Source organism: Mustela erminea, chromosome 17, assembly GCF_009829155.1.
Source record: "Mustela erminea isolate mMusErm1 chromosome 17, mMusErm1.Pri, whole genome shotgun sequence".
NCBI lineage: Eukaryota > Metazoa > Chordata > Mammalia > Carnivora > Mustelidae > Mustela > Mustela erminea.
This window is the reverse complement of record NC_045630.1, coordinates 33,728,151-33,872,329: the sequence shown is the minus strand read 5'-3', so window position 1 is coordinate 33,872,329 and position 144,179 is coordinate 33,728,151. Positions and strand designations below refer to the sequence as shown.

At 43.7% G+C, this 144,179-nt stretch overlaps 1 protein-coding gene and 3 long non-coding RNA genes across 13 annotated transcripts; 1 reads left to right on the top strand and 3 right to left on the bottom strand.

The window, feature by feature from the left end:
• Nucleotides 1–46,277: 46,277 nt before the first annotated feature.
• Nucleotides 46,278–86,516, bottom strand: CD46 (CD46 molecule). Of its 9 annotated transcripts, none has more exons than XM_032317108.1 (14): nucleotides 86,260–86,516; nucleotides 78,254–78,439; nucleotides 77,760–77,862; nucleotides 72,504–72,598; nucleotides 70,886–71,083; nucleotides 63,282–63,464; nucleotides 62,845–62,889; nucleotides 62,721–62,765; nucleotides 62,566–62,610; nucleotides 61,390–61,443; nucleotides 56,806–56,859; nucleotides 55,341–55,376; nucleotides 54,750–54,804; nucleotides 46,278–48,598 (listed from the first exon to the last, which is right to left on the bottom strand). In XM_032317108.1, exons 1-14 carry the CDS (start codon nucleotides 86,378–86,380, stop codon nucleotides 48,532–48,534), a joined length of 1,287 nt encoding a protein of 428 aa, XP_032172999.1. In that variant the 5' UTR covers nucleotides 86,381–86,516; the 3' UTR covers nucleotides 46,278–48,531. The 9 variants fall into 9 exon arrangements, with proteins under 9 accessions (XP_032172999.1, XP_032172995.1, XP_032172990.1 ...); XM_032317104.1 differs by lacking the exon at nucleotides 62,845–62,889 and adding an exon at nucleotides 54,132–54,164 and having other exon boundaries at nucleotides 86,260–86,515; XM_032317099.1 differs by lacking the exon at nucleotides 62,845–62,889 and having other exon boundaries at nucleotides 86,260–86,515.
• Nucleotides 86,517–87,803: 1,287 nt separating this feature from the next.
• LOC116575709 lies at nucleotides 87,804–92,727 on the top strand. The gene is made up of 3 exons (XR_004279923.1): nucleotides 87,804–88,030; nucleotides 90,632–90,675; nucleotides 92,539–92,727. It is a non-coding gene; the product is annotated as an uncharacterized LOC116575709 (long non-coding RNA).
• Nucleotides 91,704–101,448, bottom strand: LOC116575707. 2 transcript variants are annotated; one of them, XR_004279921.1, is made up of 5 exons: nucleotides 101,187–101,448; nucleotides 100,886–100,961; nucleotides 97,615–97,832; nucleotides 94,400–94,507; nucleotides 91,704–91,922 (listed from the first exon to the last, which is right to left on the bottom strand). It is a non-coding gene; the product is annotated as an uncharacterized LOC116575707 (long non-coding RNA). The 2 variants fall into 2 exon arrangements; XR_004279920.1 differs by lacking the exons at nucleotides 100,886–100,961; nucleotides 101,187–101,448 and having other exon boundaries at nucleotides 97,615–98,273.
• On the bottom strand, nucleotides 91,973–94,086 carry LOC116575706. Its single transcript, XR_004279919.1, has 2 exons — nucleotides 92,810–94,086; nucleotides 91,973–92,583 (listed from the first exon to the last, which is right to left on the bottom strand). It is a non-coding gene; the product is annotated as an uncharacterized LOC116575706 (long non-coding RNA).
• Nucleotides 101,449–144,179: the final 42,731 nt, after the last annotated feature.

The following is a 144,179-nucleotide window of genomic DNA, read 5'->3' as shown; positions in this document are numbered from 1 at the left end:
GGGTGTGTACATTACAACCAGTCTCAGGAGGAGCCCCCAGAGCTGCTCAGAGGAGAGGGGGAGGGAAGAGTGCTTCTGCCGGTCACAGGTGGAAACATTATGTGGGGGTGCCTGGTGTGGGCCACAGGGACTCCCGGGTGGGATTCCTACTGTGAGTAAGGAGAAGAGGATGGGAAAAGGCCACCTGGATTGGCCTGAAAGGGCAACGAGTCTGTCCCCCGCTCCCAGCTTCATTGCTGTGCCTGACCCTGAGGCCGCACACCCCTTCTGCACGGCCACAGCCCCAGGAGAGCAGGAGACCCCAGGCCTGGTGGAGATGCCCCAGGCTGAGGGCCCGTCTCCGCAACCCCGTCCCCGGCTGGGCCTCAGTGTTGTGCCAGCCTCGTCGCTCCATCCCTCCTGGGTGGTGGCAAAGGCTTGCCTGAGATGGGTGCAGGGGCTGCCGGGCTGGATGGGGCACGGATGTCCCCTGCCATGCAGAGGCTCACAGCCACGCAGGAGCAGGAAGAAGAGGCCTTTCCGCATCCCCCGGACATCCCTCCCACAACTTGTGCCGGGGGGGGATCGGTGCTGGAGTTGTGGAGCCCCGAACAGATGTGGGGTTAAGTTTGCCTGCTGACCTGGGGTGAGCGCAGATACTAAGGGGAGCTGCTGTGGGTTTGGGTCTCTGATCACATCTTCCTGTGACAGTGTTTGCTGCCCATGTGCATGTCCCCTTCCTGCTTTTGGCTTTCTTCCTAGAACGGGGGAGGGCAGCATTGGGAAGGAGCATTACCTGCTCCTTGCAAGCTTCTCTTTGCCAGGTGGGAAGCACCCACGCCCAGGGTGACTGTTTGGGAAGTAGAGGGGGCTGGCTGGGTAGCGGCCATCCTGGTGTATGGCTCTGTCCATGACTGTTGTCACCGCTGACTGTCCAGCCAGGCCTCGGCGCTGACACCAGCCTCTCTGCCAGGGATGCCCCGTGTCCGTGGCCGTCTGTCCCTCACTTAAGGTGATTTTGAAGAAGTTTTACATGCTCGGCTTCAGTTCTCTCATCTATAAAATGGGACTGGTCATAATTGCACTCACCGCATAAGGTTAGTGAGAGGATTAAAGGAGAGACTATAACGTGCTTAAAATAGTGTCTGGCTCATGGTAAGTGCACTGTGTCTGGTAATCCTAGATTACTTGCCTCATTTGTGTTGTGTCGGTGGGTCGGTTTGGCCCGAGGACCACGAGCTCACCGTGGGCAGTACGTCCTAGGTATTCCTGTAGTCTCGGTGCCTAGCCCTGTGCCTGGTCCGTGGTAAGCATTCGGCAGACATATGTTGACAAAGCAGGGACCTTGGATTTGGGCCGAGGGCTGAGGAGGCTGATCCCAGGGCAGTATGGGAGGAACACAGAAACTCATGTCAGAGGGGTGGATTGAGACCAGAGGCGAGGGGGCCTGGAACAGTAGGAGAATACCTAGGTAAGACATAGGGGAACCATGGAAGATGTCAGAGCAGGAGGACATGATAGCCCAGAATTTCAGGGAAGATGCTGGGAGAGGAATCTAGAGTCTGGACGGTAGAAGAGAGAGCCTGGTGCTAGCAGGGCCACGGGCTAGGAGGCGTTGGGGACACAGCTGGGAGTCACGAGCTGTGTGGGCAGGCAGCGTGCTCTGTGCTCCCCCTCCCTCCCGTCTCAGCGCCCCGAGGAACCCAGCCAGCCTGTTGTGACCTTCCCCTGTCCAGCCCTGACTGTTCCCAGCCCTGGTACTTGACTGTGCGCGTCCCACTCACTCTGACACACCTTCCACAGGTTGCCAGGTTACGGTGGCCCTGTGCTGCGTGAGTCCTTGTGCCGCAGCTCCCATGGCACTTCACTCTCCCCCAACCCTGCGCTTTCCAGCCTCTCTCTGTCTGTGTGTTTATTATTTTAATCTTAAAGTGAGAAACAGCGAGGTTGCTGGAAGTAGGCCACAAGCTTCTATTTGCTCTTCTCACCAAGGACAGGCATGTTCCCAAGCCCTGGGAGCAGAGCCCCGGAGCCCCGGGGGAGGGACGTGTGAGGCAGAATGTGGAGAGGAAGGCTCCCGTGTGCTCAGGCCAGCCCAGCCGTGCGGCCGGCACCATCTTGTTTGTGGCCCACGGCGCCATCTTGTTTGCGGCCCATGGCACCATCTTGTTTGTGACCCACGCCGCCATGGACTCCCTAACGGTCAGGGAACTGTTCTCAGCTTCCCCATGGTGGGGGGTGTGCGGGGGAGCCTGTGCCCGGCCTCCCCAGCAGGAGAGCACAGGTCCTAGGTATCGTGCACCTGTGTATTCGTGGCCTGCTCGGGCTGTGTCCTGTGAGTCTGTGGGAATGTGGGACACCCTGGACACCCAGTCCCTGCCTGGGCTGCAGGGAGTCATAAAAATGACTGCCGTAATGAGTGTTTACTGGGTGTTGATCTGTGTGCTGAGTCCTTTATATATATATATATATATATATATATATATATATATATATATTATCTCATTTAATCCTCATGGTAATCCTGTGTCACAGTTGTTATTAGCACTTGTTTATGGATGAAGAAACAGATTAATTAACTGGCCCTGGGTCACACAGCCAGTGATGGGGAGTCTTCCTGACTCCCAGACCCCCACTGTCAGCCCCGGAGCTCTGCCACCTCTTATGCTAGCATCAAGCTGTGCTGTCTGGACGTCTGCGAGTCGGGGGTCAGTTAGCATTACTCTGCTGCTCACCAGCTGGGCCAGCCTGGTCAGCTCCCCTTGCTTCTCTCGTTTGCTCATCTGTGAAAAGGAAGTAAGTGTGTCTACCTCACAAGGCCTCCAGGGGGGATGCAATAGAATAATTGGTCATAAAACTCCTTTGTAAACTGGAAGGAGTTACACATACATTACACCTCATGTAAATGAGTCCGTAGTAAAAACCTATTTTAAAAATACTTATTTACGAAAAAGACACATGTATGTTTGGCTGCTTTTTCTTTTCTTTTTTTGTAAGAAATGTGGTTAGTCTCACCTTTAGACTAGGCTTGTCTGTTGGGAAAGTGGGGAGTAGTTCATTCACAAAGGACAGGTGTTTGGAGGAAGTTTCCGGAGAGGAAGGGATGACACTAGCATGTCTAGCACAAGGGTGAAGATGCTGGGCTTAGAGGTCTGGTTATTGGCTGTACATCCTTGAACATGCTTCTCAGTTCCTAACTTTTGCAGTGCAGGCAACAGTAGTCTCAGCTTCGTAGCACCATTGTGAAGAGCGAGTGAGTGTGAGGCCTACCAAGGACCCAGTACCAGGCCCGATGTCTGACAGGCTTCATGAATACTGAGCTCCACGTTCATAAGGAGGAGGATGCTGTTTGGGTACATCAAAGGCAAGGGGCATCTGAGTTTGGGGTCTTGGCCTTATTTGAAGGCTCTTTCAGGAGGGGGACCAAGGGAACATCCAGATCTGTGGCACTGAGGGCAAAGGCCACAAGGCAACTTTGGTAGGAAGGCAAACTCTGGTTAAGGCCTCTAAGCCAAATAGAGGCTCTGCTACTATTCCTCACCTAGGGGTCAGTAGGGGTCAAGGCTGCTACTGTTCCTCACCTAAGGATCAGTAGGGGTCAAGACTGTGGGAGAGGGAGGTAGCCTCTGCCTGCAGTCCTGTAGGCCCCAGGGAGAAGGCCATGTCTTAGAGGTCAACTGGGCAGATTCCATCTTGGGTCTGAGCAGGTTACAAATCAGCAGGAGGAGGGATGCCTTCTGTGGTGTGAGTTAGCGTCATCCTCTTGGCTGAGGAGCAAAAAGTTTCTTCACAAAGAGTTTTTTTTAACTTGTTACTTGGTGCTATGTGTGAGAGAAAGACAGGGAAGCCAGAAGTTGGGGAGGGAGGTCCATGTTGGGCGTGGCTTGCTAGGACACATTTTTGTATTCCTTGCACAAGGTGGTGTGTCATAATTCAGAGTATAGACTCATGGTAAGAAGTGGTCAGTCAGTAGCATCTTGGCATTTTGTGATCTGAAAATGGGAGGTACACATTGGTGTTTGGGATATTTCGAAGTCGGCCCCTCTGGAAATGGATGTAGCCATCATGGTGGCATCAAGGGCCACGAGACGCAGTCCAGGTCCACGAGAAGCTTCCTTGCAGTTAGGCTGTTTTATAACTGCTCCCAAATCATGTTAGCTCTGGAGGCTATTTTAAGAACTCCTTTGGTTATGAACCATATCTTATATTTAATTTTGATTCTTTTTCTCCTCCTGTCCTGGATTCAGTAACAGCATCAACAAACACTGTGTGCCTGGCGTTGTCTTCAGCATTGCAAGTATTTAGAGGAATCAGAAATAACTTGGTAAGAGCTCATTAATTCACTAGACCCGGCACAGCCTCCCAAGGACGTTGGGCCTTCCCCATGTGGTCACCACTTTTCATGTCTCGGAGGACCCTGAGCTTCTGTCTGGAGCATATCAGTATCAGCGAAGTATCTGGAGCCACAAGGTGGTGGGCTTTGCCCCCTCTTTTCCTTTGTTCATGATGTTTGTAGTAACAGCAGAAATTTTGGCCCACCCCAGGAGCCCCTGGAAGGTGGCAAGCCTCCAGCTTTCCACCTACCTCCTGGGGGATGTGGATGTTGTCCCTTTGCTCCTTTTCTCTTCATCTGCAGCCAGATCAGGTGAGGACAGTGTTCTATTCTTCCTTAGCCAAAGTCCAGTTAATAGCAATGCAGAACTGTTCATCTCCGGTCGTTGGTTCTTTGGATGTGGCTGGGTTTGACCGTGGTCTTCCCCGCTGTGGGGTGAGGACAGCTGATTTCTGGGTCCTGCTTTCTTTACCTTGCAGGAGGCCACAGGGAGAACCATGGAAGGGAGGGACGCCAGGGTTCAGGGTTGGGGTTCACTGTTTTAAGCCTAGCACCTTCCTAGAACCGTTCAGCCAGAGGGCGAGGTGATCACTCGTGTTTGTGAAAGCACAAGTCAGATGTCCCTTTGGCATGTGCTTGAGAAGCCTTTCTAGAAACTAGAGTAAGATGAGTAAACTCGTGTTCGACAAGTCTGGTTCGAAGGAAAGAGAGAGCAGCGGAAATCAGAGGACAAGGGTGTGAGAAAATGGCCTTGGACGAATGGACCCATTTCCAGTGTGTTTGTCAGGGACTCAAGGTGGTCGTGGTGAGAGGGAGGCCTGCTCTAGCCCCATCAGCCATTCGACAAGGACTGGCTCAGGGCCACGGGGAGTTGAGCTTCGGGAAGAATGAAAGAACTCCAAAGCTTGCCGGGGCCCCATCTTTGAAACGTTCACGCTCTGTTTAGGTGGAGATGCTGGCTGAGCACATGTGATGACACGTGACTCCACAGTCCCAGGCTCTGGCTTGTAACATGGGGCAATACCCGTTGTTGGTATCTAGACAAGAGAGAACTTCGTGGTGGCCAGTGTGTGGCCTGCCTGGAAGAGAATGGAGAATGAAGGTGGATGTATTGCTTCGTCTCGCAGAGACCACGGCCTCAGATTCTGGGCCAGCATCCGCCGTGTCCGAGCACCTTCTCCTTGAAGGAACATGGCCAGGAAGAAGGGATCCATCCAGGGAGCCCTCGGGAAAGGGGGGCAAGTAAGCTCGGGATTGGAGAACAGGGCTGGATTCCTAGCTGAGGGAGATAGAGCGGATGAGTAGACATAATACGTGTGAAAGCATCTGGTTTCGTGTTTTTCGTATAGAAATAATTCAGCAAAGGTTCGCTCATCTGTCCCTAAGATCACGGTGAACATGAGAGTCCCAAAGAAGACACCAAGGGAGCGTGGGGAGTGAGGGCGGGAGTGGAGGAGCAGGGCAGCCGCACTGGACTGAGCCAGAGACGGGGAGTGGAGGCGTCCTAGGGAAGGAAGCAGGCTCTGCCGGAGGCCACTGTGCTGCCCCCTGGCCTGCGAGGGCCGTCTCTGGAGCATTGTCATTGCTCCCAATTAGGAGAGAAAATGTCACACTCCAGCAGGTAGAGAGGAGGGGTTGCTGGCCTGTGAAACCTGGCAGTATTGATCCCGGAGAGGGAAAGGTTTCCGTGGAGCGGGTTTGCTGGGTACTTATTTGCTTTGTGTATTTAAAGGACTGTCACGTGATGTGGGTGTTGGGCTTACTCTGGGCGCTCCGGAGGGCAGCTCTGGGGCCAGTGGGTGACCGTGGCAGAGAGGCTGAGGCTGGTGCATGGAACTTAAAATATTCTCCCAGCGTTTGAGCTGTAAAGGTTGTGAGGGAGGGAAGATGGGTGACCCCGCGGGGTAGGGAGCTCTTTCCACGGGATCAGCAGTGTTTCCAGGTAAGCGGAGGGGCCACCCCCCATGGATGCTGATGATAAAAACGAGAGCTACCCCGCCGTGGACTCCTGCGTACCAGGCGGTGTTACCGAGTGCTTTACTGGTAGGGACTCATCTGCTCCTCACGGGAACACCGAGAAGGAGTATGAATAGCTCGTTAGCCCTCCTTTACAGGGAGTAAATTTGGGCAGAGAGACAGTCACCCAGCCAGGGACCTCCACCTTGGCCTTGAACCTAAGAACAATCTTGTTATTGGTGAAAGGTGAGGCCAGATGACCTTGAGGGTTTCTTACATCACCAGGACTCTAAAGGCTTTATCTGGAGGGTTATGCAGGGCCTTTGCTTGGGGCTGGGTCACTCTGTTAGGTCTGGGGCAGAGATGGTGTTAACTGCTCTAGGGGTGACTTCACGAGCCGTGCCTTCGCCTGACTGCGAGGTCATTGTTGGGTGGGGGGGCTCCTCGAAGGCTGTTCTGTTGGCTGGTAGGCTCACGTTCAGGGTCCTCTACAGTTCTCTAGTGACTCTGGGTTCTCAGAAGGATTAGTGGCACCCTTTCCATGTCACCCTATGCAGAAGCTTCTCGCTGGTGCTGCCGGTGCACCTCGCCTCCTGGTCTGTCCCCACCACTCAGCTCTGCCTCTCCAGAAAGGCATGAAGTGATGCTTAATGTGCTGTGGCCTGGAGGGGTGGCAAGACTTGAGCCCCCTCATTGCGGGGGGTGCAGGGTGCGATTAAGGAGCCAGTTGTCATCCCAGTGCCCTACTTTTGCAGATTACCAGCCTCTGGTGATCTGGGAAAGCCTCTGCTGGCCAAAGTTGAATTCCACAAAATGTGCCTAGCGCTGTGCCTGACGCACACACAGTAGGCCTCAGGCACACTTTCTGGAATAAATAAATGGTCCTTACTGTAGGACATGGTGCTTCTTGTAGGACAAGCCTCCTTTTTTAGTACTCACCGGGTCCCTGAAGGTTTTGAAGGTTTTTAGAGGGAGAGTGTCCGTGAGGTGGGCTGCTCCACTCACCTCAAATTACGTGGCATTGGGGGAAACCTCCTGATGTGATCTTTAGTTTTTAAAGGCAGAGCAGTTATTGCTGGTCTGCCTTGGGGGAGAGAACATTGACCTCAGAGGCCTGCCCCAGATCCTAACCTGAGAGTAACTGCGGCCTACCAGTCACAGTCAGAACCCTGCAGAAGAAGATTGCTCCAACACTCTCTCTCCGTCAAGAAGACAACCACAGGACTGTCTCTCACCCCCAACAATTCTGGTCAACAAACCCTCCACGCTCATGAGCTCTCTGTAGGCAGAGGATGTATTCATTCACACCATCAAAGATTTTTGGAACCTTACTTTGGGTGAGGTTTCATATTATGAAAACAATATCCTGAAATCGAAAGCAGTGTTATGAAAATGCATTCCAAAGATCACCCCCAAACACGACATTAACGATCACATTTTGGACTGCCCCCGGCCCCTCCCCCACCCTCCGCAGCCCCAGAGGCCTTGTCCCTGCTCCAGCTCCTGGCAAGGCTCGCACTTTGCAGAAAGCCCAGACTTGCACGCTGGCGTGCGTGACGGCCCCGGTGTCTTTCCTCTTCCTTCTTGGGCTGTGGGTATGGGCACAGGCATGCCCCCTGTGTGGGGGAGAATGCGGTATGGAAATTAAAGCTCAAGTCAGAGTTGTTTGGGGAACCCCCGTCCTACTGGTGTCTGTGACTCCTGCTGTCTAGATCTGACTCAGCGAAGCAAAGCAGTAGTTTGTTCTGGAGCAGGACAGAAACTTCATTTTTGAGCAACATGGTGCTAAGCTCGTGTGTTCACACAAAGGTCAGTACAGCTCCATGAATCATCGGCTGCCCAGGATCTGCATACCCTAGAGACCTCTCCTCCTGCCTGGAGCTTCCCTCCTGGATTGAGACAAAGCCCCCCAAGAGCAGCAGTAACATCTAAGGGTCCCAGCCTGTGCCATAGGGCAGCTGGGCAAGAGCCCTTACAGCACGCGGGCCCAGGGCACAGACCGACTGCATATTCCACTGGGCAAGGGTGGGGTGGGGTTCCCTTCAGCCCACCTCACGTGGCCCAGCCACACTCCATTTCTCTGGAAATTATTTCCATCCGTTGACGGGCCAGGATTTCAACAGCAGCCAGCCAAGGGGGGCGTTGGGTTACTCCCTGAGTCCCAAGCAGACTTTGTCCCCCTGCGATTCAGGCGGCACCAGAAGCCCCTGGTCCAGGGATTTAGGGGCTTCGGCTGGCGGAGTGCCTATTCAGCCAGCCTTGGTCCATCGTCAGAAGAGCTGGTGCTGGTCCCGTTGTCAGCCTAGGTTTTGTGTGAAGTTGAGCCCAGAGACCCCTGTGGCCAGAGCTTAGATTTCATGGTCAGTGGCCCAGGACAAGATAGACATTTTATCCTCTTTCCCTTTCCCAGGAGGTGATGGGAGCCAGCTTAGGCAGGACGCTTTGGAGCCTGGACTTTTGGCCTGAGAGGGAGACTGAGCCAGTCTGCCCAGGAGAAGGCATCTGCTTACGAACAGGGCATCCTGGTCCCAGCATCTGCCCTCCCAGGCCTGACCAACCCCCTTGCCCGAGACAACAAACACACCCCGTTATTCTGTTTCCCTTGGGCACATTCCACAAGGGAGTCTCTTTTGGTGCTGGGGCTCCTTCCATGGGTGAGGTGAGCTCAGGACTGGCCTTGGCCTTCGCTCCTCTTCCCTCACCGCGCACCCGTGGGAGGCCTGTGCTCTCAGGGCCAGCGTCTGCCAGGCCACTTACTGTCGGCGGCGGCCTGGCTCCTGCTCCCCATCTGTGGTGACATTCCGGGTCTGGATCTGCATCTCACCTCTGCCAGGACCTACCCTCCAGCACAGGCTGTCCCCAGCCCTTGTCTCGGATTTGCACTTGGCACGTGGTACTGCATTGTGTCCTTGGGGTGTTTGTTGCCACTGCTGAGCTGAGTTTTACTTTAGCTCAGGCATCTGGGTAGAAGTGCCATGGTCCCTTGGGTTGAGGATTTGAGGGGAGCGACTTCTCAGTGGCTCTGGGGAGTTGTTCCAAGAGACTGACAAGATGCAGTCTTCAGGCTGACCGCATCGTGGTCATCATTATTGATTGAAGCTGTTGGCAGCACTGTTCCTTCCGGAATCTTCTCCCCATCAGACTTCTAATCTATGAGCACTGTGTCTGACACCCACGCCTAGCCCAGCATCAGTTGAGACTTTGTCTAATTGTATAACACTTGCAGATCCTATGTTTTTGTTTCTTCTTACAGTATCTAGAGATTAGAAATTATTTTAATAAGCATTTAACTGTTACAGCAATTTGGCTTTTACTTGGCACCTCTAACCTTTCTTCTTCAAGCCCTTCCTCTGCCTTGGACCTACCACCGGGACACACTTGATCCTATCTACTACTTTGTCTTATCACTGTGAAGCAAGGCTGCCTGTGCCTGGTTAATATTTGGATGTAAGACCAGGAAAGCCAGGGACTGTAGGGCTTCCAAGGTGTTAGAAAGCCTTTCCTTCGAGGGCCTGATATGTACCATTCCCCAAATCATCATTGTCTGGCATCGTTGATATCATCGTCATGATAGCTGGCACCAGTTCGAGCCTTTATTTTGGAGTTTTTTCCCCGAATTTTTTAAAAAATCGTGATTGAAATCTAATTGACATACGCTGTTATGTTAGTCTCAGGTGTACAACACATTGATCCGACAATTCTATACATCACTCAGTACTCACCACAAGAAGTGCAGTCACCATCTGTCACCATGTTCTTACAATATTACTGGCTCTGTTCCCTCTGCTGTACTTTTTTATCTCCATGACTGACTTGTTTTACACCTAGAAGTCTGTACCTCTTGGTCCCCTTTATCTATTTCACTTATCCTTCCACTCAGCTCCCCTGTGGCAGCCCCCAGGTTTTTCTCCATATTAAGGAGTCTGTTTTTTCATTTCTTTGTTCACTTATTTTTTAGATTCCACATGTAAGTGGAATCATATGGTATTAGTCTTTCTCTTACTTATTTCACTTAATATCTTCTAGGTTCATCCGTGTTGTCACAAATGGCAAGAGCTCACTCTTTTTTATGGCTGAGTAATAATCCAGTGTGTGTGTGTGTGTGTGTGTGTGTGTGTGTGTGTGTGTGTGTGTGTCTACCACATCTCCTTTATCATTCATCTGTGGATAGACACTTTACATGTATTGACTATTGTAATAAATGTTCCAGTAAACATAGGGGTGCATGTATCTTTTTGAATTACTGTTTTCGTTTTCTTTGGGTAAATAGCCAGTGGAATTACTGGATCAAGTGGTATTTCTATTTTTAATTCTTTTTTGAGGAAGTTCCGTACTATTTTCCACAGCATTTGCACCCATTTACATTCCCACCAGAAGTGAGATAAGGGTTCCCTTTTTTCTCCCTCCTTGCCAACACTTGTTAAATCTTGTCTTTTTTACATTAGCCATTCTGATGGTGTGAGATAAATATCTCATTGTGGTTTTGATTTGCATTTCCGTGATGGTTAGTGATATTGAGCATAGATGAGTAGAGATTCGTGTGTCTGTTGGCCATCTGTATGTCTTTGGAAAGGTGTCTGTTCATGTCCTCTGCCCATTTTTTAATTGGATTTTTTGGGGGGGGTTGGTGTTGAGTTGTGTAATATAATTACGTATTTTATATATTAACTCCTTACTGGATATATTGGTATCTTGCCCCATTCAATAGGTTGCCTTTTTATTTTGTTGATGGTTTCCTTTGCCGTGCAGAAGCTTTTCATTTTAGTGTAATCCCAATACTTTGTTTTTGCTTGTTTCCCTTGCTTGAGGAGACATATCCCTAAATATGTTGCTGCAGCTGAGATGACTGCCTAAATTTTCTTTTAGGAGTTTTAGGATTTGAAGTCTAACCTTTAGGTCTTTAGTCCATTTTGAGTTTATTTTTGTGTATGGGGTGGCTTGTAGTCCATGTTCACTCTTCTGCTGTCCAGTTTTCCAAGCACCCTTTATTGATGAAAAGATTGACTTTTCCCCGTTGTATCTTTTTGCCTCTTTGTCATAGGTGAATTGACCGTCTGTGCATGGGTTTGTTGCTAGGCTCTCTGTCCTGTTGCATTGATCTGTGTGTCTGTTTTTGTGCCAGTACCATACTACAGTTTTGATTACTTTAGCTTTGGGTAGCATAGCTTGAAATCTGGGATTGTGATATCTCCAGCTTTGTTCTTCTCAAGATTACTTTGGCTATTCTGGGTCTTTGTGGTTCCACAGAAATTTCAGGATTATTTGTTCTAGTTCTGTGAAAAGTGTTCTTGGTATCTTGCTAAGGATTGCATTGAATCTGTAGATTGCTTTGGGTAGTATGGACATTTTAACAATCTTGGTTCTTCTGGTCCACGAGCATGGAATATCTTCCTGTTCATTTGTGTCATCTTCAGTTTCTTTATCAGTGTCTTACAGTTTTCAGAGTACGAGGTCTTCTTTAACCTCCTTGGTGAAATTTATTCCTAGGTATTTTATTGTTTGGTGCAAATGTAAATTTGATGGTTTCCTTTATTTCTCTTTCTGCTACTTCATTATTGGTGTATAGAAACACAATGGATTTCTGTGCATTAATTTTGTATTCTATAACTTTACTGAAGTCGTTTCTCAGCTCTGATAGTCTTTTGGTGGGGTTTTCTAGAAGGGTGTTCACTTGTCAGGCATTGTGCAGAATGCTTCTGTATCTCATTATAGCCTTACCAAGAAAGCCCATAGGAACTATGGAGGAAGCTGAAACTAGAAACTTAGAAAGGAGAAATAAGTTGTTCAAGTCTACATAACAAGTAAAGAGGCTATACTAGAATTTAGATTCAAACCTGTCTCATTTTTTCATCTGAGTTTTTAACTACTATATAAGCTGTTTTTGTTTAGTGGTATGTACTCACTAAATGTTTGGGTTTTTTGTTTGTTTGGTGTTTTTTTTTTTTTTAAAGATTTTATTTATTTGTTTGAGAGAGAGACAGTGAGAGACAACATGAGCAAGGAGAAGGTCAGAGGGAGACGCAGACTCCCCATGGAGCTGGGAGCCTGATGCGGGACTCGATCCTGGGATTTCAGGATCATGACCTGAGCTGAAGGCAGTCGCTTAACCAACTGAGCCACCCAGGCGCCCTAAATGTTTGTTGAATGGCAAGACTGCTTCAGCAGTTTGACTGGTCTCCATTGTGTCACTGACCATGATGAGGGCAGCACCCGGCATCTTTTTGAATACGTACCATGGTAGACCCTGGACTGAGTGTCGTATGTCACTTAACCTATTGAACTGCACAGCCCAATGAGGAAGAATTTCCCCATTTTGAAGATTAAGAAACTGAGGCTCAAGAAGGCTGAGTTAACTTGCCCAAGGTCACACAGCTGAGTAGTAGACAGGAAGGATTTGGAGACAGGTTACCTCTTGCACCGAATGAATCTGTTCTCTTGATCATATGTTACTGTCCACAAAAAACAAGGCTCGTTTTTACCACTGTCCCTTGCTTCTTCCATTCTTTCTCTCTTCCTGCTCCTCTTTTGCCTTCTGAGAGGTCCACACTGGAGCCCTCTTCTTGGGCTATGCTTGTCTACACTAAACTCACTTTGCAAAATTTGTTCCTTGATTTGTATTTTATTCAACTTTACTTGTTGGCAAATCCTCGTGTTAAAATCCCCTGCTTTAAGTTTAGTGCTCTGTGACACAGTGACAGACCTATTCATCTGTCTTATTTCTGACCAAAGGAATGGAACAGGGAGCCCAGAATCAGACCCAGACATATCTGGACACCGGACTGATGACAGAGGGGGCTCTGCTGAGCAGTAGGGAATGACAGTCATTTTAATATACAGTGCTGGGACTGTAGGATAGCCACAAGGAAAGAAATGAATCTCGACCCCATCTCACTTCATACACAAGAATAAAGTCAGAGATCATCCTTCTACATGTGCGGGTTCAGACGAAGTAAAACTCCATCAATGGGATAACACAGAAGATCTTCATGACCTTGAGGTAGCCATACATTTTTTAGGAAGACCCCAAAAGCACTAGCTATAAGGGGAAAGATTGATAGGCTGGATGACATGAAAAAGAGAATCTTCTGATCCTCAAAGGCATCACTAGAAGAGAAAAGACAAGCTGAGTGCAGAAGACACAGGTAGTACCTGTAACGGGCAAGGGGATTTGTATCCAGAATATGTAAAGACTCCCAAGAAATGCCCAAGAAAAAGAACCTTGTGCTCAAAATAGGCAAACGAATATCCCACAGGTATACAGTTGTGAGCCGTGTAGTTTCCTTCTCCCAGTTCCAGGTTCCATTCCATTTGTCCCAGATCATTGGCACAACCTGGTGGCTGTCCTTGGGAACTCTTTAATCCCGTGGCTCCTGCTGACATTTCCCTTGTGTGTGGACCGAGGGCCCTTCCTTTCGCGTGTCCTGATGCACTCAACTGTTTGTTCTGCCACGAGCACCTCCTTTCTCATGAAGACGTAATGCGTAATTCTCTTCCTCTTTTCCTTTGGGTTGTTAACTTTTGATCAGCTATTTTAAGAATATTTCTCTCCGGCTTCTTCCTCCCCGCCACCCCCTCCCCCCCCCCCCCCACACACCTCTTTTCTCATTTCCCTTTTTTGTACCTCCTTGTTTCACCCAATAAAACTTGTGGTGGTAAAAGTTATCCCGAAATATCTGAATGTGTTTGGGGGACTAGGGTTGTTCTCGTGGGTTCCAGGGGCAGAGCAAAGACTGGAGGCTAGTAGCTAGTTACGTAGAGGGAGAGTTTGTCCTTAGTTCTATTCTGTTGTCTGAGACCTCCCGAGCTGGGATGGGGGTTACTGAGCCAAGGCAAGGTTGGACAACGCCTTGGTCATCGTGTTGGTTTCTGAGGGCTCTGGGCCTTGATGGACGGCTGCATTGTCCCTTTCACTTTTACCAGCAAAGCCCCGACAGACCCTTGGATGACGTGCACAGTAGCAACTCCTAACTGGGAGAGAGGGCCAGGATGCTGGAATGACTGTCTTGTCTTTCTGGTGGATCAGGATGAGGCATAGATACTAGCGCTGTCGGGTCTTCTGGGTGGCTCAGTGGGCTCCGAGTCTGACTCTTGATTTTGGCTCAGGTTGTGATTTCAGGGTCATCTCGCTTAAGATTCTCTCCATCTCCCTCTGCCCCCACCCCCCAGATACTAGCTCTTCAATGGTAGCATCTATATTTAAAAATAATCCTAGAGCCCCCTTCCGTTCATAGGCCTCCACGTAGGGCTCGCTGACACCCACTGACCTGAAGGCTGAGATTGTCCTCACTTTTCTCTCTGCCGTCCTTTTCCTCTGGTACCAGCGTCTGTGAGGTGAAGTTCTCTGCAGTTACATTCTTCATTCCTTCATTGTATTTAAACCCTCACTCTGGAAGTACTTGCTCCCGTCTTTTCTGTAGCGAACATACCGTATTTTGGATCCATTACCTCAAAGGAAACAAATTGGAAGCTCTGCAGGAATGTTCTGACATTTAAAAGTTTTTTGACAGTGTTTAAAAATTGAAATGTGAGTCTAGATTTCTGTCTTCGCCCAAACAACCGGACGATGTGGGCTCCTGGTGGCCTCTGTTCGCAGGTGGCCTCCAGCAGGCAGGGCTAGGGTGGGCTGCCAGTGAGGAGTGGGGACCTCCTTCCAGCTGGCACGCTCCCTCCCGAACTCGCTTCCCACCATTCCTACCTGCCTCGACCCCAAGGGCATTGGGGTTTGTGACTTCCTGAAGTGGGTCAAAGGGGCTAGCCTGGGAATCCAACCGATGTGTTTAATGTTATTTCAATGGGAAAATGAATTCCAGGTTTTTAAAGAGCATATTTTTGGGGTGACTGGGTGGCTCAGTTGGTTAAGCATCTGCCTTCAGCTGGGATCATGATCCCAGGGTCCTGGGATGGAGCCCCATATCTGGCTCCCTGCTCAGCAGGGAGTCGGCTTCTCCCTCCCACTTGTGATCTCTCTTGCTCTCTCTTGCTAGCTATCTCTTTCTCAAGTAAATAAAATGTTGGTTTTTTTTTTTTTTTAAGTAAAGAGGACATTTTCAAAATATCAAAAATTACCTGTTGGGAAGCTGATAAGGGTCCTCAGCTCGTATGCATAGGTCTTAGGGGGATGGCCTGTGTCTTCTCCTATGCTGTGTGTTGGCTTAGCACGTAGAAGGTACCTGATAAATGATTTACCTCATAGGGCCACTGGGGGCCTGTTGTCTGATGCCTCCCAGGTGGTAAACCGAAACACTTGTCTCACTGTGACCCACCTGTCAGTTTATCCAGAACACCTACTCTAGCCCCAGACACTTGCGTGGAGTTTGAGATCAGCCCGCCGCACAGCTACCCTGTCTTGAGAAAAACCGTTTCTTTCCTGATGAGAGGTGCAGTCGCCGTAGAGTAGGCCCAAATGAGGCGAGGAGAGAACAGAGGCCTGCGCTGAGCCTCCTTTCCTGTCGGATGCCCACCGACCCGGGGTTTGTGGCGGTGACCGAGTGATTACTTTCCATACCCTGGACAAGGACTGAGTAAAAGTTCAGCTCCTTCTCTGTAAAGAAAATAATTCTTCATGTCTGGCATTTTATAGTTTTGACCCAGATCAGTCAGAGGCCACAGAGAGCTCATGTGGACTATAAAGTGTGCGTAGCTTCCTGGGCCTGTCGCTGTGGAGAAGCAGAAGGGAGCAGGGAACCTGCTGGGCCCGGGAGGAAGCCCTGCCTTTTCAAGTTTGCCGTGGCCCAGCCTCCCCGGGCCTCACGGGGTGGACGGAAGGAGCCAGCACCTTCTCCTCGCTCAGAAGTTATCTTTACCCCCTGAAATCAAACACTGCGTGCAGCGCCCTGTAAAACTTCCTTGTAGACGCGAGTGTGCTGGCTAAGTAAACATCCTCCCGTGTTTTAGAACTGAATTCATTTCTGCTTCCTGGTCATCCCATTCGGGTTTTTCTGTTGTGGGCATTACGCAGAGTCGGGTTCTTAGAAGGAAGACCTAGAGTGGGGACAGGGGTGCCTAAAATGACCGTTTCAGTTGTAGGAAAATTGCGAGAGGAATAACACAGTCATGGGAAGAAAAAGCAAAGACTTCGATGAAAAGTGAAATGAAGAAAAGCCTCCCCGGACATAGTGCCATCCTAAGGCTGGTCAAGTCAGATGGGGGCCTGGCTGAGTCTCCGAAATGGGAAGACCTTTCTCTGCGTGGACCCAGGCTCCGCGGTGCCGTGGTTGACCACGGTCGGCTCTGCCGGTGAATTCCGTGGCTGCGTGCGGCCCTCCTCTGACCCTCCCTTGCTGCTTGCTCTGTCTCTCGTGACTCCTTTGCCTCTCCTCTCTCACTTCCACCCACCCGTGACATCTCCATCGCCCTGGCAGTGAGCAGCCACGTCATTCACCAAGTTCATGGGGGTGATGGGCCAACTCCGCCGAGCCCTACTTCCTTCTGGTTCTCCCTCCTGAAGCAGGAGGCTCCCTGGCAGAGTCCAGAGCCCTTTGTTTATTTGATCCTGGGCCCTTGGATAAATCAGGAATGTCCTGACATGAACTTAGGCATGTTTTTTTTCCATGGAAAAGGAAACTACGGCAAACGGTATTTAAGTAGGCAGAGGACCATTCCGAGGGACCTGCTTTAGTGCCATCAAGGCCACATTCCTTTGGTCATCAGACCAGTAGGTGACTTCTTTATTGGCACGCACCACCCCGGAGCCCAGAAGGTGTGAATTTGAACCACTTTCCCCCCTGCTGGGAGCCTGGCACAGATGCTCTGGGCTTCTTTTAAACCCGTGGAGTGCCACGGTCTTCTTCTGAGTGGTCTTCTTTCTGTGGAGTGAAACCTTGGCCCTGAGGAGTTGCCCGAAGAAGACTGCTTGGGAAGCGGGGTCCAGGACAAGGTGGTGGCCTGGTCTCTTGTTCTCAAGTCCTCTTCCCAGAAGTCGTAAGGTTCTTGATGTGACATATGTTTTGGGTCAGCTACCTCAGGACCTGAGTGTATCGCTCAATTCTGGTCATGTCTAGGCTCATGTGGCATCACTGGTCGTCAGAAACCCATGTGGATCTGCATTGTTTGGACATAGTGGTGTGGGGACCCGACACTCCCCAGATCTTTCTGGGTATACAGGGTCTAGTGAATTAGCATCTAAGCTGATCCGGAAGCATTTCTGGGTCTGGGGGTAGAAAAATATTGGGAGCTCTGTGGTTTAGCTGCCGCGGGGACCCGTCAGTATCCAAAAACAACCCCAGCCGGCCTTCACAGCGCCGTTGGGAAAGCCCCGTCCCTGTGAGAGTTTCCAGGTGTGGGCAGGCCTCGTGCCACCATCACAGGGGCTGTTGGGAGAGCTTGTCGGTGCTCCTCTCACAGGGCTGCCCACCCCGGGGAGAAGAACCCAGCCTTCGGCCACTCCAGGTCTCGCCTTGGCCGCTGCTCTGTTTTGCTGCTTTCCATGTTGTCAGAGGATCTTCTTGGGAACAAATGACTCAGCAACCTGAATCTCTGGGACTGAGTGGCCTAAGTGCCTTTTGAGAAATGATCGGACATTTCCACCGAGGCCCTAAAATCCTGAGCCCGGAAAGAATCAAGATCCAGACTGGTTTTATTCAGGATTCTTCGGGCTGCTGTTTAATTAGTTTTCTCCAGCTCCTGCCCCGAGAAAAGGATAGCATTCGTGGGGTAAGCAGGCAATGTTTTAATCACACTTTTTTGGTCCTTAAGAAATTCCTGGGAGAAAATGGTCCTGGTGTGTGGCAAAAAAAAAAAAAAAAAAAGCAGCAGACAGCACAAGTCAAGCCACGGTCATCATTCTGGACATGTCCGTGGCAGAAAGAGTTAATAGGACGGTGGTGTCAGGGTTGGTCTCCTGTCTGGGAGAAGCTCACACGGTTCAAGAAAAGATGAGGCAACACTGAGCGTGGGACAGCCCTGTCTGGGTTCCAGGCGCTGTCACTCAAAGAGTTAAGCTAGTCTGGTGGCTGGGAAGCCCTCGGGGAAGGCAGGAGCCTGCAGGGACCAGGCCCTCTCTGCCCCAGAGCAGTGAGGTGTATGGGGTAAGAAAATGGGCTGCAAAGTGTGGCCAGGGAAGTGGAGTGTAGGCCCAACTTTTTTTTTTCTTTTCTTTCTTTTTTTTTTTTTTTTTTTTTTTTTGCCTTGTTTGACCAGCCTTGGCACTGCCCTCCGGCTCTCCAGGGGAAAAGCTGCAGTTCTGCTCTTGCAACACAAGGAGCAGACTGGAGAATTTAGATCTGCGTCACAGAGCTCAGAGAGAGAGAGGAGAGAGAGAGCGCTCCGTCGATAGGTCTGCTAGCAACAGCCGTGCTGCAGCAGAGAGAGAGAGAGAAATCAAGAAACAAGTCATAGCAACACCGGGCACCAGGTTCTGCCAGCTCACTTGCCAAGCGTTCAGAAATCTGTCGGGGGCTGGAGGCCTCTGGGTAGCCCGGGCTAAGGAGATGACACGCAAGGTGGCACGGGCGGTTCCCGCCGGGGGGGGAGGTGGGTGGGGGGGGCAGGGGTGGGAGCAAGAGGTTGCGGGGCGATGGTGGAAGGTTTAACGGGACCGATTTCTGGAACATTCGGGACTGCGGCACCCTACGGCCAGACCAAAATTTGGGTCTGCGCAGGCGGCGACGGGTGGTCCGACGGGCTTCAGGACTTGATGGCGTAACCCCCTTCTTCCCCCACGTACGTATTTGCTGGGATCGGGGGCGATGTCTCTGCGTATGTGGGTGCTCTGTCTTTCTCACCTTCTTTCTCGCTTTTTGCTATTTTTTCTCCAAGAGAGGGCTTTTTGTTGTTTTTTTTTTTTTTTTTTTTTTACCCCCACTTTAATTTCTTTTCTCTTAGTGTCAGCTGCTCAAGCCTGACCGGGGTAGAGGAGAGAGGAGCAAGCTGTCCCTGGCGCCCCACCTGACCTCCCAGCCTTTGCCCCCATTTCCTTCTATTGGACAGACAGACTGGTTTTCCAGGTTGTTTGTGTGTCAGCGTCTGTCTTTCCGTCCATGAGATTCTTAGGTGGAAGGTAGGGAGTGGGGAGGAGAGGTGCTGGGAGGAAGGTGAAAGGCACAGCTTTCCAGGGGTTGCCTTATTAAAATGTTCAGCTCTGGGCACCTGGAGCTAGTGGGGAGCAGGTGGGCAGGATGGGGCGTAGGTTGGGAGCAGTGGGGTAAAGCTGGTAGGTTTGTCACTGCGTAGTTGGGAAAAGTGGGGAATGGTGACGCAGTCACTGTTGCATCTCGTTAGGAGCTCCAGGGGGACAGGTAGTGAGGCTCCCGGCATCTGTAGGGCCAGCTGAGAGGGGTTAAGGATGAGCTGAGAAGGGAAGCTAGCATTTAGAGATTAAATGTCATCCTTTTGGCGTTGGAAAGTTGTTTACCTTGTGCTCTCTGTGTCTCCATGTTGGCACCCTTCCAGTTCACATGTGATGGCCTTCCTTGTACTGCTGCATCATTAACTAAGTGACTGAGCTGGCCTTCCATTGGCCAGGGGAGGGCTCTCACTCCAGACATTTCTTCTGATTGGTGGGCGGGCCAATGGCAGGTGAAAACCTTTTTTTGATTGGTTGAGGGCAGGGTATCAAATCTGAATTTGCATTTCACTTGCTTAAAGGGGAGGGGGGAGAAACCCAGCAGCTTTCTAAAATCTGTTTAGGGGTGTGCGTATGCTCCTGTGTCAGTGCCTGCTTCTGACTGACCAGTTGAAGCCTCTTGCTCTGCCTTTCTTATTTCATGCACTCTAAGGAAGAGGAGCTCAGGGTTCCCCAAACTTTTTTTTGAAGGAGGAAGGGTTGGAGAGATGGGTGCGCAGAGAGTCGACCAAACTGGAAGGAGGTATCTGTCCCTTAGTTTGGTGTTGGAAAAAGGATTTTTCGGTCTGCCACACCTCAATGTTGCGGCAAAATAATTCTTGGCTCCCCTGGAAACGCACGGGCAAGGTAGGACAGAGCTGCTGCTGCTGACACTGCCACCACCATGGGCTTCCTGCTGCCTCTGGGCTACTCCCCGGGGACCAGAGATTTGCATTGACGGGGCTGTCCAGAGCTGAGCCTAGTGTGGGAAGGACCTGCCTTCTGGAAGCTGCTGCTCCCTGGTGCCGGGAAAGGTGAGGATGAGAACCGACCCCAGGGGGTTGCTCAGAAACTGCGTATTTGGTGGGATTTCCAGGAAAGCGGCTGGACCTCGAGAGGTTTGGAGGTCCCAGGTTAGAAAGGTTTGTCGTTCTGGGGAGTGAGGAGAGTGAGAGCAAAACTAGGGCAGCAGGCTGTTCGCCTGTGGCTGGGGGAGGGAGACTTGGAAAAATCAGGGTCCTGGCTCCCCGTCTGGTCCTTGTGGGAGGTCTCGTGTTTGTGGGGAGGGGGTTTCTGAGCCCTGCGCCTTGCGCAGTGGCCCCCGCCCGTGACTGCGCATTGGGGAACGCAGTGCGCCCTGGGTCGCCGGCCTAGGACAGCACCGCCCTTCTTATTACATAACGGAGGCACGGCTGTGCCTTCTCGGCCCTTCTTTGCAACCCTGCCTCTGGCTCCCCAGGGCCCACAGAGCTGGGGAGGGTCTGGTTGGGAGCAGTGGAAGACTTTGCTCCCTCAGAGGGTTCCCTCTTGTCCAGCCAGTGGTAGGAGCTAGGTTTGAAGACAGAATGGGGTGCTCTCCCCCTTCTTGGAGTGTTGAACGTAGAATGTCCTTCTGGATGCCCTGTGTCACCCATGGACCCCAGAACCTCCCGGGGGCATGGGGTGATGCCCTTCTTGCCCTCTTACGCTCTTTGGGTTTTTAGAGGAAGTTTCTGATGGGAAAGACGTGACAGTTGTAAGAGTGAGGAAGGGTGGGGAGTGCCCAGTCGGGAGGGGGTTCACAGTTCATTCCCCTTGTCACTGGCTTGCCTTTCCTTGGGTGGGTTGATAATATTTTTGGACTCCTTTTTATCCTAAGGCTGCCATTTTGGAGGCATTTCTGCTGGTCTCTGACATGGTGGCGTTGGTTTTTCTGGTCCTGCTGTGCCAGTTCCGCAGAGTGGGCGGGGGGCGGGGGCTATGACGGAGGAGGGGAAGGGGGGGCAAAAACGCAGCAGAGGCGGGCACAGTGGTGGCTGCCGCAGTGAAGGTGGCCCCAGGGGCAGGACCGCCCAGTCCCACCTTCGGTCACAGCCTTGGGTGGGGGTTCCTCTTCCGGGGGTCTGGGGTTGGCCGAAGGGTGGGTGTTGCACACAGAAGGCCTAGGTTTCCCATGCCCTCCTCGGCTTGAGGCTTAAAGCAGTCCAGAGGAAAAGCTGAGTTTTGGGGGGGGGGGGAGAGTGAAGGCAGAGATATGGCTGCTGAGATGTGTCAGACCTGTGGTTTGTGTTCCCCAAATAGGCTCTGTCTCCGGCAGTCTCTCTATGGGGACGGAGTAGGGGGGGGGCGGTCCAAGGCAGATTTGTTTGATGGCCCTCCCTCTTTATTGTTTTTCTTCTCTGCTCCTTGTCATGCCCCCTGCCAGTGCCATGGTTCCAGCTGTAGTCCTCCAGTGAGGCTCCCTGCTGCCCGTCCCTCTCCTCTCCAGGCCCTTCTGCGTGCAGCGGCCATCTTGTCATTTCTTGCTTAGAAATTTAAAATGGTTTCTCATCGTTTCCAGAATAAAATTTCTCCTCTGTAGCACGATGCTGAAGGCTGTCTGTAACCAGCCTTAGCTCTCCTGTTCAGTCTGACGTCTCTGCGTTTCCCCAGGTAGACCACGTATTCCAGCAAAACCAGGCAACTCACTTTTTCTTGCTTTTCCGACCTCTCTGTTTGCACCACTGGTATTTTCCATGACTCTTTGGCTCTACCGCACCCACCTGCGGCAGCCCGCCGTCCTCTGTGGACCTTTGCGGATCCCCTTCACGAGAAGCAATCCTCGGAGCCACCCCTGGGTCCCTCCGGCCAAGCTCTCATACACTTCATCCTTCTTGGATGCTACTTTGGTTATCGTCTGGCTCTTTGTGTGTAAGTCCTACGGTCACCTATTAGATGGTGAGCTCCCAGAGGCCGGGGAACAAAGAAGGAAAGCACTTACCTATTTGGTGCCTTCCGTTTGCCAGGTACCACGTCGGGCGATTTCTCAGAACTTGTTTCATGTATCTTTTTCCCGCAGCTCTGTGAGGGAGCGTCCTATGTCTGGTAAGTGTTCTGCTCACGATTAGAACTCCTGTTCTCTCCAGAGTCTTTGCATTCTTTTACCTATCAGTTCTCTGTGTCTGCAAAATGCCTCTTACGAGGTAGATCCCCAGAACTTGTCTACTTAAGGAATTTTGTACATTCCCTAATGCTGTATGGGGTTTGGGTGGCCAACCTTCCTGAGCCCAGCTTCTGGGTCTTTTAGTCATTCCGTGCTACCCTCCCTGTTACCCTCTTAACTTTCTCCTCTTCCTTTGTGGTCAGGTTCATGCAAGATGATGGCTTTATTTTTTTTATTTTATTTTTTTTGTGGTAGCTGCAGTTGGTGGATTAACAGCTCTCAGTTATCCTGGTCCCCTTCCTCCTAGCGGAGGAGGTGGAGGTGGGATGGTTGTAGCACCTTCAGAGCAGAAGGAGCTCCAGGACCCAGAATCAGTGGACCTCATACAAGGCAGGAAGCAGAGCCCTTGCACTTGGACTGCCCTAGGTTTGCATCTTGACCCTGCCTCGTCTTTCTGGATGGTTCTTCTAGGGCTTTGTGATGTCAGTCAGTGACAGGGAGCCACCATAATCTACTACACAGAAATGCCTATTATATTGCCAAACACATAGGATCCCTGCAGGAAGTGATGCACGTCCCTTTCCCCTGCCCAGCTGTCTTATCGGGGCCTTTAGAAGGGACCATAGCAGGTGGCTGGAGAAGGAATGAGGGAAAAGGAGCTTGAGTGCCTCCAGGGGTATTGGAAGGCAGAGGAGGAGGTAACCAGGCAGTCCACACCTGAAACCCATGAGGGGGTGCCTTCTCCCACCTGTAGTAAAGACCCCTTTAACGTCTGCATTGGGGCAGCGCTGTGGGAGCGGAGCCGTGAGGACAGGGTGGGCAGTGGCAGAGTGAGGGTTAACGAGTGGTCCTTCCGGGGAGCCTTGTGATGCCAGGTTAGTTTCCCTTCTTTCTGATGGCAGCAGTGGCTGCCTGCTTCCTGATGCCGTTGCATCCCGTGGGAGTGGAGCTGGGCACCCTGGAACCCCTTGTCACCAATTCTGGGGCTGCAGAACAGAGAGTGACGACAGCCCATGAGTCGTCAGCCGACGGCAGTGGGGACCCTGGTGACGACTGCTTTGTTGTTTTTTTCCTCTTTGGATGATGACTCAGTATGTCGGGAGCTGGGAGATGGAGCACTCAGCCGAGTAGCCAGGGCGTTCTGTCAACATGAAAGCAGCAAGAACAGCTTGTCAGGGCTTGGAGCTGACCCCGGGGCTGGGGTCATTTTCGGGAAGGGATTGGCAGAGAAGACCACTTCTGGGCATCGGGTTGGGGGTGACACCGGGTATCCCAACGGGGGTTTGTGGAGTCTTGAATTTTAGAAACCAAACAGAAAATGCAGCTGCTTGTGTTATTATTATTATGCGCTTGGCAAACAGAGCCACTTTTCAACCTCCTCTCACTCTTCCGCAACAAGAGGCATCTTCTCGGGGCCAGAAAACCCTTTGGGATTTCTCTCTGTGGCCTGGATAGAGGGTGAGTCCCATCTCGGGTATGGTGGGCCTCACAATCCCTAGTGAGCCCTGGCCTTCAGGGGCCCCAGGAGGACGTGCCCATCATAGAGATGTGGCATCTTAAGTGTCCTCTGCTGGCGTCACATGAAGATCCCAGGTCCGCATCACCAGCCTCGAGCTGAAGACTAGCCCTTGGGCAGTCTGCTTTAGCCTCCCCCTGCCTTATTTCCCAAATCAGACTTCTCCCCTCCCCTTGCATCTTCCTCGGTTCCTTCTTAGGAGAAACAGTGGGCCTCGAGCCCTTGACCTTTGTGCTTGTGTAAGTGCGTCATCATGGCGGCTCAGGGTTCCAGGCTTTTCTCGAATCTGCAGCATTGCGCCAAGCGCACGTCAAGTGCGCGTGACGTTCCCCCCTTGCCCCGCCCGCCCAGCCCCGCCCAACCGTGTCCAACCATGCCCAGCAGTGCCTTCTCCGGAGCAAGAGAGACCTGGACCTCCATTGCCACCGAATCGCAGGCAAGCCATTGCCCTCAGCATCTGGCTTCCCTTCTCTCCTGTTCTGTCTCCCTCGGCCATGGCTGGGGACAGAGAAGCCAACAACTTGTGGGTGGGGATTGAGGGACGGCACGGTCTGGGGCCACCTGGTCTATGCATCCCTTGTGCCATTTTTCAGCCGCATGCTTTCCTTAGATGATGCTTAGCACTGACGTTTGTCACTGAGCACCTCCTCCTCTCCCCCAAGGACCTGCGGGCATGACTCATTTGGGATCTTTTCAGGGAGTGGCTTTGGGGCCTTGGGAGCCAGAGGGAGCAGGGAGACCTGGCTGAGGTCACTGTGGAGAGGTACGCAGGGCAAAGGACAGGAGCCAGCTGTCCCTGCCCAGAGTGCAAAGGCAGCCCCAGCCCCTTTGTGTCATGTCTTTTGAGCCTGAATAGAGAGCAACTTGACCTAAAAAAAATTGTATGTATGTGGTTGTTAGATCCTTTGTGTCTTTGTCCAGAAGCCGTGCATATGATGAGAGCCCAGATTCTTTACTTCAGAGAGCTCTGTTGTCTCTCAGATTTGTTTTCCAAAAGAGACGGTAGGCCCTCCTTGATGAGGCCCAGTGCCCACTGGGACTGGCCTTTCTTCAGGACAAGGGGCCCAACCTTGTCTCGTTTCTGCCATTGACGGGTGATCAGCTGCTGAGGGCTAGGGTCCCAGGGCCACATATCAGCCCCAAACGGGACCCCGATCTGGGCCTGTGCAAAACATCACTCGGTTGGTGGGCCCTGAGAGCCGAGCCTACTGTCTCCTTTTCACTTCTTCCCCGCAGAGAACTCAGGCGAGCTGAGCGACGTGAGTAGGTGACAGTGTCTTGGAGACTCACGCTAACTGAGGACGGAGTGATATGCAGAAGACGGCTGTCAGAGGCCCAATGGAATGGCCCGTTTGCATTTATTTGGAGCAAAAGAAAGGAGAGGCCTGTCAGCCCGGCTCTGCAGGTAAGTATTCGTCTGCGTAGTCTTCTTCTTTCTGATGTCGGAAGCCCCCGCTGTTTGCTGAACCCACCCAGCTGCTGAGCCTTCTTCTTCCTTTCCCCACAGACCCCTGCCCCCAGTCCTCCATCAGACAGGACGAGATCGATTTTCTAGTGCCGCTGGAGAGCAGCGGAGAAGCTAGATCTCAGTGTTTAGCCCCCGCACATCGCCCTCACATTCAGGAGAAGTCGATTTTCCCTAAGATGGAGCCAAAAGCCCATGTCCCTCAGTGCTGTGTTCTTAATGGGCCGACGGGAAGGGCCCTGCCTGCCCTCGCTGCCCCCAGCAGGGAGGAGAGGCTCTCAGCTGGCTGGCTGGGGGAGGACGGTCCTTGCCAGCATCTAGCGTGGTTCTCTGCCAAGTTCTAGCTCCAAATCTCTAGGCCGCTAGGAACCTAGACTATATATAGCTTTGTGCTAAGCAATTCTTATCGGACATGTCTGCCCTCCCCTGCGGGAGAGGAGCCCTTCTCCCAGGGAACCAGAACCTCGAGAGTGTGAGCCACCATCTCCAAGGGCCTTTCATTCCAGGAAGAGCTGTGTGTCTGGGGCTGGTTCCGGAATGCCAAGCTTTCTTTCCTTTTCCTTCTTCCAGATGCTGCTAGATCGGAAAGTCTGATGTGGGATGAGGGCCAGGCGGGGCTGATGGTTCTCGATGGATTTGGGGGCTTAGAGGAGGACAGGCTAGAGGCTGAAAATGTGGCCGACGGCACAGAGTGGCCCGTGTCACCCACCAGCCTCCCACATGTCTTCTTGGTTTTTCCTCTTTGCCTGGCTTTGCCCAAGGATGCCTTTTGACCTCTCATGCTTCTTTTGGACCTCTTGTCTTCCCTGCCTTCCTCTACCTCTTCCTCCTCCTTCCTTTGATTTTCTTTAGGCTCTGTGACGGCAGACGTGGCTCCGGGCATCCGGGAACTGTGTCTGCTCGCCGCCCTCACCCGCCATTGGGGGTTTCAGGGAGATCTGCCTTTAGTCAGCCGTCCCCGGGAGGAACTGGGTGGTGACTTTGCATGTCATCCTTGGTGGTAGAGGGCGGAACCGGCTGGATATTTGCCGCCTCCTCTCGTAGGTACTGTGGAGCCACCAGTGTCTGTGGTTCTATGATTCCAAGGGCCGACGACGGACGGGGACATGATGCGGTCTTATCAGTGAATCATCTCCAGGCTGCTTATTGGAAACCAGAGGGTGCAAGAAAATGGGATTTAACCGCTTTGCTGCCTCCCAGGTAAGTCAGGTGTGGGCTACCGCATCTGGCCTACCCGCAGCCCCCTTCCTTCTCATGGCGACCATTTTCCTTAGTCAGTAGAGAATCCTCAAACAACTCCATTCAGAATCTCCCAAACAATGCCCTCTTCTTTCCATTCTCCCACTCCTGGCTTTTCTGTGAATGGTGTTCGTAACCAGCAGGGGCCTGGGGGAAGGGCGGGCCCAGGCCATCGTGTAGGAGGTGGCTGGGATGCGTTGCTGGGTGTGGCAGTCAGTTAGCCGAGCAGTGCGGCCTCCCTCCGTGCCGGGTCTAGAACTCGCCTTGGCCCCCAACATCCAGAGTGAGGTTCTGGGTTAGAGCCCTTTAGGTGCCGGGGGCCTGCAGGCCTTCCCTTCCTTGTGTACCCCAGTGGGTGCTCGCTTTTACTCTAGATCCCTTTAGACTCGCTGGAGTTTAGAGTGTGGGCTTGGTGCTGGGCTTCAGGGCCTACTTGGGGGAGGGGTTGTTTTGGGGCTTTTTGTTTGTTTGTTTGAGTGAGTGAATCACTTTCTTCCTCTGGGCCCTCATGGCCTTCACCTTAAAAAAAAAAAAAAATTCTGGGCCCAGTAAGCATTGCACAGCATCTCTAAGCAGTTGATGTAGAAATCTTTTTTCTCTGCCTCACTTGATGCTGGTCACAGTAATAGCGATGGTGATTAAAAATGAAAATGGTCAGCAGAACCAGGACGGGAGCGGGGGTCGTCTGTCATGTTCTAGAGACAGCTCAGGAAGCGGACTGTGGTTGCTCACCCTTCTCCCGAGCGGGACGTCTCTCCTATGGAAGGCATTCCTGCAATGTTCTGGGTGAGCAGGGTCAGGTTGGAACAGCACGTTTGTCTGGGGTCTCCAGATAAAAGGAATGGTGCTGGGCAGTTTTAGGATATGCTTGGCTAATTTCTGGAGGCACCCCTGGGATTCCACCTCTGCTCTTGCCTCACGGATGTCTCCCCACCCGCCTCCCACCGCTGTCCGGGAGGAACTGGCGAATTCTGCCTGTCCGTGTGTCGTCTTCTCTTCTCTCCGTTAGAGATGAGTCTGAGCTGGCGGTGAGCAGCCCGAGGTCCTCACCGAGTGAGGCATCCAGGGCCGTTGGGAAGAGCCCGGGTTCTCTCTCCTAAAGGAATCTGACAAGTCTTAGCCCCTCCAGCAGGAACGTAGGGAGGGATGTTGGGGTGTTGGGCCTGGAACACGAATAAAAAGGAGAGATGAGCTTGGGTGCAGCTGGGGAGATGAGGTGGAGACGGCCAGCTCCCTCGAGACGTGCCCTCTAGAGTCCGGCCAGCGCTGACTGTCGGGCCGGGGCCAGCTGGGGCCATGGGCCGTGCTCGGGCGCCCCTGCTCCCGTATGTGCGGTGCAGACCCGGGCCTGGCTTGGGGTCACCACCGCTCCCATGCACAGCCCTGCCCTGCCCTTGGCGGGATTGAGATAACCAGAATGGGAAGCAAAGGGAAAGTTGGTTTGGCTCCCTGTGACGCAGTTGTCTCTGGGGCCTCTGGTGTTCCCAGAATTGGAGGGCGGGGGGAATGGGGGGGAAACATCTCCCTGATGATTTTCCTATTTTCGATCCTCATTTAGTCTTTTCCTCCCTGCTTACCAGTCTGGCTTCCACTGACATGACATGGGCATTATGTCACAAGCCAAGCCAGAACAGTTGGCATCCCCTGAGAGAGGGACCAGGCCTATCTGGCGCTTGGTTCTCAACCCTTGAAGTCCCTGTGGTCCGGGAGCCAGGAGGCGGTGTGGGGCCTTTCCGTCTGGGATCCAACAGAGGTGAAAGGAGCGGGTGGTGCTGGAGCTGTGGTGGTGTGGCTTGGCCAGGAGGTGTCGGGGAGGGTCCCTGCCAGGGGGCCTGATTGGTCAGCACCTGCTCTGTCCCACTGAATCCTGGTCTGGTCAGGGCTGTGAACTGTTTAATGCATATCTTGGCTCTGTCCCCTGGCACGAGGGCCTCCGAGGCTGCAGCCCCCGTTTTAGAGAGGATGTGTATCTTGCGCTGGTCACTGTTTTGGGCACGTTGCCTCCCTGTGAGATATGTAAGAGATACTGCCTTTTCCACTAGCCGGCTGTCCGTGGGAGGCCCTCATTTTGCTTTGCTTTTCTGGGCCTTGGAGTGTCTGTGAAGAAAGCAGAGGCTGGGGTTGGTTCCTTGCTGGAGTCTTCTGCGGGAGCTGCTCGTGAGCTGATAAAGCCAGAGAACACCTCCAGGCCCCAAGATCTGTGCAGAGCATGATACAGTAGTGTGGAGCCTGAGCAGGTGGAACAGGGGCCTGGGGATGGAGAGAGGCACTCAGGGAACGGTTGTGCACCATCTGACCACAGGACCGAGGCCAGGATCCAGGGGTGAGGGTGAGGGTATGTCTCGTGTTCAACCAGCGTGGCCCTCTGCAGCCTGGAAGGGACCTGTGTGTGCATGGAGCCCAGGTCAGGATCTGTAATGAGGCGTGGGGGTGTGAGACAGGCATCCCAGTGAGTCCCAGGGAAGGGAAACTCACCTTTGTTAAGGGTCTCCATTGGTTATCTGATTTCATTCTTAGAGCAACCCCATGAAGTAGGGGTGACTTCCCGTCTCCTGTTAAAGAAACGGTCCATATTAAGTGACTTCACCAAGGTCACACACTTGGCCAGTGGGAACACCAAGACTTAAACCCAGGCACCTCTGATTCCAAAGCCTGTATTTTCTCTTTACCCTCTTGGATGACTTCAGACATTTGGGGGAGCTAATAAGACCGTCCAAGATAAGGCAGCCAGCAGAACGGATGGTGAGCAGAGTGAAAGGCTGGGTATCTCGGGGAAGGTGGCAGTGGGCGGTGACGGCTGTGCTCCCTCCCTCTTGAGGGAGGCCAAGCGGAGGCAGCTGGCTGTCGGCGCCCGCGAACAGACAGGGCCAGGCATGGCAGATGCAGCCCTTCTCCAGACCCCCATTCAGCCCCTGCTTTCATGAGGTGTGCTCTCTGGTGTGGGGAGAGGCCATTCATGATGATGACAGAGGGAGTTGGGAAATCTGCAGAGCAGGCATAGATGGACAGGGGGACACCCACACGCATCAGAAGGGTCCAGTGATCCAGATGGTGGCCAAGGAGGGAATTTAAGAGGCTGGGGAAGCCAGACTGATGGAGCCCCCAGAGTTCACAGTGATAGAGGGGCTAACCCCTCTCTTGTCCTAACAGCTAGAAAATTACCCAAGGTCTTATAAGAACTTGCAGTCAGGGATCAAGACAGCAGATAGATCAAGATCTACTATCTCGAGCCTCTGGTTACCAGCAGACGAAGGTTTTTCTGTCAGCCACCTTCCCCAGGTGCCAGCTGGTGGCTCTGCTCTAGCCTTGTCCCTGTGCCCCTCTCTCATCCACACAAATAGGGGAACACTCGGGTTAAGTCTTCAGCGAGTCACTGGCGAAGTAGGTGCCTGCAAGAGGCGGAAGTCAGCCCAGCCTCTCCGGCCCGAGTCTGGGGTTCCCACATCCTCATGATAGAGAAGGGGCAGGGGGCAACAGAGGGAGAAGTCCCCGTGTGCCGGAGGCTTGGATGAGTTGGGTGTCTTGAGAGGTTGAGGCAGGTTGGTGGCTGAAGGTGTTTCCAGTATGGGGGAGGGTGTTTCTGGCGTGTGCCGCTGCTGGGCTCAGGGCTGGTTTACAGGATAGACCTGAGGTTCGTGGTGTGTCTGGCCATGTGATTCTTCCCTCTTGGGCCCCATGATCTAAGCCTGGCCCTCCTGGACCTCAGAAGATGCCACCTGCTGCTGAGGGGTGGGGGAGCTGATATTGCCCAAGGATGAGGTGTGGGTCTTGGGGTGTGGTTGTGGGGACTCAGGGAAAGTGGGCCTTATGTGGTGTGGTGTAGAAGACTCAGCAGGCCCGCATTCTGGCCCTGGATCCCTTGGTAAAATCTTACTCACTTTACGTATTTGGGACTCAGTTTCATTATTATAAATTGCGGGAGTTGAACCAGAACCTCTTAGAAAGCACCTTGCCAGCTCTGATGCAGGGGTTCCCTGGATGTTTCTGGAGGTATTTCTCAGGCAGAAGACTGAGAACAGCTACAGTCCTGTCTTCTGAGAGATGCTGTCCCCATCAGTGAGGCCAGGTGGATGGAGACAGTTTGCCCAGGACCCCCGGCTGCAAGCAGAAAGCGGCCAGAGATTACATGAGGGTGACTGATGGAGGAAGGTCATCCAGGTGACAGAGGACGTGAACTCTGGCTCCCACCTAGGGGCTTGTGTGCAGCCAGGTGATGTGGGAGCTGCTGGGGGCTCTCTGTGTCACAGGGTCTAACTGGAGATGCCACCGTGCTCTATGAAAGAAATTCTGGGCTTTCTGGTCCTAAATCCTAGAGAGAACGTGGGACTGTGGGTCAGGTGTCCCAGACTTTCCCTCTTCAGGGTCTGTGCCCCTTGCTGTCAGGAAGTTTTCCTTTATATGTAGCCATCTCTTCTCATGTAGTTGTTGAAGCTCTTCTATTTAAAAAAAAAAAAAATAAAAAAGGAAAAGGAAAAGAAAAAGAAAAAAGACAGGTGAAAAGAAAAAAACAAAAACAAAAATATCTCCAAGCCACCCATTCCATTTTGACTTTTTAGTCCTGAGTCACTCTTCAAAAAGTAGCAAAAATAAAGCACGTGCAGGCAAGCTCAGGGTCACGGGCCCTCACAGGCCAGCCTGGGACCGTGGTGGCCTCCGTCTCCAGTGGCCAGCCCTGCTCTGAGACTGTGTGGGTGGGGTTGGGGTTGGGGCTGGGGCTGCGGATACCTGCCACACAAGCCACCAAACAGAATGCAGAGTTTTAAAATTGGCACCATTGCTTCAAGACACTGTCCACGTGCCGCTTTGCTGGACTTTTCCATGGGCCTCGGAGATGTGAGTCCACCCTGTCTTGCCCTGAGTGGTGTGGCAAACAGGGCTTTGGGCCAGGATTCAGGCAGGAGCTGAAGTGATTGGTGATCTGACGTCTTGTGCATGCCATGCGATGGTCTGCAGCTCTTTTCCGATATGCTAGTTCATTTGGTCCTCATGCTGCCTGCGAGGCACAGTCACTGCAGCTGAGCCACAGCCTTGCCAAGATCCACTTATACCTGCTGAGTTGGGGTCCCCCACCCAGGTCCCCCGACTCCAGATGTCATTTCCTTGGGTTTTAGTTGTTGTTCTACTGACCAGTGGGCCAGGGCCAGGGCATGGCCTTGGGCAGCTGACTTGATCTCTGTAGGTCGAAGATCGCTTTCCTCTACACCGAATGGGGAAAGGAGCCTCAGAATGTCCAGCTTCTCCTGTTCTCAGATTCTTTCGGCTTCTTGGAGCTCTTGGGAAACCTGGCGTGCACTCCTTGGCCAGGAAGCCAGCCATTCCCCATGTGTTTCTGGTGAGACTGCCTACGTTTGGAAGCTTCTGGAATTATACAGTGCTTCTCAAACCATTCTGACACATTTGTAGGGCATTTCGTGCACGTGCATATAGTCCTGTCTCTAGTCCCGAGCTAGACTTCTGGTGTAGCTCACTTAGAAATAAGGCTTTCTTGTTGGATCTGGGAGATTTTTCCCAGCAGGCCGATAAGGGAGGCCTAGAACTTTGCCGAGCCTGAGGGTTGTGTGACTGTTCTCTCTGCTGGCTAATCAGCCCCCGCTGGAAGTATTGGCTAAGGGACAGTGTGAGATACTGGAACCACTGGCTTCAGCTCTGGCTGTTGCTTCCTGACAGAGTTGAAAAAGTAGGCCTTACCCATGGAGAGGAAGGAAAGTCAGAGAATGCCTAGACGTCCGTGTTCCCGGATCCTGCGTGTAAGCCCGCTCTCTATGAGGGGGTGCCAAGGCAGAGCTCAGACTGGTTGTCTTCTTGTCCGTGTGGCCCTCTGAGTGGCCTTTGCTCAGAGAGACCCAGAGCCTATATGAAGGGGCAGAGAAGTGTTTGTCTTTATTTAGAGTGCACTAACACAGGATGGTTTAGGCTCTGCCTGGGCATGAATCCGAAGGATTGGGGCTGGACAGAGGGGCAGTGTGCATACGTCTGTCTGTTTGTATTCCTCAGATGCAGCCCTGGCTCACAGAGAGGCCGTATCTTGGGAAATCCACAGGGCAGTGGTTTTGCCGGACAAAGCTTCTGATAACTACTGTGTGAAGATTTGTCGTATGGCATCCAGAACTTTCTGTTCTCCCGGAGGGTGGGAAGGAGGGTGGCAGAACCCAAAGCTGGGAGGTGATCTAGAGCAGACTTCAGGGAGAACTGTGGTGGCCCTTTGCGGAGGCCTTCCAAAGAAACACAGAGCCTCTTTATCTGAGAAGAGAGACTGGATGTCCCTGACAAGGTCCCTCCCGTCCCGAGTCTGTGGGGCTCTGAGACTATCCCTAGAACAGCATGAGCTTTGGGTGCCAGGACCTAGAGAGGGCTCCGTTTTTTCTTCCTGCCTCGGAGGCCACCCTGACCTGGGTCGGGGCACAGGAGCATTGGGCCTGCAGTTGTACCTTTGTTTCCTCATGCAGACAGAACTTCTGGAACTGACCCTCTAGGACGAATACCATTTGTAAATAAAAAAAGAGGAGATAGCCAGGTTGTCCCCCATTGCTATCTGGGAAGAGCCCTGAGCTGCTCTAAACCTGTATTTGAACCGCTGCCGCCCCCCGCCCCGTGCTGCTTCCCCCAGCCCTAGGGAGCTTCCAGAGAAGGCCCTGGAGAGGTGAAGGAGTGGGGGCTAGGCCAGGAGGCGGGGCCAGACAGAGTCTGCTGGGAAGAGGGTCGGTGGTGGAAGGAGGAGTGTCTCGGGGCCGGTCCGCGGCTCAGGGACCTGTGAAGCCGCCTGCCACGCCAGAGGCACACACGTGTGCCCCCATGGGCTACTATTTATTGGGAACCCTGAAGTCAGAAATAAACCAGGTAATGGCTGAACGAGGGTTATTTTCATGGGGATAATCGTATATCCTTTTGTGTTATTCCTGTCTGCAGATTTAGCATCTGAAGGCCCGACGGGTTGAGGACATTTCCTTGGGCCCTCCTGTCTGTAAAATCATGCTTATTTTATGTCGCTTTTCTGTCCCCTCTCCTTCCGGTTTCCTGCTCTCACACAGTCCTTAGGAACACCTGAGTGTCTGTCCGCACACTTGTGCTCCTGTCTCCTGGGGGCTCCGTTCTTCCCGGCTCTGACACCATTGACTGTATTACTTTCCTGCCACGTGTGAACAGACGGCAGGCTCGCTGCAGAGGGGAGCCGTCTCTGAGATGGGGCAGCCGTCCCCAGAAACCTCCTTCCCACCTCATCCTCGAGCAGGCCATCGGGAGCCCCGGGGAGATGCGATCAAGACCCCTCAGCTGGGCCCAGCTCGGCCCCCCCATCATGCTTCCTCTTTGGGGGCGGTGGCGGCTCAGGCATGACTCCCCCGGCCCCAACACTGTTAGCTCTTTCTTCTTTTCCGCTTGAACCCTGAGTAGCGACCTTGAAGGTCTGAGACCACGTGTCACCCTGCTGGGTGAGGATGACCTAGAGGGACAGGGACAGAGGGGAAGGGAACCCATGCTCCTGGCCACTTGGCCTCTCTCCAAGACAGGTGAACTCTGTGTCCAGAGAGGAACTCATTTAATCTTTTGGCCCTAATGGAAGTTGTTTGTATTTTCTCTCCCTCACCCTTCTCCCTCCTCTTTCTCCCTCAACGCCCCCGCCTCCGCCCTCCAGCCTCCAAAAGAATTTAATCTGCTGGACAACAAACAATACTGTTATAAAACTTTGAAAACAAGAGGGTGAGGCCTCCCTGACAAGGAGAAGGGCATGCCGGGTAACGGCCGCGGGAGCCTGCCAGGCCCAGGACGGAGCCGGGCGAGGGCCCAGTTGGCCGGGTACCTGGGCGCCTGCCCCTGCCCAGCCCACCAGCCGAGCCATCCCCAGTCCAGAGGGGAAGGAACCGAAACAAAAGCAGGGGCAGAGAAGCTCCCAAAAAGGGGAAGTTGTATGTGTTCCCCTCTCTCTGATCTGATGGGAGTGTGCTAGACTGTGAACCCCCCCCCCGCCCGCCCGTTCCGGTCTCCCTCCCCCTTCGCCCTCCCTCTGCCTGCCTCCTCCCACCACTGACTGTTCCAGGTCCTGAGACTGGCGGGCCAGGCCCCATAACAGAACAAGGCTGGCCTGCCGTGCAGGTGCAGACCCCCGCCAGCTGGCGGCAGGAGAGGCAAGCAGGAAAGGTGCCCCCGGTTGGCTTTGGACTCTGGACATACCCTCTGTGTGCCCAGGCTTTCTGCCCCCAGCTAGGAAAGTGGAACCATGTTACGGGTTGTGGCCTGGCCCCTGTGCTGCACCAGCTATGTACCCCAGTATCGGGTAGAGCCACCACTTGGCTCGTCGGTCTGTCCCCAGCGGCCTGATGCCTGTGAGGGCCCATGTTCCAGGGAGGCTGTGGGTCCTGGGGCCTGTGGCAGGGGGCCTGCTCTCCATCCAGGAGGAGCAGGGGCTGAGCTAGGGAGCCCTGGAGCCCCAGATACATGCTGCCGGCAGCAGGCAGGCACCGGGTCCTGTGAGTGGGGGTATCTGGTGGGGTGCCGCGTCTGCTAGTTACTCTTGGCCGTCGAAGGAGTGGGTGACCCAGCTCCACTTGGGGGAGGGAGAAGCTGGGCTCTAGCCCATCTCTTTCCAGCCTTCCCAGTTAGATTTCACCTGAGACTGAAATTTCCCTGCCACATCCGTCTTGCCTGCTCGGAGCACTGCTTGGGAGTGATGAGGGGGAAGGAGCAGTGGTCTGCCTTCAGCTGGGGGTTGTTTGGACTTGTGAACCGTGGGGTGGGCGTTGTGTCTGTGTAACGGGCTGTAGGCATGCTCGCTTTTCCTCGTGTGGGAAGCAGTTCAGGGCTGGGCCGATCGTCCTCTGCCTGAGCTGAGCCACTCTCTGCGGAAACGTGGGGACCTGCTGCCCCCCACACCCCACAGCTTCCCATCCTCACAGCCGGCCGGCCATTCCAACCTCGGGCCTGTACTGAATCTGGGAGATTTCCAGGTGCAGGTCTTCATCGATGGTGTCCAGGAAGGGACAGAGAACCGAATTTTGTGGAAGGCAGCCGCCTGGGCACTTAGGCCTCTGAACGCCTGCCCCAGGGAAAACCAGAGTTGGTGAGGCTGGGTCCGCGTGAGCAGAGAAGGCTGTGACCTCTTGCCCTGTTACCTCCATAGACATTGGAGGGGCTCCGTGGGTCTCCAGCGCGCCGTTCCCACTTCAGGATCCAGGCTCTGGAAAGTGCACTGAGCCCCAGATGCTGAGCCGTCCTTTTGGGGGACTGAGCAGGCAGCTCAGCAGCAGGCTCCTTGTTCTCCTCCTCCCCGGCTCTCCATACACATACCCTTCATTTTATCACCCTTTCCTCTGATTCATTAACCACAGCTAGTTGGCACCAGGCCCCACCCTGACAGCTCAAGACAAAATGTCCAGGACACTGGGTCTGGCCTGGGGCCGAGGGACAGGAAGCTGGGCCCTTGGTACATACAATGGGCTAGGACCGTCCTGGGGGGCAGAACAGGCCCTATCTTCAAAAGGGTCTTCCCCCCTAGGTCCCTCTCTCACCAAAATGACTCTCCCTCACTGCCAGGAGCCTCGGAACCAGCATTCTGGGCGGCGGGAAGACTGCCGAGCTGGGCCCGGCTTCCGCTGCCCCTCCCCCGCGCTGGCTGGAGCTGGCGTCAGTCACGTAAGTAGCCGTGACTCAGCACCCAGCCCGGGGCGGGAGGGAGAAGCTGCTGCCTCGCGGGAGCCTTCCCAGTGCTCTGGATTTGAACACGTCCTGGTCGCACAGTACCAGCCGGCAGCATCAGCTTCCTGGGGGCGTGTGTCTCTTGGCTCCGTGGGTTTGCTTGTGGATCTCATAAACCCGGATTCCTCCTCTGCTCTCCATTTTCCTCCCATGTTACTTTGTGGGTGCCAGGCCTGGCATGGGATTTTTTAGGACTTTAAAAGACACAGCATTATTTCTAGAAGGCAGCAGAAGCTCTCTTTGAAATCTCCAGACTGCCCTTGAACCCATGGCCCACGAGTTCTGTCCATTTAACCCTTGGATGTTTTTGTTTGGCCTCCACAGAGTTTTTGTTGATTTTTTTTTTAATGTATCTGATTTGCATGCTTTTAGACAAAACACAGCCTCTCCGGGTCCCTGTTCCTGCCGCGCATGCCGCTGCTCCTTCTGTCCTAGTTCCTGTCCCAGCCCTGGAGCATTTGAATGCACTGACACCAGGCCTCAGGAGCCCTCCTGCTTTTCAGAACTGTGGTCCATTCCGGGGAAGTGCAGGCCCCTGCTCTCAGAGTCTGGGCTGAGCAGGAATTAAATCCACTGTGTTCTGATTCACTGTGTGGTGACCTTTCCTCCACCCTCGGTCCCTGCCCAGGCAGAGGAGCGTCCTAGGCAGGAGGGCGTGGAAAAACCTCCACATAGAATGTCTGCCCAGAAATGGATGGAGGCCTCAGCGGGCTGCCCAAACCCTCTTCCCGCACGGTGGCACCTCCCCAAGCTGACATACCCCCCCACCCCCCCCACCCCCCCGCTGGGCGGTTTTCCTACCGGACAGCGCACCAAACCCTTCCCATTGGCCAGTTTGCATGGGGCCATTAGGCCAGGCCGAGTCCCTGCAGGCTGGGGCTTCGACGGGCTGCCTTCCTGCAGATCGAGGTGGCCATGGAGCTGGGTGCCAGGGAGCCCAAGCCCCTTCCAGCCCCCATCCAACCACCTCACTATCCCCAGCTCGGCAACGAAAACACCAGCTGGCTTCAGGTGAGTGAGTCATTGCTTGGCAGACTTCGTGAGAGAAGCCTGGTTCTTTTGGGAAGGCTGAGACCTGCATAGACTCTTGTATCTAGTGGGGTTGGAGGAGCAGAGGGTTTTGGTACTAAGATTACTTTCTTTCCCTCTTCTTGTGTTAGAGTGTTTATGATGTGATGTTCTGAATGATGGCTGTCTTTCTCCAGAGAACTGAATATCATAGAACTCGGGCACTGGGAGCCCAAACTCCCAAACTAAGGTCGTGGTCCTTAGTTCCCTCAGGGACAGTTGGTCCTCTGCCATGCCCTCCCGCCCCGAACTCTGGCCTGATGCTCCCTGGGTAGCAAGAGAGACAGTCATTAATCACCCTGATGACCACGTGACATCTGTGTGTTCTGAAGGACAAGAACTAGGTGCTGTGAGAGGGTGTGACAGAATGCTTGGCTCACCTGGGAAAGCTTCAGGCGACCTGTGTTACCTGGGGGACGGTTGATGGGTGGTTGCTCTGGGAGGGTAGACAGAGAATGTTCCAGAAAGAGGGAGCAATGTATGCAGAGGCCTGCTGGGGGAGGACAGGGGCCGTCTGGATGACTGAAAAACACCTGTGTGACAACATGCTGGGAAAATTTCTGTGGATATTGGCAGTTGGAAGTGGCTAAGAAGGAAGAGTCCACCTGGGGTCAGAGGCAGAAAAGCTGAGAAGGACCAAATGTAGAGCTCCAACTCCCTCATGTTATAGGACCCCATGAAACTGACTATCATTTATCAGTAACTTCCTGACCTTACAACCCTGCAAGTTACCTGCTTTCTGAGGCCCAGCTGTTGACTGCAGGTGTCCTTGATCAGAGCTGCTGCCCTGCTTCCTATCAGTGGCTGAGGCCATGCAAAGGCCCTGGGCTCTGAGCCCAGTGCTGGGGTCAGAATCTGGAGTCCAGCACAGGCATCATGGGCAGTTCCTCTCCAGCGCCTTAACCTACCACAGCCATGCTGTGTGTGCGGGAGGACACAGGAGGCCAGCTCCCAGCACCGGGACCCCTGCAGAACGAGGGGGCCTGTCTCACCCCAAGTTAAACATGTTGTCAGTCACATCCATGGCCGTGTATAAACATTGCCTAGGACTGCCCACCCCAACCCCGCCTCAACCTTGCTCACAGTTGAGTTCAAGAACAAAATGAGACTATGGACCAGCCTGGAGCAGGCACAGTAGGCCCAGGGGCAGTAACACAGACTGTGGGGTTAGATCTGGGATCTGCACCATGTGTTGGTCACATGGCCGTGGGCGAGTTACTAAAGCATAAGGAGCATTTTCTCCAGCAAGCGTGGGAACAGTACATGCTTCCCGGGACTGACACGGTTAAACCACACACCTCAGTGTTCAAATTTTATTTCCTCCTCTTTCCTGGAGCAGTGCATGCTGTTATTTCCAGGAGCTACAATAAATACAGGCCTGTCTCTACCACGGAGCTGGTAGCTGGAAAGGTACAGATTCCACTCTCTCTTTCCTTGGTTGTGCTGTTCCAGGAAAATACACGTTTTCTCAGCTTCAAACAACCAGAAACAGCCCATTTAGGAGATGAGAAATCTAATTTGAAGACGATGCAAATCTTATTTTTCAGACAAATTCAGAAAACACACACACACACACATACACACACACAACTCTGTTCTCCTGTTAGAGGATTATCTACTTAACACAGCTTTAGAACATCACATTTTTTTGTGTCAGGGCTGAGAATAAGTAAGATTGCCAATGTTCTGAGCCTTACGTAAGGCCGGGAAGGAGGAGCCTGAGCTCTTTCTGAGGAGGGCACATGGAAGGGCTGCCCAGGGCCAGTGAAACCCTCCTCTGCTACTGGCTAGAACATGCTGGGCAGACAGGGGGCTTGTTTCCTGATGACGTGAGATAGGATCGGAAAGCCCTTTGCGCACTGTGAAATATTTAATACAGCAGGACGGTGCTAATGAAGCTATGAGTGCATTTTAATAATAGCTCTGGGAGACTTGATTTTATCCTATAGCTAATACTCTGTTAGGACCCATTGTGTAATTAAACTGCATTAACTAGACTTCGGGAGTTGTGTATGGCCACGGGGAGTGTGAAGCCTCCCCCAGCCGTCAGCCCTCCTGCAGCATCCCTGGGGAGCTCTTCGCTGGGCCTTTCTCACGGATGGTGACGTCACGTCGGAAGTGGAACCACAAGAAGACCTCCCTCCCTCCTCCGGGCAGAGCCTGGGGCTTCTGATGTCATCTTCCTCCTTTCTTCAATGAGATCCTCTTCTTCTGGAAGCTGGTTTCACATGGTGGCTTAGATTTTTCCATCTTTGTATCTAGCACCATTTGAAATCAGTGTTTTAGGAGTAAGAATTGCAGCGCAGCGAAGGGCCACCTGCAAAGGAGCCTCCGCGGGTGGGACAGGCGCCCTCCGCCTGCCACCTGAGCCAGCTCAAGGAAGGAAGACCTTACAGAGGAGGAGGCACCCTCGCGTATGTGGGCTATGCTGGGGTGACAGCGAGGGGCGGGTGTGGTGCTTAAAAAAAACTCCGCATCTGAGCAGGGGCAGACACGGTGCCGGCTCCTAGCAGCCCCCGGGGCTCACCTGCCCTTTGGGCTTTGGAGCACAGAGGTGGGGCCGTGCTCCATGCGAGGGGGTGGGGGGGGTGGCTCCATTGTACCAGGGGAGGGGCGAGGCTGTGTACCCAGAGGACAGTCCCATCTGCGTCAGCACTGCGCCTGCTCCAGACGCCCCGGAACATTCCGCTGCTGTGGCACTGCAGCTGGAATCGGACTCGCCACCTGCACGGTTAAGTGCGGGACCCCCGGGAGCACCGACGGACCCATCTCTTACACAGGCTGACCGATTTCTCCTGGTGTTCAGAGTCTGTTTTTGTCTAGCACCATTTGAAATCGGTTATGATGTAGGGGGAAAAGCAGCGGCCCCGAAGCCTCGTGCCGGCTCTGGGGAGCCACCGCCTGCGGTTTCCTGGAGGACAGACGGGCAGAGAGCGCGCAAGAACCACCGCGCGCCGTTTCCCCTAACTTCTTTAACTGCATTTATGATCCCTTGCTGCAGAGGTAAGAGAGAACCGAATGTATTTTGAGAAATGGCTGTGCTGTATCTGCTGTCCGGGTTGCATGGTGCTGGAAGGTGGTAGGTGCCGCCCGTGCGGTCCGTGGTTGCTGTTGAATTCTCCTTCTGTGGCGGGTCTGCTGGTGCTCCTGCCTGAATAAATATTTCCCTCTAGTCGAGTCATCACGTCTCTGTTTTTCATCTGCCATTCCCTCTCCATACTTCCGTGATAAGTGGGGTCCGTGTAGGTTTCGCCGCTTCCTAAGCGTTTGAGAAGGCAGCCCGTTAGGACAAGGATGGAATTCTGTCAGCCAAGAAACATAAACGAGAGAAAAGATCCCAGAACAGAGATGTTCCAGCCTGGGCCGAGGGATGCTGCTCACGGAAGGGGAAGCCGAGGCTGGTTCCCAACGGGCCCGAGCCCTGGCACCTCGGTGGCCCGTGATCCTTTGAGAAATTTTGCGGAACTGAACACCCTTGTCCCACGGCTGGTAAAGGAGAGCATTGAGGACTCCCCTTACTTACAAAAGACGCGGGAGGTCTACTTCTGGTGCGCAGTCTCCGTGAACCCTTGAAGACAGGGTGAACCTGTTCTGGAAAGGTATTCAAAAGATTAGGCAGATTTGACTTCATGGGGGGTGAGACCTGGGGAATCTGCAGGTCAGAGTGCTGTGACCCCTCAAGCGAGGGTTTTGCACCAGACCCATGGGGCCGCCTGTGAGCTGCCTGCAACACCTGCCTTTCATGCCTGCGGTTCACGAGAAGTGGTGGCAACTCTACTGCCCCGGGGAAGGTTTCCCAAGTCTGCACCCCCAGATGGTTGCCGCGCCTGGTGGGGTGGGGATGGGGGGCGGTGCAGCCTCTGCCGGGAACCCTGCCCGGGGGAACGTGCCACACCCCCTCACTGCAGCTGCCGTGCTATTTAGGGCTGTTGAGTGAAGAATCTATGTGCTCGTCCCCAGGATGGGATGGTGAGAATCGTTAGGACCCAAGATTGTTTTACTCCCTTTTTGGCTAAGCTAGATACACTAAGACCTGTGTATGGCCCAATGGCCACAATTCAGCCAGCGTTCGGTTCCTCTCCCGTGTCCCAAGCCCCAGCCTCAGTATTCCACGTGGAATGAGTAGACAACATGGATTCTGGTCCCCAAATGCTCTCTAGAAATGCTAGAAAATCAAGTTTCGGATCCAAGCACAAAAACCATAACTTGAGACCTCTTTTCTGTAAAGGTGACGGAGTCCTTCAACGGTGCCACACTGCTAGGTCATGAGAAGCAAAACACATGTCCCACATGACCAGGGTGCCTCACAGAGGATCCATTAGCTTTATTCAACAAGATGCTTCAGCTCTTTACTGAAAATTGCCATCTCAAGGTGGTATTCATAACAATTCGGTAAGCAGAATGTTTCTTCTGGAGACATCTTGAACCTAGTGTTTGGGGCCATGCTCTCCACTTAGAAAGCGCCAGGTCAGACATGAGTCCCCATAACCACCTCTTCTTTTGTTTATTTGTTTTATCATCTCTTTAGCTGTGGGTGTGTAGGTGGAGAGGGAGGACTGGGCAGAAGCTTCACGTACTTTGTAAACTGGCACACACTTCCGGTCTGTGGAAATGAGTGCCACTGATACAAATCCAATCTGACCAATTTAGGCAAGACAGAATGTGTTAAGTCGTGTCCCTGTTAATTCCTATAAGGTGTTGGCCCTGGCCTGCAAGGAGGAGCTGGCATATGGTGCCAGGGGCTACCTCGAAGACTAGGCTGTCCATACATGGGGCAAGGTTAAGGGCTTTCCTTGAACACAAGAGAAGTTACAATTTGGGTTTATTCTTAGTCAGTAGTACCCCACACACTATAACTTCTAAACAGACTCACCAGGAGCCTTTCAATTAGTGATTCTTAGATTCCCCTCCATATGGGCTCTGGCTATACCATTCCAGGATTGGACCTATATTTTTGTTCTAGTTTCCCCAGGTGACTCTCAGGTGCAGCCACTGTCGACAACCCCCTCTCTGTGGTCTTGCTTTCCTACTCAAACGGTGCTGTGAGGACCCCTAGCGCAGGTGTGTGTTTCTGGTAACAAATGCAGCAACTTGGGGTTGGTCTTCGTCTCCTTGGGCCACAGTGAGAAAATACTACAGCCCGCGCAGCTTCTAAATAACCGACACTTCTCTTTGGGATGCTGGGAAGGCCAAGATCAAGGGGCTGGCAGATTCAGTGCTGGCTGGGAGCAGTTAGCTGGTTCAAAGACCCTGCCTTCTCAGGGCAGAGGGGCTGCCGGAACTTTCTTGGACATCTTTACAAGGGCACTGATCCTATTCATGAAGCCTATGCCCCCATGACCCTAGTCCCTTCCCAAAGCCCCACCTCCTAGGACTGTCACCTTGGGGGTTAGGATTTGAACCTGGGGATCTTGGCGGGACCCAAACATTCACATGGTAACTCTTAAAATAACGTCATTGTTTTCAGCTCAGACATCCATAGTGCGACATCATCCCACTAGGCTGAACTCAGGCATTGGCGGGGCCAGGCTCCCATGAGAGGTCCTAGCAGAATCTGCTTCCTTACCTTTCTGGCTTCTAGAGCTGCGCCTGTGGCTTGTGGTCCTGGCTCTGCACCCTCCAGGCCCCCAGCAGAGCCTTCAGCCTCTGGGACACGCGGCCGCCTCCTGCCATACTCAGCTTCCTCAGTGTCCTCCCTTCCAGGGAACTGAGCCATTCATTACACTCAGGGCCCCAGCCAAGATCCCAGGTGCAAAGACCCTTTGCCAAAGAGGGGAGGGATATTCCCAGGGGTCAGGTATTAGGACTCTGAAATCTCTGCAGGCCATTAGCCTACCACAAGCAGCAGAAGGTAGAGAACTCCTGGGAATGCTGAATCTTGGGCCCCAGCTGATACCTGCTGCATCAGAATATGCTTTTTTTAAAAGATTTTATTTATTTATTTGTCAGAAAGATTGAGAGCACAAGCAGGCAGAGAGGCAGGAAGAGGCAGAGAGAGAAGCAGGCTCCCCGCTGAGCGAGGAGCCTGATGTGGGACTCGATCCCAGGACCCTGAGATCATGACCCAAGCCAAAGGAGGCAGCTTAACCAACTGAGCCACCCACGGGTCCCCAGAATTTGCTTTTTTTTTTTTTTTTAAGATTTTATTTATTTGACAGAGATCACAAGTAGGCAGAGAGGCAGGCAGGGGGTGGGGGGTTGGGGGGGGCAGACTCCCTAATGAGCAGAGAGCCAGATGCAGGGCTCGACCCATAGCCAAAGGCAGTGGCTTAACCAACAGAGCCACCTAGGCGCCCCCAGAATATGCTTTGTAACAAGACTTACCTGTACACTGCAATTGGAGAAGCGTGGTCCCATGAGGTCTCATCCAAGAAATTCTACAGTAAGGAATTGAGCCCCATGTCAAATACAGATTGAAGGAGTGTTTTCCCAGGAGCATTTTCTGCTGGTGCTGGGTAATCTGATGACCTGCATTTTCCCAGCCAGCGTAACTAAGTGCTCATCTGAATGACGGTGGTCTCCAGATTCTTTCTGAAGCCACCAGCCTTAAGCACCAGCATGCCAGAGCTCTTGCTTGGTTCCCATTGTTCAGCTCAAGTCTTGCTGCCACTGCCACAGAAAACTATTCCAGTTTTCAAACGCTGTGTAAGGGAGATCGATGTTTATGATGTAAACATAAGCAGTTTCTCCTGCTACTCCCCATATACAAGTTTTCTTGGGGTAGCAAGCCAGGAATCGGGGTGGATAACTTTCTCATTGGGACATGTACTTCCGGTGATTTGTTTACCTTCCGGTATGTGAGAGGGAAGGAAAAAGTTTAAGGACCACAGCCCCCAGTATTCCGCTTCCCCATATTTAAGCAATAAAGCGCAGGGATTAGCCCTTTTAAAATGCTGGTTTCGCACAAGGAAAGCAGAATAGATCTCGTTAATGCTGGATCCAAAACAAAACTTAAAATGTCTTCTAGGAATGACAGCAAGGACGGGAACCTCTGAATCATGACCTCGTTGGAAGGACTTGGGGACTGTCCTACGCCCGGAGCGTCCACTGGAGGGCAGCAGAGCTCCGCCGTAGAAAGAGGGACCGCTTCAGTTTAGTGCAACCTTTGGTGATGAACCTGGAAATAATGAAAGCAATATACCCTAGGTGGAAAAAACAAACAAAAGTGTGTGCATGGGCACTCAATTTTGCATCTTTCTGGAAGTCAGTACTATGTTAAATTCTGGTCTTGAAGAGTAATATGCAAACGCTTAAAATATGTGAGGAAGTTCATTCTTGGTTGCAGCCTAGCTATCACGCATTACTAAATTTTAGAATACTGGAGTTGCCTGTTTTCCTTAAACCAAGACTATTCTTTAACAATTCCAGCTTATCCCATGTCACTGCAGCACTCCCACAGAATACTTTGTTAGAGATTTTAACTTTCCTACATTTGATGCCAATGATGTATTTAAAAAATACATTATAATCTCAAGGCCCAATAAAATTTGTAAAATATTTTCCTTATTTATAGACAACCTAATTTATATCAAGTGTTGATATTGTAAAGATTGCTTCAGTTTCTTGTTTGCTCCAGAGCCTTGTTTGGTTAGCCAGGTAATAAGAACTTAAGTCTTAATATATTTTGTAATTTATTAAATAGACTGAATTAATAAAACTCTAATTTTCTTTTATAAAAAAGTAAGCTTTACTTTGCCATTGTACATTTATAAATCACTTTATAAATCACTAATGCAGAAGTTCCTAACTTTAGCTGTATATTAGAATCACTTGGGAGGCTTAAAAAAAATCCCTATGCCCAGGCCCCACCCCAGGTGACTTACATAAGAAAACCCAGGGGGCTGGTACCACATGCGATTCCCTGTGCAACATAGTGCAAAACACTGAGACCTGATCCCAAACATTTAACACTCTGAATTTATTCAAATCTGCAAAATGACCAGGAAGTTTTCTGCATACACAAAAGCAAACCCCATTACTAGTTACACAAATCAAATTTTATACTTTCATTGCTGGGAATCGGGCTTTTCTATACTTGACCACACCCATGCATTCCAGTGATGAGGAAGGCGCGTCTCCTTCCCAGAGGCAGGGATACAGAGGTGGTGTGTAGTGAAGCTGGGCAATCACAAAGGCTGATTTGGGAGATCACAGAGGCTGAGAGCTGGGCGAATCAGGAAAAGCTTCAGTGGGTGGGCAGTGGGAGCTGAGCCTTGGAAGATGCCCAGGACCTGGCGGGACCATGAGGGCTCCGGGAGGCTGTGAACCAAGAACTCAGCAGAGAACTTGGGGCACACGGTCTGCTTGGTGGATGCAGCTTATTTGAAGTACATGGAGCAGCAGGAGGAGAAATCTTAGGAAGAAAAGCTGGGACTTAATCATAGGAAGCCTTCAGGGAGCACATGAAGCAACTTGGACTTGATGCTGTAGGTCACGTGCTGTGGCTGAACACCTCCGAGCAGGAGTGGGATGCTAAGGGAAGCTGGGCCCCAGGGGCAAGCACATGTCCTCTGAGATCAAGCACGCTGGAAATAACACATCATCACAAGGGAAAAGTCTCCAATCTACACTTTATTTTTTGCAACATTTGAAGATCCAGATTTCAAGACAATGAGCAATAAAGATCCGACACATGGGACGTCTCATTTCACTGCAAATACATTCTTACAGTTTCAGCAAACTTGTAAATTTACATACACATTTTTATGTCATTACAGAAACTTTGTTTTCCCCTTATGTTAGGTGATTGACAAGTTGCCTGACAAAGAGCGTAATTTATATTTACACATATATAACAATTTCCATATAAATCTACTAAAATGAAAAAATTAAATCTGAAGCAGAAACTACTGTACAAGTCTATTTATTCTCGAAAGCATAACAATCTTTGGTTGAAAAGATTCAGTTCGGCCCGTTACAAATAAAGGGCCCAGCCATCCCTTGCTTTGAGCCAGTGCTACCCCCCGAAGAGTAGGCGGCAATGGGCAGGGTACTGCTGGGGAGGGTCCGGTTTCCCCTCCGCACTGATTTCAGAATTCCCGTTTCTTTCTGCTCCGGCTGGCAGATCCCAGAGGGAAGGAACACGGACAGTGCACCACAGACATGCCTTCATCTGCAGACAGGACTTAGCTGCTCCGCGCTGTTTTCCCAACCTTATCCTTCTCCAGGCAACGCTTCTTTGCCAAACTGGCCCTATTAACCATCCAAGTGCAAGATGAAACTCATACAAGTGTCATGTGAGTTCGAGTGGCCATCCCTCCTCTGCCCCTCTGGGCTTCTCTGAAGGAGACCCTGCCTGGGGTGAGGACGCAGGGGCCACAGTCTGTCCCAACCAAGCATCCGCTGCCACCTCAGCGGCTGGCTCTTTCTGTCCCTCTGCACGACCAACGGCAGGCAGTCTCCTCCTCTGAAACGCGCGCCTTAGTCTTTACTCTGCTTTTTGAGAGAACCTGAGCTTCTCCGATGGCCACGTTCCTGCAAACCTCACCCCTTTTACACAGCCTTGTCTAAAGTAAGACCTCTCTGCATTCAAGTACCGGGAGAAGAGGGCCCCCTGCCGGAATTTAGAGTGGAATCAAATTTTCCTAAAGAGCAGAATCCTCTTAGAGGAAACTGCAAGGCCACAGTGTTCCCTCTGGCACCAGCTGGCGTTCTTGCTAAGTGAGCGCTGGATCCCTGATGTTGTACAGGAGTTTGCAACCAATCTGATCCCTCATGCATGTCTCAGACTGCTGATGCTTGAAAAAGTGAAGCACAGGTCTCTGTACATGTTATAACTTCCTTAAATCACCAGGAAAATTACAAATAGTTAAAAACATGTATATATAGAATTCTCCCCCATTCAGAGTATTTTCCAATAATATTCTTAGTTAAGGAAGTCAGACTTGCTCGAAATCCCAATTTTCAGTGTTCCCATTTTTAATGTTAAGGGCCGAAGTAGAATACACACATTTGTAAGGCTGTTTACACAGAACAATACATAAAACACATCTTAAGAGTTGTTGAGTGAATCAAGACTTCTCAATCTTTGAACAAAAAGGATTTCAAAATCACTTTCTTTACAAATAAAATGTAATTTATCTTGCACAATTCTCTAAATTTGGGTATTTCATTTAAAAAACTTATCTTCCCACCTAAATACTACCAGGGATACTGTGTTGAGTTGTCCTATAAATGCAGGTGTTATTTAAGGGAAAACAGGCCAGAAGTTCATTCCCATATTCATACACTGTTCAAAGCAGCATCAAAGCATTCAAACCACATTAAAATGCTAGCATTATGGCTTAACGGCTGCACTTATCTGAGTGAAAAAAAAAAAAACCTAGACAATGATTTTTATAGAACCCTTTTATTCCCCCTCCTGGTTTTACTGACGTAACTGACATGTAACATGGTATACATTTAAGGTGTGTACAGCCTGAACTGATAAGATATGTTGTGAAATGCTCACCACAGAATTTAGCTGATAGCACCACAATTACAAAAATTTTTGTTTTCCTGATCAGGACTTTTAAGATCTACTCTTAACGGCTTGCTAATATACAATATAGCAGCACTGCTGAAAGTCACCAGGCCACACGTTAATTCTATCCCGGTATTTGCTAATGTTAAAACTGGATGTTTGTCCCCTTTGACGTTCTTCACCCAATTCTGCTCACCCCCCTCGCGGAGCAACCACCAATCTGGTTTCTAGGAGTTTTTTCCTTTTTTTGTTGTTGTTGTTTTTAGATTCTACAACAAGTAAAATCCTACAGTATGTGTCCTTCTGTTTCACTTTTATTTCACTTAGCAAAATGCCTGGAGGGTCCATATATTCTGCCCTCAACATCAAGATTTCCTTCTTTTCTATGGCTGAATAGTATGCCGCCATATTTGCGGAGCACGTTTTCTGTTAGAATGCCTCCCTCCGTGGTTGTTTCTGCGTTGGGGCTCTTATAAATAATGCTGCAGTGAAAAGAGTGCTGTACAGTTATTTTGTTTCCTTTGGATATATACCCATGAGTGGAACTGTTGGATCATCCAATGATTCTGTTCTTAATCTTTTGAGGAACATTTGTACTGTTTTCCGTAAAGCTGTGTGAATTTACTGTAGATCTCAAAGGATTTACCAGTGTGTAGAAACCTTTTAGTGATCGGCTGGCATAGTTGATTTAACCTGATAAGCATGGTATTCGGCCCCAGGTTCTCTTTCCCTATAAGGCGAGGTAAAAAGTATCACAGATAAACATAATTAAGTACATAAATTCAATTCCAAAGTCTATTTAGAAAATTGACAATTAGAAAAATAAAAGTAGGAGTACATGAACTAGGAAATAAATGATTTCTAAAAAATAATTTCAAATGTATAACTAGTTTCACTCTAGAAACCCTTCTATCCCTGTTATATATTTTTTATTTCAAAACAATAGAGTGGTATGCTACGAAGTACTTACTAAATATTTTCTCATTTCAATTAAAATGAGGGCTACTGGAAAAGACTGGAGAGAAACACTTATTTTCCTAATACTGAAATTTTAAATCTGGGTCTGAGATGAAACTTTTGAAAAGGTAATGATTCCACCAGCCTTTAAGTTCAATAATGCCCCATTTAGCCCTCACTATCAAGGAGATCATATGTTTCTCTAAGAGATTCTCCTGAATAATTAAGGATAACATCAAAATTTCATGGCAACAATACTCATCTTTCTAAAATGTATTATTCTGCCCAGTGCTGTCCAAAGAAATATACTATGAGTGACCTGGCTAACTTTACATGTTCTGGACGCCATATTTAAAAAAAGTAAAAGAGGCTATTAAAGTTATTTTTAATGTGTTTTACTTAACCCAACATACATGTTATTTTACATTTTTTGTACTAGGTCTTAAAGTCTGGTGTGTATTTTACACTTACAGGACAACTGACACAGGACTAGTCACTGCAAAGTCCTTAGTAACCACAGAGACTATGGACTATTGAACTGGAAAACGCAGGTCTAGTCCCTGCCTTAGTAAAATGACTAGAACGGACAGATGAAAACCACCCATGGATGACTCAGTGGTTCACCAGTCTGCAAGTCACAGCGAACCCTTCAGTGATGTCGACCCAACCTAAGTGCAACTCTGTCAGTTTGGGAGGCCCTAGTACTTCTTTCTGGGGGAGGCCATCCCATGAGCCACCACAGTCATAAAAGTACTTGTGTTCGAGCAATTTCCGGGGGACTACTGTGAGCCCTTTTATATTGTGAGTTAGCACAGTTAGTGAATTCTCCAAGATTGACATCATTTTATACTTTTTGGAGTCGATACTTCTTTTGTTTGTGTGGTGGTGGAATCCTTTTCTTCACACAGAATTTTAAACAGAATCCGAGAGAGATAAAAAGGACTCAGCTAAATTTTAAGGTAACACTTATTAGATAGAACAATGAAGCAGTTTAAAGATGGTAAAATCTAACCTTGGATTATTGATCACAGATGTCTTATATGACCTTTAGCATCCATTATATGACCTTCAAATGTTTGCAGACACCCTGAAGCTCACAACAGACTGAAATCTACCTTCCTGGTTGGCCTTAGCCTCAAAGGAATTCTGAGAGACCAAGAAGGTGCACAGGACTGGGGAGGCGCGTCCTGCCACTTCTGGTTGGTACGGTGGGTCTTCCCCTGTGCTCGTCTGACCCCAGACAGCACTCTGCTTTTGCCGAGAAACTGCCTTTCCTATTGGCCTCTGTAGAGTCTGCTCCCAGACTCCTGACGGTAAGGTGGGGTAGCACCTCACAATGTAAGTGATGGGATAACGTCTCTCTCTCTTCCCGGCCGTGGAGACACACATTCTGGCACAGAGAGAGGACGGCTTCCAGTTCCTTTCATTCAACAACACAAGGTAGATGGAGTCAGAGGGTCTAAAGCAAGGCAATTCATAGTTTTTCAAAATCTAAGGACTTTTTCTGTTGGTTTCTCTTTCATATACTACAGATATCCTGTTCACGGAAAACAGATAAATGCCTTTAAATTCCATATTTATAATCTGAAATAAAATGCTTTTTTTCCTACAAAATTAAGTAAAATATATTTTGGTTTCTAAGAAAGGGTCAATTTTCCTCCCTGCACTTAAAATGTACAGATGCTATTTCTTCCCACTGGGCTAAAAAATTCCTGCACTTTTGGAATCATAGCTATTAGGAGGTCAAGGAAGCCTGGCAATCTGATAAAAGGACAATGGGGAGATTACTCAGTTGGAGCCTATGTCAAAGTAAATGCCTGCCAGGACATGTTATTTAAAACAGGAATGGTACAAAAACATCAATAATTTAGCGAAGGGCATAGGAATCTAAGTGTCCTCTTTCATGTTTACTGCCAACATATGTTCAGAGTACTGACATCTAAATATTCATTGACTATTTTCTATTCTAGAAAGGACATCTCTGAAAAGAAACACACAAAGCCAATACCTTTTCATGATAAAAGCAAACCGTTCTCTCATCTCTTATTCTCATAGAGAATTAAATTTTACTTCTCTGTGGCTCTCACCAGTTTGGTATGTGCTGAACAGAGGAAGGGGAAAGGGCTGAATAAAACAGTCACATCAAACCAAAAGGCAGCAGAGCAGCATAATAAGTGGTATAAAATCAATGACAGGAAAAATGGACGCACAGCTGACAGAATCATAAATGACAACTTTTCTGATTCTCATTTAGGAACTTGAAACGGGAAATTTGTGCAAGAAGCTACTTCGAGGGGTGCCTGGGTGGCTCAGTGGGTTAAGCCTCTGCCTTCGGCTCAGGTCATGATCTCAGGATTCTGGGATCGAGCCCCGCATTGGGCTTTCTGCTCAGCGGCGAGCCTGCTTCCCTTTATCTCTCTGCATCCTTGTGATCTCTGTCAAGTAAATAAATAAAATCTTTAAAAAAAAAAAAAAAAGCTACTTTGATGTTGGAGGTCTTCTAGGTTACAGATGAACAGATTCTAAATTTCTGTGCAATCTGTTTACCCCCGAAACCATTTAGCCTGATGCAAATCGTGTAAACTCTCTGTGAGGACAAAGGGTCCTTGCCTCTCACACATCAGATTCAGAGGGAACACGCAGAGCACATATGAGATCCATGGAACACTGTCTGAGAAGTCAGTTTTATGACAAGCAGACATCTTCAGATGCATCTTGACTTCCGCATTGAGCAGTTTCTCCCTGAGGCACATCTGCTTCCCCCCCAGGGAAGAACTCCGTAAAACTGATTACCTGACACCCCATTTTCCTAGGATGGATCTAAAGTTTGCTTTCTCGACTAACTACAAAATCCTTTCTTATCTATTAGCTGTTTAAAATTGTCTGAAGAGTTTGTTGAGAGCTCAAGAATTTGAGAGCCACGTAGAAAAAGGTTCAAGTTGATGTGATCCTTCCGTTTTTTGCCCCTTGTCACCCCTCTCCCCACAGCCCGATCTGGCCACTCGATGGAGGACATCCCAGACCTCTATAACCTTCACCGAAGTACTGATGGCTTAAAAATTACAGTGACTGGCTCAGTCATTATTGTAAAAATCGGTCTGAGTTAAACCAAATAATAAATACCCTTAACAGAAAAAAAAAATGGGAAAACTGCTTCATCACTGGTAAAAAAATACATAAAGTATGTAAATGATTCTAATGGACTTCAGCAAACTCTGGCTTCTCCCGGGATGATGTCACCAGAGTACAGAAAATCATACATTTATGAAACAAAAATGACCACCCACATGTGAACACATTAATGCCAGGCAAATGCATCTGTTTTCCAGAGCCACACAGTCATGAGAAGCCAGACAGGACTCAAGCAGTAGCAAAGCACTGGGCAAGGGGTGCAGACTCCCAGATGAGAAAGTCTGGTGGCAAGTGAGTTCTAGAAGGAAACTGAAGGAAAAGGGCCCATTTCACATGCCCTGGGGATCCCATTCTATTCCTAGCTGAGACTAAGAACAGACGACCACAGCAGAACCCGTCTGTGTGGGGCCACATTCATCAAACAACCTAGAGACATCTGATGACCTGAAATGTGAGGACTTCCACAATGTTTGTGCTTTGGGATAGAGGCTGCAGAAGGGTGACCTGTTCCCAAGTCATCACAAATACAGGTTTCCACCAAAATCCATTTTGTACCAAGTTCCAGCAGCCATCTGGGACGGTCTGTGCCTAGTGCCCAGCAGAGATAGCTGCTGGAATTACCCCCTAGAAATAGAGCACTTTATAGTCTTGTAAGCAAGTTTCTCAGGCAACTACACTCAGTTTCAGGGAGAAAGGTGATAGGTATTAGGCACTACAAAGAATATAACTCGAATCTTAGCTTTTTCTTTTTTTTCTAAATGCAATATAAAGCTACATCGCTCACACACTTTTTAAAAACATACACACAGATGTGGCATCTTTAGAAAATCCAATTACCTTAAAAGGGAAAAAAATTTTACCATTAAGTTTGATAGTATTTCTTCAAATTTCAAGAATATAGGTGCACTGATTGTAGTCTCCAGCCTGGCAAGTCAGGGTGTCGCCACCAGTGGGAGCTCATGAGACATGGGATCTCAGATCACTAATGCTACCGAAACCCTTCACCCGGGGTACACTGCTCAGGTAACTGTGCAACTTTAAAGGACCCAATAACCGGTAGCCAGAGAGAGTATCATCAACACTTGTTAAGGAACCTGTATGTATTCTGATGCAATGTTGTTGTACACAAAGTAAAAGTAAGGAGCAAGGAGCTATTTTGTTTGTTTTGAGAACCTACTTCTACACAAAACTTTTGGACTTGCAAAAATATTTCTCTGCAATTTCCTACTGAGAGGGATGTGTAATTTTAAAAATATACTGCTGACTTAGCAATCAAATATGCATATCATTGTTCGACAAATATAAGACTGAAGACTCAAAAGAAGGCACTATGGGTATTTAAAAATAATAACTAAGTAGGGGCACCTGGATGGTTCAGTTGGTTAAGCTTCAGACCCTCGGTTTCAGCTCAGGTCCTGACCTCAGGGTGGTGAGGCTGAGCCCTTAGGCCAGGCTCCACGCTCTGCTTGGAGTCTGCTTGGGAATCTCTCTCCTTCTCCCTCTGCCCCTCATGCTTGTGCATGCTCTCTCTCTCTCTCAAGTAAATCTTTTTTTTTTTTAAAGATTTTATTTATTTGTCAGACGGAGATAGCAGAAGCAGGGGAATGGCAGAGGCAGAGGGAGAAGCAGGCTCCGCGCTGAGCAAGGAACCCGATGTGGGACTCAATCCCAGGACCCTGGGATCATGACACAAGCCAAAGGCAGAAGCTTAACTGACAGAGCCACCCAGGCGTCCCTAAATTGATAAATCTTAAAAAAATAACTAAGTAATATTTTAAAAGCCTGAGCTTTTTATGAGTAAATAATGTACTTTTATTACAATAGCCTAAGCCAGATATTAATTTATGGGGAAATACATTCCATAAAACCACGAATACCAAAAGTCTTCAAATCATTAGTTTGATTTCAAAGCTCTTCTCAAAGCAACAGGGAAAAAATAAATCACTAAAGATCAGAAATTTCAAAGCACCTAATTTGGTCTATGATCCAGGATTTATTTCAAGTCTTTTGCAAACTGTAAATTATTTAAGATTTAAGTTTGATGCTTAAAAACCCTACTCTGCTCAGAAGACATATATTTGTACACTTTTTTTCTGTCTTAAGATTCCCCACTTTTCATTTTTATAGATTAAAACACAGATAAAGTTAATAATGAGGTGCTTTGTAAATCTTACCCCTGTCAGCAACCCCAACCATTTTACTTCAACCTAGTAAATTAAGAGAACATAAGAGGGAAATCAAATAGTGCTGCTTTTCCTTCCCCAGTTCAACATGTATAAATAACATAAAAACATTTCAAATTGGGTATTTGAATGAGAACCTACATAGCTTCTTCCAATTACCTAAGTTACCCAGACACATGGAAACAATTACCTAAGTTACCCAGACAAAAGCCATGTAATTTAAAAATTTCAAGGAGTACAACTGTCTAAGCCTCCACAGTGAGCGGTTCTAAATTTAATCTTGGCCACTAGTCCAATGTAGGATGCAGGGTAAACTTATGTGGGGAAGGCCCCATAACAGTCCATGATTTGCTACACAACTTAAATCTCAAATCCCACTGAAACGTTTCTTGCAGCCCTACCAGCTGCAGCCACTCTGCAGGGAGCCCTCTGACTGAAGGGACCTTAACAGCAGCCCGAGGCGGTTTCAGTAAACACGAGCAAACGGGATGGGGCGCTCATGCAGGCACAGTTTCTGGAAAGGCGGTATGCGGGACAAACAGAAGAGCTGCACGAAAGGATGTCAAGAGTGAGCAGGATCATGAGTTAGAAGAAGACGCTTTTATTTACCCTTTCTTCTTGTGTCGATAACACAGGAAGCCGCCAAGTACCACAACAACAGCAACTACAAGAAACCAGGAAAAAAATAATATGTAACAGAGCTGGGTGTCAAATTCAAGATTGAGCAGCAGAAATAAGTAAGTGCTGGTTGCATTGCAGTCGTTAGAAAATGTTACTTTACTTAAGCACCTATCTATTCATGTTCCCTCGACTCTCTTACTATCTAAATAAAGCCCATTCCCCGGAGTCACTGGACTAGTCCACAGGAAGCCAGAGAAGAATGCTTGCTTCATTTAGAAAATTACCCGAAGCATCTCTGGGACACAAACTCATGCCCAATAATCCTGAAAACACATGTAACATTCAGGGTTTGTGACTAAGCGGACACGTACAGTAAAAAAGACTACACATTCGCCAGCAAAATGCAGTGTGTCATACCAAGGTCAGGCTGTTCTAGACTGGTGGACTTCATTTCAAGCTATGTAACTATAGCAACTGAAAAGTTAAATTAAAAATCATTTAATTATATAAATTTAAAAATAATGCACTTTTTCAGAGTAACACTCTTATTTAAGTGGCGTCAATGTTGGGGCTACTTACGAACAGAAACAACGATCACCGCAATGATGCCTCCACCTGAGAAAAAAATGAAAACAGTTTCAAGACTGAGCACCCAAGGGTCCCAGGAGGTAGCTGCATTTAATGTTGATCAGATCATCGAACGCTAAGGCAGAGAAGCTGCTCCTCGGTCTAGTTTTGGCATGAGCACTAGTGTGCCCGACTCATTTTTTTCCGTAACTCTTGGAATCGGATCCCTGTTCTGGCTTCAGCTTTGTAAGACTCTTCACAGGAACTTCACTTTTGACTGTTCTGTGCTGTAGTTACCAGGTTAGCACAGCTTACTAGGACAACGAGAATTCAGCAGATTAGAAGAAAACTGTTTCAAAATGTATTACTCCATTGTAGTTGGTTTAGTTCAGTATTCATTCTATCATTTGTGATTTTGTTGGGAATTCATATTTTTTCCACAAAAGTGGGGCCTGTGGACTGACACAAATAAATTTCTATCCATCAGATGTTAGTTGCAGAACTATAAAGTAATAGTTTATCTTATCATCAACCCCTTCTATCTTCCACCCCCTAAAACCAAGACATAATCCTCATTACCAAGGAGATTCTAAATACCAGGCACATGGATGAAAATAATGCACAGAAACTTAAACATGCGTTTTTGACTACCCAGAGAGAAATAAATCATACCACAAAATCTTAATGCTTAGCAATGATATCAGGAGCACCTCTACTTCTAAACTGCCATTATTTATACTAAATTTCTGAAAGTCAATGCATAAAATATCATGTTTAAGTCTGATCTTTTCATTTTGTAAAAAATTATCAAGCTCTTAAGCACTTTAAGATGGCACTGTTTTTACTGTACAATGACAGTCTGACTACAGTGTTCAGAGGGAAAATATAACAAGCCTAAAGTTATAAAAAGGTTAACCTTACTATACTTGTCTAATATAATTAAAAGTAATAGATAGCTCTCTTCATTTACTTATCAAGAAATCTTTAACTGTCACAACTATACTTTTTTTTTCATTTTTATGTACATTGTGTGAACTATGTGGGCCTATATAAAGTTTGCCACACTAGCATATTCTAGAAAAAAATTAATCCAATCTGTAGTACTTTAAGGCTTAATATATACAAGGTACAAGTAGAAAGAAAACTCATCTACAAACTGCCATCAAAAAATAACACTACCACATGGACAGCAAGTTACATTTTATGTGTTTTAATCTATACATAATTACAGAATTTAAGGAAGGTACCTCGCCCTACTAGGAATCATTTTAAGGGGACACCTCTTAAAAACTATATTTTATACATGTGTTTACAAAGACTGCTGCTTACCTCTACTATGGTATCTACACTATTAAAATAACAAGTGTCAAATTTTACCAATTTGTGACACACACGCTGTATCTTCTCTAACTACAAGTAACTGAAATATGATATTTACACGTAGAACTCTAAGATCTCATAATAACCAAAATAGTACCTAAAGTCTTAGGGCCATCAAGGTTTGGGTCATCACCAGGGTTTGGGCGAGGTCCTAGAAAAGAAAAAACAAAACAAGGAAATAAGTTTAAAAAAAAAAGAAAAAAATAAAGTTCAAAGACCTCTAAAGTCATAGGTTTTGAATTTTCACCTTTGTATAAAAACCCTTATAATTTCCTTTTCCTCCAGTTAAAGGTGGCATCATAATACAAATTTGTATGTGACCAGGGTTCTTCTTGTCCAGTAATATTTCCTGTGATAATATTCTGTGGTACTGTAAGCAACTATATCTTAAGTGTATTGTTAAAATTATGGATTTAATTGTTAAAATATGGATTCAATGTGATTCTACTTAACAGTAAAAATTTGGGGGGCTTAATAAACAATTTAGATATTGATCTGTAATAGAAGGAAACTTCAACTTGATGAAGGCCATTTATGAAAAGGCCGTCATTTGCATCATACTCAATGGTCAAAGACTGAAAGTTTTTCGCTTACGATCAAGACAGGATAAGGAACAAGACAGGATGCCTGTGTTTTCCACGTCTATGCAACATAACATTAGAAATTCTAGTCAGAGCAACCAGGCAAGAAAAAAATAAAAAGCATCCAAACTGGGAAGGAAGAAATAAAATGATCCCTGTTCCAAATGACATGCATGACCTTTACACAGAAAACTGTAAGGATCACAAACACTCCTATTAGAATAAATGAATTCAGCAAAGCTGCAGGGCACAAAATCAACACACAACAAATGGTTGTATTTCTATACACTAACAATAAATAATCCAAAAACGAGACTAAGAAAACAATCCCATTTACAATAGCTCAAGAACAAACAAAATACTCAGGAATAAAACAAGCAAGAAGGTGAAAAACTCACACACTGAAAACTACAAAACGCAGCGGAAGCAAACTGAAGATATAAATAAATAGAAAGACATCCCATGTTCATGAATTAGAAGACTTAGTATCATTAAACTGTTAATACTACACAAAGCAATCTACAGATTGAATGCAAACCCCATAACCATCTTGAAATGCATGTTGCAGAAACAAAAAAAAAAACAGAACAAAACAAAAACCCCATAATTCCTACAGTATCTCATAGCCAAGATAATTTTAAAAAAGAAGAGCAAAGTTGGGAGGACTCATGCTTCTTGATTTTAAAACTTATTACTATAAAACTACAATAATCAAAATAGAGAGGTACTGGCATAAAGACAGATACATAGACCAATGGAACAGAACAGAGAATTCAAAAATAAACCTTTATGACTGTGCTCAAATGACTCCACCAAGTGTGCTAAGAATACTGAACGGAGAAAGGAAAAAATTTTTGACAAATACTTCTTAGAAAACTGGATATCCAAATGCAAAAGGATGAAGTTGGACCCTTACTTTTACAGCATACATAAAATTTAAGTCAAAATGGATACAAAACTAAACACAGAGCTACAAGCATAAAACTCGTAGAAGGAAACATACAGAACAAGCTTTGTGATGTCGGATCTGGCAACCATTGCCTGGATGTGACACAAAAAACACAGGAAACGAAAGAACCAGAAAAACTGGACTTCATCAATGGACACTGCAGAGAGTGAAAAGGCAATACACAGAATGAGAAAACATCTGCAAACCATACACCTAATAAGAAACTGATACACAAAATATATAATGAACTCCTAAAACTCAACAGTGGAAAAACAAGACAATTAAAAACGGGCAAAGGACTTGAACAGACAGGTTTCCAAAGATCTGCAAAAGACCAATAAACACGTGAAAAGATACCCATCACTTGTCATTAGAGAAACGCAAATAGAAACCACAATGAGGGGGATGCCTTGTTGGCTCAGTAGGCTAAGCTTCTGACTGACTCCTGATCTCAGCTCAGGTCTTGATCTCAGGGTTATAAGTTCAGCAACCCCCCCAAAGGCAAAACAAACAAACAACAACAATAAAAACCCACAATGAGATACTATTACCTGTATATTAGGATGGCAATTGTCAAAAAAATGGAAAAGAACAAGTGTTGGCAAAGAGGTGGAGAATCTGGAATCTTTGTGTATCACTGGTGGGACTATAACATGGGTAGCCACTGTGGAAGATAGTATGGCTGTCCCTCAGAAAAGTAAACAAAGAATTACCATATAACCCAATAATTCTACTCTTAGGTATACGTACTGCCAAAACTGAAAAGTTACTCAAATGCTAATATTCAGAGTAACATTATTTGGAATAGCCAAAAGGCAAAAATGACCCAAATGTTTATGAACAGATGAATGAATAAACAAAATGTGGTACATAATACGAAATATTATTCAGCCAGAAAAAGAAATAAGTTCTCATATATGCTACAAGATAGTTGAAATTTGAAAACATTATGCTAACTGAAATAAGCCAGAATACATTATACTAACTGAAATAAGCCAGAAATGATTCCACTTCTGTGAGGTACTTGCAATAGTCCAATTCATAGAGACAGAAAGTATAAAAGTGGCTGCCCCAGCTGGGGAAGGATAGAGAGATGGAGAATTATTGTTTAATAGGTATAAAGATTCAAAGTGAGATGATAAAAACATTTTGGAGATACAGATAGTAATGATGGTTGCAAATAATGTAAATGCACTTAATGCCACTGAAATGTACACTTAAAGTGGTGTTAAATGTACATGAAATGTACATTTCAAGTGGTTAAAATGGTAGTATAAGTTTATTCAGAGATATTAACACACAAGGGCACCTGGGTGGTTCAGTCAGTTAAGTATCTGACTCTTGATTTCAGCTCAGGTCATGATCTCAGGATGGTGAGATCGAGCCCCACACTGAGTTCTGTGCTCAGTGGGGAGTCTGCTTGTCCCTCTCTCTCTGCTGCTCCCTCTACTCACTTAATCAAATAAATAAATGAGTAAAATCTTTTAAAAAATTAACATAGAGAATAGCCTAAACATTTCTGAGAAGGAAGTGTTCTTCCAGAAATTAATCACACTATACTATAGTAAAAAAAACAAAAACAACAAAAAAACACTACAGTAAAAAAAATATATATATACATATATATATATATATACATATATATATATATATATATGATCTGGTACTGGCTCAGGGATGTAGAGTTCAAGCATACTGGAGAATGACTAGAACACTCATGAATTTCATAATAAAAACTGGTAATTGAAAATAGTTGGAGAGAGGACAACTTATTTTATAGATGTTCCTACTTCGCCACTGGGTCGGAGTGGGTAGGGTGGAGAGGAACCCTATCTCACACCATATACCACAATGAATTTCAGATGCACCCACGACTTAAATGCAAACAAATCAATCAGAATGCATGGTTGAAATGACTGTATATTTCAGCATGGGGAAGACCAAAAGGTTAAGGCAAAACACACATAGCCATTAGGATAAGAGCAATACACCCTACTACCTGTAAGTATAAAAATACATATATAAAAGTCCCCTGATGGGAGAACAGTTTACATAAACTGTGGCATCTCTCTGTTTTTTTTTTTAAGATTTTATTTATTATTTGAGAGAGAGAAAGAGAGAAAGAGAGCACAAGCAGGGTGAGGGACAGAGGGAGAAGTGGACTTTGGGACTCAATCCTGGGATTCCAGGATCATGACCTGAGCTGAAGGCAAGACACTTAACTGACTGAGCCACCCACACACCCCTAAACTGTGGCATATCTTAAAGTCACCATTAAAAAGGATGGGATAAAATAAATCTGAATACAACACTAATCCAGGAAGTGGAAAAAGTGCAAGTTTCGGAAAAATATGAACAGCATGATGCCATTTTTATTCAAGAATGAAGTAAAAATTTATACCAAAATATGTGTAACTACACAGAAAAGGATACTTATATACAGAAACAGGTAAAAAGTTTACTATTTAAACTATTAAGTGATTAAGTCAGGTAATGGACTAAGAGTGATTAACTCTCTAAACTATTAAGTGATTAACTGAGGTAATGGACTAGAGAAAGAGTAAGAACCCATCTTTTATTCTGTATACTTTTGCAAAGTTTGAAATTTTATAAACTTACATTCGTATACTTACATATTAAAATTACAAAAAGCAATCTATATCCAATAGTATAAAAATCTTAAAAGAAACTTGACTAGTAAAATTAAAGCAAAGAAAAAAAGCCTAGAAAAAACTTACTCACTTCATGTTAACAATACTTTCATTTATAATGAGTTCTGACAAATCAACAAGAAAAATATTGTAGAAACCTAATAGAAAAACGAGCAAAGGGCATGAATAAATCAAAGCAGACCAAAAAAAAGTTCAGCTTCACTGATAATTAAGGAAATGTAAATTAATATAGGACATCATTTTTAACCCATCACTTTATAAAACTTTTTTTCCCAATGATTTTATTTATTCATTTGAGAGAGAAAAAGAGAAGCATGTGCACAAGCAAGGGGAGTGGCAGACTCCCCACTGAGCAGGAAGCTGGACCCAGCTCAATCCCAGGACCCTGAGATCACAACCTGTGCAGAAGGCAGACACCCAACAGACTGAGCCACCAGGGGCCCCAGCGTTAATAAGAGTAGGATAAAGAGTTGCTGAACCTGGAGGTGTAGTTGTTGAACTCGGAGGCATAGTCGTATGAGGAGACTCGGGTTCTGAAAAAATTAATTTGTTTCAATTCACCAAATTTATTAATACAAAATTATGGATTTAATTTTGATTTTAAAAGATTATTTCTCAAAGTGAAAAATACTTACCTTTTAAACTTTGTAATTCTATTTCTGGGAATTTAACCTAAATATCTATTTGCACAAGTACATGAGAATGTATGTGTAACATTGTTTGCTATAGCTTTGTATTTTAAAATGGAAATCCCGGAAGCTAAATGACAATAAGTCATACCAATAATGGAGTTCAGAGATAGCAACTTTGAAATCTGGAAAATATTTCCTTCCAACCATAGCAAAATAATCTTTCAGGTCTTAAGCAGAGTAGCTTATCAGCAGAACTGGCAAGAAATCCCTCATTTCATGTCAATGAATAAGGACTATTACTGCCTTCAGTGGCTATGAAATTTATTTTCTATTCCTAAATAAAAATGCCCAGTAAAAAGAAAAGAATAATTCTATGAAACAAGGAGTTTGGTGGGGGTGGAGAATGGAAATACAGGTCTTACTCTGGAGATAGCAGAAATGCCCCAGTTTAAACTGTGCTACAAAAACAAAACAAAACAAACCAATACCAGCACCCAGCACCAACACCAACACTGAAAACCAAACTAAACTGGTTGCAGTCCAGCAACTGAAACAGTCCTGGACCAGGAAGACACCCTAAAGGGCCCGAGAGATCCCTTTTACAAAGAATAAAACAGCAAAGTAAAAGACACAGAAAATATATATGTTAAAAACAGAAGACAAGGACCTTCCTCTTCACTAATACTCATTCAAGTGATATCATACGAGCTACCTTTAGGAGCTTCCCATATGCGAGGGACTGTGCTGTTTCAAATGAATCCCATGAAAAGTTTACCAGCACTCACTAGGGAAGGCATTAAAATCATTTTACAAATACATACACATTTAGGAGTCCATAACTTGCCCATGTTTACATACCTGTTTCTAACTGTATGCTATGGCAAATCCGTTTTTGGGACTGTTAACAACTTAAAAATGACTACCAGTATGTTCTTCCTCCTTTCATTACTGAGCATAATGAATGCATGTAAAACATTAGAGATTTAGATGATTTTGAAAAATATAAGCAGGAAGGTACTAAACCTGAGACACTTGGAATTGGAGGTTTTGTACTGGGAGGAGTCGACACTGGAAAACAAAATAATGTAGATGCATCAAATGATTGGGAGTTATTGCTGGCATGTGCACCAGGAATTTAAAGGATTTTTGGAAAAAAGACAAGCAGAAAGTTACTAAACCTGTATGGTTCAAAATCGGAGGACTGGTACTGGAAGGAATCAGCACTGGAAAAAAAAAATAATGTAGACTTGATCAGCTTGATCAGACTTGATTTTTGAAAAATACAAGCAGAAAGTTCTTAACCTGTATGATTCAAAATTGGAGGACTGGTACTGGAAGGAATGAGCACTGGAAAAAAAATAACGTAGACTGGGAATTATTGCTTTCTTTCCATTATTATGAAGCATACCTTCCATTCTTAACTCATTTAGGTAAAAATTTCCATGCTTCAGTTTTCTGAAAAATGGCGCCATTCAGTTTTGCACATAAAAAAAGCCAAACGAGAAATGTATATACTTCTGTGACATACCTAACATGCAAAGCCCCTATGAAAACAGAAAATTACACAGCAGAATTCTTTTGTGAATTCCATCATACATCTGTCAGGGAAATGAATACAAGACAGAGTTAAATACTAAAATTGCTTCTATTCAACTATTTGGCATCACTGTTATTTAATGTCGAGGAAACAAAATTAAAAGGAAAAAAAAAGACAAAAAGGCAAGTGACACCCACTGTACCTTTAAGACACGTTGGCTTCGCAGGCTCCCAAGTACTGTTACTACCACAGACTGCTGTGTTCTCACCCTCATGGTAATAACCTGGGTCGCATTCAAATGTGACTGTTGCTTTGTAGTAGTATTTTTTTCTGAATCCTGATAACAGTCTTCCATTTTCAGGGTTTGGAAATGGACATTTGACGACTGAAATGTAAAGAAAGTCCAGAATTAATGGAAAGCTGCTTGAACACAGGAACAGAAGAAATGGTACGAAGTAATTTCCTGCCGGAAGAGACATACAAGGAATGAAAGGCAAGGTGTTAAATAAAAGAAAATTTAAAAACACCAAAGAAATCTGTATGCATATAAACATTTTAGCCCTCAGATTTAGAGAAATCTAGTAACTTTTTTCCACCTAGAAAGACTAGCATTATAGTTTATTGGCTTTCCCGTATTTTTTCCCATTACTGACAAGGCTTGAGAAAGCCTGACCGCCACATAGAAATCTGGGGTAAGTTCAAGAGCAACCTTAAATCCCCCTCTGTTCTAGGATTTTTTGCAAGGTCATGTTGACACTGCTTTTCTAGAAAGCTGGGGAACACCTTCTGAGAAGGCAATACTTGAGCTCAAAGTTAGAAGTTGAAAAGCAGGCAGCCATGCAAAGAGAGGCAAAAAGGAAGTTCTCAGGTAGCAATAACATACACAAATGGAGAAAGGCCAATGGAGTTAGGGCAGCATTTTCCAAACATCTTGGCCGGCAATCCAGAGATCAAACAACACATTTCCTGCTGTAAACCAGTATATGAGCACATAGGCCTGAAATACAAGTTAGCCTCATACCTGTAATTCTAATGATATTGAGCAACTTCTCATGTACTTTTCACACCCATATATTTTCTTTGATGAAACAGATGCATTCAACATTTGCCCATTAAAATAAAATAAAAACTGGGCTGTTTTCTTATTATTGTGGGTTTTTTTTTTTTTTAAGATTTTACTTATTTGTCAGAGAGACAGAGAAATAGAAAGAGAAACAGCATGAGCAGGGGGAGTAGCAGGCAGAGGGACAAGCAGGCTTCCCACTGAGCAAGGAACCTGATGTGGGACTTGATCTCAGGACACTGGGATCATGACCAGACCTAAGGGCAGACACTAACTGACTGAGCCACCCAGGCATCCCTTATTATTGCATTTTAAGAGTTCCTTACATATTGTAGATATAAATCCATTATCAGGTATGAGTTCTGCAAATATTTTGTCTCCAGTCCATGGCTAATTTTTAAAAATTCTTTTATCAGTGTCTTGTGAGAGCAGACATAGCGGACTTTTAAAAAGTCTATTTCATTAATTTATTTCTTCATTAAAGGATCAAGCTTTTATGGTTATATTTAAATCTCTGGCTAGGTCACAAACATTTTCTGTTTTATAGTGAAACTTTTATAGTTTTAGGTTTTATATTTAAGTCTATTATCCATTTTGAGTAAACATTTTTATATTAAACTAACACGAGTTAAGGGTTCTTTTTGGTATTTTTGAATATGCATGTCTAAATATGCCTGTATTTTTATCATTTTCCATTGATTTGTTTGTAAACTGTGATTAAGATCAACTAGACACACCTGGAAGGGTTTATTTCTGGACTTTATTCCATTCCATTGCTGTATAAGGCTACTCTTTCAACAATACCACACTGTCTTGATAATATGCTTCATACTATGTTTTATAATTAAGTCCTTAAACCAGGAAGGAGGAGAGTTCTAATTTTTTTCCAAAAATGCTTTGAATATTTTGCTTTGTCTTTTCAGACTAACTTTAGATTCAGCTTGTCAATTTATATAGAAAATTCTGCTGGGAGTTTTATTGGGGTTGTGAATATAAAGATCAGTTATGAAGAATGACATCTTTATTATACTGAGTGTTCTAATTAATGTTACTGAATTTCTATTATTGATATTATTGAGATAGTCTTTCTTTTAGTAAGTGTTTAGCTGTTTTTAGTCACTCAAATCTTGCACGTTTGTCAGAATTATACACAAGTATTTATACAAGTTTGAAGTTCTAAATGGAACATCAACATTCTCTAATGGTTTATTGCCAGTATGTAGACATAGAGTTGATTTCTGTACATTGATCTTCTGTCTCACAACCTTGCTAAAACTTCAATCTTTCAAATCTTCTACCACCTAATCATCTCATGAGTGAACATAGTATATTTTATTTCTCTCTTTCCAGTGTGTTCCTATATCCATCTCTTGCTGAATGCTGAATACAATACAATGCTGAATACAGTGGTGATAGCGGGCGTGCTTGTCTTGTTCCTACCTTAGAGGGAAATAAATTAGTCTTTCATCATTAAATATAATGCAAGCTGTGGCATCTTTATCAGGTTCAGATAGTTTTGCTCAATTCCTGGTTTGCTGTGTTGCACAAAGAGTGGTATTTTGATATGTTGTGCTCTTTATTTTTATTCAATTCAAAGCATGTTCTGATTTTCCTGTGACTTTTCCTTTGACTCATGGATTGAGTGTCTTGTGTAATTTTCAAGTATTTGGGGCTTTTTTATATATCTTTGTTTTCTACATTCATTTCATTGTGATCTGACATTACACTCTGCACGATTTCAATTAAAATTTTTTTAAACTACCATATTTTGTAGAATATGGTGTTGGAGAATGTTCCACATGTACTTCAATAGAGTAAATATTTTGCTGCCCTTCAGTGGTTCTTTCTTCCAAGAGTCAAATCCCTTCCAGAGTCTCCCTGCCTTTGGCCACTCTTTACAGCCTTACACACTATTATTAAAATACGTTTTGTCCAGAGTTTACCATTCTTACTTGGGAGAGGGTTAGTCTTTTACAATTTGCTCTACCAGTTCCTGTAGCTGGAACTCTTAGACATCTTGTAATACAAGATAAAACTAATTTTTTCTAATTTCTTATTTTTTATTAACATATAATGTATTATTAGCCCCAGGGGTACAGGTCTGTGAATCGCCAGGTTTACACACTTCACAGCACTTACCATAGCACATACCCTCCCATAATGTCCATAACCCAACCACCCTCTCCCTCCCGTCTCCCCTCAGCAACCCTCAGTCTGTTTTGTGAGATTGAGTCTCTTATGGTTTGTCTCCCTCTCGGTCCCATCTTGTTTCATTTTTTCCTTCCCTACCCACCAAAACTCGCCCGTTGCCTCTCAATTCTTCATATCAGGGAGATCATATGATAACTGTCTTTCTCTGATCGACTTATTTCACTCACATAATAATACTAACTATCCACGTTGTCGCAAATGGCAAGATTTCATTTCTTTGATGGCTGTGTGGTATTCCATTGTATATATCAACCACATCTTCTTTATCCATTCATCTGTTGATGGGCACCTAGGTTCTTTCCATACTTTGGCTATTATGGACATTGCTGCTATAGACATTCAGGTCACATGCCCCTTCGGATCACCACATTTGTATCTTTAGGGTAAATACCCAGTAGTATGATTGCTGGGTCGTAGGGTAGTTCTATTTTCAACTTTTTGAGGAACCTCCATGCTGTTTTTCAGAGTGGTTGCATCAGCTTGCATTCCCACCAACTGTGTAGGAGGGTTCCCCTTTCTCCACATCCTCACCAGTATCTGTCATTTACTGACTTCTTAATTTTAGCCATTCTGACTGGTGTGAGGCAGAATCTCATTGTGGTCTTGATTTGTATTTCCCTGATGCTGAGTGATGTGGAGCACCTTTTCATGTGTCTGTTGGCCATCTGGATGTCTTCTTTGCAGAAATGTCTGTTCGTATCCTCTGCCCATTTCTTGTTTTTTATAGATATCTTTTTTTTTTAAATATTTTATTTATTATTTGACAGAGAGAGATCACAAGTAGACGGAGAGAGAGAGAGAGAGAGAGGGAAGCAGGCTCCCTGCTGAGCAGAGAGCCCGATGCGGGACTCGATCCCAGGACCCCGAGATCATGACCTGAGCCGAAGGCAGCGGCTTAACCCACTGAGCCACCCAGGCGCCCTGCCCATTTCTTGACTGGATTATTTGTTCTTTGAGTGTTGAATTTGATAAGTTCTTTATAGATTTTGGATACCAGCCCTTTATCTGATAATGTCGTTTGCAAATATCTTCTCCCATTCTGTCAGTTTTCTTTAGGTTTTGCTGACTGTTTCCTCTGCTGTGCAAAAGCTTTTGATCTTGATGAAGGCCCAATAGTTCATTTTTGCCCTTGCTTCCCTTGCCTTTGGCGATGTCTCTAGGAAGAAGTTGCCGTGGCTGAGGTCAAAGAGGTTGCTGCCTGTGTTCTCCTCAAGGATTTTGATGGATTCCTTTCTCACATTGAGGTGAGTCATCCATTTTGAGTCTATTTTTGTGTGTGGTGCGAAGAAACGGTCCAGTTTCATTTTTCTACATGTGGCTGTCCAATTTTCACAACACCATTTGTTGAAGAGACTGTCTTTTTTCCATTGGACATTCTTTCCTGCTTTATCGAAGATGAGTTGACCATAGAGTTGAGGGTCCATTTCTGGGCTCTCTATTCTGTTCCACTGACCTATGTGTCTGTTTTTGTGCCAGCACCATACTGTCTTGATGATGACAGCTTTGTAATAGAGCTTGAAGTCTGGAATTGTGATGCCACCAACTTTGGCTTCATTTTCAACATTCCTCTGGCTATTCAGGGTCTTTTCTGGTTCCATATAAATTTTAGGATTATTTGTCCCTTTTCTTTGGAAAAAATTGATGGTATCTTGATACGGATTGCATTAAATGTGTAGATTGCTTTAGGTGGCATAGACATCTTCACAATATTTGTTCTTCCAATCCATGAGCATGGAACATTTTTCCATTTCTGTGTGTCTTCCTCAATTTCTTTCATGAGTACTTTATAGTTTTCTGAGTACAGATTCTTTGTCTCTTTGGTTAGGTTTATTCCTAGGAATCTTATGGTTTTGGGTAGAATTGTAAATGGGACTGACTCCTTAATTTCTCTTTCTTCTGTTCTGTTGTTGGTATATAGAAATGCAACTGATTTCTGTACATTGATTTTATATCCAGGCACTTTACTGAATTCCTGTTCAAGTTCTAGCAGATTTGGAGTGGAGTCCTTTGGGTTTTCCACATAAAGTATTGTATCATCTGCAAAGAGTGATAGTTTGACTTCTTCTTTGCTGATGTGGATGCCTTTAATTTTTTTTTGTTGTTGTTGTCTAATTGCTGAGGCTAGAACTTCTACTACTATGTTGAATAACAGTGGTGATAATGGACATCCCTGCCTTGTTCCTGACCTTAGCGGAAAAGCTCTCAGTTTTTCCTCCCTTGAGAATGATATTCACGGTGGGTTTTTCATAGATGTCTGTGATGATAGTGAAGTATGTACCCTCCATCCCTACAGTTTGAAGAGTTTTGATCAAGAAAGGATGCTGTACCTTGTCAAATGCTTTTTCAGCATCTACTGAGAGTACCATATGGTTCTTATTCTTTTAATAATGTATTGTATCATGTTGATTAATTTCGGATGTTGAACCAACCTTGCAGCCCTGGAATAAATCCCACCTGGTCGTGGTGAATAATGCTTTTAATGTACTGTTGGATCCTGTTGGCTAGTATTTTGGTGAGAATTTTCGCATCTGTGTTCATCAGGGATATTGGTCTGTAATTCTCTTTTATGATGCAGTCTTTGTCTGGTTTTGGTATCAAGGTAATGCTGGCCTCAAAAAATAAAACTGGAAATTTTCCTTCCATTTCTATTTTTTGGAATAGTTTTAGGAGAATAGTTATTAATTCTTCTTTAAATGTCTGGTAGAATTCCCCTGGGAAGCCATCTGGCCTTGGGCCCTTTTTTGCTGGGAGCTTTTTGATGATTGCTTCAATCTCCTTACTGGTTATGGGTCTGTTCAGGTTTTCTATTTCTTCCTGGTTCAGTTTTGGTAGTTAAAGGTCTGTAGGAATGCATCCATTTTTCCAGATTGTCAAAATGGCTGGTGTATAGTTGCTCATAATATGTTCTTATAGTTGTTTGTATTTCTTTGGTGTTGGTTGTGATTACTCCTCTTTCATTCATGATTTTATTTATTTGGGTCCTTTCTCTTTTCTTTTTGGTAAGTCTGGCAGCGGTTTATCAATCTTATTAATTCTTTCAAAGAACCAGCTCCTAGTTTCGTGATTTGTTCTATTGTTTTTTTGGTTTCTATTTCATTGATTTCTGCTCTGATCTTTATTATTTCTCTTCTCTTGCTGGGTTTAGGCTTTCTCTGTTGTTCTTTCTCCAGCTCCTTCAGGTGTAGGGTTAGGTTGTGTATTTGAGACCTTTCTTGTTTCTTGAGAAAGGCTTGTATTGCTATATATCTTCCTCTCAGGACTGCCCTTGCTGTGTCCCACAGACTTTGAGCCATTGTGTTTTCATTATCATTTGTTTCCATGAATTTTTTCAATTCTTAATTTCCTGGTTGACCCATTCATTCTTTAGACTCCATGTATTTGGGTTCTTTCCAAATTTCCTCTTGTGACTGAGTTCTAGCTTCAGAGCATTGTGGTCTGAAAATATGTTGGGAATGATCTCAATCTTTTGATACCAGTTGAGATTCTGGAGAATTCTGAGAAGATTCTGGAGAATTCTTGAGATTCTGGAGAATTCATGGAGAACATTCTGGAGAATGTTCCATGTGCACTAGAGAAGAATGTGTATTTTGTTGCTTTAGGATGGAATGTTCTGAATATATCTGTGATGTCCTTCTGGTCCAGTGTGTCATTTAAGGCCTTTATTTCCTTGTTGATCTTTTGCTTGGATGATCTGTCCATTTCAGTGAGGGGGGTGTTAAAGTCCCCTACTATTATTTTATTATTGTCAATGTGTTTCTTTGATTTTGTTATTAATTGCTTTATATAGTTGGCTGCTCCCATGTTAGAGGCATAGATATTTAAAATTATTAGATCTTCTTGTTGGACAGACCATTTGAGTATGATACAGTGTCCTTCCTCATCTCTTATTATAGTCTTTGGCTTAAAATCTAATTTATCTGATATAAGCATTGCTACCCCAGCTTTCTTTTGATGTCCATTAGCATAGTAAATTGTTTTCCAGCCCCTCACTTTAAATCTGGAGGTGTCTTTGGATCTAAAATGAGTTTCTTATAGAGAGCATATTGATGGGTTTTGGATAAAACTTATTTTTAAGCCACTGTATGCTCTTTTGATGTTTCCAAAGAAAAAAATCCTAAGTCATACATACACACAGGAGTTCACAATGTATTAATTAGAATGCCAAAAACATGTAGGGTAAGGGCTGGGGAGTTCTATAAACAGAACTACTTTTGAGTCACTTGGACCTACATTAAACTAAATTAGGCTCCTGGGTGACTCAGATGGTTAAGGGTCTGATTCCTGATTTTGGCTCAGGCTGTGATCTTATGGGTGGTGAAAGTGAACCCTGCCTCAGGTTCCCTGCTCAGCGGAAGTCTGCTACAGATATTCTCTCTCCCTCCCAATAAATAAATCTTTTAAAAAATTAAATGAGAAGCCAATTTAATGGGAGGAGCAAGCACATGTGGCTGTTTTGTTTACTGGTAGGTAAGTATTTACCAAGTGTTTCCAAAATATTTATAAATGAAGAAGGAAAAAAATGAAAATATTACCTTTACACTCAGGAGGGTTACTACTCCATACACCATTGCCAGTACAAATAAGATTACTCTCTCCAACAAGTGAATATTCATCTGGTCCATTTGAAGGATTACAACTGTAAATTACCACTTCATTATATTCAAATTCATCCTTCTCACTACCGGTATATTTTCCATTTGGTATTTTTCCAGGTGGTGGACACATTATCCCTTAGAAAGTGGGGGAAAAAAAAGAGAGGACACAAAAGGCAAAAGGAAAGGAAAAGATTACAATAGCGTTAGTGAAGACCTATGAACTGCCTTCAATAAATTCATTAACATATGATTTCTACAAGCTAGGTGTAACTCCAATATTCATTTAGAAAAAGGTTTCTGTGAGAGAATATATTATCCCAAATTCAGACCAGTAAGGTAGATGTGAACTTTAATAGAACTCATTTTCTTAAATACCTATATAAGATACCTATGAAATACCTATGTTTACCAGGAAAGCCATTTTAAGTTCTCATTATAAGAGATGCTGATGGGGCACCTGGTGGCTCAGTGGGTTAAAGTCTCTGTCTTCGGCTCAGGTCATGATCCCAGGGTCCTGGGATCGAGCCCCACATCGGGCTCTCTGCTTAGCAGGGAGCCTGCTTCCTCCTCTCTCTCTCTGTCTGCCTCTCTGCCTACTTGTGATCTCTGTCTGTCAAAGAAAGAAAATCTTAAAAAAAAAGAAAAAGAGATGCTGACAATTTAGAAATAAAATCTTTTAAAAAAGAGAAATGCGAATGAGAATTTAATGAGAAAATATGCTTGTGACTAAAAATAAAACTCAGGGCTGAGAAATGCTTTATAATTTATAAATATACTTGACAAGTTGAACAACGAAGGGGTTAGAAGAACTGATCCTCTGCATAGTGGAAACTCCTCATGTATCTTTTGACTACCCCAAAGCTTAACTACTAATGGCCTACTATTGACTACAAACTTTATCAAGAACATAAAGAGATGATTAACGCACACTGTGTGTATGTACTACATACTATAGTCATACAATAAAATAAGCTAGAGAAAAGAAAGTATTAAGAAAATCATAATGAAAATACATTTATAGTACTGTACAGTTAAAAAAATATATAAGTGGACTCACACAGTTAAAATATGTGTTGTTGAAGGATCAACTGTATATCCATTCACTGAATCAGTAGTATACAGTATCAAGATGCTGTCTGTTTTCACTTTCATCCTAATGAGTCTATGGTGAAATTATCCAAATATGTATAAATTGTGTGAGAGCACAATAGACTGAATCCACACAGCTTCCTTTAAGCCGGATTTTGAAGAGATTTGCCAAATTGTGAAACAATGCCACTACTCTCTTTCCTTTGGAAAATAATTTTTTTTATAAAAAATATAAAAAAATAAAATATGTGGCATATATTGACATGCATTGTGCTTACAGTTCTTAAAAGTGAATTAATAAATATTTATTTTAAAAACTTCTTTTATTTCTAATATAATGACTACCAACAGACCTAACCACATAAAGCAAAGTGCATTGTGGTTTCTAATTTTAAAGCATAAAGGGATCCTAACAACAAAATTTTAAGAACTAGTGCTCTAGATTCTAACGAAAGAATATACTTACTTATACATAGTGGGGGATCATCACTCCAAGTCACTTTTCTTTCATCAGCAGTAGAAATTTCACAGTATAGAATTCTTTCTCCAACTAGCCTATAACTTAATGAGAAAAGAAAAAGTTATTGGATTCTTTAGCAGTTAAGTAGATGTATATAATAATGAAAAAAAATTTGGTTGTTTGGTTGTTTCTTATGCTATAGTAGTTTGCTGAAGATGTTCTTTAAGTGACATATAATGAGAATGCTGACCATATCTGTAATTTAACCAAAGAGTTTCTGCTTTAAATATACATTGGCCTAGATCAAAGAAGTCCAAATAAATCTGTTCTATCTCTCAGTCTGGCCACTTTGCTATCTCCAGCAATCACCTTACACATTCATTTCTATGCCTATGCTCCTGACCTTTTTTTTAATATTTTATTTATTTATTTGAGAGAGAGAGAGAGAGAGAGAGCATAAGCAGAGGAAAGATGCAGAGGGAGAAGCAGACTCCCTGCTGACCAGGGAGCCTGATGTAGGGCTTGACTAGGGGAATTAAACACAGATTTGAGCACACAGAAGAAAAGAACTGGCAAACTGGAAACTACTGAGCAGAAAGAGAAAAGACTAAAGAAAAGTACACAAGCAAAGGGACTACTGGGACACCAATAAGCAGACCAAGATATACACTGTTAAGACTTCCAAAGAAGATAGAAAGGGCACAGACAGTATTTGAAGAAATAATGGCTGGAAACCCAAATTTGATGATAGATATGAATATAAATATCTAAAATGCTCCAAAATTCCAAGTAAGATGAACTCAAAGAGACCCACACTAAGACACATAATAATCAAACTTTCAAAAGACCAAGAAAGAGAATCTTGAAAGCTTGAAGACAGAAATGAATCATCACCTACAAGGGATCCTAAATAAGATTATCAGCAGATTTCACACCTGAAACTCGGAGGCCAGAAAACAGTGGGCTGACTGAATATTCAAGTGCTGAAAAAAAAAAAAAAAACTGCAAACAAAATTCCTCTATCCAGCAAAACTATCCTTTGAAAGCGAGGGAAAATTAAGATTTTCCCAGTAGAGAAAAAATCTGAGGAGTTTGTGACCATTAGACTTAACTTGCAAGAAATGTACAAGGGGGTCTGCAAGGTCAAATGAATGGACACTAGAAAGTAACTTGAAGCTGTATGGATAAATAAGGATCTCACTAAAGGTAAATACCTGAGTAATTATATTATAAAAGCTAATATTATTGTAACAATGGCTTATAAGTAAAATTTTTGTTTTCTATGTGATTTAAGACAGTAATCTTTTAGAAGAAAATAGATTATTAGTGTAGAAGCTAATATTACAATTAGTATAGAGAGCAGTATGACATCAGTAACCAAAAGGGGTGGGGATGAAGCTGTAAATGAACAGTTTTTGTAATTTATTGAAATTCAAACTGGAGTGCTAGGCCTGTAGAATGTTAACTGTAGTCCCCATAGGAGCTACAAACAAAACAACTATAATATACACAAAAGGAAATGAGAGAGGAATTTAAACATAACACTACAAAAATCAACTGCACACATAATAAAACAACAATACAGGAAATGAGGAACATAAAAAGCTATAAGGAATATAGAAAAAACAGCACAATTTCAGAAGTGTTTCCTTGTCACTAATTACTTTAAGTGTAAATGGATTAAGCTCTCCAAGCAAAAGACAGAGATCAGCAGAATGGAAAGAAACACTTTATCCAACTATACAACATCTACCAGAGCCTCACTTAAGCTTCAAAGACACATACGGGCTGAAACTGAAAGGATGGAAAAAGACATTCCACATGAATAGTAACCAAAAGAGAGCAGGGGTGGCTATACTTCAGATATAATAGACTTTAAATTAAAAAACGATTACAGGAAACAAAGGAGGACATTATATTAGTAAAGGTTAAATACTCAAAGAATATAACAATTACAAACATTTATATATGCCATGACATAAATAAATATGAATGAAAAACAGAATTACGGGGGGACTACACATTTCTCATATAGGTAATTTTATACTAATAGTTGGAGACTTCAAGACCCAACTCACAAGAATGGAAAGACAACTAGAAAGAAGATAAGGAAAATAGAGAACTTCAACAAAGTAATAAACCAACAAGATGACACAGACAATATATAGAGCATTCTATCCAACAACAACAAAATACACATTCCTTTTAATTGCATATGGGTCACTTCCCAGGACAGTCATAAGCTAGGCCACAAAATAATAACATAATTATATTAATAACATGATCAATTATACAATGAATAGTTAATAAGATAATTATGTTAGGCCACAAATTAATACTAATTAATCAGTAGATTTTAAAAGATAGATATCATATCTGGCCAAGATGGGATGAAGTGAGAAATCAAAATTAAAAGGAAAACCAGAAAATTCACAAAATTGTGAAAAATAAACAACATGCTTTTAAACAACCAGTGGATCAAAGAAGAAATCAAAGGGAAATGAGAAAATACTTTCAGGTGAATGAAAATGAAAACACAGCTTACCAAAACTTATGGGATGCAGTGAAAGCAGTGCTAAGGGGGAGATTTATGACCATAAAGACTTACTTTAAAAATGAAAGATCTGAAATCAACAACCAAACATTACAACTAAAGGTATTAGAAAAGAAAAACTAAACCAAGGTAGCAGAAGACATAAATGCTGAAGACTAGATGGGAGATAAATAAAATAGATGAGAAAAACAATACAGAAAATCAACAAAACCAAAAGTTGGTTTTGTGAAGATCAACTGAATTCACAAACCTGTAGATAGGTAGACTAAGAAATAGAGAGGGAAGACTCAATTCATTGAAATCGGAAATTTAAGTGGGAAGGTTACTATCAACTCTACAGAAATACAAAATATAATAAAATATAATAAAAATATAATACACTCTGAACAATTTTATGCCAGCAAATTGGGCAACCTAGATAAATAGACAAATCCCTGGAAAGACAAAGCCTACCAAAACTAAACCATAAAGTAACAGAAAATATGAATAGACTTATTTATTTATTTATTTATTTATTTATTTATTTATTTATGTGTTATAAACATATATTTTTATCCCCAGGGGTACAGGTCTGTGAATCACCAGGTTTACACACTTCGCAGCACTCACCAAAGCACATACCCTCCCCAATGTCCATAATCCCAACCCCTTCTCCCAACCCCCCTCCCCCAGCAACCCTCAGTTTGTTTTGTGAGATTAAGAGTCACTTATGGTTTCTCTCCCTCCCAATCCCATCTTGTTTCATTGATTCTTCTTCTACTCACTTAAGCCCCCATGTTGCATCACTTATAACTAGTAAGGAGATTGAATCATTAATCAAAATTCTCCCAATAAAAAAAAGCACTAGACCTGATGGTTTCATGGATTAATTCCACCAAACATTTAAGAAGAACTAAACCTATTCTTCTCAAACTTTTCCAAAAAGTTCAAGAGGAAGTCTTCCAAATTCATTATGAGATCAGCATCAACATGATACCAAAACTAGACAAGGGCACTGCAAAGAAATAAAGCTACAGACCAATATCTCTTATGCACAGTGATGCGTATATCATCAAAAAATACTAAACAACAAAATTCTGCAGTATATTATACACCATGAACAAGCAAGATCTATTCTTGGGATACAAGGATATTTCAACATGAGAAATGATCAGTGCCATATGCCACATCAGCAGAATGGACACAAACCACATCATCACTTCAAGTGATGCAGAAAAAGCATTTGACAGAATTCAACACTCTTTCATGATAAATATACTCAATGAAGTAGGAAGACAAGAAAACTATCTTAAGATAATAAAAGCCATTCATAAGAAACCCACAGCAAATATCATACTCAATGGTGAAAAGCTGAAGGCTGAAAGCTTTTCCTCTAAGATGAGGAGTAAGTCAAGGATGCCTGCTTTTACCAGTTCTATTCAACACAGTACTGGAAATTCAAGCCATAGCAGTTAGACAAGAAAAAGAAGTAAGACATCCAAAACATCCAAACTGGAAAGGAAGAAGTAAAATGATCAGTTTGCAGATGATGCAATCTTCTCTACAGAAAACCCTAAAGATTCCACCAGAACAAGGGTGTTAGTAGCACTAATAAATAAATTCAGCAAAGTAGCAGGATACAAAATCAATATTAAAAAAAATCAGATGCAGGGCACCTGGGTGACTCAGTTGTTCAGCTCTTGTATTGGGCTCAGGTCATGATCTCAGCGTTGTGAGATCAAGGCCTGCTTCCAGCTCTCTGCTACAAGTAGAGCCTGCCTAAGATTCTCTCCCTCTCTTCTGCCCCTTCCCCCCGCCACTCACATGCACACACGCTCTCTCTCACTCGATCACTCGAAAAGAAAAGAAAAGAAGAGAAACGAAAAGAAAAGAAAAGTAAAAGATACATTTCCATATTGTCCTCTAGGTGAACACTTCATAAATGCCCAGTATCCCCAATATATAATATTAAAAGAGCCCTACAGAATGGAGGTTTTTATTATTAAGGGCTCAGTATCTCTTTTTGAAATACTTAAACTTCATAGTAGTCACAAAAATCCAACTAACAAATCCTCATCAACATAATGGCCCAGGCTAACGAGGTGAATTCTGACATGGTAACACCTTAGAATTATCTCAATGCAAGAATATCTATAGTTGGCGATTCGACCTCCCATTTCTATAAGTTGGTCATTTTAAATAGGGTGCACTTTGTTGTCAAAAATGAAGTCATCAGGGGCACCTGGGTAGCTCAGTGGGTTAAAGCCTCTACCTTCGGCTCAGGTCATGATCCCAGGGTCCTGGGATAGAGCCCCACAACGGGCTCTCTGCTCCGTAGGTAGCCTGCTTTCCCCCACCTTTCTCTCTGCCTGCTTGTGATCTCTGTCTGTCAAATAAATAAATACAATCTTTAAAAAAAAAAGAAGCCACTTAAAAAAAAATGAAGTCATCATTGTTAATGCTTACAGTATGTTTATAGTAAATATAGTAAGTTGTTCAGGTCTTGTTGTTCAGTTGTTATAGAATTTTCCTTTTCTTCAATTTATATTTCTTTCTACTAATTACACATCTTCTCAGTTTCAATAAAAAGCCCGAGACTTGTTAGGCTATAAGTATGACTTGTCATATAAAACAAAAATGATGTCGACTTTATGGGAATGCTTAAGAGAAGCAGAACAAAAAAATGGAATTAGTAGTATTTATCTTATTTCCAATAGGGAACAACTTACCCCTCATTACAAGAATAGTGAATCTGCGAACCAAAGGAAAAAGATCCATTTACAGCGGATACCTGGCCATTTACCGGTTCTCTTGGATGCTGACATTGTTTTGCTAAAAGAAAATTTATAAATTCATTGTTTCACAGTGAATTCAAAACATTTCAAAAGATATAAATGCTTAAATGTTTAAATTAGCCTATTTCGTAGCAATTTCAAAACATTTAAATTAAAATCAAAATTTTACACTGCTCTTCTGAATTCAGGAGAGTGTTACTTTCTTTCTTTGACTATTGTAAGGCCAAACTTAATATTCACATTTAACCAGGTAACCAACTGCCAAGAAAGATACCCTGGGGATTTTTCAAAACCTGAAAAGCTACATTGTTATCTAAAACCTACATTCACATGAGAAAACAATCATTGTGCTAGTGCAGTATGCAACCTAAAATATGTGAAATCTCTAGAACAAAAAACAAAACAAAACAAAACTTTTGTACCCTTACCTGTACAAGCCTCCTGAAGAGGTGTCCACATGTTATTAGCCTGACAAACGGAAGACATGGGACGAGGATGTATAACAGGCTTGTATCCTGGTCGACAAACAAAGTATACTATGTCCCCAGGATTATAACTGGATTTAGTAGCATTTGGCTTCATAAACTCGAATCTTGGAGGAGGATCACAGGCATCTAGGGATAAGAGAACGAGAACATGAAAATGAAGTATCTTCTCTCTTTGGCCAACCAGGGACGATGACGATGATGTCCCAGAAGATAGGTAATACAGAATAAATGGAATGATCCTTGGCAAGATTTTAAATGATTCTCCCAAGCTTTTAACCAAGTGGTGATAGTAGTTGAGGCTGTGCCTTGCTTATTTTCAGTAACGTCCTACTAGGTGATGAATTTTCTTTCAACAATCAACTGAAGAAACAAAATGAATGGTTTAGGTCTAAGAATATATGTAGATAAACATCCTTTCCCACTTTTTTCTAAATTCATGTCAAAACTCACCTCTCCCTTAAGAAGCCTTCTATAGGACACATCACCCTGCTCCAATGACTCTCCCATAGTCTGAAACATACTAATGATAACCCGTCACTTCAGGCTCAGTCTCCTCGTTGCAGAAGGCAAATATCTAGAGACCAGAGATCACAGGTCTTCTTTTTCTACTCACTCAGTATCCAGTGGGTACTTCAGAAATGCTAGAGTATCCAGTGATTTTTAAATAAGCATTGTGTAGTTCACAGATCAAGATAAATATGCACAAACTCTTCCATGTAAGACTTCATTTCATGCTTCATATAAGTGAACTGAGCTTCTCACAAGTGAACAGATGCCACTCAAATATCAAAATTTACCATGAATATCCTTACAAGAAAAAAATGTTGCTTTGGGGGCACTATTTTAAATATAATTTCATCTTCCTCCACTCATTAATGGATCCCACATTCCTTCAGCTAGAAATTCTATATAATTCCATTCTAGATACCAATCCATTACATCATTAAAAATCATGGAACCACCAAGAAAGAATTAAGCAACAGCATGCCACTGATTAAATAATACAAGTATTCCTTGCATTATGCAATTTCATTAACTATTCCGAAAGCAGATAAAGAAGACAGAATTCTAGGGGCACCTGGCTGGCTCAGTGGGTTAAAGCCTCAGCCTTCGGCTCAGGTCATGATCCCAGGGTCCTGGGATCGAGCCCCACAACGGGCTCTCTGCTCAGCAGGGAGCCTGCTTCCTCCTCTCTCTCTGCCTGCCTCTCTGCCTACTTGTGATCTCTGTCTGTCAAATAAATAAATAAAATCTTAAAACACACACACACACACACCTAGAGTTAAAAAAAAAAAAGAAGACAGAATTCCAAATATGACTTTCATATAAAGTAATCTGTTTGGGAAAAGAAATGTCAATGGGATGGTTTATCCATCCAACTAATTTGCAGTAGTTCTCTTCCTCGCACGTGCAGTTATATGACACGCTTTCAAAAATATGCAGAGTTTACAACTTGCTCTGTAAGCTTTACACACTATAATAACTGTGCCCAATATTACACTATTTCACAATAAACTTACTTCTGTTCCTCAGGACACTGATGTTTTTTATCCTCTGGCTACCCTTCCTTCTCTGCCCAGTTGGATAATGTATGCTCCTAATGGGTTGCTGTAGGAATCCTGGCTACTCCATTCTGCACATCCCTGTGAGGGAGTGTGCACACTCCCGTGACCTCATCACCACTGAGAAGAGCTGTCCTGAATCCTGGTCTCCATGCTTGACCTCCAGCCCAGGGGCCAACTGTTTATATTCAACTGCCTCCCCACATACTGCTATCCATACAACATTAAAAAAATTTTTTTTAAAGATTTTATTTATTTATTTTGGACAGAGAGAGACACAGCATGAGCGGGAACACAGGGAAGGGGAGCGGGAGAGGGAGAAACACCTGGATGCAGGGCTTGATCCCAGGATCCTGGGATCATGAACTGAGCAGAAGGCAGAGGCTTAACGACTGAGCCATCCAGGCACCCCATCCATATAACATTTTGAAGCCAAAGTGTAGACTCTTGATTATTCACTCACACAGGTCCAGCAAACAAGACAGATGAGTTCTTAAATTTTTAATTCCTCAATAATTAACATGCAGTATTATATTAGTTTTCAGGTGTACCATATAGAGATTCAACAATTCTATATATTACTCAGTAATCATCACAATAAATGTGCTTTTAATCGCCTTCACCTATTTCAACCATTCCTTCCCCCACCCCCACTCCCATTTCCCCTCTGGTAATCAGCAGTTTGTTTTCTAAATTTAAGGGTCTGTTTTTTAGTTTATCTCTTTTTTCTTTGTTCATTTGTTTTGTTTCTTAGATTCCATATATGGGGGTGCCTGGGTGGCTCAGCTGGTTAAGCGTCTGACTCTTGATTTCAGCTCAGGGAGTGAACTCAGGGTCATGAGATCAATCCTCCCATCAGGCTCTGTGCTGAGTGCTGACGCTTCTTGAGATTCTCAATCCCTCTCCTTCTGTCCAAACCCTCTACCAATGCTTTCTCTCTTAAAAAAAAAAAAAATCTATTATATGCATGAAATCATATGGCATTTGCCTTTCTCTTACTGACTTATTTCATTTGGCATTATACACTTTAGATCCACCCATGCTGCTGCAAATGGCAAGATTCCATTCTTTTTCATAGCTAAGTAACAGTCCACTGTGTGTTTGTGTGTGTGTGTGTATAAACATATAAACATCACACCTTCTTTTACCCATTCATCTATTGATAGGCCCTTGGATTGCTTCCATATTTTGGCTATTGTAAATAATGCTGCCATAAAAAGAGAGGTACATATACCTTATCAAATTAGTGTTTTCACATTCTTAGGGTAAATACTCAATAATGACATTACTGGATCATGTGGTAATTCTATTTTTAAATTTCTAAGGAACCTCCATGTTTTCCACAATGGCTATACTAGTCTGAATTCCAACCAACAGTGGAGGAGGAGGCATTTATTCACATCTTTATCCTTTTGATTTTGCCCATTCTGCCAAGTGTGACATGATTTGCATTTCCCTGATGATCAGTAATACTGATCAACCTTTGCATGAGTCTCTTGGCCATCTGTCTCCCTTCTATGGAGAACTGTCCATGTCTCCTGTCCATTTTACATAGATTATCTTGGGTTTTTTCTTTTTCTTTTTTTGATGTTAAGTTGACAATTCAAATGCTGATTCCATCTCTCTAATTCTACCTTTCCCTCCAGTTCAAACCACTGCCATTTCCTCTCTAGAGTGCTACCAGCGTTTCTGAACAGGCCCCCTTAGCCACCTTGCCACCTTTCATTCATTTCATGCCAGAGTCATGCTGACAGGACACAGTGACCAAAGCTCCTCTAAGTCTGATATCTTTCATTGACTTCCCAACGCCCTCATGACAATGTCTAGGGCTCCCTATCATGGCCGGCAGTCTTGTAAAGCCCGTCATTACCGAGGCTCTGCTCACTTTTGCATCCTATTCCCAAGCCCTATTCAATTCCTGGCAGTGTCCATTAAATGACCTCAATTATGTCCGCACTCCGGTCCTCCCCGCCTCAATTAACTTCAGCTTTGAGCAGAGACCCCACATGCCTCCCACTCTCTCACCCACTCATCCTTCAGTTTCGGCTGACAGGCCACTTCTTGTGGCTCTTGACATGTGTCAGCAAAAAACCGCGGTAAGTTTCCTCATGATCCACATTTACTTCGTCCACAGACTACCCCACAGTGGGACTCGTTATTGTTTGTGCTCTCTACCAGACTGTTACCTCTGAGGACTATGGGGGACACCTCACTGAACATGTAACACCAACCACCAGAGCTGAATGAGTGCCGCTGTCAATTCCAGACACTATCTTAGACCAAAGCTCACATCCTTTTCTGCTCAGCCAACTTCTTTCAGAGATACCAACAAATCATAATTTTTTTCTTTGTTGTTTTACACCTGTCTTCAACTTTTTGGTTGAATGATAGCTCTTTTCCTTAACCAGGGTATTTGATTTCTATGATGTCAAAATATTTACACTTTCTTGGTATCTTTTGGGCCCATTCTCCATTACTGCTATTATTAGAAACAACATTTTAACATTACAAATGGAGAACTCCAAATAATGGGGATTTTATTTTTTCCCAAGTATGGTAACTGAAGACTCTACATCTTTTTTCTTAAAACAATAGTTGTGATAGTATTAATAATTTTAGAAATAGCAAACGTTCAACACTACCTATACTATTATTTTAAGTACAATTTAACTTGACTTCATACTCATCCTACGGTTGGGCACTATTGCCCCCTCTCTAAGATGGGCCAGCTAAGGCACAGTAGGTTAAGTCACGTGCCCAGGCCAACATCTCCAGCAGCCAGGCAGCCTGCTTCCACGACGGACACTGCTTCTCACCACACTCCCTAAAACCCTCCCACGCTTACACCAACACCCTGCAATGCCATCCTCAAGAAATGGTCTTCTACCGAGTCTGGAGAAATTAAAGGAACCCTGGTTTAGATTTGCTGTGTGCTAAGTCAAACATAAGGGCTCAAGTGCCCTGAAGGGACAGATAACATCATGCCTACATTTTAACGATAGGGATTGTTCATTCCAAACTATCCTGTTGCTTTTCACAGTGATTGGCTCTGTGTTCTAGTCCTTGGCCTTTCCCTTGCCTCGCTTGCCCTCTAGCTGCCACACCGGGCAGCTCCGTGGTCCTTGGGAGTCCCCAGCTACGTCAAAACATCCTTCCCCTATGAACATCCTTCCTTCCTGCTCAGCTGCAACCCCCACTCAACTCCTGTCTTCTTATACTGAATCCACTCAGCTACTCCTCTAGCAAACACCATCTGCTTCCCTCGGGAGGCAGTGCCCAGTGGTCTCCTCGTGGACTGTCCTCCGCATGGATCAATCAGTCACTATCACGGGTTTCTGTGTTCAATAGTTCCCCTGGCCAATTCCATTATTCACCCATGCGGCCATAACACCAAGCACAGCATGATGTCCCTCCGAGGAGCTGGGCAAAACCATCTGGCATTCAAAGGACCACTGGTGTCCAACAGAACACCTCGCTGAAAGAATATACTGAGATGTATCTAATACTGAAAAGCATCATCTTTAAGCTTTGGCCAGAAAGACCTGGTCACAGGATTTCCTCTGTTGCCCAACTCCCAGTATTCTGGTAACCTAGCAACTGACCAGATAAGGTCATGCTCTCATTGCATTATAACCTGTAGAGTAAGGAAGTAAGAAACTACCCTGGAAACACTTAATGGATCTATCCTGGCTTCATCCACCAGAGAGAAAGAAAAGACCTAAAAGAGACACCACTCAGCAAGAGGTGGTGGGTTCTGTCCAAAACGCACACCCCTTCTAGAAGAATGAGACTGGTTCTGAATTGGACGAATGTTGGCTTCTACCACCTCAGGCAGCTGGCAACTAACTACCTCTCAGATGGGAAGCCTCCAGGCACAACACTGCCTGCTTACAAACCTGCTTCCCGGCCTGTGAGCTGCTTCAGAACTGAATATGTATTCTAGTCCCGTATTTTCCCTGCCCGACATAAGGAGGCTCATTTGTACTTTCTCTAATTTCATACCTATCCTGATTTTACCTTTGAACTTTCCACTTGGTCTTGTGTTTCCTTTTCTGCATTTTTAAGTTTTGCTACCTTCCACGTTGCACCCCAGTCATTTTGTTTTCTCTCTTCCAAACAACATCCAACGTGAGCTTCAAGGCTCATCTAAACCTGATCCTTTTTTACAACATTTTTTTGTTTTCTTTTTATTGCCTCTGGTCCCTCCCCACACTACTTCCCCCACAGAAATGAACTTTTTCATGATCAGGAACAAGCAAGATCAGAGTATGGTGAGCTCTGCAGACTCTACAGAACAGGGAAGACAGAGCCTCTGTGATGGTCAGCTTCCCCTGACTTAGCTTAGACACCAGGCACCGTAGAAAGGCCATCCTGAGGACAGGTGTTTAAAGAACCTTCCTCCTGGAAGCGGGAGGAATTATTGCCGGCACTCTAAGCCCCAGTTTCATTATAATATATATATTATATATATAATATGTATATTATATATATTATATATTTCATTATATTATATATATTATATATATTATATTATTATAATTCATTTTCTGGTACTCAATACTTACATAAGAGTGTTGACACTGGGCAAAAAATTGCAAATCTGGAAACGCAAGTGTGACAAGACAGAGAAGCTCTCTACATTCTCGTGGGGAGAGCAGAAAACACGTTTGCAGGGGTGACTCTCGGGGGATTTGAGCTGGAGCATGTGCGTCTGTCTGAGATAGGGTGGTCAGAGAGGGGCCTCCTGAGGGGCTGACACCTCCACTGAGCTTGAGAGATAAGGAGGAGCCAGGGGAGAATGTTCCAAGTCTGAGGGAATAGTAAGTACAGAAGCCCCACAGAGGCGGAGTTTGGCCCACCAACAGTTCCTAGCAATTGGTAAATGCTATCAGAGGATCAAGCTCCTTTCCCCCAAAGCACTTCTTTTGGGTTATAACGTACTGGCGAGTAGTATGTTTGGTCTGCCACTCCTGATCAATTTTAGCAACTATTTCTCCACCACCACTGTGTGCCTGGCACTGGGGTTCTAAAAGTGAGCAAATGTGTCTGCTTCTATTTGTGTGAGTGCAAGCAGAGCAATAGTGAAATCAGGATCATAAAAACGGACAGTTTTGTTATCACTTACCAGCGTATCCTCAGGACCCAGTATAGAACCTGGCACATACAAGGCAAATATGTGTAGAATGAATACTACTAAGGAAAGAATGCAGCATAGAAACTTTACATGCAACAGGATCCTAGAAATAACTTGGGCAGAGAAACACAGGTACAGATAAAGACAGAAATATACCAAAGTACTGAAAATGGTCGACACTTCATTGTAAATGTGTTACACACCTAGCATGTCTTTTTAGCATGAACACTAATTCTTATTCAGCGATACAGTAAACAAATTTATTGGGTGGGAATCTTCAGTTTCCGTTAATGGGCGTAGGGGAAACCATAATGACATTATATATGGGTTATTTCTTACTCAGTTGACAGTAAGCTACCAAAGCTTTTAAGATTAATTTAGAATTCCCCTCAAATATGGCCCACCCACATGAAAACAATAGCAAAAAGCCATTGGGTAATGGAATTGGATAATGTCTCTTGAATGGAAACAGGAAGATGATTTTATATTAAAAAAAAAAAAAAACTAAAAGAGGAACACCCTTCAAACCAATACCAGTATGATCACGGACAGCAAGGAGACTTGTGCCTTTAGACACAAAACCTTCTAAGTCCCAGGGGCCCGCAGCATGCTTGCCCCCGGAGCCCACTCACCCAAGAGCTGCCACACTCGATTCCCAGCCCCCATGCACAGCAGACAGTGAGCTTTCTTACCCCACACCACATCCATACCACAAACCTGGTTAGTTCCATAAAGCACACACCCGGTAACACCCAACCCGGGGTCTCCCAGCCCGGCACAAACAACGCCCCTCTCCCCAGTGCCATCACCCCGGCCAGGAACACAGGGAAACCTCCCACGGGAAACCTCCCAAAGATCCTAGCAACAGCCACACGCACTCGGTACGGAGACCAAGCAGTCTCCCCAGGCCCCGCGTCCGCGCTCCCCTGCCCCGGGTGCCTCTGCCCGGAAGCACCCCGCAAGCATTCGCTGGGGTCACAGTTCCGCCCCGGGAAAGCACAAGCCGCGCCCAACACCATCCGGGCTCACTGCCCAACTGCTCCCAAACCTTCAGCTCCCGCACCACAGGGCCTCCACCCCCTGGGTACCCGCAAAACACGACTGGGGCCGCCGCAGCACCGCGCCTGTTCCCGACCACCAAGCAAAGCTCCCGGGCCCTGGGGACCCGTCGGCCAGCTCCCGGACCCGTCGGCCAGCTCCCCGACCCGCTCAGCTCGCCGCGGAAGCGCACACCCCCTCCAGGCTCTTACCAGAGGGCTTGGGTATCAGGAGCACTGCGGCCATCAAAGAGATCTTAAAGCAACACAAAAAGGAAAAGCGCTTCTGCAGACAGCAGGGATGGGCCGCGCGCCGCGCGTAGGACACCACCATCTTCCCGGAGACCCGCGGGAAGCTGAGAGTCCGCCAAGCGACACTCTCCCAGGTCGGGGAGCAGACGCAACAATCCCCGGCTGCCCGGTGTCAGGTGCCAGCCGCGGGGGCGTGGCCTCAGCGCCGTTTGCGCGGAAGTGACTCTCCCTGCCTAACTGGGCGGGGCCTGGGCGCGGGGCCCCGCTGACCTCTGCGACTCGGCCTGGGAAGGGGAGGGTCTGGCTGCGGCGTCACAGAGCTGTTTGGTCCTCTCCGCGGGCGCCAGGCGGCCCTGCGACGCTGCCTTGCGCACTGACCCGACAATCCCAGCGGCTTGCGGGGCTCGGCGGGCTCACCGCCCGGACTCAGGAGGGTGCGAAGGGAAGCAGAGCTGGCGGGGTCCACGTTGTCCCTTCTCCGGAATCGAACGCCTCACTGAGCGAAAAGCACAGTGACCTGAAACTAGAAACCCAAGGCCAGGCGGCGGGTCGTCGTGGGGCCGCACCCCTCGCGCCTGCTGTGTGTGCTGGGGCCTCGGAACCGCCCCGACTCCCTGCCCTTGTTTCAGGAGTTGGCATGAGTCGGGCATATGGAGGGACAGTGCTTGTGATTTGCGGGGCTCTCAGCATCTGCTCTGGGATCCTCTGGAGGCCTGAGAGGTTTCAGAATCTCAGAGGTTTAGGCGCTGCACTCCCAACCCCTCAAGTAAAGCAAGGTAGATGAATTATTAAACAACACCGGGCCATTAGCATTTGGGGCCTCACCTCTCTGAGGTCCCTGCCCTTGAGCAACTAAATGCTTTACTGAAGAGGGAAAAAAGATGCATGAGAAAGGTGAGGACAAGGGTGTATTAATTGCTCATCTCCTGGAAGTGCTTTAATTAAAGCCATTATTGTTGGGATGGAGAGAAATCCATAAGAGGGGAAATTTCCTGATGACCCAATCTCTCTGTGGAAAATTAAGAATGAGCCAGACCTATTTGTAGCATTCTGACTAAACCTGTATGACTAGGAAGGGGAAAAAAAAAAGTCACAACCTGTATTAGAAGAGTACACAAAAGGCATTGACATTTTCTTCCCATTAGCTGGCAAAGAATGACAAATGTCAGCCAGTGTGAGTAAATGTATTGGGGGGGACCAACACCTTCAAACTTAGGCTTTCAATTTAACTTTTCCATCTGTTAAGTTTTTAAATGGCCGTGACTTTTAAACCACTGGTTCCATTTGAATTTTATCCCAAAGAAATCATCAGAGCTGTGACCAAAGATGTATAATTTTGGGAAAAATAAATAAATCTTCAGTGTCTAGCCAAAGAACAAGGAATTTTTGATAGGTGGTTTTATGCACATCTATGCAGCAGGAGTTTAAAAAAATCTACATGAGAAACTACAATATATATGTAAGTTAAAAAAAAATAACTGACTCCAAATAAATGTTTGTCTTGGGCATTCTCATAGAGCAATTAGTTTAAACTTAACCATCAGTGATAGGATTATGAGTATTTCATTTTCTTTATGCTTTTCAGTTTTCTATATTGACCCTGTGTTTTAGGAATGAGAGGAAGAAAAAATTTTTTCAGTCCAACCTATGTATCAACTACTGTTTTGTTCATAGAATGATGCCGCTTGATCCCGCATCACACAGAATTAGGGTATAACAATGCTGGGGAAAGGTAAGCTTTCTGTATTAACCTCAAATGCATCTTCTGGAATTACAAAACACTCTGTATATTTAAAGATTTCTGTAGCTGAGAGGTACTAAAAACTTTGTGGGTTCATCAAACAATGGAATTGCCTCTTGTCCCAGAACAACACAATGTTTGGATTCTTGATGGCCTATGAAACAAAAGGTGTGGAAATAATACCTAAAACATCTCACTGTCTTAGATTCTAAAATCCAGACACTCTATCACAACACTGATTTAAAGGAGGTATAATTAAGGAGAGAGTGAGTAAGAAAATGAAAGGGGATTATTTCTGTTATTACTGTCACAAAGAGTTATATAACAGAAATGTCCTGTTGTCCAATGTTGACACTTACCCGTAAAAAGAGAGAGTCTAATTTTCTCGGCCACCATCTGTATACAACGGTATATGTCAGTTACATCTTAGTAAGATGAAAATACTTTCTCATCTATTTCTAGTCTTAGAAGTAAGTTTATTCTCATGCGTAAATTAAAAGGTGGCAAAGTATGGCTGGTGTTTGGTTTCCCAGCTACACAAACTAGATTAGAGTCAAGAATTGGGGTTTTACTGGAACTTTCTTTCAATCAGTAAAATCTATGCTGGGGGATCATCCAAGACACTCTAAATATAACTGGATAATTTCACATAGATTAAATTATTTTCATTTGCCTCAATAAAGGCTCCATTGGAAATTTGGAGCCCTTTTCCGTATTTTTCTGACAAGCTCCTTGACACAGGGATAGAGTTTTCCTGCTGTAGCTCCAGTGCTAAGACAGTTCTAGGTCTGTCATAGGTGCATAATAAATGCCTATGAATACTGCATGAAAGAAATGGGTGTTGCTGTCAAATGCCTCTAACCTGTCTCTGCCAGTTCTCCCCCAGCATGGATTTACCAAATAAGGGCTGGGAAGGTTCTGAAAGATTGTGTTTTAATAAACATAGACACTAGGAACACGGGTTTGCCTCTAAAGGAGGGAGCTACAACTGTCTACCCAGAAAACGTCCTGTCTCAGGCAGTGCAAGCTGTGATAGGAAGTGGAGCTACTGTCTGTCCCTTAGCCTTGAGATCATTTCAGTGACTTAGTTCAAAGGGAGAGTGTTGACATTGAACATCCTGTAGCCTGGACAGGAATAGAACTCAAGAGCCAAGGCTTTGAGTGAGTTGGTGCAGTAAAGCTCCTGGTGCCTGCAACTCCCCTAAAGATTTTTGTCACCCTGCCCAAGTGGCAAAGAGGAGAGCATGGAGAGTACGCCTGTGTGTCGAACAGGTTTGGAGCTGTGTGCTAGATCTCCTTTAAGGCCTTATGAATGGCACTGGGGTGGAGGGAAGGGTGTGGGAATGTCATTAAACAGAGGCCAACTTGTGAAAAATTAATCTGAATGCCAGATGCTTCTTGGCCTCCTAAATTAGTGTATTTCCATCATGCTTTTCAGAGAAATGGGCCTGTGAGGACTCTCAGAAAAGGCTTTCCACTGGCACAGTGAATTACACACTAGGTTAGCTGTGAAAAGCTGAAAGAGACTGGCTAAACAGAGCTAAGATAAGCCATCTTTTTGATGTTGGCCCTGGGAGCTGTGCCACCTCCGTTTGTACCTGGTGAGCACCTGCCAGACAGTTGACCTTCATATTTAGCTGTTACTTACTGGCAAGAACATTCCAGTGAAAAGCCACACCCCACTCAGGGAGGGATTCTGAAACCATTAGGTGCAGAGAGGGCGGCATTTCTCAGAAGGAAAGCATGTTCATTTTGTTTCCTCTTGGATTTTGAAGGCTTTAAAAAGTAAATATATTGCAAACCATGTTCCAGACAGATTTAGAAGGAAAAAAAATCTTTTATTCCTCTCCCATTATAGTGATGAAAATAGAACATACCATTTAAATGTCATAGACTTTTTAACTTCCACGTCAAAATTACGTGTACACAAAAAGGAAATGAGAAACAAAATTAGATTGTTAGCACTAAGAATAATTTTGGAGACCAGCTTCTCAGATGAAAAATGTAAGGCCAGAGGTTAACAGAATTACTCAGCAATACAAATGAAGTTAGACAGGTCAGTATTTCACCCATAGTTAGTATAAGCAAGATTTCCCATGGATCACTGATGTCACAGGCAAAAAATTTTATGAATTCCTTGAAATTCAATGGCATGGTCATCACAATGCTCACTGACCTACTGCATTCTGGGGGGATAAAGGAATTTACATTTTTTTCTTGTGATAGGGAATGTTAATTCTAAGAAAGGCCAATTCCCATCAGTTAATTTCTAGCCCTTTGTTTAAAGTGTGCTTCTTCAGAAACTCAAGACCTAATATATTTCCCAACGTTTCCCCAAGTTTCAACTAAGCAAAACCATTGAGGATGTTTTCATATATTGATTGTTACTTGCCTTTCTTTTATTGAAGGCCCAGTTGGATATCCTTTGCCTATTTACAGGGAGGAGAGGTGAGGAGGTTTGGTCTTTTATTTTTTTACTCTCTAAATATCTCAGTTACCCTTGTCTATGATATAAGTTGTAATTTTTTCCTCCTACTTTGTCAGTTGACTTCGTTAATGCTGTTTTTTCCCCTTTCTTCTATGATTTTAAAGAAAACTTCAAGTTGATGTCCAATTCCCTCTTTATATTTATCAAGGTAAGTGTGGCACAATACACTTGAAAAGCAACCCAGAATTACACAGTAGTTAGCAGTCGTCATATGCAAGTCTGTTGTTAACTACCCAGAAAGATTCTGGTATCTTCTAGATCGTTAGCATGGCCGATCTGTAAGTGTGTGGACCAGTTATGGACTCCAGGACCACTTATTTAGCAACCTGTACGTTAATGTTGCAACTCTTAAATTCACGGTTTCCTAGTTTATTGAGTATATTCTGAATCTATACAAAAAGTAAGTCACTTGCTTTATAATAAAGTTATCCTTTTACTTAAGTTAGTATGTTTTAGACACACAGTACAAATTGCTTTTGAAATAGAGCCCCAGATCTCATTGTTTAAGAAGTTTCTCTTGAAAACCTTTCCCCCTTCTGTCTAAACAAAAGACACTGTGGTTGCTTCAGCATTGTATATAATAAACAGAAAATACTTTTTTCCTAGTGATAGCAAAAACGGATCTAGCTATATTTTTCTGTTCTAATAGATTTTGCTCTACAGAAGAAAAAGTGACTATTAAGAAAGATCTGTGTATAAAGAAGCAAACATGTATGAAGAAAGGTTAGCAAAAAGCAAAATATTAACAGTGGTTATCACTGAATAGTATAATTATGTGTGACTTATTTGTTTTTCATATCTTCCTCCTGGATTTTGATCCTCTCATTAATGAGCCCATTCCATAGTATGAACATTTATTTGAAAGTGAGAAAGGGAAATCACAAACTTGTAAACAAATCCAAAGTGACGCCGTCTTCCTTTCCGTAACTGAGACTATTTATAAACCCTGAGTGCGGTCTTTTCCCCTTACTAGCTGAGGTGTGCATTCAGCAGGGGAGAGCAGGAGGACTGACAGTAATCCACGCCAAGAGGAGGGAGCTTTTACGGGCTCCTGGGAGCGTGTCAGCATCTTCTTGGGCACATGGTCTGGTCTCTGCGAGGTCACGTCTGTCACTGTATGAGTCTCACATCTTACTCTGTTGAATAGGCTCCTTTCCAACAACTTGTGATTCAAGGTGCTCCTCAGCTCTGTGGTACTTTGTCAAGGAAGGGCACTGAAATAGCAGGATATTTTTATTCAGGTGACAGCATGGGTGACAAGGGAACAACCCAAGAATTTGCTGCTTAAAATGGTGATACTAGCGTTACACATAATTACGAGTTCAGAAGATGTGTTTCTGCCCTCCTTCGTGGTTGCTGTGTAGGGCCCAAGAAAATACGGCCAAAGTTGAGACACTGAGTAGATAAGAGAGAGATTAATGAAGAAGTTGACCTTTCCTCGTCGCTTTTTTTTTTTGCCAAAGGAAAAGTGTTCTCACAATTGAGCAACTAAATAGAAAGAGCCTTGTTCCAGAAACATAGAGGTCCCTCATAACACACAGAATATTTCTGACTCTCTTTTCTCTGAGCCAGGCCATGGCATGGAGAGTGAACAGGAGCTGGTAGTTTGGACGAGGCTCTGCCTCCGAGAGCATGTCCTGCCCCTACGGCAGTCACGATTTGCAGAAGATACCATATAGTCCAAGATGTCCAAACACTTCCCTGGCCATGCTTAAGGCCAGGATAACTGTCCTCCCACCAGGGGACAGATCCCTGCGGAGGCCCAGCCGCTCACCTGACACCCCCTATTATTACTGCCACCTGATCCCTCAGTGTTTCTCTCTCCACCTCACAAGATTGCCCAACATCATTTGTTACCTGTGTCATCTTTGAACATTCTCATGTCCTTTAGCGTGCAGCTGTGTCTTTGGAGTCTGCCTCTTTACCCGTGTCACCCTCTTGGCCCTTGCACCTGGCTTGGGCGCAGGGTGCAGATTTTTAGTCATTCCTTGTCTACCATATGTTGCCACAGATGATCAGCCCTGCTCCTGGAGAACATTATGGCCAAAACTGCGGTCTTAGAAAAGAGATTGGAGACAAATTCATTAAGGACTTCCTACCATTTATTAAAAGTTTGTCACCGGTGAAGGTAAACAGTTTGACATGTACCTTGATGTAAAAGAACACTTCCAAAACGTTAGTTAAAATAAAATTTTGGTAAATTTACTCTCACATATTAATACTTCTCATTTGATAAAGTCTCTACTCAGAAATTTAGGGAAATTTTAAAAGGAGGTCCTTACCCATAAATACAAAGTGTGGTGCATGTCATAATTGACTAATCCAGGAGTGCCTGGGTGGTTCAGTCAGTTAAGCATCTGACCACAGTTCAGGTCATAATTTCAAAGTCCTGGTACAAGCTCACACCGGGCTCCTTGCTCAGTGGGGATGAATTACTCTTTCTCCTTTTCCCCTGACTTGTGCTCTCTCTCTCTGAAATTTAAAAAAACAAACAAACAAACAAAAAAAACTGAAAAAAAAAGGTGACTAATCCATGTTTGTAGAATGTAGGAATAACCAAGTGAATAGAAGAGTGTTAATAGGCAAAAACAAGAAATATGGTGTTGAATACTATGCAATATAGGTTTTCTGATAAAGGAAATGGTTGTCATTTGGTAAAAACAAAATCAAAATTCAATATTATAAAGTAAGTACAATTTCAGTGGATAGCCCTGCAACATGTAAATGTAGGCAAACAAGCGTAAGCATACCACCCAGTGGGTGGAGGCTATTTCAGGTCATTTTTATATTTTTTAATATTTTTCTTTATTTTCTATATTTTCCTTAATGGGCACTTATTATTCTTAAAAGGAAATAGTTTATTTTAAAAATGTTACAGACAGCAAGTGCAGGGAGTTTTAAAGATTGACATCACTTTGGACTGGGGCACTTTGGGGAGAGCTCCTTGGGTAAGTAGAGTCTGAGCCTGATGAATGTACCTCAAATTGGAAGAAAGCTGGTAAAGTGTTTAGTAGGTCAGTAACCTGGCAGGAATGAAGAGGAATTAAATACTACTTAAAGCATTGTGAAACAGTTTTTAAATTAAGTTTTGTAAAGACACACACAGTTTCTGGGGCTCTGTGGTTTCTCCTCAGCTTTGCTGTTGTAGCTGTAAATAGGCCAACAGTAGGTGAGGGAGGCTGCGTTCCAGTAAGACCTTATTTACAAAAACAGTTACTTTTAGGTTCCATGATTTCTACTATTCAGTTATACGTTGTATGCCCATTTGGGTTGTAGCATAATCTCCCTTTTTACCCCAATCCTTCAGCAAACAGCTTAACATTTACTACACAACACCTGTGAGGCCAAGCTGGGGCTCTCAGTTCCTGGAATGCAGGCATGAGGTGTGGTGACAAGCCCCTGGGGGCGGGGGAGGGGCACAGAAGGGAGAGAGCAGTCCTAGGAGGACAGGTGAGGCAGAGAATTGAGTCAGAGCTGGGAAACTAGAAATACAAAGTCTCCACAGGATCCTGAGGTGACCCTGTGCACTTAAGGGGAGTGGGGGACCCGGAGGCACATCCATGTGGCAAATGCTTGGGTTCCACAAGAAAAACAAAAGCTTCCCTCTCAAAGGTTCACGGCACCCCTGCACAAAAATACAGGAATGCTCTGTGAAAACAGTGCCCGTGCACAGCACAGATGGCAGTCCTCACCCAACTGCTGGAAACAGCCAGAATCCAACACAACAGCAACCAAGGCATTTCCATTTCCTGAAGTACCTTCTGACCCCCAGCTTCAGGGATCCAGCTAGACCAGCAACCTATGCAGATCCTATTCTCATTTTTCAGTACTTGAGCTTTCCAAGACATGAGTTCAGGATTTACATGAGGTACCTGCTGCTGTCTTCCTGATTGGTTTGCAGAGTCTGAGGCTTTAAAACACTGTTGTCTTCTTGAGGATGTAAATGGATCATCTCTTTAGGTTTCCCATCTGTATTCTTGCTAATGGGCAGAAGAGGAAAAATTATATACATTTCAGTCTTGGAAGAAATTCATCAGTGGCTTTCACTTTGAAATTTAGGGCAGAATTTGCCTAAGTTTCTGAAATCTTTGTGAGATATGTAAAAGGAAAACATAGCCAAATCCCACCTTTCAAGACTAAGTCAAAACTTGAAGGAGAAAAAACTATGAAAACCACCCTGTACATTGTGTCAGAAGAGCCTGAATTCTTACAGAGAAGTGTCTCTGCCTAAAGCAATAATTCCTTCCAAAGCAGTTCTGACTGGCAAATAACCTTTTACCGCTGGATTGTGATATTGAAGCCTCTCAAGGTCAGGGGCCCTGCACAGTGGGTCTGACTCAAAGCTTCCTCTTCTGCTTTAGTGAAGGTAGAAGTTCTGTGTTCTGTCCAATTAACGTCCACAGTTTGGAGAGCAGCAGTCCTTGTCATGAAGCATAGGAAGACTGACAGTATTTCCAAGGATTTAATGCTTTGAGATACCAGTAACGATCACATTTGAAGAACCATAGCTCACATTTTCTTTCTTTCTTTCTTTCTTTCTTTCTTTCTTTCTTTCTTTCTTTCTTTCTTCTTCTTTCCTTCCTTCCTTTCCTTCTTTCTTTCTTTCATTCTTTCTTTCTTTTTTAAGATTTTATTTATTTATTTGACAGACCGACATCACAAACAGGCAGAGAGGCAGGCAGAGAGGGGGAGGAAGCAGGCTCCCTGCTGAGCAGAAAGCTGGATGGCGGGGATCCATCCCAGGACCCTGGGATCATGACCTAAGCTGAAGGCAGAGGCTTTAGCCCACTGAGCCACCCAGGTGCCCCAATAGCTCACATTTTCTGACCTTCGTCCTAAGCGAGGCACTGTGTTAAGTGAGCTTTGAACTACTGTCCCTATTTCACAGACCAGGAAAATGAAGTTCAGAGAAGGGAAGTGTCTCCCTGGGGGTTTCATAGCCAGTAGGTGGGAGTGAACACAGCTCTCACTGCTCACAAGTCTTGGGATCTCACGTGGTGTGCTGCTCTGCCTCTTCAAGAGCCAAGTAAGCACTTCTCTGTACAGAAATTAAATGAGACATGATGCAATCCTGGTACCTTTAGGTTTCAAGTATGTGTTGGTATTAGGGATTTCAGGGTGGAAGCACACTTAAGTCACTTGGCCACTTGCCAGTACTTCATTACTCAGTTACTCTTTACTCTTTCTTAGAAATTACAAGGAGGGCATCCCTTGAGACAAAGAGCAAGAGTGAATCAGGAGCCAAAGATTTCAGAGGGCGAGGAAGGGCAACTTGAGGTCCTTGGGTGAGGAAGAGCAGAGGGTTGGACTGGCTGGTATTCAGGGAGGGGCTTCCAAGGAACAATGGCTAAGTGGTTATCTGAGGAATGGTTCTAAGTGGTTTTGAGTGATGAGTGGGACATGCCTAGCCACCTGACTGATGGGAGTTAATGGGAACATGGAGTAATGCACGGATGCTTTATAATGAGTGGTCTTAATAGTTTTGTACTCCAAGCCTCAGACTAATGAAGATTTTAATGACTTATCTGAGTATATACAAGAAGGCTCGTTTGTATAGGAATAGGAATAGATCAGAGGCAGAAACAAGAGGCAGGGATAAATGGGCTGTGAATGGAGAAGTCTAACATTTTTCCTGAGTGACCAATGCATGACTTCTGCTAATTAATCTTTGTCACAAATTATTGTATAAATATACAGTGAAATATACAGTAAGCAGATGACACATTTTTCGCTAGTGAAAGGCCAGTAATGTTAAATTACAGAACTTGCTAGTCTGTGTGAAGGGACAGGAACATTTTCACCAAACCTTACTAGGGACAGAGTCCTTTACAGAAATACTGTAATTTTCTTATAAGCTAATAACAGACTAGCATAAAAAGGGAGAGATTTCCTACTGTTTTCTAGAAGGATACTGGCCTAATGTACCAGAGTAGCTTAAAAAAATTCAGTAAAATCGATAGGGGGACAATATTGAAAGAAAAAAGGAAATATTCCCCCTTTGTACTATATGCAGCTCTGGGTGATACAGAATGAGATTCAGAAGTCATGACAGCTGAAATTGTTACCGGGAAGCCGAATGGGCTCAGGATTCTGAGTTCCATCATCAAGACCAAAGCCCTAACCCTGAGCAACTTCCCGCTGGTATGATTTTAAGCAAGTCACTGAAATTCTCTGCTTTGGGAGTCTTCTCTGCTTTGGGATAACGATGTTATTTGGCCTATCTACATCGCAGAGTTCCTTTGGAGACCAAAGACAATACATTTTAAAGTATTTTGTAAGCAAATATATTAGCTGTTGTTATTTTTTTTTTAAGATTTCATTTATTTATTTTTGTAAGGGAGGGGCAGACAGTGAGCAGCAGGGAAGGGCAGAGGGAGAAACAGACTCCCCGTGCTGACCAGAGATCCTGACGTGGGACTTGATCCCTGAAACCTGGGATCATGACCTAAGCCAAAGGCAGACGCTTAACTGACTGAGCCACCTAGGTACCCCCATTATTGCTATTCTTATTATTAATCCTGACTACTGTAGAAGTGGAAGTCAGAAATCACTAAATAAAAATGATTTTGAGTCTGATATGATAGGTGGTCTCTGCTCACAAGAAGCTCATTTTCTGCCAGGGGCACTGTTAAGGAGTATAATAGAGACCAAGGACACAAGAGATTTAAAAAAATAATAATTTAATAGAGTGGGCAGTGCGGTGTGGGGGCAGAGGGAGGAAATGCATGGAGTAATTAGACATCCTGAAACTCGGAAAGCTAAAGATCAAGGAGGCATAGGAAATCATCAGTGATGTGATGTTAGTCTCGAACAGGCTTACTCGGAGCGCCTGGGTAGCTCAGTGGGTTAAAGCCTCTGCCTTCGGCTCAGGTCATGATCCCAGGGTTCTGGGATTGAGCCCCGCATCAGGCTCTCTGCCTGCCTCTCAGCCTACTTGTAATCTCTGCCCGTCAAATAAATAAATAAAATCTTAAAAAAGAAAAAAAAGAATAGAACAGGCTTGCTCCCCAAATTCAGCGTTAGTATATCCAAACAAAGAGCAACCTTGAAACTTAGGGTAAGTATAGGACAATTAGAAATGTACTACCTGGTAAACAGTTGGAGCAGAATTCTGTGATGGAGGAGAGGGCTAGTTACAGCCATCAGGTCCTTCAGTCCTGGATCACACCGCCACCGTGAGAAGAGGCCACTAATTACAACACTGCTTTCGGCTGGACCCTAACCACCACCTCAGGCTGGTGACTTGGATTTATAGCTGCACTTTTCCCTGCTAACACCACTTCTGGCCACTTCACTCCTCACTTGCTGGTTATACAAGGCATACAAAAAGTAATTTAAAAAAATAAGCAGTTTGAAGATTTATAAGAAATTAAAATTAGACAAACGTAGAAAGGCTATATTATATATACACCCATAGACATGACCTCACTTTAAAGCCCTCCCAAATGGGACTCACCTAATCGTATTAAATTTGGCGTCTCCCCCACACCCATGTTCCCGAGCTCCCTTACTCTGCTCTGTTTTCTCCTAGTCTTTATCCCCTTTATTATAATTAATTAATTACGTGTCTCGTTTGTGCTCTCTCTCCAGTCACTGGAATGAGAACTCCCTAAAGGAGTCCATCTTCACTAATGGACACTCATACCAGCCTCAGAACTGTCCCTGGGACAGAGCAGTTGCTCAGTATTTACAGAATGAAATGAGTGTGCTAAACATCCCCTCAGAGGGCTACCACAAAATGAAACAGGGCAGTTTCTGAGCTGTCTCCTGTCAGAGGCAGAGTTGTGCCTGCACCCCCCAGGCCTGGTTTGATCCTGCAGCTCCCACAGAAGAACAGGCCGTTCCTTCTACACTGTTCTGTCAGTCTTAGGGCACTGACGTAAACTGCTCTGCTGGCAGGGCAAGAGCCAAGGTCCCCTCCACTTCTATTCTGTGCTTCATATGACTTCCCTCTCATTTCTGTGAGAGGGCTTCCCTGCCCTTCCTGTGAGGAAAGCTTGAGATCCAGATAAGAAGCCACAGCTCAGCTCCATAGTCTATCAGCTTCACCATACATGGACATAGAACAATGATTAATCACCCAGTTGCTTCCAAGAGAAGGACCTTGGAGATTCTGATTATTTAAACTCAGCACTTCCTCCTGTTAGTTATATATAATTTCTAACATGAAAACAAAACATTTTCTTATAGTAATCCACTCATTATCCCAAGAAGTGAAACAGGGGCCCAAAAAATAAAGGCTTAGAGAAGTTTTAAAATGTTTATGGATCACTATATGATAGGTTCGATAGTGGGTTACTTTACTGGTTGGGGGTTTGCTCTCTGAGCTTTTGAGTTAGGGAAGACCATAATCATCTTCCCCACCCCATCCCTGGTTGCTGCTGCTCACAGAAGGCTCGTGAGAGGCCATCACACATAACACTCGGAAAGAACATGGCAACGACAGGAGGCGGATTTTAAGACATGGAGCGTATGAAGAAATGGTGTGCGATCTGAGGGTGTTTTGATGAGACAGGATAATCATTTCTAAAGAAATGATTTTTATGAAATGGATATCGAATCTTTTTTATGCCTGTAGATAATAATATGAGGAAATAATCTTAAGTTACATGAGGGAAACAATAGCTAGACTCGGGAATTCGAGCCCTCAGTTGATGAACTAAGAACAGGCCCTAGGAAAGCTGAATGGAGTCGTTGGGAGAAGGGAGGAGGGGCGAGACTGTCATAAATGTCTCTAAGAGAAAGAGAATCGTTTGCCCTGGCTGGTTTTACCTGGACAGTGGTCTGGAAATAGAAAATTAGAATCCCCAACTACTTTCATTCAGCCTCAATTTTTTAAAAAAGCCTAATTTTTTAAAAAAGTGACTCAGACGATAGCACTAAAAAAACGTTAAGGGGAAAAGCTTATTGACACAAAGACTTTTGCTTATATAAAGTATCAGGGCTACTTTCACTTTTTTGTTGTTTAATAATGAAGAAGAGCGACGTGTTTTTATCTGTCAAACCACAACATACAGAGAATGTTACTTAGGAAGGCTAAAGATTGAACTTAAATGTAAATCTCTACTAATTATTTTATCATGAAATGGAGTTCCTGACTAGATTGTAGGACCCTTGGCTGTGATATTCTGCTTTTAAAACACGTACCCTGGGGCGCCTGGGTGGCTCAGTGGGTTAAGCCTCTGCCTTCAGCTCAGGTCATGATCTCAGGGTCCTGGGATTGAGCCCCACATTGGGCTCTCTGCTCAGAGGGGATCCTGCTTCCCCTCCTCTCTCTGCCTGCCTCAGCCTACTTGTGATCTCTGTCTGTGTCAAATAAATAAATAAAATCTTAAACAAAACCAAAAACATGTACCCTGGCATCCTGTGTGAAGTAGCAACTTTAGTTTCTGTCAGGCTTGTTTTTGGGGACTGTGTGTGTGTGTGTGTGTGTGTGTGTGTGTTTAGAATGTTTACTGAAGCAAACTGCTTGAAGGTGTGAGCTATGTCTCATGGGTATAGAATTTGCTTATCACCGTTGAACATTGATCTTACTGACTTTGACCTCACAGATGTTGTTCTAAATACATCAGCGAATACAAAAGCTGAATGCCTTCTCTTCCTGGTCACAAATGTTTATTTAGATCTAATCCTTGGAAGGTTTTAGCAAGTTTCAAAATTAGGTGGGTTTATAAAATATTCACTTTTTAATGCCCTGTAAAAAGCCTCAGTTCTCAGTGGGTTAAGCCTCTGCCTTCGGCTCACGTCATGATCTCAGGGTCCTGGGATGGCATCAGGCTCTCTGCTCAGCCGGGAGCCTGCTTCTTCCTCTCTGCCTGCCTCTCTGCCTACTTGTGATCTTTCTCACTGTCCAATAAATTTAAAAAATAAAATAAAATCTTAAAAAAAAAAAAAGCCTCAGTTGTTTGACACTGGCAGCCTGTGCTGTGTGGGCCTGCAGGACACACTGTGTAACTTCTAGTGCCTGGATGAGGTCTGTGTACAGAGCTCAGAGCCGGGAATGTTTCAGCAAGACTGGGATACCAAGTATCTCATCAACACTTTTGGAAAAATTCCTCCTGCCTAATTTTCCTTTTGGTAAAACTTTAATCCTCCATAAAATCCTAGACTTTTTTTTTAAGGTGTTCTTAATATCATATATATTTAAGAACTTTTAGGTGTTCTTAATATTATATATATTTCTTTTAGTGTCCATAATGTACATCAAGGGCCTTCTTTATAATTATGAATTATTACATCTGGTTATGTAGCAGTGGTTTTTTTTTTTTTTTGAGGTTTACTTTCACTTTGGCTCTCAAGAGGAGGCAGGTACAGGGTACAGTCATAGACATTTTCTAGGACAATATGGCTATGCTTACCCTTTTTTGCGCTTTACAGTTATCCAACAAGAGCCAATGACAGATGAAAGAAAGAAGATCACGCCAAAGAAAATACCTAGGCAGTAAAACAGGGTCATTGAATGCACAGGAAATATAACCCATACGTTTTAAATTCTAAACATCTAGTCCCACTCCAGATTGCCAGTGAGTTCTTTAAATGAAAGTATAAATTCTACTTTAAAAAAAAAAGATTTTATTTATTTGACAGATCACAGGAAGGCAGAGAGAGAGGAGGACGCAGATAAATTCTACTTTTAAGAAACACCTCACACAGGCTTACCTTTAGGAGTTTCCCTCTGCTCTTGGTTTAATCTAGTGCATTAGTCTTATTGCCGCAGGGTGGCTGATAGGGGGTGAGCAGAGCAGTCTGTAACCTTTAGTCCACAGCAGCCATTCAACAGCTCGGTGACGACAGCCCTGGAGCTCCTGACCCCGGCGCTCAAGGGCCCTGTGCTCCTGCCTTGTGTAAGGCCCAGGGAGGAGCTGTCCTCTGCCACAGAGTCTGCCACCAAACCACTCCTCTTAAATGGGCTAAGGAAGTTGGTCTTGTGGTTTCCAGTTTGTGGGAGTGGGCGTGATACCATCCTGAGGAAACCTCCTGGGTTATAAACCAAAGAGGAAGTAGGGCTCTCCAGCTACCAACACAAAGGATGATTATTCAGCTGTAACACTTTAAAGCCAGTATAGAACCTTCCCTCAAGGACACTCACTCTGTATGCCTGTGAGGATACCAGTCTTGCCACACTGTGGCCTGAATTTTGACTTACTTTCCTTCTAACCGAAACTGTAATGTAGGAGACACAGATCTCTCCTTTTAGGTTTCACTCGTGTAAGAGCATACTTACTGTTCAGGGTGCTAGAGCTCCTCATCCAGCCCTTCCCGAAACTTACCGGCTATGAGAGCACTTGTGCCTGAGGGGAAGACAAAAGCAGGACAGTGTCAGTCTGGCCCACAGCATGACCCACAGGAGATCAGCCGCTGACGATTCATCCTGATTTTTTTCAGCACACGGTCTGATGTTCTTCTAGTATAAAAAGCCATTTATTTCCCTCATACATCCTTATTTTATCTTGTGCACTCAGCAAAGTATGTGTTTTCTTCTTTTAACTTAATATTTTTTCATAAAATTACAGAGAATTTGTAAAACAGAACACACAATATCACCCACACTCCTCCTACCGTGAAATGTTTTGGTGCCATCCATTCTAGTACATTTTCCCATGCATCTAACTTTTTACAAAGTTATGCAATGAAAATCTAAATCATGATAGGGAAATATAAACTTATTCTAGTGGCTGTATCTGGGTAGTCCAAAATTGCTATTATATATTTAAGTTGTTCCAGTTTTATTGGTAATGAAGCCCTTGCTAAAAATGCATGAAATATTTTTCATATCAAAATATTCCATTAGGGCACCTGGGTGGCTCAGTGGGTTAAGCCTCTGCCTTCAGCTCAGGTCATGATCTCATGGTCCTGGAATGGAGCCCTGCATGGGGCTCTCTACTCAGCCGGGAGCCTGCTTCCTCCTCTTTCTCTGCCTGCCTCTGTGCCTACTTGTGATCTCTGTCTGTCAAATAAATAAACTTAAAAAAAAAATATTCCATTAGAGTGGATTCCTAGGAAGGCTAATTGGCATGAATATTTGTATTATTCTTTATTGTTTTTCATAGGCTTTTTGCCAGTCACTGCGGTACTTTCCACACATGAAGATATCTGTTTCATCACCTCCTTGCTTTTTATTGGGTGTTCACATAAGAAGCTATCTGTTGTTTTAATATAATGGGGATTAAAGGTATCTTGTTCTTTGATTTTGCAATTCTTTAGTTTTAATGAGGTAAAAATTTCCAGATTTATGGGCCAGGGTGAATATATGCTTATATTCTGTCTCCCTATCCTGCATTCTAAGATAGTTTCTGCATTTCCCTGTTCCTTTTTTATTTTGTTTTTATTTTAAAAGATTTTATTTATTTATTTGACAGACAGAGATCACAAGTAGGCAGAGAGACAGGAAGAGAAAGAGAGAGGAAGGGAAGCCGACTCCCTGCTCAGCAGGGAGTGGGGCTGGATCCCAGAACCCTGGGATCATGACCTGAGCTGAAGGCAGAGGCTTTAACCCACTGAACCACCCGGGCACCCCTCCCTGCTCCTTTTTTAGTGCTGTGTTCTGTTGAAATATGCTAAAAAATTTCACTTACCTTAGGAAGATCATGGAGACTTTTTGTAAATTAAGAGATCCAGATAGTGAGGGCAGGTAGTAGAACCAACTATAAGCCAACTTGAGCTGGAACTTTTGAGAAAATATGGGTGGAAGAGAGAAGCTAGGTTCTAGGAAAGCAGTTGCATTAATAGATGGATCCTTGGGGGGACTGAAATGGGTGAAGTGGATTTTAGTGACATTTTTTGAGTGTTAAATGATAAAATACTTCCTTGAGCCTCACTGGGATATTCCAGTGAAGTCTTAGTTTTTACATTATTTCTGGAGTTAAATTTATTTAGCTCTCAGGTAATACTGTTATGGTACTCTTGAGACAGCACAGTTAAATATAGGTCATATAGGTCAATATAGGTTAGTGGCATGTACTAGCCCTAAAGAGGAGCCTGAGATCACCCCTTAAGGTGAGGAAGATGGTATCAATCATCTGGTATAATTGGGCCATTGAAATAGGAGAAGTGGTAGATTTTTTTTTTTTTTAAAGATTTTATTTATTTATTTGATAGACAGATCACAAGCAGGCAGAGAGGCAGGCAGAGAGAGGGGAGGGAGCAGGCTCCCTGCTGAGCAGAGAGCCCCATGCAGGGCTCCATCCCAGGATCCTGAGATCATGACTTGAGTCAAAGGCAGAGGCTTAACCCACTGAGCCACCCAGGCGCCCCGAGAAGTGGTAGATTTGAGAATTCCAGCAAATTCTTCATTCTGTGATGCTAGCTAGCATCCAAAGAATTCTTTTCTTACTTGGCTTGTTGTTTTCTCTCAAACTGCTCTCTCGGAATTCTTCCAAGTCCCTGGTCTACTTCCCTAGCTTCCTTTTTAGGAAGGCCTAGGACTAGTATCTTGAGCAATCCTAAGCCTTAGGGAAAATACTCTTTTATCTCTGTTTTCCACTGTTTTATCTTTGCTCGCCTCTTCTCACACAAAGGACCAGGATTACAGAGGAGAAAGAGACAAAGAACAAAAAGTGCAAGGGGCTGTCCTTTCAGTCTGGGTCTGTTTTAAGTCCAGAGGGATGAAAGAGTTCACAGGTGGTCCTGCCCAATCGATGAGTCCACGCTAAGGTGTGGGTTCCAGGAATCTTCTGCTTAACAGTTACTTGGCCTGTTTGAATTCTTTGTATCTTCCTGAATCAGAAGAACTGCTTCTTGTCCGGTGTTTGGACTTTGGCCTAAAGCTAACGCTGGGATTCATCCTAACACTGGGATTTTCTCTTTCGTGGTACCCGGAGGACGGTCCCATCTGCGTCAGCACTGCGCCTGCTCCAGACGCCCCGGAACATTCCGCTGCTGTGGCACTGCAGCTGGAATCGGACTCGCCACCTGCACGGTTAAGTGCGGGACCCCCGGGAGCACCGACGGACCCATCTCTTACACAGGCTGACCGATTTCTCCTGGTGTTCAGAGTCTGTTTTTGTCTAGCACCATTTGAAATCGGTTATGATGTAGAGGGAAAAGCAGCGGCCCCGAAGCCTCGTGCCGGCTCTGGGGAGCCACCGCCTGCGGTTTCCTGGAGGACAGACGGGCAGAGAGCGCGCAAGAACCACCGCGCGCCGTTTCCCCTAACTTCTTTAACTGCATTTATGATCCCTTGCTGCAGAGGTAAGAGAGAACCGAATGTATTTTGAGAAATGGCTGTGCTGTATCTGCTGTCCGGGTTGCATGGTGCTGGAAGGTGGTAGGTGCCGCCCGTGCGGTCCGTGGTTGCTGTTGAATTCTCCTTCTGTGGCGGGTCTGCTGGTGCTCCTGCCTGAATAAATATTTCCCTCTAGTCGAGTCATCACGTCTCTGTTTTTCATCTGCCATTCCCTCTCCATACTTCCGTGATAAGTGGGGTCCGTGTAGGTTTCGCCGCTTCCTAAGCGTTTGAGAAGGCAGCCCGTTAGGACAAGGATGGAATTCTGTGAGCCAAGAAACATAAACGAGAGAAAAGATCCCAGAACAGAGATGTTCCAGCCTGGGCCGAGGGATGCTGCTCACGGAAGGGGAAGCCGAGGCTGGTTCCCAACGGGCCCGAGCCCTGGCACCTCGGTGGCCCGTGATCCTTTGAGAAATTTTGCGGAACTGAACACCCTTGTCCCACGGCTGGTAAAGGAGAGCATTGAGGACTCCCCTTACTTACAAAAGACGCGGGAGGTCTACTTCTGGTGCGCAGTCTCCGTGAACCCTTGAAGACAGGGTGAACCTGTTCTGGAAAGGTATTCAAAAGATTAGGCAGATTTGAGTTCATGGGGGGTCAGACCTGGGGAATCTGCAGGTCAAAGGGCTGTGGCCTCTTGAGCAAGTGTTTTGCAAAGACGTCAGAAGACATCTTGAATCTGTTTTTCAAGACCATGCAAATCTAGTTATACTCTTCTGGGATCGGACCTACATTTTTGTTCTAGTTTCCCCAGGTGACTCTCAGGTGCAGCCACTGTCGACAACCCCCTCTCTGTGGTCTTGCTTTCCTACTCAAATGGTGCTGTGAGGACCCCTAGCGCAGGTGTGTGTTTCCGGTAACAAATGCAGCAACTTGGGGTTGGTCTTCGTCTCCTTGGGCCGTTCTGAAAAAATACTGTAGTCTAAGCAGTTTCTAAACAACGGATATTTCTCTTTGGGATGCTGGGAAGGCCAAGATCAAGGGGCTGACAGATTCAGTGCTGGCTGGGAGCAGTTGGCTGGTTCAAAGACCCTGCCTCCTCAGGGCAGAGGGGCTGCCTGAACTTTTTGGGGCCTCTTTACAAGGGCACTGAGCCCATTCATGAAGCCTCTGCCCCCATGACCCTAGTCCCTTCCCAAAGTCCCACCTCCTAGGACTGTCACCTTGGGGGTTAGGATTTGAACCTGGGGATTCTGGCGGGACCCAAACATTCACACGGTAACTCTTAAAATAATACACGTCATTGTTTTCAGCTCAGACATCCACAGTGCGACATCATCCCACTAAGCTGAACTCAGGCATTGGCGGGGCCAGGCTCCCATGAGAGGTCCTAGCAGAATCTGCTTCCTTACCTTTCTGGCTTCTAGAGCTGCGCCTGTGGCTTGTGGTCCTGGCTCTGCACCCTCCAGGCCCCCAGCAGAGCCTTCAGCCTCTGGGACACGCGGCCGCCTCCTGCCATACTCAGCTTCCTCAGTGTCCTCCCTTCCAGGGAACTGAGCCATTCATTACACTCAGGGCCCCAGCCAAGATCCCAGGTGCAAAGACCCTTCGCCACAGAGAGGAGGGCCATTCCCAGGGGTCAGGTATTAGGACTCTGAAATCTCTGCAGGCCATTAGCCTACCACAAGCAGCAGAAGGTAGAGAACTCCTGAGAATGCTGAATCTTGGACCCCAGCTGATACCTGCTGCATCAGAATATGCTTTTTTTTTTTTAAGTATTTTATTTATTTATTTGTCAGAGGGATTGAGAGCACAAGCAGGCAGAGTGATAGGCAGAGGTAGAGAGAGAAGTAGGCTCCCCACTGAGCAAGGAGCCCGATGTGGGACTCGATCTCAGGACCCTGGGATCATGACCTGAGCCAAAGGCAGCAGCTTAACTGACTGAGCCACCCAGGTGTCCTCAGAATATGCTTTGTAACAAGACTTACCTGTACACTGCAATTGGAGAAGCGTGGTCCCATGAGGTCTCATCCAAGAAATTCTACAGTAAGGAATTGAGCCCCATGTCAAATACAGATTGAAGGGATGTTTTCCCAGGAGCATTTTCCTGGTGTGTTTTTCCAGGAGCATTTTCCGCTGGTGCTGGGTAATCTGATGACCAGCATTTTCCCAGCCAGCGTAACTAAGTGTTCATCTGAATGACGGTGGTCTCCAGATTCTTTCTGAAGCCGCCAGCCTTAAGCACCAGCATGCCAGAGCTCTTGCTTGGTTCCCATTGTTCAGCTCAAGTCTTGCTGCCACTGCCACAGAAAACTATTCCAGTTTTCAAACGCTGTGTAAGGGAGATAGTGAGCCAGGAATTGGGGAGGGGGGGGGTAACTTTCTCGTTGGGACCTATACTTGTGGTGATTCCTTTACCTTTGTGTATATAAGTGAGAGGGAGGGAAAGGACCACAGCCCGCAGTATTCTGCTTCCCCATATTCAAGTAAGATGGGGCAGAGGTTAGCCCTTTTAAAATATTGATTTCACAGAAAGAAATCAGAAAAGACCTAGTTAATGCTGGATCCAAAACAAAACTTAAAATGTCTTCTGGGAATCACAGCAAGGACAGGAACCTCTGAATAATGACCTGCTTGGAAGGATTTGGGGACTGTCATATGCCTGGAGCGTCCACAGGAGGGCAGCAGAGCTACGCCGTAGAAAGAGGGACCGCTTCAGTTCAGTGCAACTTTTCAGGATGAAATTTGAAATGATGAAAGCATTTAAGTAGAGGAAAAAATGATGTGCCCAGGTAGTCGACTTTTCATCATTTCTGGCAGTCGGTAGACTATGTTAAATACTGCTCTTGAATAGAAATATGCAAATGTGAAAATCTTATAGATTTCTTTTCTCTCGTTTATGTTTCTTGGCTGACAGATTTTCATTCTTGCTTAAAATGTTAGCTGTCCGTCATGACTAAGTTTTCAAATAACAAAGCTACCTATTTTCTTTAAAGCTAAAATATTCTGGAACAATGCAAATTCAGATTCCTGCCCATCCTTTCTCTCTCCAGTTTTCTTACAGAAGACTTTCTGGTTGTTACCTTAAAAGCTCCATAAAAAGTTACCATAAAATGTACATTTTATGCCAATTTAAAAAAATATTCTATAGTCTCAAGCAAAAGCCAATTACAATTTAATAAATTGTTTTATTTACTGATAGACAACCTAATTTTCATGCAGTGTTATCAGAAAGATTACCTCTGTTTTTTCAAACTACAAATAGCCTTGTTTCCTTAGGCAACATCTTATGTCTCAGACTATATTCTGATGTAATAGGCTATATTTGAAGAGCAGCATCTTGTGGGGTACCTGGGTGACCTGGTCAGTTAGGTGTCTGACGCTTGATTTCACCTCAGGTCATGATCTGAGGGTCATGGGATCCAGTCCAGCATGGGACTCTGTGCTCAGCCAGGAGTCTGCTTAAGATTCATATTCCCTCTCCCTCTGTCCTTCCGCCCAACCAAAATAAACCTTTAAAAAAATAAAAAACAGCATTTTGTATATATAAACTTTACCTCTGTCTTTATGAATTTATATATAGAAATGGGTTATGGAGCTTGAGAATCACGAATGCAGAGGTTCTATGTCTTAACTGCATATTAGAATCACTTCGGAGGCTTAAAAAATTCCCTATGCCCAGACCTCATCCCAGGCGAATTACATTAGAAAACCCAGGGGGCTGGGACCCCAGCATCAGTAAAGCTTCTGAGGCCATTCCCTGTGCAACATGGTGCAGAGCACTGAGGCCTGATCTCAGGCATTTAACACTCTGAGTTTATTTAAATTTGCAAAAGGACCAGGAAGTTTTCTGCATAAACAAAAGCAAACCCCCTTATTAGTTACACAAATCAAATTTTATACTTTCATTGCTGGGACTTGGGCTTTTCTGTACTTGACCACACCCATGCACTCCAGTTATGAGGAAGGCGCATCTCCTTTCTAGAGGCAGGGATACAGAGGTGGTGTGTAGTGAAGCTGGGCAATCACAAAGGCTGATTTGGGAGATCACAGAGGCTGAGAGCTGGGTGAATCAGGAAAAGCTTCAGTGGGTGGGCAGTGGGAGCTGAGCCTTGGAAGATGCCCAGGACCTGGCGGGACCATGAGGGCTCTGGGCAGCTGTGAACCAAGAACTCAGCAGAGAACTTGGGGCACACGGTCTGCTTGGTGGATGCAGCTTATTTGAAGAAGTACATGGAGCAGCAGGAGGAGAAATTTTAGGAAGAAAACCTGGGACTTAATCATAGGAAGCCTTCAGGGAGCACATGAAGCAACTTGGACTTGATGCTGTAGGTCACGTGCTGTGGCTGAACACCTCCGAGCAGGAGTGGGATGCTAAGGGAAGCTGGGCCCCAGGGGCAAGCACATGTCCTCTGAGATCAAGCACGCTGGAAATAACACATCATCACAAGGGAAAAGTCTCCAATCTACACTTTATTTTTTGCAACATTTGAAGATCCAGATTTCAAGACAATGAGCAATAAAGATCCGACACATGGGACGTCTCATTTCACTGCAAATACATTCTTACAGTTTCAGCAAACTTGTAAATTTACATACACGTTTTTATGTCATTACAGAAACTTTCTGTTTTCCCCTTATGTTAGGTGATTGACAAGTTGCCTGACAAAGAGCGTAATTTATATTTACACATATATAACAATTTCCATATAAATCTACTAAAATGAAAAAATTAAATCTGAAGCAGAAACTACTGTACAAGTCTATTTATTCTCGAAAGCATAACAATCTTTGGTTGAAAAGATTCAGTTCGGCCCGTTACAAATAAAGGGCCCAGCCATCCCTTGCTTTGAGCCAGTGCTACCCCCCGAAGAGTAGGCGGCAATGGGCAGGGTACTGCTGGGGAGGGTCCGGTTTCCCCTCCGCACTGATTTCAGAATTCCCGTTTCTTTCTGCTCCGGCTGGCAGATCCCAGAGGGAAGGAACACGGACAGTGCACCACAGACATGCCTTCATCTGCAGACAGGACTTAGCTGCTCCGCGCCGTTTTCCCAACCTTATCCTTCTCCAGGCAACGCTTCTTTGCCAAACTGGCCCTACTAACCATCCAAGTGCAAGATGAAACTCATACAAGTGTCATGTGAGTTCGAGTGGCCGTCCCTCCTCTGCCCCTCTGGGCTTCTCTGAAGGAGACCCTGCCTGGGGTGAGGACGCAGGGGCCACAGTCTGTCCCAACCAAGCATCCGCTGCCACCTCGGCGGCTGGCCCTTTCTGTCCCTCTGCACGACCAACGGCAGGCAGTCTCCTCCTCTGAAACGCGCGCCTTAGTCTTTACTCTGCTTTTAGCACAGAAGGTGAGATGCGCCTGAACACTCAGATTCTGAGAGAACCTGAGCTTCTCCGATGGCCACGTTCCTGCAAACCTCACCCCTTTTACACAGCCTTGTCTAAAGTAAGACCTCTAGGCATTCAAGTACCGGGAGAAGAGGGCCCCCTGCCGGAATTTAGAGTGGAATCCTGTTAGAGAAAACTGCAAGTGTTCCCTCTGGCACCGGCTGGCGTTCTTGTGAGCTCCCTGACATTGTACAGGAGTTTGCAACAGATCTGATGCCTCATGCATGTCTCAGACAGCTTGCTGATGCTTTAAAAAGTGAAGCACATATCTGTACACTTTATAGCTTCCTTAAATCACCAGGAAATTAAAAAAAATATAGAGAGAGCAGAGGACCACAGGGGAAGAAAGGGAAGATTGAATGGGAAGAAATCAGAGAGGGAGACAAACCATGAAAGACTCTCGACTCTGGGAACCAAACTGAGGGTTCCAGAGGGGAGAGGGTTTGGGGGGATGGTGTAACCGAGTGATGGGCATTAAGGAGGGCACATGAGGTGCTAAGCACTGGGTTTTACATACAACTAATGAACACTACATCAAAAACTAATCATGTACTATATGTTGGCTAATTGAATAAAAACCTTATTTAGAACATTTTCCACTAATATTCTTAGTTAAGGAAGTCAGACTTGTTCAAATTCCCAATATGCAGTGTTCCTGTTTTTAATGTTTAAGGGCTGAAGTACCATACACATATTAGTAAAGGCATTTAACACTAAACAATATATAAAACACATCTTAGAGTTCCTGGAAGAATGAATCTTAAGACTTGGCATTAATCTTTGAACAAAAAGGATTTCAAAATCACTTTCTTTACAAATGAAATGTAATTCATTTTGAACTATAGTTCTCTAAATATGGAGATTTATTTTAAAAATGATTTCCCCACCTAAATACTACCAGGGTGACCTTGTTGAGTTGCCCTAGAAATTCAAGTGTTATTTAAGGGAAAATAGGCCTGATGTCCATACTGAAGTTCATCCCCTGTTCTAAGCATCATCAAAAGATGGTGACTACATTCAGCCTCATGGCTTAGTGGCTACATTCACGAAAGCATGATAACTACAGAATAACTTTGAAGGAACTTGAGATTTTAACAGGATCAAAAGATAAACTGAAGCTTGTGGAAACAATTTAGTGCATCTGCTCTGCCTCAGTGGTTGATTTACTTTGCTAAGTGGTATATTCACCTCCAACCTCTTGTTTCCTACAAGGCAATTTACCCAGAAAACATCAGTGAAGTACCGAAATTAAATCCAGAGGCCCACTGAGAGAACAGGCAATTAAAAACATGTATTTCTAGTAGCAAAATTTCAACTAGTCTCAGTATAGAAACTGTCATATCCTTGTGTCTCATTTCTGAGTCTCTCCAAAGCAAGAAATATAGTATGATACAAAGCACTTAGTAAAGATTTCGTCATTTAAATTAAAATGAGGGCTAACTGCGAAGACTGGAGAGAAACACATGTAGGACCTAAAGCAAAATCTTAAATCTGGCTCTGAGATGAAACTTTCGGTAACAATTCCACCAGCCTTCGAGACCAATAATGCCCCATTTAGCCCTCGCCGCCAAGGAAATCATGTGTTTCCTTTTGTTTGTGTGGTGGTGGAATCCTTTTCTTCACACAGAATTTTAACTAGAGTCCGAGAGAGAAAGATAAAAAGGACTCAGCTAGATTTTAAGGTGACACTTATTTGATAGAACGATGAAGCAGTTTAAAGATGGTAACATCTAACCTTGGATTATTGATCACAGATGTCTTATATGACCTTCAGCCTCCATTATATGACCTTCAAATGTTTGCAGACACCCTGAAACTCACAACAGACTGAAATCTACCTTCCTGGTTGGCCTTAGCCTCAAAGGAATTCTGAGAGACCAAGAAGGTGCACAGGACTGGGGAGGCGCGTCCTGCCACTTCCGGTTGGTACGGTGGGTCTTCCCCGGTGCTCGTCTGACCCCAGACAGCACTCTGATTTTGCCGAGAAACTGCCTTTCCTATTGGCCTCTGTAGAGTCTGCTCCCAGACTCCTGACTGTAAGGTGGGGTAGCACCTCACAATATAAGTGATGGGATAACGTCTCTCTCTCTTCCCGGCCGTGGAGACACACATTCTGGCACAGAGAGAGGATGGCTTCCAGTTCCTTTCATCAGGACAGAGGGCAGTGAGGCTCAAAAGGTCTAAGGCAATGCAATTCAAAATTTTTCAAAATCTAAACTTTTTTGTTGGTCTCTTTCATATGCTAAAAATATCTGGTAAAGGAAAACAAATAAATGCATTTACAGAGCTAATATTTATGAATTGAAGTCAAATACATTTATAAAATTAAATAAAATGTATTTTGGCTTCTGAAAAAGGACGTTTTTCTTCCCTGCACTTGAACTCATTTTAAATTTCTGTGCAATCTGTTTACCCCCAAAACCATTTAGCCTGATGCAAATCGTGTAAACTCTCTGTGAGGACAAAGGGTCCTTGCCTCTCACACATCAGATTCAGAGGGAACACGCAGAGCACATATGAGATCCATGGAACACTGTCTGAGAAGTCAGTTTTATGACAAGCAGACATCTTCAGATGCATCTTGACTTCCGCATTGAGCAGTTTCTCCCTGAGGCACATCTGCTTCCCCCCCAGGGAAAACCTCCGTAAAACTGATTACCTGACACCCCATTTTCCTAGGATGGATCTAAAGTTTGCTCTCTCGACTAACTACAAAATCCTTTCTTATCTATTAACTGTTTAAAATTGTCTGAAGAGTTTGTTGAGAGCTCAAGAATTTGAGAGCCACGTAGAAAATGGTTTAAGTTGATGTGATCCTTCCGTTTTTTGCCCCTTGTCACCCCTCTCCCCACAGCCCGATCTGGCCACTCGATGGAGGACATCCCAGACCTCTATAACCTTCACCAAAGTACTGACGGCTTGAAAATTACAGTGACAGGCTCAGTCATTATTGTAAAAATCGGTCTGAGTTAAACCAAATAATAAATAGCCTTAACAGAAAAAAAAAAAAAATGGGAAAACTGCTTCATCACCGGTAAAAAAATACATAAAGTATGTAAATGATTCTAATGGACTTCAGCAAACTCTGGCTTCTCCCGGGATGATGTCACCAGAGTACAGAAAATCATACATTTATGAAACAAAAATGACCACCCACATGTGAACGAACACATTAATGCCAGGCAAATGCATCTGTTTTCCAGAGCCACACAGTCATGAGAAGCCAGACAGGACTCAAGCAGTAGCAAAGCACTGGGCAAGGGGAGCGGACTCCCGGATGAGAAAGTCTGGCGGCAAGTGAGTTCTAGAAGGAAACTGAAGGAAAAGGGCCCATTTCACATGCCCTGGAGATCCCATTCTATTCCTAGCTGAGACTAAGAATAGACGACCACAGCAGAACCGTCTGTGTGGGGCCACATTCATCGAACAACCTAGAAATGTGAGGACTTCCACAATGTTTGTGCTTTGGGATGGAGGCTGCAGAAGGGTGACCTGTTCCCAAGTCATCACAAGTGCAAGTTTCCACCAAAGTCCATTTTATACCAAGTTCCAGCAGCCGTCTGGGACGGTCTGTGCCTCGTGCCCTGCTTCCGGAGTTACCCCTAGAAACAGAGCAGTGCCTGCTTACACTTTATAGTCTCGTAAGCAAGTTTTTCAGGCAACAACGCTCAATTTCAGGGAGAAAGGTGATGGGCATTAGGCACTACAAAGAATATAATTCAAATCTTTACTTTTTTAAACAACAGCAACGTAAATATAAATATTAGCCCACACTCTTTCAAAGAATCTCTCTCTCATAGGAATCTTTAAAAAGTCCAATTATCTTAAATAGGAGAAAAACTTTGCTGAGCTTGATGGTGTTTTCTTCAGGTTTCAGGAATGTGAGCGTCTCCATCAAGTCACCCCCTCTGGTGACTCAGAGTGCAACCCAGGCCAGCGGCAGCATCGCTGGGCGCTCATGATAGACAGGATATCTGTCTCGGCACCAGACCTATGACTCAGAGTCTGCATTTTAGCAAGACCCCAGGTGATTAATGTGCACGTGAACGTTAGAGAAGCATTGTTCCAGATTGTAAAGGAGAAAGGTGTAATATCAACCCACATGAGAGAGACTTGAGTTTTGAAACAACATAGAACCTAAAGAGTTTGGTAAAATAGTTCAATGTCCTGACATGAAATAATTTAGAGAATCTAAAATTGATAAAGCTGTTCTAGAATACTGATTTTCTAACGGAGTATGTTCCTGTCATGAAAAGGGTAACGTATCCTAAAATATTCTTCATAAATTAGCTCATTAGGCATTTATGAATTTTTCTTCCCACACTCTTTTTTAAAAAACTCTTTTCCCTCCAAATTATGCTACCATATATAGGATTAATCACATTGCACCAGTTAAAGATATATTTTCTGAAAATATTTAAAAATTTTATTATTGCAATATTCTGTTTACAAAGAAAATTTGGATGGTAAGCAGTCAAGTATGGCCTTTTTAAAAAAATTGAAAGATAATTTACATAGACCATTGTTTTAGCTTTAGATGAACACATAATAATTTGAGAAATATATATATTGCAAAATAATCACAATATGTTTAGTTATCATTCACAACACAGTTACAAATATATCGTGGGTGTGTGACAGACACTTTAAAGATATACTCCCTTAGCATCTTTCAAATACGTCATATGGTATTATTAACTATAGTCACCATTCTGTCAATTATGTCCTCAGTGATGTAGTACGTCCTACAAACTGCAAACCTTTTGACCACCTTCACTCAGCTCAACTAACACCCCTTCTCCCCATCCTCCCCGACTCCGCTCCACCTCTGGCACCCACCAAACTTTTCTCTGTATCTGAGTTCATTTTTTTAAGCTTCCACGTATAAGTGATATCATAAAGTATTTGTCCTTCTCTGCTTTATTTAACCTGGCATAATGCTCGAAGGTCCATCTGTGTTGTCACGAATGGCAGGATTTCCTTTTTTATGGCTGAACAACATATCAGATGATGGAATCTATATAATGGGCTATACAATTATGTATAATATTCATTATACACTTAAATGTACCACATTCTATAATATATGTATGTATATAGTATATACACAGACAATATATTTTCATTTTATGGTGTATATATATGTACAATATTTTCTTTATCCATTTATTCACTGACGAATATTTAGGTTGTTTTCACGTCTTATTGTAAATAATGCTGCAATGAACACTGGTGTGCAAGTGTATTTTCAAAACAGTGATATCATCTCCTTTAGATAAATACCCACAAATGGAATTGATGGGTAAGTTATTTCTATTTTTACTTTTTTCAGGAACCTCCATACTATTTTCCATATGGTACACTAATTTACATTCCCACCAATAGTGTACAAGGGCTCACCTTTCTACTGTCATATCTTTTTGAAGTAGCCATCCTAACAGTTGTGAAATAATCTCTCTTGGTGGTTTTGATTTGCATTTCCCTGATGTTTAGTGATTTTGAACATCTTTTCATACACCTGTTGGCAATTTCTATGTCTTCTTTAGAAGAATGTATATTCACATTGTCCATTTTTTTTTTTTAAAGTGAGGTGTAATTTACATATAACACATCAGTTTCGGGTATACAATATACTTAAATAAGATTTGTACATTTGCAAAATTATCGCCACGAATAAATCTAGTTAGCATTCATCACCATACAGATATAATTCTTTTCTTACTATGAAAACTTTTAAGGTCTACTCTTAGCAACCTTCAAATATGCAATACAGTATTATTAATCATATTACCATGCTGTGCTTTCCATTCTGTGACTTATTTGTAACTGGAAGTTTGTACCTTTTTAACCTCCTTCACCCATCTCACTCACCCCTGCCACCCTCCTCGGCAACCAGTAATCTGCTCCCTGCATCTAAGAGTTGTGTTTTTGTCTTTTCAAGAGACCACATATAAGTGAGATCATATGCTATTTGTGTTCTCTGTCTTACTGCATTTAGCCAAATGCCCTCGACGTCCATCCATGTTGTCACAAATAACAAGATTTCCTCCTTTTTTTATGGCTGAATAATATCCCATTGTATATGTACCACTGGTTCATTATCCACTTATCTATTGATGAACATGTAAATCACTAATTCCATTTCACTATGATCTTTTCCCCAGGCTTTATCTTGTTCTTTCATTTGGAACATGTTCCTTTGTTTCTTATGTTTCTTGACCTTGTTGGTTTCTAGGTGTTCAAGGAAACAGCTCTCCCAGTCCTAAAGCAGCACCCTGGTGTAGGGATATAACTTACCGTTCAACCCAGCCCTAGCTCTTGGTTGTCTCTCAAACCTTTGTGATTGTCCAAGCTGCTGACTTTGTTCTCAGTGGCTCTCAGGAGTTGAGGGTGTTGTCAAGACTTGTCAGTGTCCAAGAGACGAAGACCCCAGTCAGCACCTAGGCTGATTGGAAGCCAGTCCCTCGGGTGGCAGCTTAGAAAGCATGCAAATAAACCGCCTTCAGGGGAATGCTGGGCACTGGACACTTTGGGGTGCTCCCTCTGTACGGGGCCCTATGGCGATAGTTAAGAGCCATTGCTTTATTTGTTACTGTCCCGCTGACCACCAGGGCCGGTTATCAAGGGATATGTCCTATGGGTAACAGCCACAAAAGCTGCGGCGTCAGCCATATACACAGGCTCCTTTCCCAGAGACATGTACAACCTGGGGCTGGGCAGAAGGAGAGTTTGAAGAAGGTGCCTGTCAGACTGCCAGTCTCTGGAGAGGACTGTCTTGGGCTCACCAACATGTGTCTCATTAGAAGCCTGTTCCTTAGGCCACAGCTATGCACGTAAGCTAAAAGGCCTGTCACAGAAAGACTGGGATGACTTCAGTCGCCACCTCTGTGCTGTGTCCTGGACTGGGCAGCCGGTTAACAACGGTCAATTTGTTACAGTCCTGTGTGACCTGCAGATATAAGCCCCACGGGCCACTTGATAGCTGCGTGAGCTTCTTTCCTGGAGCTGCTGGCAATATGGAGTCCAGCAGAGGGACAGAGGAAGACAGCGAGGTGTCTGGAGAGGACCGCAGTCAGCCGTTTTTTTAGTGAGAAGCCTGTCCCTCAGGCTTCAGAGATGTGGCTACGCTAATAGGCCTCCTTCCAGAAGAACTGGTGGCACATTTCAGTTGGCTGCCTCTGTGCTGTGTCCTGGGGTGTGGCCTGTTAACAGGTCCTTCTCTGTTATGGCCTGCGGGACCTGCAATGTCAGCCTCCCTAGTCACGAGTGCCAGGCAATCAAGCGGTGTTCCCTGGGTGGCAGCTATAAACGCCAAAGCCCCGGATGTGTGCACAAGCTCCCTTCTGAAAGATACCAGCAGCTGAGAGCAGGCAGAACGACAGATGGGGCCCTCCAGCCTCCACGGGCTTTTAAGAGTATTTCAGCTGGGTTAGGTGAGGGTGACATTAGATACCTGCCCTTCAGCCTAAAGCTTTTAAGAGAAGCAAACAGATCTCTTTCACAGAAAGACCAGGCGTTTCAGTCAGCTGCCTCTCCACTGGACCCTGGGGGGTTATCCACACGGGCACTTCAGGAACTGTTTCTTGGTTCGCTATAACCTTATAGACATAAGCCCCATTGGCTTTCAAAGCTACATGTGTTTGCAGACCCATGTGTCAGGTGTAGGTCTTAAAAGATGGGGTGCCAGATGTGGGGTTCAAACATTTTTCTTCCCACGAAGCTCAGAATTGAGTTTCCGCCTGACTGTTACCACATTTGGGGAGGATTTTATGGTGAGATACTATCTCAGTCTCTCCTACCCATTTTGATGTACAATTTTGTGTTTTTTAAAAGTAGGCTCCATGCCTCATGTGGGGCCTGAATTCACAAACCCAAGATCAAGAGTCAGAGGCCCCACCGACTGAGCCAGTCAGGTGCCCCTTGATGTGGGTTTTTTATCCACCAAATGTGTAGGAGTTCATCAAGTTAGTTTTCAGATTTCTTCCAGAGGGAATTGTTCTGTACGTAGCTGTAGATTCTATGTGTTTGAGAAAAGGTGAGTTCAGGATCCTCTTATGATGCCATCTTAAACCAGAGGTTCAGGTTACAAGACCCATTAACTGGCAACTACAGAGAGTTTAAGTAATACTTGCTAAGGACCCAGTAAGTATTTTGACACAGAGAATTTAAGCAAAAAAGGAAAGTAAGAAGCAGAAGGCTATTTTGTTTTGCTTTCTCGAGAAGTTATTTCTAGACAAAACCTTTGGACTTGTAAAATTATTCCACCATTTCCTTCTCATGCTATGGTGTATATGTACTAAAAAATATACTACTGATTGAGAAATCCAATATGCATATCATGTGTTCTAAAAATATAAGATTGAAGATTCAAACAAAGGCACTATGGTTTAAAAATAATAACCAATAATATAAAAAAGTTTGAGTCCTTTACGTGTAAAGAATATACTTTTTTTTAAAAGATTTTATTTATTTATTTGACAGACGGAGAGAGATCACAAGCAGGCAGAGAGGCAGGCAGAGAGAGGAAGGGAAGCAGGCTCCCTGCTGAGCAGAGAGCCCGTTGTGGGGCTCCATCCCAGGACCCTGGGATCACGAATGAGCCGAAGGCAGAGGATTTAGCCCACTGAGCCATCCAGGTGCCCCTAAAGAATATGGTTTTTTTTATATAGCCTAAACCAGACGATTAATAAAAAAAGGCAAATTATATCATAAAACCATGAATACCAAGAGCCTTAAAATTATTAGTGGTTTTTTTTTTTTAAGATTTTATTTATTTAATTTGTCAGAGAGAGAGAGTGAGAGAACACAAGCAGGGTCATCAGCAGGCAGAGGGAGAAGGAGAAGCGGACTCACTGCTGAGCAGAGAGTCTGAGATCATGACCTGAGCTGAAGGCAAACAATGACTGAGGCACCCAGGCATCCCTAGAATGATTAGGTTTCATGTTAGAGGTATTTCCCAAGCTATCTGGAAAGGAAATTACTAAAAATCACTAAAAAATCAGAAATTTCAAAGCACCTAATCTTGGTCTATGCTCCAGGATTTGTTCTAAGTCTCTTACTAAATGGAAAGACATTTCATTAAAATTTTAAGTTTGATATTTAAAAGCCCTATTCTCGATAGGAGATATGTACTTATACACTTTTTTTTCCTATTATAAGCCTCCCCCTTTTTTTTCAGTTTTATAAATTAAAAACAAAGATAAAGTTAATGAGGTGCTTTGTAAATCTTACCCCTCAGTAATGTTAAGTTTACTCCCATCAGTTTTACTGAAACCCTGTAAATTAAGAGAACATAAGAGGGAAATCAAATAGTGCTGTTTTTCCTTCCCTAGTTCAACAAGTATAAATAAAAGCTCTACATAAAAACAACTCAAATTGGGTATTTGAATGAGAACCTACATAGCTTCTTACAATTACCTAAGTTACCCAGACATATGGAAACTTTCATCATAAAAATTTCAAGGAATACAACTGTCCAAGCCTCCACCGTGGGTGGTTCTAAATTTAATCTTGACCACTAGTCCAATGTAGGACGCAGGGTAAACCTAGGTCCCTGATTTGCTACACAACTTAAATCTCAAATCCCACCGAAACGTTTCTTGTTAGGGAACAGCTGCGGCTACTTTGCAGGGAGCCCTCTGACTGCAGGAACCTTAACAGCAGCCCGAGGTGGTTTCAGTAAACACAAGCAAACGGGATGGGGCGCTCATGCAGGCACAGTTTCTGGAAAGGCGGTATGCGGGACAAACAGAAGAGCTGCACGAGAGGATGTCAAGAGTGAGCAGGACCATGAGTTAGAAGAACATGCTTTTACTTACCCTTTCTTTCCCCTTTGAAAACATCTATACAGGCAGGTGCAAAGTACGGCAAGGCCAACAACTGCAAGAGACCAGGAGACAAAGGACATAAAACTTGGAAAGCTGAGTGTCAAGATTTAAGATTTAGCAGCAGAAATAAGTAAGTGCTGGTTGCATTGCAGTCGTTAGAAAATGTTACTTTACTTAAGCACCTATCTATTCATGTTCCCTCCGGACTCTCCTACTATCTAAGGCCCATTCCCTGGAGTCACTGGACTAATCCACAGGAAGCCAGAGAAGAATCCTTGCTTCGTTTAGAAAATTACCCGAAGCATCTCTGGGACACAAACTCGTGCCCAATCATCCTGAAAACACATGTAACGTTCAGGGTTTGTGACTAAGCGGACATGTACAGTATAAAAGACTACACATTCGCCAGCAAAACGCAGTGTGTCATACCAAGGTCAGGCTGTTCTAGACTGGTGGACTTCATTTCAAGCTATAGAAACTGAAAAGTCATTTAAAAAATAATGCACTTCTTTGCAGTTGTATTTTGATTAAGTGGCATCAACGTTCGGGCTACTTACAGAGAGTAAGAACAATCACAGCGATGATGCCTGCATCTGAGAAAAAAAGAAAACTGTTTGAAGACTGAGCACACAAGGGTCCCAGATGGTAGATGCATTTAATTTGGATCAGATCATCTAATGCCATGTCAGAGAAGTCGCTCCTCAGTCTAGTTTCAGGGTGAGCGCTAGCGTGTCCAGCTCATTCTGATCAGAGAATCCTTCTAATCAGATTCCAGGGTTAGAATCCGTCTTGCAAAACTCTTCACTGGAACCTGACTTTTCATGGCTTTGTGCTGTTGGAGCTGTACCAGGTTACTTCGTAAAGCTCACCAGGACTATCAGAATTCCCTAGATTAGAGGAAATGACCTACGGGTCTCCATATACAGTACCACTTAGGTTTAGCATGTTAAGTGGACTACTAAAATTTAAACTAGAAATGTCCAATTTTGTGAAACTTGGTTCCTTCCTTAACTACCAATGATTGAAACACAATAGATATGTCCACACAGAACTCCAAGGCCTCATAATGCAGAGTAATTAGTAGCCAAAATAATACCTAATTCCTCAAAGTCTTCAAGTGTTAGTCGGTCACTGGGCTCGGGATAGCCTAGGGGAAAAAATGGAAATAAGTTAAAAAAGAAAGATAGCCAAAAGCTTAAAGGTCCATAAATTCACTGGTTTTATTTTTTGCTTTTGTATGAAACCACTTTTCATTTCATTTTCCTTAATGGTTATAAATAAAAGTGCTCTCATCAATTATAAATTTATATTTGATGTCATCAACAATATTCTTCCTGTCCACTGATATTTCCTGTGACAATATTCTGTGGTATAGGAAGCAAACTTATCATTGCCACATCCTCAAAATTATCCTGAATTCAACATGATTCTACTTAAAATTAAAAAATAGAGGAGGACTTTGAAACAATTTAGAAGCTGATCTGGAATAGAAAGTCTCTTCAACATAACAAAAGCCACTTATGAAAAACCCATGGCTGACATCAAATTTAATGGTGAGGGACTAAAGTTTTTCCCTTAAGACCTGGAACAGGGGGTGCCTGTTCTGGGTGGCTCAGTTGGTTAAGCAACTGCTTTCGGCTCAGGTCGTGATCCTGGAGTCCCAGGATCAAGTCCTGGGATCGAGTCCTGCGTCTGGCTCCCTGCTCAGCAGGGAGTCTGCTTCTCCCTCTGACCCTCTCCCCTCTCATGCTTTCTCTCACTCTCTCTCTCTCAAATAAATAAATAAATAATCTTAAAAGAAAAAAAGATCTGGAACAGGACAGGGTGTCTGTGTTTGCCACTTCTATTCAACATATTTATTGTAAATTCATATCAGAACTAGTTGAAAAAGAAATAAAAAACATCTAAATTAGGAAGAAATAAAATGATCTCTATTCATAGGTGACATGATCTTTTACATAGAAAACTCTAAAGATTAAACACACATACACACAGACCTGGTGGAACGAATAAATGAATTCATTAAAGTTGCAGGATACAAAATCAACATGCAAAAATCAATTGCATTTCTACACACTAACAATAAGCAACCTAAAAAGGAAATTAAGAAAACAATTCCATTTATAACTGAATCAAAAAGAGTAAAAGACTTTGGAATAAACATGACAAAGGAGGTAAAGGACTTGTTACACTGAAAATTATAAGCTAAAGCAGAAAGGAATTTAAAAAGACATAAATAAAGGGAAAGCAATCCCTGTGTTTGTGAATTCGGGGACCTACTAAAGTTAAGATGTAAACATGATAAGAAACAATCTACAAATGAAATGCAACCCCTATCAAAATTCTAATGATGCTCTTTGTAGGAAAAGAAAAATCCATCCGAAAATTCATATATAATCTCAAGGGACTAGGAATAGTCAAGGCAATCATGAAAAGAGAAAGAAAAGATGAAAGGACTCATATTTCCTGATTTCAAAACTTACTATAAAGCTACAATAACCAAAACAGAATGGTGCTGGCATTCTAAAGACATTCTAAAGACAGACCTACAGACAAATGGAACAGAAGCCACAAAATAAATCTTTGGATATGCTGTTAAGTAATTCTCCACAAGGGTGCTGACAAACTTCAGTAGGGAAAGAGCAATCTTTTCCACAAATGGTTTTGAAAACTGGATAACTACATACACAAAAGGATGACTTTTAACACTTGCCATTCACCAAATACAAAAGTTAACTCAAAATGGATCAAAGACCCTAAAAATTTAAAACTATAAAACCCTCAGAAGAAACTAAGACTACAAGCTTCATGATGTTGCACCTGGCAATGATTTATTGAATTTGACACCAAATGCACAGGCAACAAAAGAAAAAAACAGATAACTTAGACTACATCAAACATAAAAAAATCTGTACATCAAAGGACACTAGCAGTAGACTGAAAAAGCAACCAACAGAATGGGAGAAAATATCTGAAACTCATATAATAAGGGATTAATATCCAAAATATAAAAGGAACTCCTAAAATTCAAAAATAAAACAAAACAAAACACAATCCATCAAAAATGGACAAAGGACTTGAATAGACTTTTCTCCAAAAAAGATACAGAATGCCAATATGCACAGGAAAAGATGTGCAACACATTACTAATCGTTAGGGAAATGCAGATAAAAACCATGATGAGATTCTACCTCATATATTACCTAACACACAGTATGATCATTATTTTCAAGAAGCAGAAAATAGTTGGTGGGAATGCAAGCTGGTGTAGCCACTCTGGGAAACAGTATGGAGGCTCCTCAGAAAGTTGAAAATAGAGCTACCCTACCACCCAGCAGTCGCACTACTGGGTATTTACCGTAAAGATACAAATGTAGTGATCTGAAGAGGCTCGTGCACCTGAATGTTAATAGAAGCAATGTCCACAATAGCCAAACTATGGAAAGACCCTAGATGTCCATCAACAGATGAATGGATAAAAAAGACGTGGTATAAATATAGACAATGGAATACTATGCAGCCATCAAAATAAATGAAATCTTACCATTTGCAATGATATGGATGGAACTAGAGGGTATTATCCTGAGCGAAATAAGTCTACCAGAGAAAGACAATTGTCATATGATCTCCCTGATATGAGGAAATTTGAGAGGCAACATGGGGGGTTTGGAGGGTAGGGAAGGAAAAAATGAAACAAGATGGGATTGGGAGGGAGACAAACCATAAGAGACTCTTAGTCTCACAAAACAAATTGAGGGTTGTCAGGGGGAGGGGGTTAAGGAGAGGGTGGTTGGGTTATGGACATTGGGGAGGGAATGTGCTATGGTGAGTGCTGTGAAGTGTGTAAGGCTGATGATTCATAGACCTGTACCCTGGGGCTAATAATACATTATATGCTAATAAAAATAAATAAATAAATAAATGAAATGGAAAAACAAAGCAGAAAATAATACGTGTTGGCAGAGGTGAAGAAACTGGAACTTTTGTGCATTGCTGGTGGGAATGTAAAATGTGTATCCACTGTGGAAGACAGTACCATTGTTCCTCAAAAAAGTAAAACACAGAATCATCATATAACCGGTGATTCTATTCCTAGGTATACAGCACCCCAAAACTGCTAACAGGGACTCAAAATTAAAAATTTTCTATTTTCAAGTCTACCATTGAAAACAGGATTCAAACATTTGGAAGCCAATATGCAGAGAAACATTACTCAGAGTAGCCAAAATGTGGAAACAACCCAGATGTCTATCAACAGATGAATGAATAAACAAAATATACAAAACAATCTATATTATTCTGCCATAAAAAGGAATAAAGTTCTGATCTATGCTACAAGGTGGATGAACCTTGAAAACATTATGCTAAATAAAATGATTCAGAAATAATTCCATTTCAAGAAGTACCTAGACTAATCAAATTCATAAAGACAGAAAACGGAATTTTTACCAGGGCTGGGTGGTGGAGGGAACTGAGAGTTATTGTTTAAAGACTATAATGTTTTAATTTGAGATGATGAAAAGGTTTTGTAGACAGGTAGTAGTGTTGGTTACAAACAATGTGGAAACAATAATGCCTTGAAATGTATACTAAAACAGTCCAAACTTTTCTGAAAAGGAAGTATTCTGCCAGAGAGTAAAACAGATCATAGAATGGAAAAAAGTGATTTAATGCTGTTACGAGAATGGTCAGAGTTCAAGGAAACAGAAAGCTGACTGGAACACCTATGAATTTAATGACAAAAAAATTGGCACTTGAAAACAGTTGGAGAAAGAACAACTTATTCAACAAATGTTGTTACTTTGCCACTGGGTGGGTATGGGTAGAGGAGAGAGGAACTGGATCTCACTCCAGACACCGTAATGAATTTCAGATGCACTAATGACTTAAATGCAAAGACTGCAATCAGAACTCAGGGTTGAAATGTTTAGGAAGTTGTAGCATGAGGAAGACATAAAGTTTTTATAAGAAAGACACAACATACATAGCCACTAGAGAAAAGATCATTACATCCATTAATCCATCTACCTACTGATGTAAAATTTCTATATATGTAAAAGACCACTAACAGAACAGTTAAATAAATAAATACAGTATACATTTCAAAGTCCTCACTGAAAAGAATAACAGTGAATCTAAATATAATCCCAATATAAAACATTAAGTAGAAAAATTGTAAGTTTCAGAAAAATATATACAATATGATATCAATTTTGTTGGAGATAAAAGAAAAAATACTCAACTGTATGTATAATTATACATCTAAGGAATGCTGATGCACCTAAACTAATGAGGAGACTGGAGTCTATTAACCGGGATTAATTCAGGTAATAGACTAGAGAGAAAGAAGTATAATTCTTTACATGTCTATTTTCATAGTGTTTGAAAACTTACAAAAACATATTCATATACCACTCATGCAACAAAAAGTTATAAAACTCAATCTAGGGGCACCTGAGTGGGTCAGTCAGTTAATCGCCTGCCTTTTGCTGAGGTCATGATTGGCGGCAGGGCGGGGGGGTCTGATGGAGCTCTGGGTCAGGCTCTCTGCTAAGCTCCCTGCTTCTCCCTCTCCCTCTGCTCCTCCCCTCTCCTCATGCACTCTCTTTCCCTCTCCCTCATATAAATAGATAAAATCTTTTATAAGAGCAATCTATAATTAGTAGCATGCAATAAACAATCTTAAAAGAAACTGACCAGTGAAAAGGCCAAAAAACCCCTGAAAGAATGTTCACTTCATAAGAAAAAGGCTTTAACTTAAAATGAGCTCTCACAAATCAACAAGAGAAATATTTTAGAAACTTAATTTTTAAAAAATGAGCAAAAGTGGATAAATCAATGTTAGAACTAAAAAAGTTCAGCTTCATTGATAAATTCTAGAAATGCAAATTAGAACAAGACATAACTTTGTACTCATCACCTTATCAAGTTGTTAACAACAAAAGCAAGAGAAAGAATTAGTGTACCTGGGTACTTTGAAACTGGAGGTTTGGTTGGATAAGTAGGTTTGAAACCTGGAAAAATAAATTTGATTCAATTCACCAGCCTTATCATTATAAAATTATGGATTTAATATTAATTTCTTATTTTTTATTTAAAAAGATCCATTACTTCTCAAAATGAAAAACACACCTGCTTTCCAAACTTTGGAATTCTACTTCTGGGAATTTAACTTAATACATATTTGCACAAGTACATAAGCATGCATATATATAAGAATGTCCACCACAACCTTGTGTTTTATACAGAAATCCTAGAAGTTAACTGATAGTAAATTATAAAAATAATGTGCTCAGAGTAAACACACATATCTTAAAAAAAATACCATCCAGGTAGTATCATACTACATAAGAAGTTGTATCTTTTTATCTGCCTAGTATTTCTTGGGCCTTTTAAAAAATATTTGCACATTTAGATCTGCCTTAACACCATTATATGTTGCTGATGCTTTTGATATAGTCTTTTTCTAACCAATGATAAAAAATGATTAACAATCCCACAGGGAGTTTTGATTTTATTTTTTTAAAAGATCCTTATAGTTTCTCTTCACAAGCTTTTTCTCACAATTCTTTCAAAAACTAAACTCTAGGGGCACCTGAGTGGCTCAGTCAGTTAAGTGTCTGCCTTTGGCTCAGGTCATGATCTCAGGGTCCTGGGATCTTACCCACATCAGGCTCTTTGCTTTGAGGGGACCCTGCTTTTCCTTCTTTCTCTGACCCTTCCCCTACTTGTGATTTCTCTCTTTCTCTCAAATACATAAATAAAATCTTCAAAAAAAAAAAAACAACCTAAACTCTATTGGTGTTTTATAAACTCTTTCTGAAATGCTTATACTTCAACTCCTTCAAAAGAGCATATCAACAAACACTGCACCACAGTGTATATGTCCACAAGGCCCATGTGAGTAAACATGAATGGGTCAAGGAGTATAAATTTCATATGCAATCTTATCAGTCCACCAAAAAAGTATTTCCTTCCCTCCAAACCTCACAGCACTCAACTGAAGTACACAAGGAGGCTATCAGGTACTAGGTTTATAGGAATTATAAAAAGTAGTATTCTCATTACCACGTTAATATGCATAATTCTCCCAAATCTTTAAAATAGTACGGCCATAGAAAATATACAAATTAAAAGCCAGTATTCATGATCTGTTTGAGTTCAACACCTCCATGAAACTGTAAAGTCCACAGAAATGAGGTGACTTGAATAAGCAGAGCCAAACTAGGACCCTGATGAGGTTAGCCCAGGCTAATGCTCTTCCCACTATTCTGCTGTCTCGTGTTTTCTGAGACAGAGAGAGGCCAGAGAGAGCAGCCCTCAAATCAGGAAGATATTTCCTTCCATTAGAGCAAAATCAGCTTTCAAGTCTTACGTAGAGTAGCTGACAAGTAGTCCCTGCAACAAATCCTCCATTTCATTTTAATAAATGATTTTTCCTGCCTTTTGGTTGCTTTGAAATTTAGGTTCAATTGCCAAATAAAAATGCCTAATGAAAACAAAAACAATAATTGTATGAAGTGGCAAGTGCTGGGGATGAGGGAAGACATTCAGGCCTTTTTCTGGAGATAGCAGAAATTTCCCAGTTTAAATTGTGCTACATAGAAACAAAACCAAAACCAAAACACTAAACTGGTTGCAGTCCAGCAACTGAGACATAGTCCTGGATCAGGAAGACACTCTAAAGGAGCCAAGAGATCACCTTTAAAAGGAATAAAACAGCAAAGTCAATGACATGTTAAAAAATAGAAGCCCTAGAGGTACCTGGGTGGCTCAGTGGGTTAAAGCCTCTGCCCTCAGCTCAGGTCATGATCCCAGACTCCTGGGATCGAGCCCCACATCAGGCTCTCTGCTCAGCTGGGATCCTGCTTCCATCTCTCTCTCTCTCTCTCTCTCTCTCTCTCTCTGCCTGCTTCTCTGCCTACTTGTCATCTGTCTGTCAAATAACTAACTAAATAAATCTTAAAAATAAAATAGAAGCCATAGACCTTCCTCTTCACTAGTTTTAATCTGAGTGATGCTATATAAGTCATATGAGCTACCCTTAGAAGCTTCCTATATGCCAGGCACTGTGCTAAGTGCTAAATGTATCCCATTTACACTTTATGTAACTTGCCCAAGTTTACATACATTTTTATATCTGCAAACTATGCCAGATAGTTTTAGAGTAACTATATATAACAGCATCCTTTCATTACTAACAATGATGAATGAGTGTAAATCAAACAACAGTAAAGGATTTTTTGTTAATATACGCAGGAAGGACTAATGTGAATGACTCAAAATTGGAGGTTTTACATTGGGAGAAACTGATACTGAAAAACCAAATAACGTAGAATCAACTACTTGGGCATTACCGCTTTCATTTATATGAATTATACCTTTCATTCTTGACTTATTCATGTAAAAATTCTCATGCTTCAATTGATTTTAAAAGTGGTCCCTATACATTCTTAAAAATACTACCCAAGAGAAACTTATATACCCGTGTGATGTACATGATGTGTTAAGACCTTCTGAAAACATACAAAATCACAACACAGAAATCATCTCAGGCCTCCATCATGGGAATAAACACAAGATAGAGTTAAATACTAAAATTTCTTCTTTTCAATGATTCAATATCATTGATATTGAATGATGCCAAAGAAATAATAAAAGCTAACACAAAAAGATGGAAAAAGACATTTGTACCTCTGAAACATTTTGGCATCTCAGGCTCCCAAGTACTACTCCCACCACAGAACACTGGGTTGCTGCCATTCAGATAGAAGCCTGGGAAGCATTCAAATAGAACTGTATCTTGGTAGGAATATTTGTTTTTGATTCCTGATACCATTCTTCCATGTTCAACTACTGGATATTCACATTTGACCACTGAAAAATGGAGAAATTAATGGAAAGCTGCTTGAACACAGGAGCAGAAAAAATAGCACAAGGTAATAATTTCCAGCAGGGAGAAACATACAAGGTATGAAAGCCCAGGTGTTAATTAAAAGAAAAAATAAACCACCAAACAAACCTGTATGCATATATATATTTTAGCTCTTAGGAAACAGATTTAGAGAAATCCAGTAACTTTTTTCCACCCCCAAAAGACTAGCATTACAGTTTATTGGCTTTCCTACACTTTTTTCCCATTACTGATAAGGTTTGAGAAAGGCCTGCCCACCACATACAAATCTGGGGTCAGTTCAAGAGCAACTTTTAATGTTCTTTGCCGTACGGGTTTTTTTCAAGGTCATGTTGACACTGATCTCAGTAGCCTGGTTTTCTAGAAAGGTGGGAAACACCTTCTGAGAAGGCAATACTTGAGCTCAAAGTTAAAAGTTGAAAACCAGGCAGCCATGCAGAGAGAGGCAAAAAGGAAGTTCTCAGGTAGCAATAACATACACAAATGGAATGTTCAAGAAATGGAAAGGCCAGTGGAGTTAGGGCAGCGTTTTCCAAACATCTTGGCCGGCAATCCAGAGATCAAACAACACATTTCTTGCTGTAAACCAGTATATGAGCACACAGGCCTGAAATACAAGTTAGCCTCATACCAGAGGACTCTGCTAGTTTCCATTCTACTCTCCCTCTTAAGAAGTACACACGGGTCATGACCTCACAGATTGATTTCAGAATCGACTCATGGGCTTGGGAGAATTTGGAAACAAAACCACAGGGCTGAGCAGTGAGTATGACAGAACATGTTATGATATTAAATCCGAGCAGTAGATAAGGGCCGGAGAGTGGACAGCCTTTTCAACCAGAGGACTGCTCTTCCTCTGTTCCCAGGGATTCTGACTTTCCAGCAGCTGTCCTTTCCCTTTAGCCCGAGGAAATTCCAGTAGCAATTCCTATAGCGCACGTCAGCTCGTGATTCTCCTGGCTTGGGTTTAGCTCCAAAGGTGTCATTTCCTCACCTTCTGATTTGAAAGATTTCCCCTTGACGGAGAATTCTAGATGAAGTGCTGTGGGGTTTTTCCAGCAGCCTAGCAGATACTGTCTTCCAGTCTCCAGCATTCCTCAGGACAAGTCAGCTGTCACTCTTACGCCAGGCGATGGTGGGGGGTGGGGAGGACAGTGTGACATGTGTTTATTCTCCCCTCTCCCTGACTGCTTTTCCTTGTACACCTTTTGTTTTCAGTCACTTGACCCTGAGGGCTTCTTGGTAAATGAAAACAATGTATTTGTCCTGCTGAGGTCACTGACTTTCTTGGTTCTGTGAGGTTATTGTTTTGGGACAAATGTGATTAATATTTGGCCCATGTTTATTCAAATTGGTGTCTACCCTGTTCTTTCACCTCTTTTTGAAGCTCCAACAGCTTGTATGTTTGACTTCTTGCTACTCTTCCACAGGTCTGTAAGTCTCTCTCTCTTTCTAGTATTTCTTTTCAAATCATATTCTCCTGACTTCAGGTTCACCGATTTTTGCGCTGTTGTGCTAGATGGTTGTTAGTGGCAATAATGGCTTTCTTTATGTCAGCTAGACACAATTTCCACACAGTAAAACTCATTCTTTTAAGAATACAGCTGTATTAGGGCTGACAAATGCAAATAATCATGTAATTACCACAATAAAGACACAGACAAGTTCCATTACCCCCCAACACATCCTCATGCCCCTCTGTAATTGACCCTACACACCCCCCCACACACACACAATCACCTTTACCGTCAGCCAAACACTGATCTGTTTTCTATCTCTGTACAGTTGCTTTTCCAGAATGTCGTAATGGGATCACAGCCTCTGACTCTGGCTTATTTCACTCAGCATAATACATCTGAGAGTCATTCGTGCTGCTGCATGGATTGGAGCTCACTCCTTTTTATTGCTGAGTTGCATTCCACCATCTGGATGTACCACAGCTGCTAATCCATTTCACCAGTTGAAGGACAAGTGGGTTGTTCCCTATCTAGGGTGATTATAACTAAGGCAGCTGAACATTCTTATAAAGGTTCCTATATACACGTTTTCATTTTACTTGGATTGATGAACTATATGGTACGTTTAACTTTACAATAAATGAAAAAATGGGTTCCAAGTGGTCATACCACTTTGTATTCCTACCAGCAATGTACGGAAGTTCCAATTGCTCTATACCATTGCTGGTATTTGTTATTAGTCATCTGTTTTTTTTTGTTTTAAAGATTTTATTTATTTATTTGACAGAGAGAGATTACAAGTAGGCAGAGAGGCAGGCAGAGAGAGAGAGGAGGAAGCAGGCTCCCTGCTGAGCAGAGAGCCCGATGCGGGACTCGATCCCAGGACCCTGAGATCATGACCTGAGCCAAGGGAGCAGCTTAACCTACTGAGCCACCCAGGCGCCCTAGTCATCTGTTTTTAATTTCAGTCATTCTAATAGGTGTTTAGTGGTATCTATTTGTGGTTTTAAATTACATTTCTATAACTTCTAATTATATTGAGAAACTTTTCATGTATTTTTTTGCCACCCATATATCATGTTTACTGAAATGGGTCTATTCAAATATTTTTTTTATTTTTTAAAAATTGCTTTGTTTTCTATCTATTGAGCTGTGAGAATTCTTTATGTATCATAGTTAGAAGTCCATTATTAGGTATGTGCTTTGCAAATATTTTCTCCCAGTCTATGTTCATTTTTTCCCATTCTTTTAACACTTCTTTTGTAGACCAGAAGTTTTGAGTTTGGAACATCCAATTTTTTTTTTTTCTTTAGAAGATCACACTTTATAGATGGTATTTAAAAAATCTTTGACTAGGTCACAAATATTGTTTGTTTTCTTGCAAAAGTCTTACAGTTTTATGTTTTACATGTAAATCTGTGGTCCAATTTTCCCCCTAAATTTTATTAATTTTTAAAAAGATTTTATTTATTAGGGAGCAAGTGAGCACAAGCAGGGGAGAGTGGCAGAGGGAAAGGGAGAAGCAGGCTCCCCGCTGAGCAGTGAAACCTATGTGGGACTCAGTCCCAGGACCCTGGGATCATGACCTGGGCTGAAGGCAGACACTTAACCGACTAAGCCACCCAAGTGCCCCAATTTATTAATTTTTAAGAATTTTTAAAATTTGAGTATAGTTGACACATGTTAGTTTCAGGTGTATAACATAGTGATTTACTATCTCTACATGTTACGCTAGTCTCACAAGTGTAGCTACCACCTGTCACCATACAATATTATTGACTACATTTCCTATGCTATATTTTTATTTCCATGATTTATTCATTCTCTAGTAGGAAGTCTGTATCTCTCCACTCTCCTTCACTGATTTTTTTTTCATCTCCCACCTTTCTTTCCTCTGGCAACCATCAGTTTGTTCTATTTATAGGTCTGCTTTCATTTTTGTTTTTTTTAGATTCCATGTATGAGTGGAATCATATGGTATTTTTCTGTCTCAGTCTAACTTATTCCACTTAGCATAGTACCCTCTAGGTCTATCTGTGTTTTTGCAAATGGCAAAAACCTCATCCTTTTTTATGGCTGTGTAATACTCGTGTGTGTGTGTGTGTGTGTGCGTGCATGTGTTTCATAGCTTCTTTAGACATTCATCTATTCACGGCCATTTAAGTTGCTTCTGTATCTTAACTATTATAAATAATGCTGCAATAAATAGGAGTGCATATCTTTTCAAATTAATGTTTTTGTTTTCTTTAGGTAAATGCCCAGTAGTGGAATTATTGAACCTCTATGATCCATTTTGAATAAACTTTGGCTTGTGTTGCTAACTTTGGTCAAGGTTTTTTTTGTTTTTGTTTGTTTTTGTTATTGTTGTTTTGTTTTGTTCTGTTTTTGTGTATGGATGTCTAATTTTGCTATACCATTTGTTAAAAACATTATTGTTTTTCCACTGAATTGTTTATATGCCTGTTGTTTATATACCTGGGCATAGCCCCAATGGGCAAAAAGAAGATGACTTATCAGGTTATGTATATCTCTGGGCGAGCCTTGGTTGGTATTTTGTGTCTTCCAAGGAATTTGTCAATTTCATATATAAGTTATCATATTTATAAGCATAAAAGTTGCTTTCATAATGTAAGTTATCATATTTATAAGCACAAAAGTTGCTTTCATAATATTCCCCTATTATTCCCTATTATCCCTTAAATGTCTGTAGGATATTTAGTGTTGTCCTCTTTTTCATTCCTGATATTGGTAAAGTATATTCCTTTTTTTTTTCTTTCAGTCTGGCTATAACTTTATCTATTTTACTGATTTTTCTCCAAGAACCAGGAGTTGGTTTCATTAATTTTCTCTTTTCAATTTCATTGATTTACTTCTACAGATATTATCTCCTCTGTCTCCTTGATTTGAGTTTAGTCTGCTCTTCTTTTTAAGAATAGAGTATTGGGGCCCCCGGGTGGCTCAGTGGGTTAAGCCTCTGCCTTCGGCTCAGGTCATGATCCCAGGGTCCTGGGATCAAGCCCCACATAGGGCTCTCTGCTCGGCAGGGAGCCTGCTTCCTCCTCTCTCTCTGCCTGCCTCTCTGCCTACTTGTGGTCTCTGTCTGCCAAGTGGATGAATAAAATCTTTAAAAAATAAATAAATAAATAAAAAGAAGAATAGATTATTGAGACTTCTGTTTTTCTAACATAACTATTTCATTAAATAAATTTTCTTCTAAGCAATGTTTTTGATGTGTCAAATTTGCTATTTTGATATGCCATGTTTTCATTTTTATTCAATTCAAAATACTTTCTAAATTCTCTCATGAATTCTTCTTTGACTCAGGGGTTGGTCAGAAGTGTCTTGCATAATTATCAAATATTTGAAGATTTTCTAGGTCATCTGTTTTATTTCTACATTCATTCCATTGTAATCAGTTAATATATTCTGAATAATTTCAATTATTTGAAATTTGTTAAAAGTTATCATGCCCATTTTAGAGAATGTTCTATATGCACTTGAAAAGAGTAAATATTTGGGGGTGCCTGGGCTCAGGTCATGATCTTGGGGTCCTGAGATGGAGCCCCATATCAGGCTCCCTGCTCAGTGGGGAGCCTGCTTCTCCCTCTCCCCATCCCACCCATGATCTTTCTCTCTCTCTCTCTGTAATAAATAAATAAAATCTTTTAAAAAGAGGGAAAGGATAGTAAATATTTTGCTGCTATTCAGTGCTCCCTTTCTTCTAAGAGTCAAATCCCTTCTAGTGCCTCTCTGTTTTTGATCACTCTCCATTGTTAATATTGTTTTTTTAAATGTTTTGTTCAGAGCTATTCAATCTTGGTGGTTAGAGGGTTCGTCTTTTACAATTTATTCTGTAGCCAGAACTCTCAGATACCTTGTAATATAAAAAAATATTTTCTTATTTTTAACCCAGTAGGTGTTGAATTTTTGGGTTCTTTCCAGAAAAAAATTCATAATTCATGCATATACATGGTAGATCACCATATACGAACTAGAATGCTGAGAACAGGTGGGATGAGGAGCAGGGAACTCTGCAACTAGAACTGATTTCACTTGAACCTGTATTAATCTACAAGGGAAGTCAATTTAACAGGAAGAGGAAGCACATACACACTAATTTTGTTTACTTACAGATAAAACTATTTACAAAATTCCAAGTTCAAGATTTACAAATGAAGAAGGAAATAAATGGAAATATCACTACCTTTACACTGAGGAGGGCTATTACTCCACTTGTTATCATCAATACAAATAAGTTTGCTGTCTCCAACAAGTGAAAATTCATCTGGTCCATTTGAAGGATTACAAGTAAAAGTAATTAATTCATTATATTCAAATAGAGTTCTGTGACTATTGCTGTATTTTCCATGTTTTATTTTTTTAGGTGGATTACAGTAAATCTCTTAAAAAGGAAATAAAAAGAGGAAATAAAGGGCAAAAGGAAAAGTGTTAAGAAAGCAATATAAAGTCCTACGAACTACCTTCAGTAAATTCATTAACAATTTCTACAAGCTAGCTGTGAATCTAGTACCTATTTAGGCTTCTATGAGAAAATGAATGATCCCAAATTCAAACCATGCACAAATAAACTTTCAAAACACAAAACTCATTTTCTTAAATACCTATATGAAATACCTATTATTACTTTATAAGGCCATGCTAAGTTTTGTTCTGGTCACCATAAATTCTACTGAAATTTTAATGAGAAGACATGCTTGTGATTGAAAATAAAATTCACTGCTAGCTGAGAAATTCTTTAAATATATCCATTTGCAAATTACACACACACACACACACACACACACCCATGCATGCTGAATGAGTGATTCACATGAGTGAATCAATTCAAATGAGTGATTCACAATAATGCCAAGATATTGTCTTTCTTCCTTATGAACATACAGTGAAATTTTCCAAGGCTACAAATTGTGTGCTTTCACAACATACTGAATCCAGATGTCCTTCTTTAAGCCAAATATTAAAGAGATTTGCAAAAATGTAAAACAATCACGATATTTTCAGTATCTGTTTCAGAAAATTTATTTTTCATAAAAAATACTGTGTATCTTAATGTATTGGGCTTACTATTATTAAACATGAATGAATAATTATTTTTAAAACTTTTCATTTTTTATTCCAATATAATGAATATCAATAAGCACAGCCCACATAAAGAAAAGTTCTTTGGGATCTTTGTCAATTTAAAAGCATAAAGGGGATCTGAGGCCCAAAAGATTGAGGCTTGCTTATCTAAACTCTAAAATGAAAATTTACTTACTATGACATGTTGGAAATTCATCACCCCAATACACATCATCTCCATGACGGTGACAAATTATAGCTTGTTTTCCAGATAAGTAATAACTGAGAAAAGAAAAACTACTGTTTTCTCTATTAGTTAACAAGATACACATAAAAATGAAAATTTTAATACTGTTGCTTTTCTACACAACAGTAGTTTGAGGAAGAAGTTTCTCAAATAACATATAGTGAAAGTGCTAACCATATCTGCAATTAATTGAATAGAGTTTCTAGGGGTACCTGGGTGGCTTAGATGGCTAAGCATCTGCCTTCAACTTGGGTCATGATCCCAGGGCCCCTGGGATGGAGCCCCACATCAGGCTCCCTGCTGAACAAGGAGCCTGCTTCTCCCTCTCCCTCTGCTTGCCACTCCCCCTGCTTGTGCTCCCTCTCTGTCAAATAAATAAAAAATTCTAAATAAATAAATAAGTAAAATTTCTACATTTGAACCCTCATTGATAAAAAGCAGAGATGTCTAAATAAATCTTCTGTACCTGTCAGTCTGGCCTCTTTGCTATCTCCAGCAATCACATTACACATTCATTTCTACATCTATGTTCACACCACTCTTCTCAGTGAAAACAACTGAGTAGAGAGAGTAGGCCCTAGAGCTTGCCTATCTGGCTCTGAGTCTCAGCTTTTTGACTCACTTTCTGTCTGAGCTCAGGCAAGTCCCTTAATGGTCCCCTTCCTCAGCTTCCTCATCTATGAAAAGGGGAACAGTGCATACTTCATGGGATAGTTTCCAGGATTAGATGAGTTAGCATCTGGTACATACTGAGTGCTTAAGGTAATTTTTAGCTCTTGTTAATATTCTTTAGGTAAGAATATTTTCTGGGGCTAGCTCAGGAATATTACTCAATGAAATATTCTCTTGTGATTTAAATTCATGGTATTCTCTTCTCCTGCTGGACTCTTACCGTAATAAGCATGAATAATTCTATTTATTTGCTACTTCTCATTTATATTTTGTTTTGACATGTGTTACTCATACATTGTGTTACTCAACAAGGCTACAGATTTTTTGAGAAGAGACTATACCTTAAACTTGTTGTCTGCCTAGCAGGCTTGCTCTATGTAACTACTAACTAGATGTTCCAATATTTTTACTTGATCAAATTAAAACAAATAGTTGGTTAAATGGTTTATATAGGATCCAGTTGCCTTTTTTCTACGTTATGGTATTTAGGGAAGGATTCTGGGAAAACACAGAGTAGGAAGCACTAACAGTCTGTCTTCTCAGCCAGACAACATCTGCAATGGCAGAATCTGCCTAATGAACTATTTTGGAGCTCAGGAGTCTGATGATGGCTTGCAACTTCCAAGGAAAGACTTGGACAGGTAAATTGCATTGATTTCAGTCAATATCACCTTAACGCAGTGTCTCCCACCCACAGCAGACAGCTCTGTATGAGTTCCTGGAGCAGCTTAGAAGCAGTTCTGGGGAGCCAGGGTGGGCAAAAAGGACCCTGTCCTCCAAATACTGGGGACCTGTGCTCTTATCACTGAATTCTGCTTCCAATCACAGTGAAGCATTCAAAGAGGTGGGCAGCCACTGTCGTCATACCTACCCCTAACTCTTGTAAGCCCCTTTCTAACTATCTAAAGTGACTTCCAGGGGATGTAAGCATCCAGGACTATTTGCTCCCCACTTCATTTTTCACTTTTTTCCATTTCCAGAGAGCTAGACATTAAAGACTAGAATATTCAAAACCAACTGCATATGTGAAGAAAGTTAAGAAGTGAGTGTGCATGCCCAAGGAAAGTCTCTGGAAAGACTGTTAGTTTAAATGTCAGGCTCATAAAATATAGGATGAGCCCAGATGTCCATCGACAGATGAATGGATAAAGAAGATGTGAAACAGATATAGATAGATAGATAGAGATAGAGATAATGGAATATTACTTGCCATTTGTAACAACATAGATGGAACTAGAGTGTATTATGCTAAGTGCAATAAGTCAGTCAGAGAAAGATAAATATTTTATTATTTCATTCTTAAGTGGAATTTAAGAAACAAAACAGATGAACATAGGAGAAGGGAAAGAAAAATAAAATAAGATTCAATCAGAGAGGGAGACAAACCATAAGATACTCTTAACTATAGAAAACAAATGGAGGGTTGCTGGAGGGGAGGTGGGGGAGGGGTGGGGTTACTGGATGATGGGCATGAAGGAGGGCACTTGGTATAGTTAGCACTAGGAGTTCAATGCAAATGATGTATCACTAAATTCTATCCCTAAAACTAATAATAGACTATACATAAATTAAATTGATTTTAAATTGACAGTAAATAAAGGTCAGCCTGATCCTCAGCAGAGATACCCTACCATAACCACAAAAATATGAACAGTAACATAAAACATTGGCCCTAGCGAAAGGGAGGAATTCAAATGTCCAGTATTCCACACACACACAAAATTACAAGATACACAGTGAAACTGGAAAGCTTGGCCCATTGAAGAAAAAAACATAAATCAACAGAAACTGTTTCTGAAAAAGACCTGATGGCAGATCTACTAGACAGAGACTTCAAAATAACTTCAAAATAACTATCTTAAACATGCTCAAAGAACTTCTCAAAGGAAGAACAGGAGAAAGTCAATTATATGAACGAAATGGGAATGTAAATAAGGTGACAGAAAACCTTAAAAGAAATTCTGGAGCATAAAAGTAAAATAACTGGGATATTAAGAATTCACTAGAGGCACTGAAAGCAGATTTGAGCACCAGAAGAAATAAGTGAACATGAAGCTAGAACAACAGAAATTACTGAGTCTGAGGAAAAGAAAGAAAAAAGAGTGAAGAAAAGTGAGCAGAACCAAAGGGACTTGTGGGACACCATTAAATAGACCAACATATACATTATGGGAGTCCCAGAAGGATAAGAAAGACGGGGCGGAGAGAATATCTCATGGTTGACGTCCCAAATGTGAAGAAAGACATGAATATAAACATCCAAGCAGCTCAACAACCTCCAGGAAAAATGAACTCAAAGAGTAACTAAGACAGTTAATAAACTTTCAAAAGACAAAGACAAAAAGAGAGTCTCAAAGGCAGGAAGAGAGAAGTGAGTCATTATACAAGGGAGCCTCAATAATATTATCAGCAGATTTTTAATCAGAAGCTTTGAAGGCTAGAAGATAGTGGGACAGTATACTCCAAAAAGTGCTAGAAGGAAAAAACTGTCAACCAATAAACATCAATCCAGGAAAACTACCTTTCAAAAGTGAAGAGAAAACTAAGATTTTATAACAGACGCTGAGGGACTCAGTGACCACTAGATGTCCCCTGCAAGAAGGTGGTGGGTATTATAGAGGGCACGGATTGCATGGAGCACTGGGTGTGGTGAAAAAAATAATGAATACATACTGTTTTTCTGAAAATAAATAAATCAATTTAATTTTAAAAAATTACAGTAGAAAAAAAAAAAAAGAAGTAAGAAATGCTCAAGGGAGTCCTGCAAGATGAAATGAAAGAACTCTGAAAGTATCTTTGAGTCATATGGAGAAATAAATATCTCATTAAATGTAAATATATTGGTCATTTTAACAGCTTATCTTATTGTATAAGTGCAATTTTTGTTTTCTTTATAACCTAAGAGACTAATACATTAAAGGGGAAAAAAAAAGAAATGTAAAGCACAGTGTTACTGTAACTTTGGTTTTTAACTCCAAATCTTGTTTTCTACATAATTTAAAGGACTAATTTAAAAGTAAGATTAGTTTATGTTTTGGAGCACACGATGTAGAAAGATGTAATTTTGTATAATAAACAATCAAAGGGGGTGGGAGTGGAGTTCTAAAGGATCAGAGTTTTTGTATGTTATGACATTAAACTGGTACAAATTCAAATTAGAGTGTTATAACTTTAGGATATTAAATATAATCCCCCATGATAACCATATAGAAAATAGCCATAGAATATACATAAAAGGAAATGAGAAAGGAACTTAAACATTTCAATACAAAAAATCAAATAAGCAAACAAAGACACTAATGCAGGAAATGAGGGCCAGAATAAAGCTGTAAGGCAGAAAGAAAACAAACAGCACAATGACAGCAGTAATGGACTCCTTATCAGTAATTACTTCAAATTTAAATGGATTAAATCCCTCTAATTGAGAGACAGAGATTGGTAGAATGGATGAAAATACATGATTTAACTATATGCTACTATAAGAGACTTACTTTTAGATCCAAGGACAAAACAGGTTGAAAGTAAATGGACTGAAAAAAGATATTTTAGCAAATAATAACCAAAAGACAGTAAGGCTGACTATACTAATATCAGACCAAACAGACTGTAAATCAAAAAAGGTTACAAGAGACAAAGGACATTATACATCACCAAAGGGTTTATACAGTAAGAAGATTTAACAGTTGTAAATATTTATGCCACCTGATAACATACCACCATAACATATGAAGCAAAACCTGACAGAATCGAACAAAGAAATATGCATTTCTACATAATAGTCATTCCTACTAGCTGGCGACTTCAAGAACACAACGTTTCTGTGAGTCCTCTTCGAATCTGAGAGTTGGCATTTTAAATGGGGTGCACTTTGCCAAGGATAAAGTCACCGTGATCACTACTACATTTTTGATGCTCACAATAAACTTATTATAGGTATATAAATATGAGACAATTTTGCTTTCCTTCAGAATTGATTTCTTTGAATTAATTATGTATCTTTTCAGTCTCTTTAAAAAACCCAAGGGTTGTTTGGCTGAAAGTGCAACATTTACGGAAATACGTGAGGAGCAAAACAAAAATGGAATTAGTAACATTTACCTCATTTCCTCTAAGGAGCAACTTACCCCTCATTACAATAAAAGGAAGCTGCATTTTCAAATTGAAAGGAATAATTTGGGGCATACACTTCGCCATTTTCAAGTCTTGGAGTTGTACATTCTTTCTCTAAAATAAAATTTTAAAATTTGTTTTTTTTTAACACCAATTTCAAAACAGATTTAAATCAAAGTCAAAATTCTGTACTACTCTCTGCAATTAATGCAATATCATTTTCTGTAACTAACCGGTATACAAACTTAAAATTCACATTAAACCTGATAAACAATTGCCAAGAAAAAGATCCCCTGGCAATTTCTTAAATACTGGAAAAATACTGCTCCCTGAAACCAATTTTCACATGAGAAAATCTTGCTGTGGTGGGAAAAAAATTAAAGAAAAAAATTTAAAAATTTTTTAAAATTTTAAATTCAAAATTTTTTTAAAAATTAAAGAAAAAAAAGAAATGTAAAAAGTAGTAGTGGAAAATGGACCCCCAAATTTGTAAAAATCTCTAGAGAAAGCAAAATACAATTTTGTTTTTTTTGTTGTTGTTGTTGTCGTTGTTTACTTACTGTAACAAGCTTCTTCAATAGGATATCATGAGTGATTTTGCTCACAGTAAGTCACGACAGAGCTCATAGCTATGTATCCTGGGAGACACTGATACCATATAGCCTCCCCAACTTCATAATATTTTTTAAGGGGACTCCTGAGGAACATATATTCATATTTTGGTGGCTCACCACAGGCATCTAGGGATAAGAGATTAAGAACATGAAAAAATTTTCGGTATTTTTTTTATGCATTTTAAAAAATACACGTATTTATCTCATGCACCAGCCAAGGACTGTGATCTGACAGGGTGTAGGTAACACTGAATAAATGGAAAGATCCTTGGCAGGCTTTTAATGATACTTACATGCTTTTACCCAGGTGGCGGGAGGAGTGGAGGATGTGCCCTGCTTGCTTTAAGTAACAGGCTATCAGCATTTTATTTGATGGGAAATAAGCTGAATTTTCATGCAACAATAAATTGAAGAGACAAAATCAATGTTTATGATCTTAAAATATATATAGGTATGCAACTTTTCCCACTTTTTTCTAAATTCATTTAAAAACTCGCCTCTCCCCTAAGAAGCCTTCTGTAGTACACAGCACCCTGCTCCAGTGACTCTCCCACTGTCTGAAACAAACTAATGATAACTCATCACCTCAGGCTCAGTCTCCTCGTAGAAAGCAACTTCCCAGAGGTCAGGGATTGTAGGTCTTTTTTCTATGGCACTGTGTATCCAGTGGGTGCTTCAGAAATGCTAGAACTATCTTGGAACTCTGGAGTCTGATGATGGCTTGCAACTTCAAGGAAAGACTTGGACAGGTAAATTGCATTGATTTCAGTCAATATCACTGATGGAAATACATCATTGACAATATCATTATGGGAAAATAATGTTGCTTTTTTGGGCATTACAATACTTGAACAATAGATGCCATTATATAATCCCACAGTCTGCATGCAGAAAATTCCCTGATGTTCCAGGGGAATTTCAGGAAATTGAAAGTGCTCTACTATAGAGCAATCCAACTGTTTGCCTCTACACATGCAAAAATCCTACAATGCTCCCTAGCCTTGCAAAAATTAAAATAACTCTCTGACCCCAGCACAAACCCACAGCCCTGCCTAAAACACTACCTTCAGAAAATCATGGTCTCCGACCTAAACTGGTATTGCAATGAAACCTGACCTACCCACTATGTTTCCTATGGCCACCCAACCGAGTTTTAAATTTTCTTTGCTCCCTCAAAGACAGACTCTTGTGTTTACACCTGTCAATTGTAGTTCTCATTTCCCACTCACTTCTGGGCCTATGAAAATCAGTCAAATTACTTTCAAAGTCACTAGTTAGGGCTCCTGGGGGGCTCAGTCATTAAGCATCTGTCTTTGGTTCACGTCAGGATCCCAGGGTCCTGGGATCGAGTTCTATGTTGGGCCCCCTGCTCGTCTGGAAGCCTGCTTCTCCCTCTCCTACTCCCCCTGCTTGTGTTCTCTCTCGTGTGTTGTCTCTCAATGTCAAATAAATAAAATGTTAAAAAAAAAAAAGTCATTAGTTGACTCCGTTTTTCGTAAATTTATTTTAACAATTTCTTCCCCAATAATATTAGTTACTCTGTCTATAACTTCTGCAGCCATTGATCCCTTTTTGCTCTCTCCTGCCTGAAAAGCTCTCTCCCTGATTTAAGCACACCACCCAGTTTGGCAGCTTGTCCTCTGGCTCCCTTCTTTCTGCCCAATTGGATAATGTGACGCTCCTCATGGGGTGCTGTGGGAATCCTGGTCACTCCACTCCGCATATCCCTGTGGATGTGCACACTCCCGTGACCTCATCACCACTGAGAAGAGCTGTCCCAAATCCTGGTCTCCATCCTCTCTCTCTCCCAGGTGCTGGACTGTTTATATTCAATTGCCTCCCTGAAAATGTACCCCATAGGGTTAATGAGATTGAAACTAGAAGAAAGTTTATACCATTTTTTTTCCCCCAGAGAACTGTTTCTCCCTAATCAGCTATTGTGTCTTCTCAGACCCTACTAATGAACTCATGAGCTGTTACTGCAGAAGCCTGGGAATCAAGGTCAACAAACAGATACGGCTCCAGTCTATGAGCAAGCAAGGCTGTGCATTCTTTACCCTAGATAAGGAGTCTAAGATCCAATCCAAGTTATACTGGCTCTCAGCGCAGGCCTGGAGCCCCTTCTCCTTGCCCTGAGATAACTTCGTGAGGTCAGAGACTAAATTCTGCCTCCTTCTGATGCTGAGTATCCACCCCAAAGGGAACACAGGATGTATGCATGCAGGACACTCAATGTACAAAGTTCCATCTTTCCTCTTGAATAAGTTGTTAAATTCCCTGCTCTTTTCATAAATATATATATAATCTCAACACTTACGATTACAGAAACACTGTCCTCTCTCCCTTCCGGGGCGGGGGGGGGGTGGTGTGCAGGCTTGCTCTCCTGCCTCCTTTGGTTGCTTCTCAAATAAACTTTCCTTGCTGCATATCTAATGTCTCTGTGATTGGTTTTGCTTTGCATCAGGCAGATGGACTTGAGTTTGGTTCCACCTGGAAAGTGTCATGCTCTCTCAGATAACATTAGGAAGCCAGAGTGTGACCTCTTGCCCAACAAACAAGATAGACAGTTTTCACACATGCCCAGCAAACAAGAGAGTTTTCACAACTCAAATCCCTGTTCTGTCTCTCTAATTCCACCTTTCCCTCCAGTTCAAACCACTGCCATTTCTTCTCTAGAGTGCTACCAGGCCCCCTTAGCCACCTCGCCACCCTTCATTCATTTCATGTTTCACACTGCTGCCAGAGTCATGCTGACAGGACACAGTGACCAAAGCTCTTCCAAGCGATATCTTTCAATGACTTCCCAATGCCCTCATGACAATGTCTAGGGCTCCCTATCATGGCTGGCAGTCTTGTAAAGCCCGTCATTACCGGGACTCTGCTCACTTGTGCATCCTATTCCCAAGCCCTATTCAATTCCTGGCAATGACCTCAATTATGTCCGCACTCCAGACCTCCCTGCCTCAATTAACTTCAGCTTTGAGCAGAGACCCCACATGCCTCCCACCCTCTCACCCACTCATCCTTCAGTTTCAGCTGACAGGCCACTTCTTGTGGCTCTTGACATGTGTCAGCAAAAAACTGGGTTAAGGAACACCCAGGTGGCTCAGCCAGTTAAGCTTCTGCCTTCAGCTCAGGTCATAATCCCAAGGTCCTCGGTTGGAGTAC

Bases quoted from the DNA above. Each gene is read 5' to 3' on its own strand.
- CD46 (XM_032317108.1), bottom strand. From the start codon at position 86,380: ATGGTGGTGTCCTACGCGCGGCGCGCGGCCCATCCCTGCTGTCTGCAG. The intron at 78,440-86,259 runs GTAAGAGCCTGG...TCTTATCCCTAG, and splicing joins CCTGATACCCAAGCCCTCTG to ATGCCTGTGATCCTCCTCCA. The intron at 72,599-77,759 runs GTAAGTTGTTCC...TTTCTCATTAAG, and splicing joins CACTATTCTTGTAATGAGGG to TTATAGGCTAGTTGGAGAAA.